The following is a 142,149-nucleotide window of genomic DNA, read 5'->3' on the forward strand; positions in this document are numbered from 1 at the left end:
AAGTCACTTTTGATATTGAAAAGAGTGTAGTGCTACACTTTATTCTTACTAGTTATTTTCAAATGCTTTTAGTAGTATGTGAATGACAGAATAGTTGGTCACTTTATGACATAAGTATTTTATGACAAAGAATTGTGATTCTTTAAAACAAACCAGCATTTTTTGCTTAAATTTTTAGTTTAGCTTTGGTGGTTGTTTATTTTATTTCTTTTTTTTTAAATTTTTTTTTTCTTTTCCTTTTTCTCTTTCTTTTTCTTTCAGGATTTCTGCTCTCAAGAGTGATAAGAGCTTTAGTTTTCATTTTCGTTTGGAACACAGCAAAACTGAAACACCGAAATGTTGTGTTTAGTACACTTCTCATGTTCTCTGGTATGATGGCACACCCTTCATTGTCGCTTCCTACACAGAAGTGAGCTGGGAATTCAGAGCTCATCCCAGCACATTTTAAGCCTTTTCTGAGCCCTGTGTTCTGTTGCCTGACTTGGTACAACAGTTTCCTCAACAGTTTCCTCACTTTTCTTGGTGTGAGATAGCCATGACACCACTGGGGGAATGCAGCATTTGCATAGGGGTGATCTCTCCACAGCTCCTTTGCTCTCAGAGGCTCCGACTTCACCGAGGCCACCTCTGAGACCTGTTTGATTTCTGACTTTGGCAAAACGTTTCTTCCCATGAAAGCCAATGTCAGAATTAACTTCAGTGGGACGAGATCCAACCCTTATTATTTTTAAAACATGCCACTAATATACTGATTGGAGTCTTGCCCTGGGTGTTATAAAACCTTGCTTAAGCTGCTGAAGGATTCAGCTGCTGCCTTGAACAGCTGCATTGCTGTAATTTGCCAATAGGATGTATTACATCCTGATTACAGTTTCTGCTGAGTGATAGGCCAAAATTACAAGGCAGAAATGTGGCTAATCATGATAAAGGAGATAAGTCTATTCATCTACTGCCCGCATTTAATATTTGCAGAACAGATGCTGTTTGTTCCCCTTCAGCTGTATTTACATGGAAATGCGGTTTCATTCTGAAGATGTCTTAAGGTTAATGAAAAACCTTATTGGACTTTTTGATGGGGGGAGGAGGAAAGGTGAAATATCTTGGAAGGTTTCTCAGTTTCTCTTTGTTTCCCAGCACTGACAAATTCACACAAATCAATCGTTCCTTGTGAGCAAAGTGAGCTGCTCCAGGCCAGGAACAGATGTCTGAAGAGACGGTGCTTTTAGCACATGGACTGCCTGCATCAGCACAAATTACACTAGGAAAGACTGGACCCTACAAAGATTAAGAGCAGGATGAGAGTGGTCATTCATTCCCACCGAGCAATACAGTTGTGTATTTATACATATATATTTATACATATATACTTATATAAGCTGCAATTAAAGAATGTCTTTCAGTGCTTTGCTTGATTTGGCTATAAAGCTCAGCTGTAGGTTCGGATTGCATTAGCACGTTGCTCCCGTTATACACCTGAAAGTGAGGTTGTGGGGTGGAGGTCCCAAAAGTGAAATTTTGGGTGGAGATCTCACTGCATAGCTCAATAGAGAGGCATTATATTCCACTCCCACGAGCCTGTGGGTCCAAACTGGGGAAATGGGGCAGGGACCCCCAGTGCCCTGCTCTCGGTGGCTGCCCGAGCATGGGGCATCTCATGGGAGATGCAGCGCCAGCAGCAAGCGGAAGCGCAGCCGCCGGGACAGGGTGAGAAAATGAGCTGCTGTCATCACGCTTGGACAGAGCTTATAGCTCCTGTATTGACAGCAACGGAACAATGTGTCTTTCTGTGCTGTGTGGTGGGGGCCTGAACTGAGCTAGACTCATACTATAACACAGAGAACGTCTGGCAGCTCCCCTCCACCCCTCTCTGCAGCTCCTCCAGTTCCTAGATGCTAAATAACTGCGCCAATTCAAGCTGGAGAGATTAGATCGCCCCAGGGGTCCGCACAGCAGAGCCTACTTAACACCAGCCAGTAATCTGGCATTATGCACTCCTTGGGACAGCAGTCTATAAAAACACAGGCAGAGTGCACTGACAGTTTCCGCAGGCCAGTCTGTGTGGCCAGGGTTGCCTGGCTGAGCTCTTTCCTATTCTGCCCAACCTACTCGGGGGTGAGAATGGGCTGTTTGCATGTACAGACAGCCATGAGTCAGAGCAGCCTTGCTGTCACCCATGCTCAAACTTCACCCCTTTTCTGCCTGATGGCTACCACGGTCTCCTAACCACCTCTGGGGGCTGCCCACTGACCCCATCCCTCTCGTCCCACTGACTGTGCTGCATAAAAGCCCCCCAAACTGGGTCTGCTGAAACGAAGTCATCTGCTGTGTCTGACCCTCTGTATTAATCGAGGAGATGCTGGAGGATATTTTGCTCGGCTCCGTTGCTCCCTCCCTGCTAAAAGTGGATGCTGCCTCGTTATCTGCTGCACTCTTAATGCGGTGGAATAGAAAATCCTTCGGCGATGCCAAATATAAAGCAGCCGTTGAACCGTTTCAATCTGTTCCTCACCAGACACAGCCCCCAGCGTGCTGTCGCTACCGCTCATGCTCTCCCTTGCTGTGCTGGAGGCAGAGCAGAACCTCCCCAGCCCCAAGCCCTGGCATATGGCAAAGCCTGGAGCAAAAGCCCTGGCACAACACCGAGCTGCAGTGCAAGGGACACAACAGGCTCCCGTAATGTGGCTGGAAGCCTTTGTGCAGCAGTGGGTCTTTAAAGTCCAATGGCAGTGCTGATAAGGCAAAAATGGGCTTTGAATTCTAAATAGAGGCAAAACAGGATGCTTTACATTAAAAATGAAAAAGCAAATCCGTGTCTCACAGGGTCATTAGCATAACTTCCAGGATGCAGCGTTATCAGCACTGCTCTGATAAGGTGAGGAATGTATATATGACGAGGCTGACTCCCTGGGCTGTGCTGTGGGGCCCTGTAACACACAGGCTGCTATTTTTGCTTCTATTCCATAGTAAAAGGCCCTTTCCTAAACAAGGCTATTGTGCTCCAGGAACAATAGTACCGTCTGGCTTATACTAATCTTTACGAAACACTCTGAGACCTCCTGTTGAAAAGTCTTACGGAGAAAATAGGTATTATTGACTCCCGCTTTGCCTGCGCCACTCTGGGTGCAAAATGCACTCTGTAATACTGTCCCTAATACATCTGATCAGAGGATCAGCCATTTGCAGACATTCAGCAACACTAACTTGCTGTGAAAGATGATATTGAAGAGGCCTGCAGTCTTAAAATAGAGACTTAAAATTTCCAGTTTATGTCGTGTTATTGTGATACGCCAAGTGTGAGATCCCAAATGCACCACAAATAATTGGTGGTAAGCTTTTATTCTTCGTGTCCCAGTCTTTCTTCTGCTCAATTTTTGTCAATTGTTTCTTGCATTCTTAATCATTAACAAGGAAGGATAATGCATGCAAAGACTGTGGGGTAGATACTTTTCCAGCCAAGTGACAGCAGACCCCAGAGATAAGTTTTAGCCTGCAGAGCAGATTGTGAGTGACACCAGGCGCCTACAGCCCCCGTGACTTGCTGAGCTGCTCCTATTACAGACACGAGAAGGCTTTGACTTACTACCAGTGAAGTCACTCTCTTGAGGAAAATAAAAACCATTTGGTAATGATGAAGTATAATCAACATTTAAAAAACAAAATCATTTAATTTCTAATTCAGATTATTCTTATAGGAGTCATGAGAGAGAGAAGGAAATATCAAATTCTTGAAAGACATTTTTCTCCCCATACTCCAAAGCAGCCATCTGGGACATACATTCATCAGCTTGGGCTGGGGCTGGGTGTGTTTCCAAAACATTCTTTATGACAAAAGTAATCTTACTTTTGACCGAGAGTTTGATGAGCATGGACTTGATTAACTTGGCCATTGCAGTGATGGAGGAACGGGTCTGTACAGACAAGAATTCCCTGTTCGGACTTTTAGAACTGACCTCCAGTGAGGATGGAGACAGAGCAGCAGCAAATGCATTTGTACATCTCACCTTGTCCCCATGAAGCTCTTCAGAGCATTTGCGAGATGGTATGGTTAGGTAGTTTACCTGAGAAGATGAAATTGAGGCTGAAAACAAAGCAAAACAAAAAATCACTAATTCTTAGTTATTGGTATCATTCATCAGGCTTGTTTTTTCCATAAGGATTTGTCCTCATATCCTATTGAGAATGAGTAATTCCTTATCTTCCTCATATTTCTCCTATGTATCTAATGTTGCTTATGCAATCGCTGTGCTAGCAACTGCACGCTTGATATTCCTGTGATCAAACTGGGACCACAATATGGGAAATGGGATGGCAGTACCTCACAGAGGCAATTCAAAGACAGAATATGGGATTTGTATGGTCTGTGAACTGGACATGGGATGGTTATCTTGTACGAGTACTTTAAACACCCACTTCAAACCAGTGCAGAAGCGGAGGGCTCCCCCCCCAGCCGATCCAGCCACCAGGAGTGAGTTAGTCCTGGACGTGGGCTGCAGCCAGCCCTCACAGCGGCTGTCATGGAGGGTATGGGACAGACATGCCTGGAGAAGACAAATCTCTAGAAAATATTTAGGAAGTCTTCAGAAAAATACTCTGTAGGAGGCTTATCCTGTCTGAGGAGAGCAAAGCAGCCAAAGCCAGGGTGAGGCCTACACTTTTTCCATCCCCAGAGCCAGCCCACTGAAAGCAGCCCAAGAGCCCCGTTTTGTCTTGCTGAGATGCCTCTGAGCGGCTGAGAGCTGTTTTGCCTCTGTGCTGAGCTCTTTCTTGAGCATTTCATCAAACCCCAGACCAAAGCTGCTGCTGACAAATTTCTTTTGATGCTGCCACCAGGCTTTGAGACCAGACCAAGGCTGCTGCCTCAGTCGCACCCCACAAGCTGTCACATGAAAGTTGATTGTGGTCACTGAACCGATAAGGCAAAGCCTCAGAGCATCTCAGGCTCTCTGCAAAGCTCTTCCCATTTAGTTATGCCTGTCCTTACTGTCAGCCCTGTTAAAATAACCAGTATTTCACTCCTTTCAGGGCAAATTTTAATAAGGTTAGGCCCCAAATTGAAACACCTGTGTAAGTCTGTGCAGGAGACTTCCAAACTTCACTTCCGAAGTGTTGCTCTTGCTCCCAAATCTGTTCCTGACCTCTCTACATTTATTTCATGTGGGTGTGAAATTCTCTTTGACCTAATTGCAATTCCCACTTGGATTTTTGGTGCTCAAAATTTAGAGGTAGAGGTGCTGAACAAAAAGTGTGTCGGATGCACCATGGTCACCTCTGCCTGTCAGAGCAGAGACGAGCAGACAAGGGCTGCAGGCAGCAAGATCATTTTACATTTAAGCCAGTGTTTAATTCTCCTAATAGCACCAAGATTGCAAGAGCTCAGAGCCTTACACCAAGGATTAACAGCCCTCCTAAATATAGCCTTGTTGTTGCAGGGAAGGTAAAAGAACAACAGAGTCTCTGAGAACTGTTCTTGAAAAACATTTATTTCTGTAATGGGTTTATAGCGCTGACTTCCAAGCCTCAGTACAACACAGTTTTCCCCCTATGCCTAGATCAGGGGACAATTACCTTTGATGGAATAAAAGAAGCCCCCCAAACAACCAGTTTGGTACCGAACAAACTGTGCCCAGGTTCTCTCTGAGCCTATGCTGTTGAATTTTCATCCCGAATGGGACAGAGCTGCTCTGCTCCATCCCTCAGTTACAGCTGCAGGGTGGTTCACTACCTGAAGGCCCCAAATAACGAAGATGTTGTGTTTTAACTGCAAAAATGGGGGTCATGGGCAGAGAAGGCTGCTAGGATTCAGCTGCTGCTATTCTTGCAGACATTTAAAAAGGAAATCTATGCGTTTCAGTTTCACCTCCTGAGCCCCAGCATTAGGAAAGTCAAATACAAACCCAGAGACCGATGTACACAAAATAGTGAACAAATGTCCAGACATTTCTAAGCCCCCCAGTTTACTGTGCCGTGACACCTCCAAAAAAACAACAAAACCCTCACATTCAGATCATGTTGGATCTTATTTTAAAGAGGGAGGGGTAGAGATGTAGCACATAGCATAGCAACTGTCAAGCAATGTTTAAGGCAATTTTATTCCCATTTATTAAGAGATGATTTTTGTTTGTTTGTTCACTTTGTGTTTTAAGCTGCTAGATAGCATCTGAGCTGGACATTTAAGCTTAGACAATTTAATCAAAGTTGGAGTGCACTCAATTCAAGTCGATCTGAGCCTAGATCAGAAAAAAATATTCTTCCCCAAAATATCAGTGAGAACAAATTAAAACAAAAAGAAAATAATGGATGTTCACAACTTCCCCAAAACTTTCTCCCCTCAGAGACCAGGTTGAGCCCAGCTAAACACACACACACATGCATGCAGACGAAGAAGGACACAATGGCAAGCTGCTACAAACACAATGCTGAATATGGACCAAAGCAGAGTGAAACCTAAATTCCACAGATGCGAGAACATGGACAGAGTTATGAGTAAAAAAAAAATGGGGGGAAAATCAGAACCCCAGAGAGGGATGTTTCATGAGATGGAATGGAAAACAGAAGTCCGCTGTACGCAAAGAAAGGGAGTTCTTAGGTGCACACACAGAAAGCTGGGGATTTCAGTTGCCTCATCTCTCAGTTGTGTTAGTTTGTTGTGCCTTCCCTCTCCCTTCGAGATCCAGGTGATGGTGCCAGGAGGTTCCTGCATTTACTCAGTCTGTGCATCGTAATTTGCCCCCCCTGCTTTCTTCAGCTCATTCTTGATGTAATCCTCATCCAGCTCTTTGTGGTCACTGATCACAAATTCTTTGGCAAAGTTCTGCAAGAGATAAAGAAAAAGACTGTTTAAAAAGAGGATAGTTGTCCAAGTACTCATATAAAAAGGACAAAAGGACTTATCCTGGAGAAATTTCATGTCCACTACTACAGTCACCATCTGCAAGGCCTAATCCTGCCCTATGCAACAGCAATTCCTAGTCATAAATGCCCAGGCTGGGCTATGTCAAGCTTCCTAAGTAGTATGGAAATTAAAAAGCACAGAACTGTGGACCTTGTAGCAGCCACAGACCTTCAGTATGGTTGTGGGCAAGTCACAGATCCTGTTGGTGCCCCTGTCCTTTTTCAGAGCTCTTCTAAAAAAAGCCAGTGCTATAGTACACTACAGTAGTGTACTGCACAGGCTGGTGGGAGGATGCTTTGATTAAAGACGGAGCAAGATGCAGACAGTACCAAGAGCAAATACATCTACTTCAGCAGATTTACTGACCCTTCCTTTGAGCTATCTAATTCACATCATGGCCAAAACCACGATGCTGCGCTTAGACAGGCTTTGTTAATGGGCTTCAGAACGCTCTGCGGTGTAATGATCGAAGTGCCCTTTAAGGACACGTTTATCAGCACACTTGTGTACTGCAGGGCAGCTATCTAGCTCTTGGAATGCTCTTTGCAACTGATGTGAGCTGGGCAAGCCCTAGGCAGCATGCTGTAATGTGAGGCTGGAGACAGAGAAAACCTTTCTTGAAACAGATCGCTGTGAATGGGATCGTGCGGAGCCTTTAGGGCACTTGTCACCACAGTGTCACTGCGGTCAAGGGTTCGCTCCTTCATGTCCCTCTCGCCTCACAGCAAGGGTGCCATGCATGCGTGTGCACGCTCATTTAAGCAAACATGCACATTTGCTTCTTGCTTTAGCATTTTCCTTCACTTCCTAACCACAACTGAAACCATTTCATGCATCTTTCCCTTCCCCCCAGCGCACAGCATGAAAAACACAAGCACCCATCGCTCTCTACATGGCCAGGCACCAACAGCTGATGACAAAACAAAGGGAAATCCCTGCAGCCCTGCTGTAGCATCTCAGGGAAGCAGCAGCACCGGGCTCTCTGGGCAGGGAGAGCCCTATAAGGTGGCAGAGGCTGCCTGGCAGAAGGAGGCGATGTGCTGGGAGATGCCATCATCTTGTCCGGGTCTCCCCAGAGCTGGAACAGCCCCAGCACAACGTGGAGAAGGTATTTCTAATTGGTTTCAGACTCGGAGCCATGGCAGAGCTCTTTATTTGGCAGCGTCTCAAGGGTCTCGGTTTGGGATCACAGTTGGGTAAAGGAGGGGGTGGGGAAGGATTCAGCTTGAAAGAGCCTCAGCACCTCTTTCATGCGGTGGAAAAAATGGAAGGGGGAGCAAAACGGCTCCCTCCCCCCCGCCAGTCTCCCAGGCTGCAGCTGATCCTGTTTCACACTGTAGGAAATCCTCACTACTGAAGAGTTGCTCCGGGGGAGGAAAAAAAAAAAAAAAAAAGCTTATAGCAGCCAGGAGGAGCCTTGTCTGCTCTGCTTTCATCCATGTTTGGCTTTGCTGGGGTGAGGACAGACAGACGTTACAGGCACTCCTCCATGTCATAGCAGAGCTCAGGGAAAATGGGAAAGAAAGTGTTTCTTCAAAAAAAAAAAAATGTTTATATATATATCCTTTTTTGAAATTGGAAATAGAGGCAAACCCCTGAAAACATCAAATTTGGTCATGCTCACAAGTCTGGAGCATGTGTCTTCCTTCTAGCTCTCCTGTGTGAGATCTTTGCAAAGCTCAGCTCTTGCTGGGACTGAACCAATGACTGCCACCTATGTGGTGCTCACCGAGGTATGGGGCCCCAGGATTTTTGAGCTGAGCCTTTTCAGTTTCTTCTCTATGTATTAACAGGTTTAAGAAAACTTTCACAGCTCAGGAAACACAGGTTATTTGGGACTAGGTGACTTCAGTACTAGTCTCTGACTTGGGTCAGTGACAATTGGGTCAGGCCCAGAAAGTCATTTCTGAGAGGGATTCCACAAAAAATGTGCGTATTTTATAAATGCAGGGAGGGTTTCCTTCAATGCCCAGTCTGCAGAATCAAGCTGCTTCTGAAATTAAAACTGCAAGTCCAGTCATGTATTAATAGCGGGGAACTAAATTACATGTGCCACAAAGTAATTACAATTACTCAAATGTCTTCTCAACTAGACAGCTACCCAGATGCTTCCTGGGTGATGATCTGGGGGCAGCAGCCACTATTTCATGTCGACACCCCTGTGCCACCTTGCAAAGTCTGAATAATTTCCCCCTTGCAGTTGGCCAGATGGGTTATGTTCCCAGCCACTCATAAATATCCTCTTAGCTGACCCGGCCACCCCTCGGCCAGATTCGTACCCTCGGCGAGCAATCTGGGTCACTGCCATAAATAACTCCAGTTTATTCCTTTCTGTTGGCAGGTGCTGTCAGGGACTTCTTTGGTTCTTTGCACTGGTTCTCACCCACCACGATATCTCGTCAAGCCTGGCCCCAAGGAGAGAAGGTGTTTCAGGTGAGTTTGCTGCCTGGGACTCCTGATTGCAGTATCCTGCTTGACCTTTCCTCAACCATAGCTCCTTCATTGCTCTGAACTGTCCGAGCTCTCTGGGGTTGAGCTTTGTGAAGACTTCAGGGCACAAATCACAAGATGAAGGGAGGCATATAAGTGTTTTAGAGACAGTTGAAAGCATCTGCTGCCTCCTGTGCCATCAAAACAGGAAGGCAGGAGAGACCGTGGCTCTCAGATCAGGGGATCAAACACTTGTGATCAACAGCAGCACTTTGCAGTCAAGGGCCATCTTACCCAGAGTTCACTCTTTCCTTGTCCCTGCTGAAACTGCCAGAATATAAAACAACTCCCAGCTGATTTAATGGGGTCTGATGTTAGCTAAACCAGGCAATGGTCTGTATTTGGCATGACTGTCATCTGCAGTTATAAATAACTGATCATACTGAAATGGCTCCTGCAAAGCACCAGGCAAGATCGGTGCTTCAAACTGGCTAACAGCGATGGCAACAGGCATCCGACTTCAGTCAGATTTCTGCTCTACCGTCAGATTTTACTTATGACTTTTCTTTTTGGGGTGGGGAAAGTCCCCAGTTCCTCTTCTCTCACACACAGCATTATCTAGTGCCTTTCAAGTGAACTGCAGAACCCTTACAGCTGCCTAAGGCACGGTGCATAACTGATGCTTGAGCCCTTACTTTGCTGACAAGCATCTTCATTTTACCTCCTCCACTTCCTTTTCTATTCTCCCCCCCAACCCCCAAGCTTTTTACAACCACTGCAAGCCCTGGGAGTGAATTCTGCCCTTTGTATTCATACCAGAGCCACCAGCAGCCTACAGATAACAAAAACAATGATGCCATTTATCACTCCCATTTATCACACAACAGTAACCAGAGTCTTTGCTTTGCCTCTTCAGTCATTGAATGCAACGCAAAAAGTAAGGTTTACACATGGCTCTTCAATACACCTATCTAGCACACGCTTCACCCTGTGCCTGAGTAGAAAAGGGTCATAACTTTGTGATCCAGTCCTCTGTGTCAGCCCCCATCTGACACTATGGAGACAAAGGGCTCCAACCAGACAGGCCAGGTCACAGAAACAGAGCCTGCATCTCTCCCTGGGAGGCATGAAATTTGTGCAGCCTTTCTCTTCCAGAGAAGTTTATGGAGGAAAAGAAAAGGGTGGAGTAGATTTTCTGCCTATTCCAGGCTCTGAATGTTTAGCATATGGGGTCATAAAATTTCCCTAAGCTGGCCAAGGGAAAATCTGCCTGGTGAAGATACTGTACCAAAAAGGTCTAGGGAGGCCCTTATAAATCCCAGCATGTGCAGGCCTCGAGCCAGAAGGAAAATCCTTATATCGTCTACAGGCACATGGCTTCTTAGCAGCTAGGGATGGGGCCAGGCAGTCAAGCAGCTTCTTGCTGTTTTTATTTATACTGGGCCTTGCAAGGGCCTCCACTGATGTTCAAACTCCTCAGATCCACTGTGCTTACAGTCCCTACTCCCATCCATGACATCTCCCATTTTTCTTTTCCAGCATGGTGTGAGTCCTAGAGCTGGGGCCACGGGGAAGAAAGGACACGTGCTCTGGCTGCAGCAAAGGTATGTACTAGCAGGGCTTCCCTAAGTGCAAGGACAGCTCTAAAGTGACAAGTGCCTGCAGCAATACAGCACCACTGCCTTGTACTCTGGCTGCACCTAAACTGAGATCAGCTGGCAGAGTCTAAGTAAAACTCCTCTTTCCCACTAAACTCCCTGCCAATTTTTACACGCACCAGTTCCAGCCACTGGGAGAAGCCAGCCCTAACCTCTGGCAAACATATCTCACAGGAATGGGAACTGCATTTCAGCTGATCTGCAAATTCTTCCTATCTTGATGCATCCCACTGGGAAAGTCACAGGGCTGCGTTTCAGATGTGGGGTGATGGGAGGCTGCTTATCCTGGCCGAAAGATATAACTTATAAAGTTACCGCCCTCGCTAGAAAAGGAATAGGAGTTCTTAAATCAATATCCATTTGGTATGGTCATTACAGTAAACCAGAATAGGAAAAACTGTCAAAAAGTACAATTGTGTTTGCCTTCCCAGCAGAATCTCACTCCCTGTCCTGAGAAAGGCTGTCTTGAAGCCAGTATAGCCAGTAACACATGAGTTTGATTTTCTGACTGCTTCTGACAAATCTGTGAAACCTCTTTCTGTTTGGGCCATTGTACTAACATGAGAAACTCAGTGTACATACATGGAGTTACATATGTTGTATCTGCCCCAAGACCAGGGACAGTAATCCCATAAATCGGTCCTTATGAAGGAGCAGTATCGGTGCAGTGTGGAATCCAAGGGGAAAGAGAAAAATCAACAAAAAGATCTGATCATGAGCTCCAAAGCACGAACTCAGTAAACTTGTTGACATCACTAAAGTCAGGCAAATTCCTCACCAAAAATAATAATGAATAAAATGCCACAAATATTTGCCTACAGAAACGGAGCTGTTTTACCCTGAATAAGATTTGGCAAATAATAGAGCACATGATTTTGTGGGGGCAGGAGTGCTGAAGAAAACAGAGAAGAGCCAAAATTCATGGAAGATAAGACAAATGGGCAAGGGTTGGTCAGTTCCTTTGCTGAGACAGCTCTTCAGGGGAATTCAGTCCATCAAGAACTGAATTCCCCTGAATTCCTCTACACAGCCTAATGAAGGGTTAAAGTCTCCTGGTAGGAAATGCTGTCATGAAGGAAACAAGTTCTCAGAGGGGAAGCAGCACTCAGAGGGAAACAAAGTCCTGCTTTCAGTTCTTCAGCATTTACATCAACAACAGACCCTGGTAGCACTGATTGCCTCCCCCTGGGAGTGCCTGGGTTTGTCCTTCCTCGAAGACAAGCACTGTAACCTCATCCTCCTGCCTCTCCTCGGAGCGAATGGGGCTGCATGTTGTGAGGCCTGACTCTCCTGTACTTAAACCCCACAGCTGCCAGGTTGGACCTCGCAGGAATTTTTATGGCTGAATTGAACCTCACGCCACCGGCTGTTGATAACCACACTGAGCAGCTTACAACAGCCTTGGTTTCTGGGCTCCGGCTGACCTATCTGTGTCTCCTGGGTTTCTGGGATAAAGGAGGTCAAAACAACAGCCCTCAGAGCTGAGAGAGTCTCCTGGATAGATTTGTACTAATGCTGAATGAGCCACAGCTTGTGCATATAAAGAAGGCAAAAGGCAGAGCCAAGCTTACTGCCAGGGGCATAAAAGAAGAGTTTAAGACCAGCTTTGCATGATTTCTTTTACAGCCAAGTGAAAAATATGCCCAAAGCCTTTCTATTCAGCTGGTATCTACTGGCAGCTGCGTAGGGCCTTGGCATGACAGCAAGTGGCTCACAGAGATCAAATCACAGCTGTGCAGAGGGCACAAGGGCTGTGGGGTTGGCTGCACGTGTGGTTTACTGCAAGCCTCCACCAGTTCACCCCTGTGCACAAGACAGGACCTGCTACTGCCAATGGCAAAACTGATGAAGCCTTTTAGTCTAAGTCATCCTTGACTTACTGTTTCATAAAATAGGTTCCTCAGCTGTAAGTGTAGACAATTTTAGATCTAGGTTTAGACTGTACCCCAGAAATGACCTCCCAAATATCTTAAACCATGGTCTGAAAAGCACGGGATGTTGTATGCTTCTGCTCCCAGCACTAGGCCTGTACTTGGCCTAGGCAGAAACTCAGTGGAGAAAAGATACTGCATCACCTTACTCCATGGTTCCACTTACACAGGAAAGCCTCGACACATCAATACCTAGCCATACCCTTAAGAAGTTATAGATAAATACTTTTTTCCACCCTGCCCTTACTTTCAACCTGCTCTCAGCTGAACTGCTTGGGCCAAGCCTCAGGCTTGTCCCAAGACTTCCAGCTGAGGTGAAGAGGAAAGGATGGAAAATAAAAAGCTGTGAAAAAAGGTTGCTGAATGTTCCTTAAATGCAAAATGCATTTTTTTTCTCTGCATTCCAAAATAAATGCAGTAAATGAATAACCCACTTTCCAACAACATTAAAGAGGTAATAAGGATAGTCCCAAATAAGAAAGACCTGATTCTCAACTAGTACAGAACAGGGGAACTGTACCTGATGAGATGTGTCCCTATAATTTTACAGTTATTACAGCTAAAAATCAATTGTCCTTTCTTCCTGAGAGATTTGCTGTCCCCCTCCTCCGATGACTGGCTGCATTGCTTCCCAGCCACCTCCCCATAGATTTCACAGCATCCCCCTTCCAAGGGACGAATACAAAACCAAGGGCAACCCAGTTCTTCTCCATGCTTTATAACATTTCATCCTTTTGTTCAAAAGCCCATAATCTACTCTTCAACAGTTAATATCCCTTACGTTTTCCTTACGGCAGATGCTTCTGGGGGAAAGTTAATAATCACCATGTGTGAACGCTCTGTATTGTACAGATGCAACATGGTGGGTTTTGCTTGCTAGGCAGTATTGAAGTGTCTCGGTGGAAGAACAATGTCTGTTGGCATTTGTTCAGGTTTCAGCAGAGCTCAACCGTAGCTCATCAATGTGTCTACAACGTATCCGAGAATATAAAGCAGATCTCCTCTCACACAGGAGCTTTGGTCTTGTATAAGGAGCTGCAGTTGGCTTTTGCAAATATTACAAGAGAGTGAGCATCCTTCAAGTTTCATGGAGGGCTTCTCAGTCTGAAGAACTGTTGTTCTATAATCCCAACCAATCTCTTCCATAGATCATGAAAATCAAAGTCATTACCTGCTGTATAAATAAGTTTCTTTGTGCCACACTTCCTTTGAAAGACAGCCATGTTGCACAGAGTAAGTGCACCTACGGGTCATGCACATAACTGAAACTGCAGAGAGCCAAATTGTATGAAAAATCTAGTTTCTCTTCAAGATTTAAAAACAAACAAAGACAAATCTCACTTTAGGGTACTGCTTATTCCAAAAGATAAACAAGCACTGAGTCAGACTGGTAGTTTATCATCACAGCAAACGAACTATTTTTCTTTGTATAACCCACATCTCAAATAATCCCTGTAAAAATCAGAAACAAGGATGACTGGAAATATACTTTGGAAGATGAAGGTCAAGTGAACTAGTAAGAGAGAAATAGCTCTGGGATAAATTCCCTCAACTAAACTGCAGGACTTTCCTGTCCTCCTTTATTTTGGCTACCTGTAAGGTCACATGCATTAGAAAAAAGACAATAGTACTACTTTTATCCCACTCCACTGTGAGGGTTCCGTTGTTGCATGTATGGATAGCTATCTTAGTCACTACGTACTAGGATTATGTCATACATCCTTTTTCCCCTTTACATTGGTTTTAAACAGCCAGCCACTAACTTAATTTGCATGAAAAGACTGCCAAAGAAATACAAGTTACTATCTAGCCTCTCTTTGTCCACAGCATCTTGGCAATAGTACATTTGTCCTGCTACACATCTCTACAGTGATAAAAAGTGAATTAAAAATGTCTTCAAAGTAGAACTGGCTTGACCTGTGCCACAGGCTGATCTGTGGAGTTTCTGCATAGCTATCCAACAATATCCAAACAGGACATGCTGTATTCTTTCGTGGTCTTGTAAGATGCTCACAAAGAAATCTGTATAAATAGTCTTAATTTCTCTATAACGAAGAAACTTTCCTATGGAGAGATCACTGTTGACCTTACATTCAGAAACACTTTAGAATGGGTTATAGACACGGTTGCTGAATAAAAGTGTACAACCACATATTGCTTTTATATTTTAGTTTAGGTTAATTGGAATATGAAAGCTTTTAAGTAACAGCCAGGAATGGTTAATATTCCACCGGATTATTAACTTGCACAGGCTACTAATCAAACATGAAACAAGTGAAATTGCAAATAATATGTAGCAGACCTAAGAGACAGATCTTAGAACAGCAGTTGGGAATGCTATTCAGCTCCACAGGAATAAACTGTCTAAACATATTTTAAAAAATCTTGGTCTTAGTGACTCTTACATGAGTCATTCATTAGTACCCTATAATTTCATCCCCAGTTGCAATAACACAGTTTCATCTGCCTCACATGAACAGAGACTTGCTTTTCTGTCTCTCAGGTATCATCATGGGAGTCTCTGTTCAGAATGGCCCCCGCAGCATAGTTGCCATTTTGAAAGACTTTTGTTATATTCCTTATGCTTCTTACCTAAAATATTTTCTGTATCATACAAACTATCAGTGGGGAGGGGGGGGGGGGGTCTTCATTCTCATCCTCCATATTGTCTTGTTGCAAGATTCCCAGCACAGCAAAAGACCATTTCTCACGCATTTAAAAGCTGGCCCTAGGTTTCATTGAAACAGCTAACCTTGCTCTAAAAACATCTCCAGAGTAAACATGTTAAACATTAGCATCTTCTCTGTCTTGTCAGCAATTCTTTGTACCCTTCCACAATTCGTGTCTCTCATGGCAGTTGTTTGTTTTCCCTTGCTTTGACTGAGCTTGGAGCCCAACAGAGTGAGCACAGCTCAGCAAGCCCTAGGAGGCCTCAGCAGAGTTAAATGATGTGCTTGGGACAGACAAATTCGGGTGAAGCTCTTCCAAGGTGTGCACTAAGCACATTTATCTTTTTTGCTGATACGCCCAAGGCCAAACAGAAGACTATTCAAATCTAGTTAGCTATTAAAAGCTGTTAGTTAATTGGTACTGATAAGGACTTCAGACTCCAGTTGATTTTCTCCATGAATACATTGTGCAGAGACAAAAGGCATCGAGAGAAAAGTTCACACATGGGCGTGGATTTTTCTATTTAATTTTACCTGCTTAATTTAATAGTGCCTTGTTCCTTACCACTCAATGTTATATTATTCTCATATCAAGGAAGCAGATTGGAAACATCTTAATGATGACATGGAGCAGAGTTCATATTCCCTCCTCATGAAATAGTTAAGGAAACCTTAAGCTCAAAGGTGCTTCTTTATGTCTGAGTGCTCAAAAGGCAGATATTACGTCCTCATAGTAAGAAGACAGGCACTAGGAAACTGTCTTCTTTTTAAAAGATTAACCACTAAGATGAAGGATGATCCAATCCTTCTCCCTGTCTCACCTTCTACCGATGTTCGTAGAGCTAAAAGCAATGAGAATTGGTGTTTAGAAGCAGACGGAAGTGGTTACCTGTACTACTTCTTTGACCAGAGTCTTGTCGGTCCCAGTTTTGGCTCTCTGCAGGCCACTGACATCCTCTCCAATCCAAGTGATGAGGGCAAACTTGACTCGCTTGCTCATGGCATCGCCAGTGGTGAATCGGACAAAGCCAAACAATCGAACATCATCTGGTGGGACAGAGCAATAGGGGTAAAGTGATTAACAACAGAAACATCCCTGCCACACTGTTCTCCGGGGTAAGACTATTGCTCCCAACTTAAAGACCAAGTCAAGGCACTGATACTTCATTATGATAGCATTATTCTAGACTAACAGGGCAATACAGAGGCTCTGCTTATCTGTTCTTTGCTGGCAAGGTACACGTTGCTAGTGTTAGGTCTGCTAATTCCTGGGGTGCTCCAAGGGACTGGGAGGAAGCTGGTTCTGCCATGCCACACTAGTGCACTGCTAGAAAGTCTGGAAATGGCTCAAATACAGTCAACAGGCAGTCCAGGAGCACAAAGCTAACCCCAGTTACACATTCAGCCCAGGATTAACCCAAGTTACACATTCAGCCAGATCACCAATCTGCATTCAGGTCACTGGTCAAGAAGGGAAGAAAGTGATTTCCCAGCCTCCCTCCTACTGGATAGCAGGTTTAGGATCACGTTTTGTAAAATATACCCAGAAACTGGCCATGGTGCAGATCGGACCCTTTCCCGCCTTCCCTTCAGCAACATTTCTGCCTCACTTGTAGCATGAGCTTACATGAAGGAGACGAGGAGAGAAGAAGGAGCGAAAGAAAATCTGCAACTGCTCCCCCAGATGTGCTTTTCTATTCCTTCCTAAGCCCCACAGAGAAAGACCTTGGATTTTAAAACTGTTCTGATCTTTGCTTCACAGCTGGTTTCTGCTATATCAGGCCAGACTAGGCTTATTTAGTCTGGCCATATGTGTAAAAACCTTGTAAACTCCTTGTCTCGGGGACTTTGTTCTTTCACTGCAGGGTGACTCATCACCCGAGGCAGTCGGACGCCTTCATGATCACTGGCACTTGGAAATTGTGTGATACCATCCTCTCATATCCCCAGCCCCGGTGGCAAGCAGGATGCTGGAGCCTTCAACCAGGATTGTGCAAAAACAGCAGAACAGATGGACAGTTGTGCAATCGTGGAATATACCTAATCATAGCTACTTCATCTGTTATAGGCCACTCAAGACCTTTTTAATGAAATGAGATGACTCAAAATAGAAGAGCAAGCTTGCTGATTGAAAAGAATCATGTTAATTCTGGTTAACGCTTGTTGTGACCAGTTCAAAATGTTGCCTAGCTCCTCGCTGTCTTGACTACTGCTGGGTGAGAACACAGTCTCCAGGAGTAGCAATGTCTGCCAACATCCCTTTCCTTGGGTCCAGCCCCTGGAGCTCCAGGGAATGAGGAAAAGCAGCTCTAAATTGTGGATCCCTAGAAAATATGCTGCTAGAAATCAATACCAAAAAAAAAAAAAAAAGAAAAAAAAAGGCCAAAAATGAAATGTTCTTATGTTCTTTAAAAGCTCATATATCTCTGAGATTCTTAAACACTGTGTTTTGCCAAGGTTTTGGTAAAGACAACTTCCTTTAATGAAAGATGTCAAGGTTTAATGCTTAAAAATAAACCAAACCACCTGTGTTCTTCCTATTTTGCTCTCTAGATATTTTTTGCTACTGACAGGGGACTACTGGGGAAAACTGAAAAATGTATGTAGGGGTCTGTGAGCCTGTAAGAATGTTTAAAACAAACTCCTCTAAAGATTTCAGATTTGAAAGGAAAGAAAGAAAGAAAGAAAGAAAGAAAGAAAGAAAGAAAGAAAGAAAGAAAGAAAGAAAGAAAGAAAGAAAGAAAGAAAGAAAGAAATCTGATTCAAAAGATAAAAATCCACATGGATTTTCTGAAGGAGAATAAAAGCCACGTGTATCGACAGCACAGGCAAACAAAACTTCTCACTCGTACCCTATTACCGGCAAGTAGAAGAAACCCATGGTGAGACTCCCGTTCCTGACAGTAAATCCTCTTGCTAAGATTGATTAGAACAATAAATGCACCGACAGCCAGGAAATACCAAGGTGAAGAGAGACAGTAAATCCCCAAACATTACTATTAACAGTTCTGTGGAAAAAAACCTTGCTTTCCCAGATCTGATGCTAAAGGAGGCCACGTTTTGCTAAGAATTGTACTGGGGTTCCTATGGGAACCCAGTGCTGGAAGGCACTTTAAGGTCATCAAGTCCCGGCCCCTACAATGCTGTAAGTGTGTCGCAGCCCTTCTCGTGGACTGATCACCTCCCACCTCGACTGTGTAGGGTCTTGATCCCTTCTCCTTCCAAAAACTATCACAAATTCTGAGGGCTGCTTTGAAGGATGCCCCTTTGTAGTAAACATAATGCAAAAATATAATGAATGTGAAGAATCCCAAGCTTTTCTGCAGTGTTTTCTCAAATCAACACATAAAGGAGTTTGAAAGGATTTATCTGCCAGCATGAACTTCACTTTGAGGTGAGCCCACAGATGGCTGGAAACAGGTTTCTCTTCCCAGCAGAACCGTTCGAGTGCTTTCCCATCCTGCCTGAAAGCAGCCTGATCTACAGCAGCTCTGAGAGCCAAGCCCAGCAATTCCCATGGGCTTTTGCCCATTAGATCGCCTAGTGCCCGGTGACTGAGCAACTCTTACCTCATCTTGTCAAGTCCCACAAAGTTTAATGAGCAACTGAAGGTTAGATACGGGGCTGAGTCACCGTCTTTGGCAGAATCTACCTGGGGCAGGTCTACCTGGAGGGGTTTCAGAATGAGTCCAAAGCTTGTTCAGAGCGGTAGCAGGATCAACACCGCCAGCTTTCCTCTTTCACAGCTGATCAGCTCTGCCCTGCCACATCACCTCACTACGCTGCAAGTCCTCGATGCCATCAGTGCCAACTCTGAAGGAAACCCCAAGGCGTCAATATTCTTCCTTCTGCCCCCAACCCCTTTCAGAAAGAAAACCCATCACTTACACTGGTTTTGGGAATTTGCTGGGTGTTGGGGGTTGTCCAACAAATCAGAGGGAGACAGCAGATTTCCTCTGCAAGAGGAAATCCTGCCTCGCTCTACACAACCAGCTTCCTTGTCACTAAGCCATGGGTTTCAGGGCAGAGAGAATCAATTAATAATATTAATAGAGCTGGGAAACAGCAGCTTTATTTGAGAAGATCTCACAAGTTACAAACAGCAGAAATTAACCTTAATTCGTACTAATATCACTATTCCCCTAAGTGTTGTAGAGCAAGGCAATAGGGCTATGCAAACAATTAAAAGTACAATGAATGCCTTAATGAACATCACTTAGTATTTTTCTCCAAAGCTCTTACTTATCAGTAGGCAGGATTTCCCAAATATACTGATTAAGCTGCCCGTGGCTGTCAACAAAGCTTGATGCTGAGCTGCAGAGATTTCCTTGATGGAATTTCTTATTTTTTTCATCCACTCAAACCCTTTGTTTCAGCTGTGCTAAAAAATTTCCCATCGGATTAAAATGCACTGACTCATCAGTAAAAGAAATTAGCTGCGAGAAAGAAACACACCATCAAATTTTCACGGTTCTTTGTCTTTGGGCTCTGAACAACCAAGCCAGAGACATGCCAAGATAAGGCCACTGCTCTCAGCATCACCTGCCTGCTAAGTCAAGGTCAGATACAGCAAGGTAGCTCATAGCAAGGTTTGCTTTTGTGGTCTCCCCAGCACTGAATTACTGATAGTGTATGACAGCTTTCGTGAAGGATTTATTGTGTTTGTTTCAATTGTATTCATTTTAGATTCATTTGCCAGTTTTCTACCTCTTCAGTCACCCTTTCAGCCACGTGGCTAAAAGCACAGACAAAACCATCCCTACCTCTCAGCACGCTGTTATTTCCTTCTCTGATGCTGTAGGGAAGCCTGTGCACCTCTGATGATGCCCTGCACCATGCAGACGTGTCATTAAGTCATCTAGGACAAACATGTAACCTTTGACCACAGGACCGTAACCATGGGGGCTGTAGCTGGGGCAGCCACCCATCTCCCTCTCTGCTATTTCAGCACAGAATTGACCCAATGAGTTGCTCCCACCGAAATTAATGACAATACTCCCTAAAACCAACTCCCGTTCATTGCTAGGGACATCCCCAGCCCCAGCTGGTGGCCAGGAGCTGGCTGGCAGACACGTGCCATGCAGGCTCACAACATGCAAAGAGCACAGGGAGGGCAGCATGGCAGGGACACACTGCAGACAAAGCCAGTTTCAACTTCCCACAGCCACCACCGGCCCCAGGTCTTCCTTTAAATAGATATTAAGGGAAAGCAGGCAAGGCGAACATTAAGGAGGAAAAACAAACCCAGTAGGAGACTGACTTACAAGGCCCATTTTAGCAACTTAAGATGCTGCCAAGTACAGATAAGCACCTATCTCATTATATGGCCTTGCGCATTTTTACAAATCTTTCCTACAACCTAAGGTGCCAAAGTAATCTTGGTGATCTGTCTCTCAAGTCTTAGCTCCTAAATTTTATATACAGGCCTGGGTTTACTGGGCAATTGTCACGAGCCAGAAAGATCTTGCGTTTGTATTAGAAGCTCATTTTATGTCTTTTTTCTTCCCAATATTTTATGTCAACGAGGAATGATTTTATAGGGTATTTACTTCAGACCAAAGATGTTCAGCTCTTCCTCATGCTGAATGCACTGTGTGTTTTTGGTCTGATCTTTGCAGACACATGAATAACTATCCCGTTTCATGCTGTCACTGCAATTATTTATCTGGACTGAGGCTTCCCCAATAGAAGGCTCATTATTTCTTTTGTCAGAGATGCGTTGAGAAACAACTGTTCACATGCAGCATGGGGAGGAAGCAGTCAAAAACAGTCTTCCAGCCTCTCTGCTACTTCTTGACAGCATGCACATGGAAAATTAAATAAATAAATAAAAATAAAATGAACTACAGTCAGAGACAATGCAATGCTCTGCTGCTTTGTAATCTGGAAACTGAACCCAGCTGTCCAGTGCAGTCAGGTATTACGGATACACACAAAAGTTTAGGCGGATGTTTTTGACTGCTGAGTTACTCTGATATCTCAGTCGAATGTACTTTTCTCAGCAGCAGCATCGCCAGCCCAATTATGAGACTTAGAAAACAACAACAAAGCCCAAGAGCCTTGACATCCTTCCGTACAATAACCTTCAACTCTTATCTGTGTTTCTGGCTTCAAATCCACCAGCTCAGCTTTTTGCTTAAGAGCATGCTCACGGCATGTACCACCAAACACCAAATTAAAGCTACGCCTGGAGCCGGGCCATCCGCAGAGGCAAGAGCTGTAACTGTGAAGTCAAATGGATCAAAAGCCTTGAATTAAGCCCTTGTTTAGGGTAGAGGTAATCTGCGCTGTTAAGCCCAACCAAAACAGTCCTTAGCCAGAAGACACAGGGGGTGTCTACTCTGTGTTTAATGACCCTGACACAGTTAAAATGTCCTCAACTTACGGTCTCCAGACTCTCTGGGTCAGACAAAGGCCAGAGCAGTCACGCAGGGTGGTCATTACATGGGGCTGCAAGGGGAAGTGCCATCGGCAGCCTCCTTCTAATCTCCTAACAAGGACTTCACTGTGTCAGTGGTTTAAACCAACCTGATGACTTTGTTTTGGAATAGGCTGGAGGAGAGGTGTTCAAACATCTGGGATGGCCTTTGGAAGGCAGAGAAGACTGCTCCCTGAGGGTATAGCAGTGCTGCAGCCTCCCAACCCAAATATCTCAGTCATGCTAAGGCTGGGCACAGCCCTTGGCATGACACTCACTGATGTGCCAAAGTCCATGGTTCAGGCTGTGTTTGCAGCACAGGTGTAGTCCCGGGACCCTGAACAGAAGGGCACTGAAAATGCTTCCCTTACCACATTCAGTCACAGTCTCCAAACAATGGAATAAGGAAGGGAGACTTTAATTACCCAGTTCCTTAAGCTCTTCTGCTCGTACACAAAGCTGGGCAAAAAGATTAGGAAGAAAAAGCCCTGAGCCCAGGATGCATGACGTGGTTCTGATGCATGACACACACCTGGGAATGAAGCAGGATGGGCAAGGAAACCTACACAGGACAGACCAGGTATGGCAGCAGTCCCCAGCTCAGGGCATGCACCTTACTGCATCTTGACCTGTCCTGTGCTTGTTGGGCTGCAGACCATGGAGCCTTGCTGCAGGTTCACAGAGTTGGCTTCCAACATGGTCTTTACAAACTGCTACTTCCATTAAAAGAAGCAATTTTAGGTAATTTCTTACTTCACCCTTTGTCCTCAACCACTTTTGCTCCCTGAGGAGGTTTGCAGAATCGGTAATGGGCTGGGCCATGGTCTGCATGAAAAGGGTTATGTACGGGGGAAATCAAACTCAAAACACACCTCTGCTACCAACAACCCCCTGCAGCCCTTCCCAGCCTCTGTCACTGCACAAGACGGATATCCACCACAGGCAAATGCCTTCCCAGCTGGTACAAAAGCCCTTCTTGGTCTCCAAGCCACAACAATTAGCACACGCTGACACCGCCTGCTCTGTAATTTAATGCCCCAGAGGGAAGCAATATGTACAGCACACCAAAGGTGCTTTTAATAAGAATGCTTATTAGAGAAAGCAGGGGACACAGCTGTTTGCCACTCAGAACAGCACCAAAATGGATGGTGCAGTGAGTGGAGCAGAGCAAGCCCTGTCTGAGGGGCTCGGTGCCGCTCTGCACGCTGAGGTTTTCCATTCCAGCTCGAGCTCTCACCTTCAACCACCAAATTATGCTCAGCTTCTACCAGAGGCAGCTGCAGCACGCTGTGGCTTTCAGGGCAGTGTTTTTCACAAAACAGGAATTTGAAACAAGGAAGGAAGTTTATTCTGATGTCAGTTTTTTTTTTTTTTAACCTTTAATCACATTTTCTGAAGCTGTTCGCATTGATAGCAGCCCTTGTTCCCTCCAGCAAAATGTAGAAGGAGATGAGATAGGACCAGGAGGGAAGCGATGTAGCAATAGGGAGGAATAATATTTAGTAGCTCTTCCCATCTCTTCCTACTCCTTTTACTGGCTCTGTTTCAGCAGAAATATTCCAAGCAGCTCTACTTCATTTGGCACCTTTCTTCCAGATGGGAAGCCAAAGCTGCAACTGCTGGCATGAGCCTTGGGTTTTGACCATGGATAGTGGTCCAAGTGAAGGGCAGCTGCACGGATGGAGGCACCAAAACTCGTGTCTCATCCTTCCCCAACCGCTGCCCTTAATTCGTGGGTGGGGTAAGATCCTTTCTGGCACTCAGCCGGGAGCCTGGTACCTGAATTTCCCTGCTCCTCCAAGCCTCAAGCAGCCAGGCTCCAGAGGAAGGTTTGGATATAACCTCTTGCTTCTGGTCTGCCAAGGAGCAGCCCGTGCCAGGTGCATGAGGAAAGAGGGAAAGGAAGAGAACCAAGCAGCTATGAGGGACTTGGCTCCACATCAAAGGCTAATAGGTTACTTCTACCCCACTGATGCCCCTTATTTAACTCTTCCCTTTCCATACTTATGACTCAAACACGCGGAATTTCCTTTTTTGCTGTAAAAATGCTTCAGTACTCAGGCCAGCTTGCCCCTCTGTTGATATAAAAAAAGTTTCCTTAAACTCTTGTCTGCTTTAATACCCTATTTTATTAGGGTTTGACACATGCAAGCGTTGGCAAGAAAACAAAACTGGCCATATTCCAAAGTGCAATATGTGCCTTCAATAGCTGTTAGACGCATCCTACCCAACCCAACCAGTGACTGCTCTCTGCTCCTTATCCACTCGACAGAAGTATTCCGTCTGCTGCAGAAGGGACAGGAACTGTTCCTGAAGAGGGTACTGCTCCAGAACAAACATTAAATATCAGTTCAGACAGAATAAGAGATGAGCTCCTTAAAAATAAGGAGAAAAAGTAAACAGGGAAGGTTCCTCTGCAAGCCTCAGATGTCTGGACACAGTGGAGATGTTATCCCAGCCATAGGAAGAGACAGAGAACAGGGCACTGATGCTGAAGCTGCTGACCTACTGGGAAAACTACTAACCCCCCAGATAAAGTGGGCAGGAACTTCAGAAGTGCAGAGCCCAAGGTTTCCCGGTGTGCTGGGTAATTGCTGTTTGCCTCAGGTTGCACATGGAGAGAGATGGGTGGGAAGGAGTTTTTGGGGTACAGGTATCAGCACTTCTGACATCACCTCTAGGAGGATTACTTTCAGTTCTGAGGTCCCAAGAGCAGCTAGAATCGAGTAGCTGTCTTAATCCTGGCAAATGTCAATTTAACCCACTTTTAACCCAAATTAACCCACTGCAAATGTCAGAGCAGAGCAGTCTCAGCCCTTTTGATTTAGTGACTCCTTTCCAAAGACTACAACGTATTTCTCTCCTGTGATATTTATTGACTGCTCAGCCCAGCCCTGCCCTCATTAAGTTACTGGAAGTCCTCCTCTCCACTCCATAAAATAGAGCTGAACCCTAGCACTGGAAAGACCAACTGGGACAGGCACCAGCATCTCCACGGATGTGGGGCTCTGACTGCAGCGCCTCCGGGGCTCACCACACCTTGAGAAGAGAGAATTGCTCAATACACAGTTCCTTTACAGTGCAGACACATCACTCAAGAATTACAGATTAACCATAACACTTGGCTGTAGAATAGCTGGATGAGGGAGGCAGGCTTTGTCAGTTATAGGGCAGTACGAGTTACAAACGCTTTATACCTCATATCACTTTGCGATATCGTTAAGCAGCCGCCAAGACGGGGAGAACCACACAACCCCCCCCCAGAAGTTATTCCGCGAGAAATCAAAGCGTGCTTTTGTATAAGACACATCAAAAGTCAAGATCGGATGAAGTTAAATATTTGCCCGCTTATTTTTGTTCTCCCCAGGCTTTGTTTCTGCTGTTAATCAGCCACATCCGACAGTTAAACAATCAGCTGCCACGTTTAAGGCGAGGGCCGCAACTGGTGCGGTTGTGCAATGCACGGCGGCGATTGTTCCCGGGCTGTATTGTTCCAGCCAGCCTCTGCCTACCCGCTCTCACGTTTCACTTTCTTAAAAAATCTGAGCAACCTTCTGTCCGCGGTTACTTGAGCACGAGGAGCAGGGTTTACAGAAGGATTTTATTGCGGAATATTCTGTGCGGCTGCGTTTTTCCAGCCCCGAAACGGAGGGTTTCGCTGCTCTCCAGTGAGAGGCTGTGCCTTCGAACTGCAGTGCCGAACAATGGGAGCCTTGCTAAGCCAGCCTCGGCTCTTGTTTATAGCTGGGAAGGAACGGCAAATTGTGGAAAGGGGAGAAAAAAAAAGCCTGGAGGACCTTAGGGCTAGGGGTGAGACAAAGGACTGCAAGGACTACGGACTTGAGTGAGTTGCTCTCTGTGACAGCAGAAGACCCAGCCGTGCAGGACAGGGCACGGGGCAGCAGCGGCGGCACAAATTGCAGTTTTCTCCCCCAAGTTTTCTCCCGTCTTTTTCCCCTTTGCCCTGGGCAGCGAGGAATGCCACTCGTGTCAAAGGCAGCGAGAGGGAGCTTACCTGTGCACTTCCTTTTGAAGGTTTCATAGTCTACCCCTTGGTCTCCGGGGACGATCGTGGAGCCGTTGTACTTAAATGTCACCCTTTGGGAGAGGGGAAAGAGAAGGGGGGAAGGAGATATTTAAAAGTCAGCCTTTGGGGATGGGGAAAGGAGAAAGGGAGAAGGAGATATTTAGGAGAAGGGGGGAAGGAGATGTTTAAAGTCAGCCTTTGGGGATGAGGAAAGGAGATATTGAGGAGAAGGGGGAAGGAGATATTCAGAAGTCCGCCTTTGGAGATGGGCAAGGAGAAGAAATTTAAAGGCTGCCTCTATTATATTCCAAGAAAAAAACCCTTTGGAAAAGGGAAGGGGAGGACGGGGTGGCCCGGGGGCAGGGGACGAGGAGCGGAGCAGCAGCGGAGCACCGCTGCCTTTGCGGGAGAGCGAGGGGGTGCCCGCGGCTGGGCCACCTACCAGTTCACCTCGGTGGCATCGTCCCGGACGAGGTTGTACGCCTCCCTGCACGCCTCCTTGTCGATTTTGGTGGCCATGGGGACGTCTTGGAAAAGGGGGAGGGAAGGGGGGGGTTGAGGGAAAGGGGGGTGGCGGGCGGGGAGGCGCGGAGCTTGGGGCCCTCCGCCGCCGCCTCTTGCTGCTGCAGCACCGCGCAGCCCCGCAGCGCTCCGCGCAGCGCCCGGTCCCGATCCCGGTCCCAAACCCGGTCCTAACCCCGGTCCCGGCCCCGGTTGCTGCTGCTGCTGCTGCTGCCGCCCCCGGCCCGCCCCCGCCCCGCCGCCGCCTGCCAATGGCTCGGCGGCCTCAGCCCGGCCTGCCCCCGCCAGCCCCGCCCGGGCTGCCCGGAGATTGGGGGGGGGGAATAGGGGGAAAAGGAGGGTTTAGGGGGATGTGGGGGGTATGGGAGGAGGGTTTAGGGGGATGTGGAGGGGTATGGGGGGAGTGGGAAGTCGTGGGGGGGTATGGGGGGGGTGTGAGGGGGGCGTGGAGGGGGTGTGGGGGGTGTATGTGGGGGTATTGGGGGTGGGAGGGGGGCGTGGAGGGGATGTAGGGGGTGTAAGGGGGGGATGAGGGGATGTGGGAGGTCGTGGGGGGTTATGGGGGTGTGAGGGGGGCGTGGGGGGGATGTGGAGGGGTATGGGGGGCTGTGGGGGGGTGGGAGGTGTGTATGGGGATGTGGGGGGGTATGTGGGTGTACAGGGGTGTGTGTGGGGTGATGGGGGGCTGTGAGGGGAGTTATGGGGGTTATGGGGGGTATAGGGGTGTGTTTTGGGGGGCTGAGCGCCTGCGTTAGGCTCGCCGCGGTGATGCGCCGTCCGGCCGCCGCTATTTTGGGAGCCCGCCGTGCTTGGCCAGCCCCCGGCGGCAGGAGGAGGAGGAGGAGGAGGAAGAGGAGGAAGAGGAGGGAGGAAGGAGAAGCTCGGTGCGGGATGGAGCCGGCGGGGGGCGAGCGGTGGCCCCGGGCACAGCGCGCTGCGGTGCCGCAGGCGGCCGGGGGCTGCCCGGGGGTCGGGGCCAGCAGAAGCCGGGCCGGGGGCTGCTGGAGGCGGGGGGGCATTGGCCGGGAGCCAGGGGCAGCTCCGTGTCTGTCTGTGTGTCTGTCTGTGTGTCTGTGCGGCCGGGTCCCTTTCGGATGCAGCGATCTCCCCCTGCCGGGCTCCGCTCCCAGCGCTGGGGACTTAAAAAAAAGAGTAAATGCACCCAGGCGGCGTCAGCCCGCTGCTGGGGGATGCTGAGCTCGAGGCAAAATGATGAGCTTTGTCTGTAAGCCTGCGCCCACAGAAGCAGAGATGGGTCCTTGGCTTAGCAGCACGCAGCTTCACAGAGATGTCACCAGATTTTGTCGTGCCCACAGATCGGATTTACAAAACAAGTACCAGGGTACACCTTAGAAGGCTTCTGCCAAAACCTGGCAGGCTGGATTTTTGCGATTTTAATAAAAAATGCATCCCGTGGTTAAAAAAAATATTGCTTTTATTTCAAAGTTTGCAATGCGATGTTATTTCACAGGAAGATGTTGAATGTATGGTTTGTATGTGTAAAGTCTGTAGAGTTAGGAAACCTCATTACCACAGTTACTCCGTGCTTCCAGAGACCTTGGGGAACAAGATCACCGGTGCGTGTGTTAACTGTAAGATCTATCATTTACTGCCGCACAGCACGAAGCCCTAATCCTATGGATTGTGTAAGAAGCAGGCAGCCTCTTCCAGAGTCCCGAATGACGTAAGGCTTGCTGTAGCATCAGGGCCCAGAACAGGAGCTTATTGCTGCAGTGCCTCCCTGTGATCAAGATGAGGTCACAGGAACAGAAAATATTCCTGAAGTCAGTACAAGTGTAGGACACAGCATCTGCGTGCATCACATAGTACCTTTGCAGACTGTAGACTCTAGATGATATTATAATCACACGTTAATAGGTCTGAATTTCTATTGATTTTCTTTTGGAACTGTCTTTAGGAACACTCTTTCTTTTTTAAAAGCCTTAATGCTGACCATTATCTGCCTATTTTTTTTTCATAGTCTGCATTTATCATCCTTTGGCACCACCTCACTGCTATTTATACCTGTAACAACTGCTGGTTGTCCTTGTCTCTTCTAACTCGTTCCTCAGCTCCTGATGTTTCCTAGGGGAGAGGTGGGTGACTGAAATGTCATTTCCCTTAGAAGGAGAAAAGCTCAACCTCTTTCAGGCCTCTGTGACCCAGTAGATGCAATGTTCAAATTGCATTCATTAGGAACTTTGTGGTTCATGCTTTTAAGCGACATATTCAACCCCCAGAAACACATGCCTTCCTTGTGGGACCAAACCTCTTCTCTGCTTTTTTGTCTCTGACACATTGTCATTGACTTAAAAGAAGCATATGGACTCCCTAAAGAAAATGCCTCCAGCTAGTATGAACTGCTGGATAGGTGGACTGATGTTCAGCTGAGCAAACAGGCTGGCTTTGCTTAGCTGTGGTGCCCTGGGAGGTCTGATGTTCTCCTGTTCATTCAGGAAGAGGCAGCTATGAATTTACAGATCACAGTCCGCATTATGGTTGACACCAAGGTAGCTTTTTTACTCAATCCAGGAGCTGAGGAGCTTTATACTGGGCCTCCACAGTTATGAGGGATACAGGAAAGACCAAAGCTACCAAAAACACATCTGTTCTTCAGAATTGATGATCCATTCGATTAGTAGAAATCCATCATCATCTCTGCTTTATCTGGGATGGATGAAGAACCAACAGAGCTGGCTGGACACAACTGCCCCAGCTCTTGGAGCAGCCACCTGCAGCAGAAGGCTGGATGATGGCTCGGTAGGTAAAGGCACTAACATCCAAGGCAACCCTAGCACACCGCTTGTTTAAAATGCTGCTGCTCCGTGCCCTACACATCCTCCACCAGTGGGATGTGGGACGTGTGTCCATGCTGGGCTGTCCTAGAAGCATGTGGAGCTTCGATGTGCACACAACCTCACCAGTTTCTGTTGTCTTGATGATAACCTCTGGAAGTTACCCTGAAATTAGCAAAGGGTTTGACTTGTAGCGTTGTAATGAAGAACTGCACTCAGATGGCAGTCTGGGGGGGTGTCTAAGAAGGGTCCACTTCTTACCCCTTCTCAGAGGAAGGAGTGCCCTGCCCGCCCTGCTGTTCACCAGTGCAATTTGTTAACTTTCCATCGCCGTGGGCCCTCCTCTGCGAGAAGCAGCCTTACAGCAGCACGCTGCCAGCCGCAGGCCGGAGACTTTTGCCATCAAATCGTTTCAGCCCGGGTCAGACCTGATGTTCACCTTCTTGTCACACACACACGCTGCGTACCTTATCCCCAGCTTCCAAAATAACGCTGCCAAGCGTCCTGCACCCTCTGTAACAAATAACCGTGACACAGAATCGGCACCACGGGGGCTCAACACCACAGGACCCGGCACCACAGGGACCCCGCCGCCATTTCCTCGCCGCTCGGGGGGCGCCTTCCCCGGCAGCCGCCTCCCGCCCGCCCTTCCCCGCCGCGGGGCTGGCGGAGCCGTGGCCCGGCCCCCGTGGCACCTCCCAGCGCCCTGCCCCGAGCCTTCCCCGCCGCCCGTTGCCTCCCTCCGGCCGGCATTTCCTCGGGCGAGCCATGGCCGCGCAGGGCGGCCGGGGGAAGGCGGCAGCCACCGCCGCCGCGGGGGGCTCTGCGGCGGGGCCGCCCGCAGCCTGTGGGGACGCGGCGCTGTGGTAACTCCCCTTCCTCCTCCTTCCCTCCTTCCTTCCCTTTCTCTCCGGGCCGCGGCGGGCGGGGAACGTTGCGGGGACAGCGGCAGGAACGGCCGCAGGGCCGCGGTTTGGGCGGGGAGGCGGCCGGGGAGGGCTGCGGGGAGCGGCCCCCTCAGGAGCGGCCCCCTCAGGAGCTGCCGCCGCCCCCTGGGGCCTGCCTCGCAGCCCCGTTATTTGCGCTCGCCTTCGTTTGGTCGGTGGCTGAAACGGCGTGGAAAAAACAAACAAACAAACAAACAAAAAACAAAACCGCAGCGGATGCAGCTCTGGTGGCTCTGCCTGAGGCTGGGTTAGCTCCTTGTGGGGAGGGGACCGAGGGTTGGGGGCGAGAGGGCACGGAAAGTTGTGGGTGCCCCTGGGTGCCTCAGGGTGCCCCTGGGTGCCCCAGGAGAAGCTGCCCTTCTGGGTCCGGAGCGTGGCACTGTTCACAAAGCAGCGATTTTTGCCTCTGGCAAAGCTGTAGGAGCTAACCCAGGTGTGCCGAGCTGCGGCATCGATATTTCACGCGCTCATCTTCGGTGATAGCCTAGCGCACCCCCAACTTGTTGACACCAACAAACGTCAGTGAAGAGAGGGGTGAGCATCCCTCTGGGAAGGGAAAACACCTGGCTTTTTATGCCGTAACATTTTCAAGCTGCAGTCTGTCATAATCCTTTCTGTTATTTATTCAATATGGTTTTTTAGCACCTTGCAACGATCGGTGCGCTGCTAACAACTTTCTGGCTTTTGTTCTAGAAGTACTGCGGATCAGCCCGGCATGGAGGGAACCCGGCAGACCAGGATTTGTCGCCCACACAAGATAAGTGAATCCTCAAAGGTCTGTGTGTTTTCTTGTTGCATACTGAAAAACAAATTGCAAAAATAAACAAGAGTGGTGAAAGGTTCTCTGTTAGATGGCCAGTTTTGGAGGAAGGCGAATATTCGGAGCTTTTAAAAGCAGGTATAAAAACCCTGGTCTACCTGCAGCCGTATTTTTGAAATAAGAAGTTGCTACCTAGTGATTAAAAAAAAAAAAAGGCAGCAGCAAATGGGCATCTGCTCATCATGACTCATAACTTAAAAAAGAAACCCACATCATCACAGCACAGTATTTTCTCTACACCAAAACTTCAGTCATTAAAAGAGAGGTGTTTATTTTAGGAATTTTACATATTGATAAATCTCTTAAAATCAAAGCTAGTTATAGGAGCAAAGCTAGGATTGCTTTTCAGATTTAATCTATGTTTTGTAGAAATCAGCAGCCTTGATCCCATAAGCAGTAGCAATTCTGGTGAACTCAGGATATTCTCTTGGATTTGTGAGGCTAATTTTCTTCGTAAGGGGTCTCTGAAAAATACTGTGGTCCCAATTGGGAATCCACAGAAGGCCATCATAAGTGACCCTTCATCCAGAATTAGGGTGATGGCCTGAGCTTTAAAAAATGTTAATATAAGCAGTAATTGTGATGTTCACTTTATTTCATACCAGTGACACCTGCTCTTCAGCTCTAGTGTGAGCACTAGGTTACAGGTGCTGCAAAGAACGAACCTGGTGCTACCAAGAGTTGCTAGAATAGCTGAGTTTCAGTGCCAGTATCTGTCTTATCAAAGTTGAATGAGACAGATCTCCTTTTCTTCTGCTTCCCTGGGAGCAGTGGTACTGCATTAACAATCTGAAAGAAATTGGATCTTTGAATCCAAAAGAAGTTAAAATTTTAAAAGCAATAATAATAAATGATAAAAGGTAAACAGAACTAATTTTTAAAAGCATCCCTAGCAGTATAGTCTTTCCCTGAGTGCTGGTCCTGTCTGCCATTTAAGTGGTTTATTCTGAATGTTAATAGTAATTCATCACATTAAAAATTAATTAACTTGACAGCATTGTTTTATTTTCTTGCTAAGACAGCAGCTGTCACTATCTGTTAAACTTAGAGTTACTAGATAATACTGAAGCTGTTCTACGGAGTATAAATAGCTTGAGAAAGCTGTTTGTGTTTAATATAAAAATTGTCTTGGTTTTGGAATGTGCAGCTATCAGCTTATGTTATTTGCTCGCTGAACGAAGGAACGTGCTAAGTGGCTGAAATATGCTAATGTATTCCGAGTCCATCCAGTGCCATGCGTAGTCTTAAGCTTGATTTCTGAAGTAGCAGCAGTTCTGCATGGCAACAAGGATTTGAGGAGTACAAGTTGTTATATGTATTTGTGGTCAGGATTATGCTGCTGACTCCACAGCCAGTTAGGTAAACAGGGATCTCTGGCAGCTCTTCGGGCTGGTGTAATCTTGTTATGCACGATGGTGGTATCAGGGGATATTAGAGAGAGATCAGCCACTTACAAGGACAAGAGGGAAGATGTTTTTGGTTTAATATAATGACTTTGCCCTATGAGTCAGGCTTGGAATAGGGTGCTATGAGATGTCAGTTAGTGTCTGTTGTCCTCTCCTTTATCGCAGTTGCCACAAACGTACGGTTTGTCCTCTGCCACGTTTATTCATCTTCCCACCTCCTCCACTCATGGGCTCTGCTTGGGCTACTGTGTGGCATCTTCATTTCTCAAGCTAAGAAAAATGAAGATAAAAACTTTACAGTCCTTAAAACCCATACTTTTCTCTGTTACTTCTCTCTGGCAAGTTTATTATTCAGTGGAGGTTACTTTGTTGTCTATGCCCTAATTTCAGGGCATATGATGAGGCAGACTAAAGAGTTTTGGCCCAGGAAACTTAAAATTATTGAAGCCTCTTCAGTTGTATCGGTTTAATTCTGTGTACTTGCGTGTACAAAGTTAGGCCAGCAGAAGGCTTTTTGGCAGCTTGGTCTCCATTGTTTAGAAAAGAGCATAAGCAAAACTAAAGAGAAGCCACTTGGATATCACAGTAAGAGCACCCATTTGGGAAGCTACATCTGATAAAACTTCCTTTCTAGTCGGCGTCTAAACAGAGAAGCAGGCAGAGGCCCAGATGCATGCTGCACTTCCTCCTGACTCGAAGTGTCAACAAATACAGCGTGATTATTAAGCGGCCCTGCAGTTTTCCAGTTTGGTGGAAAATGCAAATTCCTGTGTAAATGTTAAGTAGGTTTTTTGTTGTTTTTGGGGTGGGGAACAGGACTAGCTTTAAGGTGAGAAAGCATAAGCTCTCAGGGAACAATCATGTCCTCTGCAGGTCCTTTCTGAGCCTGCCAGGTGTACAAAGGGCTGTTTTTTTTTTTTCTACAAATTCAGAACCTGATCCTCAAAGTAAATGAACAGGCTCAGTTTTGTTATGGAAGCCTGCTTCTGTAATGCATCGTGTTGTGGAAGCTTGTCTTGCTGAATGGAAATGTTTCTGCACTGGCTGAACCTTCTCTGTTGCAGCACATTTGGTTATTAATTTGGGTCTGATCGTTGGCAGACTGCCTGGCAGTATACTACCAGCTGCTAAAAGGCAGACGTGGGAGGTCAGGCTCTCAAAATTGGTATTAGCTCTGGGTGATTGGCTGCCATCATGTCTGGACAGTGGTGAGCTGTGCACGTTAATCCTGGTTATCTGGTTGTATAAAAGTACAATTACCAAATTATTAAACCCAGAGTGTGTATCTAGAGTGAGGTTGCGTGCAGGGGAAAAAAAAATTGGCTCTAGGACTTGAACTTTTCTCATCCAGGTGGGTAGAGAAGTTGTCTCACCATGATTTAACCAAGCCATTAATGGCTTAGCCAGACAGAAATCATCATGTGCTTTCTGCTCAGGAAGCTGGGAACGCCAAGGATATTTAGGACTTCTAAAGCAGTAAGGGAGGAGCAGCAGTCTGGGAAAGGAAAGGCTGAATGTCTGGGAGGCTTGAAGAGACCTCAGGCCATCTGTGTGTCTGTTTCCAGTACGGATATGGACTGAGGCCCCTTTTCGGGGTGTTACTTCTAGGAGTGCAGTCTGAAGGTATAGAACTGGGCAAGATTCAGAGTCCTACAACCAGAGCTGTTTAAAGCCACTGTTGGTACAATATAAAGGTGTGCTTCCTTTCCACCCCCTTTGGTTTCTTCTGCATGTTCTTACAGGCTCTGCAGCTCTGTCTGTTTTGGATTTGGTAATTAAAGTTATGTATTTGCATTTAACTTAACCTGGCTTTTAGTAAGAGAGATCACAAGGTAACTGACTGTACCATAGAGCATTCCATTCCCTCTGTAGGATGGTCCTAAAAGTGGTGTTGCTTGACATGCCGGAGCAAACAGCCCCTTCGATAAATGCTGTGCAGGACATTCAAAGGGTAACAGGACGTCTCCCTTTTGGTGGTTCTTAAGGCTGGTAACATGAGTCTGTGAGAAAGGAGGGACCACTGGCTGCCTCAGAAGCTCCATGGCACGTACAGAGCTAGGGGGAAGAATGCCTGGACCAGAATGGTCCCAGAAGGGCACTCAACAGACGGATTCCAAAGGCATTTTCCCTTGTCTTTAAAAGAAAAATATTTAGTTGCATTTGTTAAAACAAAAACTACCTTGGCTTCTGGAAGCGCATAGTAGTCTTATGGGGATAAGTCGTCCACATGTGTGGCTTAGCACATAAATAAACAGCTATTATTTCTGAATGCAGTGTGTGTGTCTGGAATAATATGGAAAGAAAGAGAGGACTTTTACCATAACGAGTTCACCAATGCACAGTTCTGAAAAGATTTAGGAGGGGGTAGCTGTCAAGAAAGCACTAACGTGGGCTGAATGAAAACTTGGCGTGTTGCTCTGCGTGTGTCTCCCACTCCAGATACTTAGCAAGCAGCTTAGTTGTGAAGAAGTCATTTGGGGGACAAGAAAGAAAGGAAATGTCAGCAAGATGTCTGAGAGACAATGAGTGGAAGAGTTTCAGAAAACTCGGCCTGTATAAATCATCAGGGAGGAGGTTTGGATTCAGTGTGGTGGAGGAAGTAGGAGTGAATTATATCAAAAATGGGTAGTAGGAAGTGGGAAGATTCTGCTTAGGCTGTTCAAAGTAAAGGTGAGGAGCTTGGGCTGGTAATATGTTGTGTGCCAATTGCTTCAAATCAGAATTTGTTATTTGTGTACAACATAACTTTTTCTTCTGTTTGAATATATCTAAGGGGAAAACGCTTTGCAAACACTGATTTTTATCTTGGTGAAGACAACATGTGGTACTCCTGTGTGTTTATTCCAGGTGTACAGATGGGACGACCACTCTAGTCTGGTCCTTCAGAGTCTGAATGAGCAGAGGCACCGAGGCCTCTTCTGCGATATTGTCCTTGTGGTGGATGAGCAGAGGGTCCCTGCCCATCGGAACCTCCTCGCTGTTTGCAGTGACTACTTCAACTCCATGTTCACCATTGGCATGCGAGAAGCCCATCAAAAAGAAGTTGAGCTCTTTGGAGCCTCTTACATCGGTCTGAAGGCAGTGGTGGACTTCCTTTATGGCAGTGAGCTCTCTTTAGATGGAGGCAACATCGATTACGTGCTGGAAACAGCTCACCTGCTGCAGATCTGGAAGGTGGTTGACTTCTGCTGTGAGTACCTTGAGAATGAAGTCAGCGAGGAGAACTACCTGTACCTGCAGGAGCTCGCCTCTATCTACAACCTGAAGCGCCTTGACTCCTACATCGATTCCTTCATCCTGCAGAACTTCGGCACGCTGTCCTTCACCCCAGACTTCCTGCAGAACATTTCCCTGCAGAAATTGTGCCAGTACCTGGACAGCAGCAACGTGCAGCAGGAGTGTGAGCATGACTTGCTGCAGGCTGCCTTGCAGTGGCTTACCCAGTACCCGGAAAGGGAGAACGAGGCTTACCAGGTTCTGGATAACATCCACTTCCCCCTGATACCTAAAAGCGATCTCCTCCACCGCGTCAAGCCCGCCGTGTGCTCTCTCCTTCCCAAAGAAGCAAACTGTGAGGGGTTTATAGAGGAGGCAGTGAACTACCACAACAATGTCACCGCTCAGCCAGTGCTGCAAAACAAGCGGACGGCTCTGCGGACCTGCGAGGAGAGGCTGCTCTTTGTGGGCGGGGAGGTTTCCGAGCGGTGCCTGGAACTGAGTGACGATACCTGCTTCCTGGATGTGCGAAAGGGGCAGTGGGTAGCAGAGACCCCTCTCCCAGCCAGGAGAAGTCACCACTGCGTTGCAGTCCTGGGAGGCTTCATCTTCATAGCCGGGGGCAGCTTTTCAAGGGACAACGGAGGGGATGCAGCTTCAAATCTCCTTTATAGGTATGATCCCCGCTGTAACCAGTGGATAAAGGTGAGACTTAAGCTGTATTATTTCTCTGCCTAAAGTTGTTGATGTTTAGGGTGTTTTCTTCCTTTTTGATGGAAGGGAAGGGCTGGCGTGTAGGTATAGCTAACGGGCAGCAACACTTGCAAACAGAAAATTGAGTTACCTAAGTGGAGAAGCAGCTACTTCAATCTCTTGTGGGGATGCTTAAGTTATGCACGCAGCACGAGAGTTTGGGAGAGATTTTCAGCATCACTTGGGAAGTGGGCGTCTGAACTGTAAAACTCCTGGCCAACCTCCACCTGCAACCCTTTAAATTACTTCTGGGAATAGTGCTAATGTGAACCTGGAGGTGATTGTTTAGTTCATCTTTCCCAAGCAGTAGCTTACATAATTAAATCAAAAATGGGTCTAATGCAAAAGGAAAATGTCTCTGACATTTGTGAAGCGTCTCTGTGCTCTGTCTTAGAACAGGTTATTCACTTACCACTTACAGTCCTGCCGTAAAACCCTGCAGCCCGTGCAGGACCTGTAAAATATTATATTGTTCCTACGTTTCCAGCCAATCATCCTGTGCAGTTCAGTTGTGGTTTTGATTGCTTCCAATGTACATTACTTGCCAAGTTTTGGAAGGTGGTCTGTGTAACGCTGAGACATTTATAGAGTGTCCTGGCTCTCAGATGCTTTCTCTTGTCCCCTTTTTTGACAAGGGGTGCTATGAAACATGCTTCTGCAGGAAAAACAACAGTATTTTGTGAATATGATAGATAAAAACGAGTAGCTCAAATAATAAACAGGAAGAAGCAACTATCCTATCCTCAGACATGAATATACGTCAAGTCGGCTTGCTTTCCAGATGCTTGAAGATGTCAACGTGTTGTTTTTTGACAGGTTGCCTCCATGAGACAGCGTCGTGTAGATTTCTACCTGGGAGCCATTGGCGACATGCTGGTAGCCGTTGGTGGCAGGAATGAAAACGGGGCGCTTTCTTCTGTGGAGACCTACAGCCCCCAGAAGGATTCGTGGTCCTACATAGCAGGCTTGCCGAGGTAACGGGGGCATTTGGAAAGGTGTTTGAGAACTGGCAGTGGCGGGAGCTTGGTGACTTAGCTGATGAATGGGTATCCCTCGGAGGGAAGTAAGGAGAAATGTTGTCAGCATCGTGTTATCAGCAAGTAACAAACCGTATCAGCAGGGGTTATTTGAGCAGCCATCTCTTCCAGGCAGTGCGCTTCGTGTCAGCTTGACTGGGTTTAATTTCTGTCCTGAGGTACATCTGAAGGATGGAACGGAAGAGACCTTGAAATTTCTCCATGCTGTTCTCAAAATATTTTCCCTGAGGTCACTCGGAGTTGTGTCTTTTCAGAGGCACTGTTGAGATGGTGATCCAAGGCTTTTGTAATTTATTTGGCCTTGCGTTGTCACCTCGGTGTGATCGTTATTCTGTAAGGTGTTTTTGTCTGTTTGGCTGCTTAGGTTGGCTTTTGCAAGTGAATCCTGTTTACCTGTCTTGCAAATACCACATAACCCCAGCGAATGTGCCCTGTCCAAAAATGCAGTCAGGGTTAAAACGTAGCTGCTCTGCTTCAGAGAGGCTTTGGTACTGCAGCTCCTGCTGTAAGTGACAGCAGCCCAGGATATTGCTCCTATCTTGAATCAACATCTGAGTGGTAAAAATGGTGTGACAGAGTTCCATGTGCAAACAGCTCTTCAGATTCTGTAATATTTTAATCTTGAAAATGACAGGGACATTGGCTATACGGATGGTATTTGCATCATGCCTGCAACTTCAGCAGCACTGCTTGCTTTCTTGTCAGGATCGCTGACGAGATGCTTGCAGTGTGATTTTAGAGTTCGGGGCTTTTTCCCTCGTTCCCTTAGCTGCAGAGCCACAGGCAGCCAGTGAGGGCACAGAAGCCTGCTGCCCAGTTCTATTTTGGGCAGGTGCTGCAATGCGAGGCTGAGCCAGGCTAACAGCTGGGCTCGAGTGCTCTTAAGAAGCAGGATGCTTTTTCTTTCTGCTCACACAGGCAGATCTAACAGTCGAGGCTAAACGCCACGCTCTTTCCAGGGAAGCTGTGTATGACAGAATCTTTTGTTCCTAAGCCCTTCTGTTAATTGGGATGGGCTGTGAGAGCCTGGTAACAACTCACAGAAATTGTAGCACAGCTTTTTTGGTAGCATTTTCAAAGAAATGTGGATGTGACCTGACTGATTTCTATGTTGCTAGAAAAAACACTCACTTTAGAACAGGTAAGGATATCTTTTTCCCAGTGTATAAATGGTCCTGGGGAAGCTCGTGTGGCTGGCCCGAGCTGGCCAGGCTGCTGGCTGTCTGAAAAGGGGCAGTCTCACCTCTGTGTTCCTTCCAAAATCTTGGTGTTGGCTTTGGGAATTTTGCAGCTGCAGCAGTTATAAATGAACTTTGCTTTCTCAGTGTGTGAATTTTTCATTAAATTGCCCAGCTGATCCACTCAGATTGGCAAAAGTTCCCCTGCATAGACCCCACTTATGTTGGATCACCTGATTTAAACTGCAGAGCTAGGCTGTAGTACAGCAACTATTTTTAATTACTGCTGCATCCCAAAGAAATGGTTTTGTGTCCTCTCTTCCTGCCTGCTCTGTCTGGGTCCTGTGCTCAGTCCCCTGTGCCAGCTCAGGTGTTTGTGCAGCTGCACAGGGAACTGTTTGGTTTCCCAATTTCCCATGTAGCAGCTCTCTTGCATGTTAATATGGCTTAAGTTAGATTTTAATGGACACTTAGAGAGGGCTGAAAATCTAAATGTACTCTCCTGTTTGAGAGTTTTTCTGTCAGGCAATACAATGTTAGCAACCACTGCTCTTCTACACAGCAGGAATAAAGTGGCAAGAACTTCATGCAGGTTGCAAAAGGCAAAAATCAGCATAAAGGTGAGCAACAAAAAAGAAGCGTTTCGAAACAGAAAGACAAGCAAATGCTGCTGGAGCTCGGAGAGGTGTGGCTGGCTGCTGGAAGGGGTCTGGGCAGTCCTTTGCTGATGTACTTCAGCTGTATTTGCTGAGAGCAGTGGAAGGATGAGAGAGAATTCTGTGCTCTGCTCAGAATTGGAGAAAACACACTGGTTTTGCTTCTGGGTGCTACTGTCTTCCCTTCAGCACGTTCTCAATATGATTTCTCTTTTCCTTCCCATCATATGATTTTGTTCCTCAATTTTTTTTTTAACCCAAAGGACATCTTGGTCAGGGACTTCTAATAAGGGCATGTAGTGATAGGACAGGGGGTAATGACTTCAAGCTGAAAGAGGGTAGATTTAGGTTAGGTGTTAGGAAGAAACTCTTTACTCTGAGGGTGGTGAGGCTCAGGCTACCCAGAAGCAGTGGCTGCCCCAGCCCTGGCAGCGCCCAAGGCCAGGCTGGATGAAGTTTGGGCAGCCTGGGCTGGGGCAGGGATCCCTGCCCGTGATAGAGGGGTAGAACTGAGGATCTTTAAGGTCCCTTCCAACCCAAACCATTCTGTGATCTTCCCCAGCTGAGATCTAAGTGAGTCTTTTCTCCTTGCATAGAGGAACTTAGAGGTTCCAGTCCTCTGCATCCCAATTGTCTGATCAGGCAACACGTCTTTATACAGCCTTTTGGTTTCCTGCGTTCTTCTGTCATCTTCCCTTTGAAGAGAACATGTGCAGCTTTTTGTCCTCTTAGGTGCATGGCCACCAGAAGCAGGCACCCTGCCCACGGCTCTGGATTTTTTTTCTCTGGCTGTGCTAAGCCAAGGAGTAGTTTTCCAGGCAGTTGCTGGAGCAAAAGGCTCCTGTTAAGTCATTCTAGGGAGTTGTCTTACATAGTTTGGTTTGAGCTGCGTGGTGTTGGACTCTCAGAGGTTACATTTGTTAAAGATTCTACTCTGAGCATGCAGAAAAGGTTTAATGATTTTTTTCCAAGGGTTATAGCTTGCCTTGGGTGGGAAGATTCTCAGGGGAACAGTGATGGTTGCAGCCTTGACACAGAGCCCTCCTGTCCACTGCCTGATTCTGCATCCACGGAGCTGTACACAGGAACAGAAATGCTCATCTGAGGAAGAGCTTTTCAGGCTCTTTTTCTCCCTCTTTTCTTCCTCCCTGCCCCGACAGGGCCAAAATACCATGTTGTTTCCCTGACCAAATTCTTGGAAGGAGCTGAGCTGTTGGGACTGAAGCAGTGCTGTCTTACCGGAGAGGAAAGCACAGCATCTTGGGGCAGATGCTTAACGTGGAAAACTTTAGCTAAGCCAACTCAACGACACACACAGTCCAAGTCTGCTACAAGTGAGACCTGGTCGAAGTCTGCTAAAAGCGTTTTGCTCATTAGGGCCTTGGCTGTGCAATACTTTTCCCATTCTTAGGAGACGTCCTCTCTTTTTTAGCCACTTTCCCAGGCTCGTTGGGAGCAGTTGCTGCCGTAGTTTCTAGCCCGGAAGGGAACAGCAGTGAGTCCAGGTTTGGCTGAGCAGAAGTTTGTGCAACGTATTCTTGAGCAGACCTTGAAAAAGCCTGCTGCAGACATCAGTGAAATTAATGGAGTGGCCCTAGGTGAAAGTTTGGCAGAACAACTGACGGCAGCTGCGTAAGGAAATGTGTTGCAGCAGGTTAACAAACGATGGTATCTGCTCTGCTAGTCGTGTCACGAATAATCTCGCTGGGTTGCAACAGGTGGACATCGGGATTCTGAGCAAGCCCAGCTTGCCAGGACTTTGCTTGGAACTGGGGATTCCCAAAGCTTTATCGGGCTGGGCCACGTGTGGCATTTCTTCTGCTTAAGAAAATAAATCCCAGATACTCTGGGGCTCACTGAATGGTGTCCCTGTGACAGAAGCTGTAATTTTTGCAGCATTATGTCTGGGAAAGTAATTCAAAATTGGCAGTTGACTCTAATAGATATTCTGAACTGAAACCTCGTTCTCCTTAATGCCTTTATCTAGTATTTTTTTTGGCCACTCCTGTAGCTGCTGCTGCCAAAATGCTCCTTGCTTTCTGTCAGTGGGTTTCTGGACCTGTGGTATTGACACATCCTGTTCTGTTGCAGGTTTGGAAATGCTGCTGTTCAAACCACAGGGCTTATCTAGAGGATTCTTACTGATTTTTTTTCAATTTGCACACTATATTTTGTGCAGTTTTCTGTTAATGTGAAGCCAGCTATGTGCAGTCGTGGATGGGCTTTTCAGAAATGAGGCTGAGTGAAACACCTCTCGCCTGTTTCACCAGGTGATCTCCCTGTATTGGAAAACAACAACTTGATGGGCAATTTTGTGCTCCAGATATGATTGCCTCTTTCCAATTGCTGTCATAGCTATTGCTGTTCGCTGGACATACCCATTGATTGAGGGGGAAAAAGAAAAGCATCGGGGCTTTTTCTGAGGCTGTTTATGCTAGGCTGTTTGTGCTTGAGAGGGAGTGCCTATTGCTTGCTTATGTGGAGAGAATTCTCTTTCCTGGTAGCGGAGGAAAATATTTAGTCTACTTCTCTAAATGTCACTGGAGTTTTTCATAACTTATGCTTTATGTTGGTGGTGGGAGTGGTTTTTGTTGTTGTTTTTGCTAGTTTTCAAGCGTTGTCCATCCTTACTTCCCAGATAAGTACTCTACCTTTTAAGACCCCTTGCTGTGTACATAAAGAAGCAAAGACAACCTGCCTGTGTGCCTCTGCAGACTTATGCTCCCAGTTCTCGTCCCTAAGGGACCACAAACAAGGTAGAGCAGCATCTCTCTACGCTACACCTGCCACAGCATTTCTGGCAGGTGCCAAAACAGGCAGGCACGTGCTCAGGGAATTTCACGTCAAACAGGCACACCAGGCATGAGTTACATTCTTCCACGGGTAGGCAGATTGTGAGCTGTGGAATTTCTGAGTTGCCTTTTTGGTTAAGATTTCATAACTATGCCTTAGTCCTTTTAGTTTTTGTTGTTGTTGTTGTTGTTGTTTTTTTTTCCATTTTCTGAGTGGCTAAGAAGCAGCATAAGTTGTCTCTTCAAGGTCTCCAGGGATGGTGCTCAGCCCCTGTAGCTGCAATGCCTGTCCTGGCCACTCAGCGTTCTTAGGCCAAGTGTGTCAAGGTTTTTTTCTGTTTCTTGTAGCAGGAGCTTGTTAAAATATCTGATTCAGACACTGGTCAAGGATCAGAAGCCTTGGTAGGCATACAGGATAATAAACATCTTAGCTTTTCTCAGAAGTATCATGCTTTCAGGGTAAATGTGGGTTTTCTTTCTATTCCACCTTTTCTCCTGGCACAAAAGTGCTTGGCACTTCTTTGTTGAAGCAGTTATGATACAGTTTGTGTAGCTGAGATGAACTATTACAGTACGAAATGAAAACAGCTTAAGGTTCTATCCACATTGAGTTTTGAGCGTGTTCAGGCACAGTTCAAAAGCATTCCAGGCTCTAGTAATGCTAACGTAGGTTTCTCTGCCATAGAGGTTGAGTTGTTGAATCCTTGACTACAAAGGATGGTAGCAGAGGCTCAGGAGCGCAGCATGAAGTGTATGTTGCTCTGCAGCCCTGTGGGTATTAAATTGTTTGGGCTCTTTGTGTCAATGTGTGAGCCAGTTTGCTGTGGCTGGTGCTATTCCTTTTAAAAAGGAGAAAAAAAGGCATGTGCAGGAAGGGTATCTTCAAGGAGGCCAAGGTTGTTCCTTCCCTTAGTGTTCCAAGAGCTCAAAAGGTCTCAGTCAGAAATACCCTAGTGTGAAGTTAACAGCCGCAACAATTAGGTTTGTAGTGCCTTTATTATATATCGAAGAGGTTTTCTCTCTGCCCTGTGGAAACGGCATGCATGAAGTTGGCTTCTGCCATCTCATTTTGTCTTATTTGAAATGTGATCTCTGCTTAAAGTCTGTTCCTTTGTCATGGGGTGACCAGAGAAGTTATCACCTGTGTAGCAGAAGTGGTAGAGCAAGTGGATGGCACACAAAAAGGACACTGTGTGTATCATGACCGTAAATACCTGGTGCTCTGAACACTGGTGGGCAAGAAACACGATTCATGACCCTTGAAGCTGTGAAAGGGGACGGCAACAGTGGTTTTGTTGCTGTTTTTTCTTGGTTAATGGCTACCGGTAAGTCTGAGAGGTGTCATGATTATTTCCTCTTTCTGTCATAGAACCCCTTGCTGAGATGTGGATTTTTTCCTCTCTGGCACTCTCAGACTGATCCAACCCAAGCACTGGAGCAGGAAAATGGGAGTGGAGGCCATGGCACCTCCGGGTTACCTCTGTTCTGTGACACACTGCAGAGGATGTGCCTTAAAAACTGGTTGTCATACCTTAGCTCTCTGTAGCGACCAGGTATGAAGAGGATGCCTTAAAAAGTGGTTGTCAAACCTTCACACTCTGCAGAGCAGCGTGAAGCAGCGTGAATAAGAGTAGTTACTGGGTAACTAAGCAGCTTAGGAATTCTTCTGTCTGTAGTTACTGTTTATTTCTCTTCTTTAGTACCAGTCCTTGTTGAATGCTCGTGTATTTGGATGAAATCCACCAGCACTAAGTCAGATTGTTTCTGTTGCCTGTCCCAGGTTTACCTATGGCCACGCCGGCACAGTCTACAAGGAATTTGTGTACATTTCGGGAGGCCACGACTACCAGATTGGCCCCTACAGAAAAAATCTGCTGTGTTACGATTACCGCACGGATGTTTGGGAGGAGAAGAGGCCGATGATCACTGCCCGGGGCTGGCACAGCATGTGCACCTTGCAGGACAGCATCTACTCCATCGGTGGCAGCGACGACAACATAGAAACCATGGCCCGTTTTGACATCTTGAGCGTGGAGTCCTACAGCCCGCAGTGTAACCAGTGGACCAGAGTTGCTCCTCTGCTGCAAGCTAACAGTGAGTCGGGGGTGGCTGTTTGGGAAGGCAAAATTTATATACTTGGAGGCTACAGCTGGGAAGAAACGGTCTTCTCCAAGACGGTCCAGGTTTATGATAAGGAGAAAAATAAGTGGTACAAAGGAACTGATCTACCCAAAGCGATCGCTGGTGTGTCCGCGTGCGTCTGTGCGTTGAAACCCAAAACAGAGGACAAAAAGAAAAAGACAAAAACAAAAAAGCATCAAGATCGAGGAAGATGACTACTTCTGGATAACCACCCTTTGGTGGTGGACCCCGAAAGAACCTTGTATTTATCATTTCTTTCTAACCTTGATTCTTTATTCTTCTTTTTAAATGGGGGGGTGGGAGGGGAAGACATCTTCTGAAGCCTCAGATATGTACAGTTGAATGTGCTTTTTGGATTAAGCTCATGTTTAAGGCAAAAAAAAAACAAAAAAGACCAAAAAGTCCCTCCTACTGTATAAGGGATGGCGTGGCAAAAGAGGTTATGCTGATCTCCTGAATGTTAAGGATTAGGCTTTTACATCTGTGGTTCATGGCATTTCCACACACGTCATATTATCTTGACATTTTTAAAATAAGATTGAATCTTTGGCTGAGATGATAATGTCAAGGGTGAGGAGGGGCAGAGTAGTAAGCGATCGGTTGGAAGTTACAGAGCGTTTCAAAGGAACTTGGAAGGAACTGCTCTGAAAAAATGAAACATCTTTGATGTTGTAAGTCTTGAATTTTTGTAACATTAAAGTCCATTTCCAATACGTCCTTGAGTTGTTAGTATCAGATTTCTGGAACATGTGAGTGTTCAAAGGAAATATTCTTCAGGTGAATGCAGGTCAGATCAGCTCAGAGCACAAGAAACTCCACTGTGCTCTTAAGATCAAGAGGGTCTTATTTATTGTGTGGCCAGAGAATAGCTGGGGCTTATTTGGGCTCGGACTGATAGCGTGGTGAGCTTTGAAATCTAGGGGGCAACGTGACTTTTGTATCCCTCGTTGCAACACTTTCCGTATGTAGACACAATAGCGAGAATTTTTTAGGTTTTAAAATGTGCCCTGGAAAGAGGGAGAGGAACCCCTTTAAAGAAGTTGAAACAAGATTTGAGGATGTGGATGGAAACAGCACGGTTTGCTTTGAGCTTCAAAGCAGACGGAACCGATAGAGCTCGCTATGAGTTTGGGGTTTGCTTTTAATGGGGTACAGAGGGTAGGGAAATGGCAGGAGGATCCTTTAGCTAAGTGTGAAGCAAGAGTATGTCCTTCCCCAGCCCTGCCCAGCTGTACAAGCTGGGATTTGCTTCATTTAACTTGGACCTCGCAGAGGTCACAGCTGCTAGCCAGTGGGAGCAGGGGCCCGTACTGGACTTGTCTGCTGTCAAGCAGCAGATTAACCAGGATGATTAATTGGGGCTCAGCAATCCTGAGGAAGAGCAACTCACTTTCTACCTGAGCTAGTCGCTCCTGCTTTCCTCCTTTTTCAAATTCAGATTGGCTTCTCACGAGAGTAGCCTTTTCTAATGGGTTTTGTGGGAACCCCAGGCCATCAGGTATACGACAGAGCCCTTCCCAGCGAGGTGGGTTCCAAAGGAAGAAATCTAAAATATGCTCAGGACCATGCTTGGGATCCAGACAGCAGGACCAAACTAAAATCTGCTAGATCCTGTGTCACACTATCCTCTGCATACCAAGTAAAGAGATTTCTGCCCCAAGTGTTGGTTCACCCTCTACAAACACAGCTGATTCTGCTGCAGATATTAAAATTCCCCGACTGTCTGGCCAGCTTGCAGGCATTCACCCTGGGGCGTTTTACAAACGCACGTCTTGTTCACAACGAGTCAATCACCAGCAATCTGATACAACCACTTCAGTTACTGTAATAATGCCAGGCCACAGATTTAAGATTCCCCCTTCCCCAAAATAAGTTTTTAGAAAGTTTTTAAAAACTTTTATACTTTTTTATAATGCATTTTGCTAACTCCAGTCTCTTGTTTGCCATATATTATATTATTTACTACAGAGGCTACCGCTCCATTCTTGTGGCCCCGTTGTTGCTGTCAGGAACTCCTAATTTGATGGATCTTTTAGTCTTTGTGTAGTTGGTTGGGATGTAGTGCAGCTGTTAGAGCAGCATTTGCATTCCCAGCATTGTCAGGCAGTCAGCTATAATTGTAACTAGCGGACGGCCTCTGCACTGACAGCCCAGCTCGCCAGACACGCTAATAAACACGGTTTATTTTCAGCTATTGGGGATCTGCTGAGTGGTTTGATTTAAAGTTCTGCTGGGGAACAATTGATTGTAGTTATTCCTTATTTTCTCAGTCCTTCTTGCACCTCTCTCCTGCGCGCCATAGCCCCGTATTTCACATTTGCCCCTTTTTCCACCTGGTGTACATATGGCTGATACCTTGCTAATATCCTGCTACCCTCCCAATTTTTTTTTTAAGGTTGTATTTTTTTTTTTTTTATTTTGGCAACTATTTACCTCATTAATTGGAAAACACTAAGAGAACATTTTTGCACTTACCATCATTTGAACCTCTTGTAATGCAGAGAAGTCTCACGTTGCAAGAACCTATTTGTGTTGGAAGAGGTACCTCTGAACAAACTTCAAGTGCAAGGAAGTCACAGGTGTCTTCTTCAGTGCTAAGAAATGATTTAAAAAAAGAGTTGAAATGAATTTTGGGAAACTCCTTAAGTTTTTTTTTTAAAAAAAAAAAGCTGAAGGAATTGGTCTCATTTGCATTAATGGATTTGTTTTAAAGCTTTTGTACACTGCATGAGGTAATTGATATTCATTTTTTTAATCCTAAAAATTAAAATTGAAAAAAAAAATTTGGTTATGACAAACTCGTTAACGAGTTGGTTTTTGTTTGTTTTTTTTATATCTGAAATCCTTGCTATGTTGACTGACAGCTACTTAACTTTTTGGGACATTTTCATGTGTAAGTGTAAAACAAATTTCAAAGACTCGCTTTGTTTTTATTAATGGGTTACTTGTTACTATATTTCCTCCTTCCCTCCCTACCCCCTTTTCATTAAATGTGTTTATGTATTACATTAATGCCTGGAACAAATAAATCCAGTTTAGAATATTATATTCATCACTGCCTGATTTGTGTATTAGTTTAACTGATGTCTTCCTTATTGAGAAATTGGAAAGAAGTAATTTTATAATTATTTTAGGTGGCATTGATCATGATGGAAATGTTACAAAAGGCAGAAGCTAAACATAGTGATTTTCAAGGGTTTAATGGGGAGTAGGTAAACACAGTTAGGACTTCATAATATGAAACTTAATCACACAGGCAAAATATAACCTCAGTTCTCAACAAAGTAAGCTTCATTTTTCACAGTCCAGTTATCATCCTTCCAAAACCAAAGGCTATGTGAGTGTGTGACATCTCTGCCATTATTAGAGGCCACCAGGGTATTGTACCTGTTGTTGCTGTAAGCTTTTTTCCATTATTTAAGCAACAGATGATTGCCATTTGCACCTCCGAGTCCCGGGGCAGTGAGCACTGCCAAAAGCCCCCTCTGGGTGCCCCGGCCGTGGCTCAGCATCGCTCACAGGGCAGTGGCATATTAGGCAGCAGCAGGTCCAAAACAGCTTCATGAAATCAGGGTGCTGCAATTTAGCAAAAACAAAAGGGAGGAGAGGTGTGAGGGATGTCTGCTTCGATTCTTACAGCCCAGACAGGCCTGTCTGGGAGCAATGAGGGTGAAGGGAACAGGGAGCAGGCGCCTCCCTCCGCTCTCTGCACTTACAGGGTCAGCCCAGCACCTGTGCATTCCTCAGCCTTCATCCCCACGCTTCGTACAGTGCTTTGCTTCTTGTCAGGAAGCGCAGCTCTCTTCCTGCCCTGGGGAGAAATAGCTGCTGCTCTACCTCATTTCCAAAAAGGCTCCTGCTGCCAAATTCTGCGGAAAGCTCGTTTTACCTGACACAGCTACCAATAACTGCAGCTCCTCTCGTCCCACACTTGCACCGTGCGTGCGCCTCGGCATCGGCACATCGGGGAGCTGCGCCTCTACCGCTAGCGTTAGATAACCCAAATCCCTTGAGACGCCCCGAGGAAAAATTACACCACAGCGTGAGATGCGGTTGTTTTGAAGGCTTGAGAAAGAAGCAGGAAATATTTTTGTTTTCAGGTTGAAGTCTTAAATTAAGAATAATGGGCCTGAGTGTCTGCCTTTTCTCTGTGAGAGATCAGACCGCTTTCTTCCAGACGCTGGTGGTTTCTGTGTGCTCCTCAGGATTCAGTATTCTTGAGTGACAGCAAAGGGTCTCACCTCTAGAGAATTTAGAGGAAGAAATTAGCCTTTAGTACTGTTTCAGAGAAGTGCTTTAACTCGCAGAAAAAAATCTGGATTCCAGTTGTGATTCTTAACTTGCTGATACATCCTAAAGATCTCAGCAGTAAGTTTCAATGGAAGAAGAGGTGGCACAACCAATCTTGCATGTTATTTTGTTTCAGAGCTGATTATGGCTTCATGAACTTACGGCTTCGGGTTGTCTTTGGACCCTGTGGTCAGTGCAGGTGCGCCCCCAGCCCGGGTGGCAATGCAAGTTCGAGTGTACACAAGCTCCAGCTCCTTACGGTTCCTTCTCCCTTCTGGCAACTCCCTGACTGATGAGAGACGCAGCCCAGTAGCAGGTTTCTGATACCAAATGTTTTATTTAGCATCGCATGGCCTTTCTCTGAAGCTCTGGATAGCTTTGGGAGAAAAATACCAAAATACACCTTTGTTTTTTATCATGATGAGTTAGTTCAGTGACAACAGAATGTGAACGGAAGGTGAGAGAGACTTGCAGGTTCTTTTGAGATTGCAGCCCTGAAATGTACAGTTGCATGAGAGATGGCTCGTGTTTGAGATAAGGTTGGAAAAGGCACAGATAATTCAGCCAAAGGGTCTGCGTAGATAATTGAAACGCTAAGTATGTGGAGTCAAGCATCCACATGATCTATTAGAGACCTGTCCAGGCTTGAAATTTGTTGCAGGCTAACTTGAACTAGTTCACACTAAAGTGCCTTCCGTCAACAAATTAAACGTATTTTTCACAGCTTTTCAGAAAGTTTAGGAATAGAAAATCGGGTTTTCGTTAATCTATTTTGGAATAAAATACCTCCTATCGGTGTCCTGTGCTGCTCCACCTGTACAACCGTTCCAGCTGCTCCCTTGACTTCCTTTGGTAAATCCAGGATGCCTGGTGCTGGCCTGTGCAGTTTAGGTCACGGAAAGGTCAGAGCTTACGATCGTTCAGCACAGGTTTCAGCTCTGAAAGTCTGAGGCTTTGGGAAAAGCCCCGGGAGCAACTATCCAGCAGAACACTGTCCGCTGTGCAAGCAGCTGTCCAAGAGGGATTTCACAACGAGGACCTAAGCAAGTCTTAGACACGACTGCTTCTTTTAAGTGCTTTATGGCGTGTGTCTGGGTAGATGGAACTAAAAGAGCTTCCTTCCCTATGCTGTTTCTGTGCCACTGCAGGCACGAAGCTGGTACCAGTATGGTCCCTTAGACTCCTGATGCTTTACTATTTCTGATTTTTCTTTAAACACACAGCAGCCACCCCAGCTTTGTGTCTTAGTCCCCTCAACACATTGTGTTGAGTTTTTTTTTTTTAATTTCCAGTTGAATCCTATTACCAGAATAACTGGAGGAATAGCAAAGCCTTTATTGTACCTAGAAACTACTGGGATGAAAGCTCTCGATCTCCAAAGGAAAGTCTCTAGAGCTTCTAAAGCTCTTAGCACTACAGGGGAGCTTTACATGGACATCAGTCAACCTTCCACAGCGATCAACTAACTCATGCAGCACTCCAGGAAGATGTTCAGTCCCTGAAAGAATGGATGTGCGGGTCCCATCAGGTGCTTCAGTGTGGAGAAGTCAGATGTGCAAATCCTTCACCTCCTGGGCACTGTCATGTGCACAGGTCTTTTGATCCTGTGAAGTCATGAGGAGTAAGGAATGGGAGAATAAGCCATTCCCAAGCATTTACGGTAGGGTAAGAACAATTCCAGCAGTTAGTGAGAGGAAGGCGACCTGGAGTACTTTATTCAGGTCTCCAGCTAATGTTAGACGATTCTTTCTGATTTACACAGCCATAGCCTTCATTTGTTCTTGATAATGCAGAACTGAGGATGAAACTCTTTGCAGGTAGAAATTTCTTTCTAAGCATGCTATTACCATAGAGCTTACAAAACTTACATTATTACAAAACATCGTGGTGAAGTTGTAACAGTCTTTACAATGAAACTCTACTAAGACAGGATAAAATTGAAGGTGTTTTAGATGTTGCTGAAGTGTGAGACAGCAACATCCTTTCTGCCCACGGGTTGGTTTCCATCATCAGCTATGGCTTTCAGCAGTACTGGTATGTGAAGTAACTGGTTTCCAGATGGGAAGCTCTATGCGTGTTTGTATTTTCAGCCATTTGAAAGGGCAACCTTTCCAGCAAAAAGTCGGTTTACTTAAGCAGTGTTGTGGGCAGAGGGAAATTTTGCCTTCAGATGGATGAGCCGCTTCAGGGTTTTCACTCCATTATTTACCTTGTAAATTAGGTTCTAGAAGGGAGAGAGGGTTTCAGATATTTGAAATGCTATATGCAAAAACCCTATACATTTCTCTCCCTTTTTTGTTTTTCTATTTTAATATTAAACAGCCATTTTCACTGCCGGTTCTCTGCCTTAGGACAGAAGAGCAACACTTGCTAGAAACAAAAGAAAGGGAGTGGCAGCAGGGTGTGTCGACTAAAAGGCCAAAAGCCGATACAGAAAATCATCTACTGCTCCTCACATTACTGTCACGAGCACAGACAAAGTGTTGCAGTTCATAAAATGAAAGGCAAATGTCCTTATCCGATAATGCGGTGGGTGAAGTCTTTGTGTTTCCAGTGAACATCCTCTTTGAGCTGCCAAACTCAGTTACTCCCTTTTCTTCTCTTCAACTTTCAGGCATGCTAAATTTCTTCCTAATGCTTCCTCCCCAACTGAAGCAGACTTTTGCAGTCCTGCAATTTAAGGAAAAAATTACGGAGCGTATCAGTGATTAATTCGATGGGCTCTTGCATGGGGGGTTCAGCATCCACTCATGACTCAGCCCTCCCAAAATCATGAGATTGGCTTAGTCACTTATTTTTACTTTCTTTCCCCAAACACGTGCTGCCCTCATTTCCCTTCTCACTACTCGGGAGCAAGGCTTTTCGCTGCCAGATCCCTCGGCCCTTGCATCTTCGAGTGGTGGCTGCCTCCAGCCTACCTGCTGGGGTGACATCATGCACGTGGCCTTTGGCAAGAACCCCAGTGGGTTACAGATCATAGAACCATAGAATTGTAGAATCACAGATTCATTAGGGTTGGAAAAGACCTCTGAGATCATCTGCCCCAACCATCCGCCTACTACCAACAGCACCCACTGAGCCATGTCCTGTGTGGGGCAGCCCGGCAGCTCACATCCCCCTGGTTTTTCAGCAGCAGGGTGGCGGAGGACCCTGCTGCCTCTCTTGGGTCACCCAGCAGGGATGGATGTTGGCTCCTTCCCACACGGAGATGAGCTGAGGGCTGCCCATGAGGGGCTCACCCCTCATGAGGCGCTCATCCCCTCATGCTGATCTCCCCACAGCCGCTCTAAACCACTCCAGAGCAGGATGAGAACCTTTCTAGCATCCCCCCACCGCCTCAACCTGCCTCCCCCCATCCCCCTACCCCCAAAACGTCCATCAGGCGGCTTCCTTCCCCCCCTAAAACCCCCAAACTCCTTCAGCACCCCCCTCCTCCATCCCCCTCAGGGCCGCCCCCTCCCTCCGCAGGCGCAGAGGCGCCACCACCCCCCCTCCCCTCCCCTTCCCTCCCGCCCCGCCACAGGAGCCGCTGCGCACGCGCAGTGCGCGCCGCCCGCCCGCCCGCTGCGTGCGGAGCGAGAAGATGGCGGCGGCGGGGGCAGCGGCGTGAGGCGCACGGCGGACGCCGAGCTCCCCGGGGGCGCCATGGCGCTCAACAGCGCCCAGGTGAGCTCAGCGCGGCCCTCCGGGGCAGGCCGAGGAGGTTTCCGTCTTTTCCTCTGGCTCTCCGTAAAGGAGAGCGGGCCCGGCCCCGCGAGCGGGGAGCGTGGCGGCCGGGAGTAGGCCCGCGGTGATTGTGCAGCTTGGCGGGGGCGCTGCTGGGGGGGGGGTCCCGCCGCCACCGCCCGGCCCCGCTGAGGGGAGCTCGGGGGAAGGGCGGCGGGGGGCCCTGAGGGGGAAGGAGAGGAAGGGGCGGCCTGAGGGAGCCCCCGGGGAGGGGTCGGAGAGACTGCTGGGCCCCTCCAGGAGCCAGCGGAGGGCTGGAAGGGATTTGGGGCGGGATTTGGGGTGGGGAGGGGGGCGCCGGGAGCCGCTCCGGGATGGGAAGGGAACAAGGGGGCGGTGAAGGGGGCCGGGAAGGAATCCCCCTCCCACCTCCCCCCTCCTCCAGGCACGGCTCTCGGCCGGGCTGCGCCCATCGGGGTGCAAAGGGCCGGGTGTCGCAAGATCGAGGCGTGGGGACGCGGGCACAGAGGCCCCAACCCCGGCCCCGGCCCCAGCCCCAGCTGGGCGGGGAGCGCCCGGCCCCGGCCCCATTCCCAGCCTCAGCCCCGTGTGCTCGAGGCACGGCGGTGGCTCAATGGGTTAAGTTCAGAGTGGCCTTTGTAAGGGTTTTCTTCTTTTTTTTTTTTTTTTTTTTTTTTTTTTTCGCTCCCCAAACGCTTCGTAGTGGAAAGGCTAGGCAGGATCTGCGCTGTGCATTTGCAAAACTTGATGCAACTTTGGTTTTAGTAAAAAATAAAGTTCAGGAAACTTGGGGTTAAAAAATAGTTTTGCTAACAAATAGTGTACTCTCTGGTGGGAAAAAAACAAAAAGAAAATTGTTTTAAACAAGGTGATGTGCTATCCTGTACTCTGTTTCTTCCAAAGGGTGATTAAGGCGCACACGTAATAAAGGTGCGTGTTAGCGGTGCTATGATTTTTCCTTAAAGAAAAGTTTGTGATTGGTGAAAACTGACCTGATATTTCTTGTCCCATGGGATTTTTTTTGTGCTTGAGAGAGAGCAGGACCTGGTTTTGTTGATGCGGATGTTCACAGTGCAGTTGTATTTCAGGAGTTTGTTTCAAATTTAGTCATGTAGTCTGGGATTACAATATTTGGCATCCTTCAATTTTTATTTCAAAGTGGAGGAAACTCGGTTTTGCACATCGACTGCTCTAATTGATGATGTAGAGAACGTGGTATATAACAAAAAGATGTCGTGTCAAGCTCTTTGACTCTCTCCTTTCCCTTCTAGTACTAGACAGCAGCACATGCAGTCTGTTTGATAAGGCTGAGTTCTTCATTGCAGCTTTTGTCTTGATTTAGAAGAATAAAGGCAATTTCTGTGTCCGTACTTAATTAAGTTGCTGTACCTTGGAATGAAAAAGTAAAGAGTTCAGCTGATGATCTAGTTTATGGTGAAGCACTGCAAAGCTGTAATTAAAAGTAGGCTGTACATTCATCTTTAGTTGTAACTTGCAGTATGTACTCTTTTAAATCAAACCATAGGTAAAGATAGATAGTTACATCTTGTGAGGATTCAATTTATATATAATTCAGGAAATGGATCTGGAAGATATCTTACAGTTAGTGTTTTGTTTGTGTTATTGAGCACAGCATCTTTTTTGTTTGTTTCATTATCTTTTTTTCCTAATTCAAACGATTTATTTAAGTGTTTTCTGGGATTCATATGAATTCCTATTCTAGAGTAATACAGTGCTGTACTGCTGCATTGAGGTAGCAATATTTTGGACTCTGCCAGATGGAGAACCTGGAGATAAAGGGAAATTACATCTCTAAACTTTTATTTTAGGGTGGTAGTATTGAAGAACAGTAGAAAAATTAAAGTGTTCTGATATAGTTGTAAATTCTGAGCTCAAGAGTAACTAATGTTGTTGTTATGTTTGTCACAATGCTGGCTTCTAGGCGGAACACAGAGGTTTGCTGTACGGCTGTGATTTGATAACAGGCATTTTTTGTCCCATGGGAGAAAGTCTTCTAGGAAACTGTGCTCTTCTAAACAGTTAAAATGCATCGTCGGATTTCTGCCGGCTCGTGGATTCACGTAGCAGCGTGCAGAAATACTTCATCATTCAGTTTGTGTGTTGCAATGAATGAGTCGAGGAACATGACCATACTGCGTATTTTCAAAGGGGGGATTAATTTTGGATGGCCGGCTGGTCAGCAAGCACACGAGTAGGTGGTGACACAGTTCAGATAACGCTGGTCATTCATTCGTACCTCCGTAGTCCCTGTCGTTTATTTCATAATCATTTAATGAGATATTAAAGTGTTGCTGTCAGTTTTCTGGGCGTGTTCTGAGTGTATTCAAAATTCTGAAGGCAAGCTAGAAGTAAACCTGTTGTATCACTCCTGGTTCTGTGTGACACCACAGAGGGAGAGCTGAGTTAATGCTGGATGTAGTGGGAACCATTTTCCAACAGGGACACCTAAATTCTTCTTTTTAAAGAAAAATAATTAACAACTGTTTCCCCGTTTGAGGAAGAATAATGCTCTGTAGGAACTGCACGCAGAGTTGTTTTAGCCCCTTTCCTATCGTTTTGGTAGGGTGAATTAATACAAACATTTCAAGCACAAATCTTGTGAAAACAAGGTGAGCAGAAGAAAGGATACTGTAGCGGAATGAATCATTTATGCTTGTTTTGTTCTTTCACCATTAGTACGGTGTCAAATTAACTTGGTGCCATTTTAAACGTACCGTATTGCCCCAACGCCAGCTGAAATAAAAACCAGTAGAGTTTGTGCTCAGCAGGAGCTGAACAAGCTGCTGAGCTGCTCATCCTCACCCAAGCCTGAGTCTGGCCCGACAACCAGAAGAACTGGAAGTCGGAGCCGGAGCGTGGCACGCAGCCCGGCTCCCTGAAGTACCGCGCTGCAGACCGCGGCTTTTACGGCTCCTCGCAGCGGTGCTCCCTCGCGGCCGGAGGCTTTGCTGCTCCCTAAAGCCAGCGCCGACTCTGGAGGGGTAAAAGAAAATCCGTAGGCACGTGCCTTGTGCTGTCTTGGCGGCGTGCTGCCTGAAGTTTGTGAGTAGTGACTTTGATTAGGAAATTGATCCGTCTCAAAAATAATCCTTAAAAAAAAAAAAAAGTTTGTTATGCAGCTGGAGGGGTTTCTTGTGCTAGCTTGCTTGTATCTGCGCAGATGTGTCTAACGCTGTGGTGTCCTTACAGGCAGAAGGGTTTGAAGAGAGGGCAGCATAGGTTCCTTCTTTTGGGATCCTGAAATAAATGGAAAGCTCTGGGTTTGGGGAGCACTCCGACCACAAAAAGTGGCCTTGGGCCAGTGCTGTAAGTGGATGGACTGGGAGAGAGGTGCATTCATCATCCTGTTGCTGCTGTTGTACTCAGCTGTTTTTCCATGTTTTAAGGGAGTAAAGAGGTTGGATTCATGTCAGCCTGTTCTTAGAGCCCCTCTTTCCTTGCTGAGAACTGGTTGCTTTGCTCCTTGCCCTGAAGCTGTTGCTGCTGCAGCCAGCAGCTTTCCTCAGCGTCCAGGTCTGGGGAATTCAGGCTGCAACCGAAGCTGCGAGTTTAGGTAGCCAGAAGGTATCATTTGTCTCTCCAAAATGTGAATGGTGAATCCCTGCAGTGCAGTGCGTGAGTGTGGGCTGGTTAGCTTAAAAAAAGGAAGTCTGGGAAAACTGACATACAACTTAAATTTGGAGCTGTGTGGCAGCATGCAAATAATAGAATGAAAACCACACTTCTTGTGAATCACTCCTGTTTATTCTGTGAATTTCAGAGTACAGCACTGATTCAGCGATGTTTTAGAATGGATCCTGCCATTTACCTATTAATAAATCCAAATTTTGTAGGCAGTTGCATAGACACGCTGCTTTTTCCATTTGTGTAGCTGTTAAAATAGCTGTAAAGTTAAGTGGGGTTTTGCTTATAGGTAAACCAAGCTGTCTGGTTTCTGGTGGGTGATATATGTGCAACATGCTGTGTCGTACAAAACAGGCAGAGCCGTTGGAATAGAACTTGCTGGCCTTGGGCCACTGGATTATAGTCATTTGTCACTCTAATGCCATTTCAGCAATGTAGATGTTCATTTCCAAAGAATTAAACATGCTAGAACTGCGGTTTTTCTTTTTTGATGGAAGTGTTTTATGTGTGGTCATTAAACATACAACTCGGGATTATGGGACAAAGGGTTGTGCTTCATGGTGAAAAATAGCGTGTGTGTGTGTGTACACATGTACATATGCACCAACACAGTAATGGAGAAGCTAATACTTTAAAATTGGGTTTCTAAGCCCTATTTTTATTTCATGAAGTTGTAATGTATAGGTTTATTACTATGTATTTTAAGTGTTATTCCCAATAATGGTGCCATGTGGATTAGTTTGAAAACACTTCAAGGATTTTGCTAGATTAGAGCTCGTGGTAATATATTCATTAACACCCTAATAGAGTAGAACTTTGAAGTACATTAGTCTTTTTCATTTTGTATTTGACTCGCTAATACCTCATTTAATTGCAGATGTTCTTGATATTTTAAATACATTTAAGAACTTTTCCTCTTTGTTTGACGGTGTAAGATCTATTAATCTGCAGTGCACATTGCAAGGGCTGGTTTTTCACCTACAGGCAGGAGGTAGTTTAAATCACCGTAGCCCTGATAAAGTGATTGTGTAAGGCTAATTTAAAGCATATACCCAATGGAAAAGTATATAAAAAAAAAAAGTTTAACACAAAATTAAGAAAGGTGTTCTTGCAATCCTATGATGGTCACAAAAGTTAGCACAGTACAAATGAAACGTGTACAAAGGTGCCTTGGGGAATTCTGCTGTTTATAGCATTGTATGTGGATTCGCATGGTCTATGAAAGTTTTAAAAGAAGTACTAGGTGTTGTTTGTCTTGGAGTTAAGTTTGGAAAGAAAGGGATGTGGATCAGCTTCCCCTGAATGAACTGGAAAACCCCTTCTGTAACTGTTTCACTTTGATAAAAGAATTGGGGTTCAGCTTTGAGCTGGAAGAGAAGAGTGCCCTATCTGTAAGAAGAAACATCTTGTTTCAGGTTGTGTGAAAAGACGCATTTATAAAAAAAAAAAGTAAAGTAGATTTTTTTGCAAGAATCCTGTGTATGGAAGACATTTCTCTCTTTGTTTGAATGAAGCTGAGCATGCGAGCAGAAATAGCCGTGCTGTATTCCCTCAGTGCAGCAGGCATGTTTTTTTCGTACGTTCTGAGCCTGCTGGAGTGACTCACAGGCTTCCTGCCTCATTTTTCCCCATGAATTTTGCAGGCTGGCGACGGATTTACAAGTGTAATTTAAAATACAGGAATCGTATATCCTTCATGCAAAGAAGTCAGGGCTTTTGTCATGAAAATATTTTGTCTCGTTGGGGTGGGATTCCTTTGGAGGTAGTGTAGCAACGTGTTCCCCATAGCGATCCTAACAGCGGCAAGGTAATGCTGCTGTTTTCACGGGTGCTTACCAGCATGACCATACGCACAAACCTATCTCAGTGGGAACTGGTACACAGCGCGCTCCTCAGACTGTGTCACAAAAACACATGTGGTTGAGGTTGGTTTAAGATCACCTGATGTAGCACCGAAGAGTCCTGAACTGCAGACCAGATCGCCATGTATCGGACAACAAGAGAGAGTCCTTTGGATGTGCCGGCTTCCAGTGTGTGAGGGCAAGGCCTCAGTATCACACCACGGATTTCTCTCTCCTGGTTTTCTGGTGAAGCAGAGCTTTTGTTGCATACGCCACTTGGTTGGTCAGATTCACATACCTTTTAGTGAGGGACATGAATTCAAACTGTGCTTCTATACAAGGTGGGAGTTCAAGAAACTACGTCGACAGAAGTGAAGGGGAGACGGGGCAAGATTCTGATATTCTCTTCGTTTCTTGCTGCGAGATTTAGGTTGGATGAGGAGGCAAATGGAAGAAGTTCAGCTGCATTTTTTAATGGTAGCAATAAGCAATTAGATTAATCACACCCAGTATATTTTGGACCGTGCTGCTTGGGAGAGGATTTGATTAAAATTGATGCTCTACCTGTGCATGATGTGGGGTGGTGTTCTCAGTTTAAATGTGAGTAGGTGTGATAAAAGGAGAGGGGAAATAAAGCAGAGAGAGTCACAGTCAGCACAAGTTCCAGCTGAACTGCAAGAATCCTGATCTATTGAGTTCCAGTCAACCTCGGTCTATCCGTTAAATCATACGGCCTCTAATAATAGCTGGTTGTTACCAAAGAAAGAAAGAAGTGGTGCTATAAATGTCCATATAATGTGGAAAACCTCGGTGTTCCTTTGCTGCCTTCAGGATAGAAAACCAAAGCTGCCTCTGTTTGGAGAGTTCTGGGGAGCACTGTAGTTAATTGTTGTAAAACTGGAAGAAAGTCAAAGACAACTTACTTAGGCAAGTCCTGATATTCATTTACTTCTCAGCTAAAAGCTATGATTGTGGGCTATTGCCCCTTCACAAGTTAAACTTCTGCAAGTTAGATAGTGAAAGCTCCTTAACAAAACTTGCGACAACAACAAAGTGTTTATGGAAGTGTCTGTGCAGTTAATGTGCTCTCATGGCAAGCAAGGATGAAATACATAAAATTACCATTGCAAGCGACAATCAATTGCAAGCAACAAAAACTGTAAGCGTAGCAGAATCATAAAAGTGTGAAAGAGGAGCAGTCAGCTTTTGGAGCAGGCCAAGTAAAGCTGCTGAGAGTGCTCACGCCAACAAGTTTGTGTTCTTGGGCTCTGGAACTTTACCTTTGTCCCAGCCCAGCGCTGGGTTGTGATGGTCACTCTTGGTGACTTTTGCGTGTGGCAAAAGGGGCATTTCGGGTGTTGTCACAGTAACTTGCCTTAATGGAGAGGATAAAGGCAACATGCCTGTATATGCTCAGTGCTAAACGAAGTCATGGGAAGGCCATTACAGTTTCTACTTTGCTGTAAGTGCATCCTTAAGGTAGTTTTTTCAGCGTTTTCACCAGCATTTACTCCTGGAAGGATTAGGCCAGCTGTGCACCGTTTTTCCTTTCTTTATGGTGTTGCCAGTGATTGTTGGTTCCAGGATGAGAAATTGCCCTGGCGGGGGATTCCTCGCTCCCACGATGGCTCCTGGCTGCATGCAGAGCTACGTGCAGTGTGCGGGTGAGACATTTCCGTGTTAGCACGACTTCACAGTTAGTCTGAGCTCTTACGCTTTCTACAGCTCAAAATCTTTGGGTTTAGCTAAGAGCTACGGTGTTTTATCACAGTTTGCTTCGTGTACCTTTTTTTTTATTGGTGTTTGTGCTTCAAATTTATTTTACAACAGCATTTAAAGAAATGCCTGCAATTAGTGAACAACAGCTGATTCAATTATCTTTGAAGGTTGCCTCCAAGTGGAAGGCTGCCACATCTGGTCTGCTTACTGAGAAGCCAAAAGTTGCAATATTTGATGATGGCAGATGCCAGTATTTGGAAACTTAGTTTGGGTTTTCTGTTATTTGCAAAACAGCCATTTCAGACAACGACATGAGTAACTGATTGTATTTACCAGCTGTTTTAATGATTTTCAAGAATCTGTTTTCCTGGATTTGGGACCAAAGGAGTCATTGCACGCTTAGGTTAGAAGCACATTCTTTCAAAAGCTTCATAAATTGGTGCTGTTTGAGAGCAGAGAGTTCTATGAAATCAGTGTGCGGGCTGAGGCATGAGGGTTTGCTCCCAGCCTGGCCCAGCCATGCCAGCCTTGGAGGTCAGATGACACTTTGGTGGCACATGTGTGGGGTCCCGCCACTGCTCCCACTCCTGCACAGCAATGCAGGGACTCTGCTGGTACAGGAGATGTGCTCTGATCTCCCAGGGCCTTGGTTTCAGCAGCAGTTACACACCACACTGCTCCAGTCTAAGTTCTTTTCCTCGGGAAGCAAGATACTGAACTTGTTTTCAATACTGTAAAAAGCATTGGAAGTACCTTGGGCGCTCTGTTTTGCGTTTTCTTCCCTCATTTGTGCAGAAGAAAGCTGGCGGGGGATCTTGCATGAGGGAAGATGTTAAGTAGCATCACAGTCAGTGTTGCTCTTTTGAAATGAGCTACCTAAAAATGGCTTGAAAATCAACAGCATTATCATACAGTGAATCTACTGCCGTATTCATGCCCGGTTTTTAAGGCTGCCGTTTAAAAATATGGGTGTTTAATGCACTGACTGTCTGGGATTTAGTTGCGGCAGTGTACAAATCTGTGAATGCACTCTAACAGCTATCCTGTAGCTATATAAAGTTGTGTTGCAGCTACTTAAGCTCTAAAACCGTCCTCGGAGGAGGTGGCAGGGGTGGCATATGTGTGGTGTCCCAATTTTCATTTTAACTTCAATACCAGTGCAAAATAGAAAGCTGCTGCCACGGGCAGTGCCACGTTCGCTCGGGTTTCTGCTGCCACTTACCTACCACGTGTCAGGATGGTAGAGGAGGTGGATGTCTGCATCTGGACCAGGAATCAATGTGATAAATGGTGTCCTCAGCCTCTGCCAGGGGAGTGGATGACATACGCATTTGTCACCTGCTGAAGTAGCAGAAAGGGCTGGAGGTCCTGCAGAGAGAAAACAGGGAAAGAACCTCTGTAGGATTGGTGCCAGACTTCAGCAGGACTGGAGGGTTGGCATTATTAATGTGGTCATAGTTGTATTTCATTTTTGTGACCCCCTTGAGTCAAATCATGATATTTTTTTTTCCCAGACTTTTTCATTTTTGGCTGTTTCTCCATGAGATTCTAACCCACTGTGGGCAAGTTGCAGCTCAGCAGAAAGAGAAGTCTCCCTGCTCCTTGCTCCCTACCACTTGCACCTTTTGCTTTATACTGGTTCCTCACCTGGGATCTCCACCCCCCAGTGCAAAGAAAAAACATGGATAGTTTTCTCTGTTAGAGTGTCATCATCTCATCGATCTGTTCAGTGTGTGCCAGCGCTGGCACAGGAGAAAAGGTGGGATTGTGCATACAGCAGGAGGAGAGGAGAAGCTGCGGCCATGGTTTACGAAGCAGATGGCTCCTGGCTTTAATGGTCAGGCAGCATTTCCTCTTGCTGTCACTATTAAACGCACGGTACTGTGCCACGTTGGTTGGTATCATTAGCTTTGGCCACCAAGAATAATAATAATAAAAAAAAGACAATGTGATTGTGGTTTTGATAGGACTTTGCTTGGCATTTAGATTAATATTAAACTGCTTAGGTTAAGGCTCACCCAGCTGTAGCTGTGAGCGTTGAGCACTCCGAAATGTGAGGCTGGGATGCAGAGCTGGGCCTTCAGAAGGGGCGTGCAGCTGGTAGCTGAGCTCCTCTGCCTTCCGAGGGAGCTAATCTGCCCTCCTGTCAGGTTGGAGTCCAGACAGCTAATTTTTACCTCGCCTAATCTTAGCCATCTTAAATCCTGCCTTGAGTAATTGCTTGTGAAAAGCGTTGTGTGGGTGACTCGTTCAGCTGTGGTGCTGTTGCAGATGGATTTTAGTTTTCCACAACTACAGTTAAGCACAAGCTATCCATTCTTTTCCCACTTCTCTTTATTTCCAAATGCATTTTTTAGCTCTCTTGACAAACTGGAAGAGCAGCAGTCCCCTTACTGCCCAGCATGGTGTCTCCTGGGACAGGTCTGCATTGATTCTGTGAGGCATTAGTCCTCTGGGAAGGTGTCAGCAGTGGAAATGAGCAAAAAATACGGGATGTACCCAACTGGGTGAGCAGAGCGAAGTGCAGATATAAGCCATCTTAATTTTTGGGCAGCTTTGTATTTGAGTACTTAACTTTAGAAGTGTAACTTCTTGGTGTAATTTCCTTGTCTTAAATACCAGGGTGCTGTTTGGAGCCTCACCCACAGCATCTGCAAGGTGAGCACTGTTACCCACAGCAGCTATTTAAGCTCATGGAGCAGTTCATAAGAGAAGGAACATTGTTAAAAGGATTCAAGATACAGATTGCTGTAGCTGGATTAGAGAGACTTCTGACAGCAGCAGAAGAGTGACATGATTCCAGAATTTTGGGTGAGAATTCAGCGTTTGCAGAGGAGAAGGGTCTGGCAGGCACAGATAAGTTCTTTTTTTTTTTTTTTTTTCTTTTTTTTCTTTTTTATTATGCCATCTCCACCAATAACTTCTGATCCCATCTCTTCTGTTCATTTAACATTTATTTCTTCATCTTTGGCCTATCAAGCCAGTTGTAATCTCCTTAAACTCACTTTAAAATGTGCTTTTATTCAAACATGTCTAATTTCTAAAGCCCAGGGCCTTGCTGGTGATTTTCTTTCTATAACTCTACCTCCCTTTTTTGTTCTTTAATAATAACCTTGCTCAAGTTTAGATGCATTGGCTTTGTTTTGATTTTTTTTGCATCATCAATTTGAAGGATAAAAGTTGCCCATGAGGTAAATGCAGGTAAAGTTAGCACAGAAGAAGGATGACTTTCCTCTGCCAAGTACCTCCGAAGCTCGCTGGCTGGCAGCCACTCTGGGGAAAGGCTGGCTGGGTTCTGCTAGCCCCAAGCATCCTCTGCAGGCTCCTTGATACTAGGAACGTACGGATGGTAGGCAGGGTGGCACGTGTGCTGTTCTTCCACCTGGAGGAATGGAAAAGCTTGTTGAAACCAATCCTTCCAAATCTCAGCTGCTAAATAAAGCTCTGTAAACTTCAGAAAAGTGCCAATTTGTATCATATGCCTGGAATTTGGGTGGACTTCCATGAGCTGTTCAAAGACAATTTGCTATTTACCGTGGCCAAGATGGTGTTCTCCAGATGCAAAACCAATTTTACTGCTGTGTTCTTAGAAGTTCGTTCTGCTGTAGGTATGTGGCACAAAAGGTTGCAGCCCTAATGATTTAGTCTGGCAGAGAAAAATGGTTATCACTGAGGTTCTTCTGCTGGGAAGTATTAGATAAATTTAGTAAGAGATTTTGTCTGCCCCACCTATAATAAAATAGTTTTCAAGTGGCTGTGTTGTTGAAAAACTTCATGTTCCAACTTCTGTCTCCTCAGTCCTTATCACGCTATAATAAATCAGAATAGTTAGGCCTTAATTATTTTCGTTTCTCGTTGTAGGAGAAGCTCGGAATTTGCACATTGGAAACTTGTTCACTGCAAGCAGAGCTCTGAAGTAAATGTCTGCTGATTGTGAGCAACCAGCTCGAACCTGGTGTTTTCAAACTCTTTGAAAGGTGTGAAAGTGGAGGCTTAGCATTCATGTTTTACCAACAACTTCTCTTGAATTCCAAACTGCGTAAGGACCTATCTGCCCATTTGGGAAGCATTTATTTTTCTGCTGCTAATTGCAATGACTGCCTGCCTGGGGAATTCAATAGGAAAGAATTTTTTGTTTGGCTCTTGTTAGGACTGAAGAGATCACAAGAAAATAGATTGGAAAAAGTTACTTCTGTGGGTCACAGGCAGATGTTCTGTGGGCTTGCAGTGAAGGAGCTGCTGGTGTAGGGGTGTCAGAAATTCTATCTTTTGCTCTCCAGAGTTTTGATATGTGATCAGCTCTGACAGTTCAGCAGTTATCTACCCTTCTGCAGGCTGGAGTGCGCTTACTGGGTCTTGCTGCTGGAGTCCCAAAGGGGCTGCTCTTCCCTACTGCTTCTCCTTTGTTGCACGCTTACGTTGGGCTCCAGGGGAAGGCCAAAGGAAGATCTTTTCTGTATTTTGAGAGGGACTGAAGTGAGAGGAGCTGATGGTCTCAAAAGAATGCAAATTAAAAAGTATAGAAATAATGGTTATATCCTCCTGTCACTGAGCCATTGCTTTATGATCACATGTAAGTAATAAAGGTGCATCACCCTCTTCAAAGACAAAAACTTCCCCTCTTTACACTAGAATTGCTTTTTTTTTTTTTTTTAAAAAAAAAGGGTGGCCAATGGTTTTGGGACTCTTTTTTGTGGAACAGAAGAAAAATCTCCGCTTTGTGGGCAGCTTCCTTGGACCAGTTGCTCATTGTGGCAGCTTCTGTTGGGTTGAAATACCAAACTCCAGTAAGTACCTTATTTTTAGTAACAAAAAGAAGAGAGCACATGAAGAGAAGTAATTTTGGTATTAGAAATGAGCTAGAGTCTAGGCAGATTTCTGATGATTGATCAGTGCATTGGTCTTATTTAAAGTGTTAGGTAATTGATGCGAACTAATTGTCGTGGAAGAGCACAACCAGCTCTGCTTTTGTGGATTACAATCTTCAGGAAAAACTGCTCAGATCATGTTGTGCCCCCATGATCGCATGAGGTTGTAGGTGCCATTTGTTCATTAAATTTTTTTTATGAACTCCGTGGAGGCAAGTGAAACTTCACCAACTTGTATTTTCGTACTAGTCAATGATCCATTTTTTCCTGTGATCAGAAAATGAGTTTTTGAAAACTGTCATCCTTTTTTTTTTTTTTTTTTTTTTTAAATAATGGAATAAATACCCCTCAGATTAATTCAAGCAAAATGTGTGCAAAATGCCTAACATTATGCAGCTGGAAGAATTCTGTAATAACATCCCAGAAACCCAAACTGGAAAAAAAGGGAAAGTACAGTCACGCACTCCTGGATTTTTTTTTTTTTTCTTTGAGCCTGCGATTGCTCAAATGGTAGGCAGGCAGAGTTGCACTGACTCATGGGCTTAGCTGACCTACATATACCTAGCTCTGATCTTCCTCCGGGCACTGTGTGGATTTGTTAGTGTTCTGGTTACGGGCTGCAGGCGAGTGAGAGGCCTGTGAGCAGTGCGAAGAGGTTGTTGGGTTTTCAACTGTTACAGGCTTTAATGTGCAGCCCCTCCACCCTCAAGTACAACCTTATTCCTGTAGTATTTGTCTTCAAAAATGGACTTTCCTATTTCATTAACGCAGAGGACTAATTGTATTTAATTTTTGTGCAGTCTTTGTAGAGAATATATCATTTTTCAGAAGCTGGTTTGTCTAAAATACTTGTTTCTGCTGTGATACCACCATAAGGATGGACAGTGGTCTTAGCTCCTGGATGTGGGAGTTTGTCTGTTTTTTATGAGCATCTAAGCATTATGTTTCATGGGATTTGAAAGTTCAGACAGTCTTGTATCAAACAAAGTAACAATCCATGTACTGGGACTTAAAGGGATTTCTGTCTCAAAAGGAGGGAAGACCTGAAGATGTAGGGAAAAACAACCTTCCTTCAACAAAAAAAGAATTGACAAATCCCGACAAAGCGCAAGTGAAGTAAAGGATGAGAGAGACCCTTCATGTGCCGCTGGGATACCTAATAGAAGAATATTTTCTCTACTACTGAAACCCATGTGCACCCAGACACGTGGCTTTCCACTGCAGCCTCTGTCCGCATGGTTCACTTCCTTCCTCCGCTCCGGGTCATTCTGATAGCTCCAAGAATAACCACGCTTTCTAGAAGTATCTCGATGAGCAAGATTGTACAGCTTCTGGTGTACATAAACTAGTTTGTCAGTTTGTACATGAACTAGTTTTTACTTGTCAGGCCTTCTGCTTAGATACGCTCGAAACGTTCCTTGTTGCCATTAAGTAAAAAGCTGTATTTTTAACTCCTTTGTGAAAAAGCCGTTGAAGTGGGAGTATTTGCAACTTAAACTAATTTGACTGGAAGATCTGAAGCCGTTGGTTATCAGATGAAAGCCACATTAATGCATCTTGAAAGCAAAAGCTGACACTTCATTTTCCTAGCTTTCTCGTTGCACAGGTGATGCCGAGATGATGATGCATGAGCAGGGCTATTTCTACCCAATTTTCTAGGACAAGCAGCTGCGTAATGTGCTCTTCTTCCTTGTGCTCCTCTGGAGAGCGTTCATGTGGTGAGACTGGAATACAGCAGAGGTTTAATTCCAGGCAGAGGGGTAACATTTGCATTCGTTTTATAAGTGTTTAAGGAGAGCACAGCAAGAAAAGTTGGTGTGGAGAGAGCTTGCAGGTCAGGCTGTTTCATTCTTTGTCTCTTTTTTTGTTCAAAATGGAATAAAATCTGCTGGAATGCAGATGTATTTTGTTAATTTGTAATCAGGTTGTAGAGACTTAAAAAGTTAGTTTAGTTTTCTTACCAGTTGGTGGTATTTCAGGTGACATTTAGGGGCTTTGGAGATGTTGCTCTAAAAGAGGTGTTTAACATGAGAACTCTGAGAGGCTCCTACTCGACAAAAGGAAATGTGATCCCTTACAGCACGGCAGGCTGGAAGCAAGAACCAGTGATGCCAGGCTTGCTGTGCGTTTTGGAAATCCTTCCTGCTTTACCAGCTTCAGTGGGCTCGTTCATTCAATACTCTTAACTTATATTATTGTAAAAAATGTAAACATGAGCTTTAAAAAAAATACATCTGTCTAGTACTTGTATAATATTGTAGTCTGTCACAATTTTAAGTCCTTGAAGCAGGAGGCAAAGGTCCAGGTCTTTTGATGTGCTCTGCTCAGATAGGAAGTTCAGAGTACAGTTGTACCTGGTTCTTTGAAACCTTTTGGAATTCAGTAGTATTTTTGTTTTTTTGACACTATCCAAAGCTGTATGAGAATGTTTTGAATCAGTCCCAGAACGGTAATTGCAAATTTTTGATAGGTGGAAATAAAGCAGATAAATCTGAAATACGGATAACATAAATTTTAATTAAAACCTGGAGCACCCATGCCATTAGCAGCTTCATGTGAAGGAGGTTCTGTTTCAGATGTGCACAAACTATATTTCATGCTGCTTTGATTTTTTGTCACCTGTGTGCCAGTTGTGTCAGTGTCTGAAAGAAGAGATTTACCATCATGCCTTGTGCTGTCTTGTTTATATGGTTAAAAACCTTAGAATTAATGTCAAAAACGTCAGTTTCTGCTCCTGTGCTGTAGGGAAGGCGTTTTGCTGCGTTGCTATGTGATTACTCACATTAGCTAAAATAATGTTTGTTTTGATGCGTTTAATAACATATTGTATGTGTCTGGCAAACAGTCAAATTGGTTTATAGTTGTGAATTCCAAGCTGGAAGGGATCCATCCCTGTGTTCAAGGATTGGTATTTTGTTTTTCCATTCCCCAGAAGAGGTCTGGAAACACTAACGAGAAACTGGGAAGGTGGCAGAGAGGGATTTATTTCTCCCAAGAGTTCCATGAAGTCTCCTCCTCTAGCCCCCTGCAGAAGAGACTGTTATTTTCCAGTTGTTTTTCTAAAACAGCTACAAGTGGAAGATAGTTGAAATTTATAATACGAGGCTGTTTTCACATTGCTCTTTATCCATGGCAGAAATCAAGCTCACTGGACTTTGATTTATCTTAAAGGATCCATGAATGCACTTCTAAGTAGATGGCTGCTCTGCTAAGGTACACGGGCTGGGGAGTAGCAGGAGAAATGCAATGCAAAATACCTGCTCACTGAAATGGGAGGGAGGATTGCTTCCCAGGAGCTGGAACAGAAAGCTCGTACGTAGGTTGCAGAGGTAGTTTGAGAAGGAGGGGGAGATCAGATTTGACTCTGAATTAAGCCTCTTAGGGATTATGCATCTGTAAAAGACTATGGGCAACGTTACAATAGGAAATTTTCAAAACTCTGTGTTGTCCTCTCAATTTTTCTCCCCAGTCTGGTGTTGTCAGAAGACCAGACTTTCCTCCACCCATTATTCCTGCTCTGCTTTGTGAGTTGCTATTGACACTGCTAACTGTTCAGCATGCTTTCCAAGCAGATGCTCTTGTTCAGCAGCTGAAGATATAGATCAAGATTAATTTTTGAAATACGCAGTTGAGTGCTAAGCAATATTTTTGCTTAATTATTGTTTTAAAAGGAAATTTTTGAAGTCCTTGGTGTAATTAAGCTTTAGATTTTCACTGATAGTATTTTGTAATGTAGCATTTCACTGTTCAAATACCCAGTGCTTCTAAAGTGCTAGCATTCCTTTTGGTAAACTAATTTATGTAATATCACTTTGTTATTCTGTGAAAACACGGAGGGAATTTGTATGAAATTTTTATAGGAGATGGACTTATTTAATGTGCAAGAAAACAAGATCCTTTCTCATCTCAACATGACCTCTTCATCCAAATTTTTTGTAGTATTTTAATTTTTCATACCTTAGTATTTGACTTGTAGACTTTTTGAAGAGGCCTGAGGACTAAGTGGTGATGTAAGACAAATGATTTCTGTGTGAGGCTGGACCTGTTCCCTGTTGTAAGCATTGCCAGTGATTGTGCTCATCCTTTGCTCAAGTAACTGCGGGGCTGGAGTTGCTGTATAGTAAGAGGCTGCTGATGCCCCGATCTGTGCCCTGGAAACATCCGTGACAAGCAGCATTACCTCTGAGCAAGTGAAGCTCTTGCTGCATTAAAGCTGAGTGTAAGCAATCTGGGTCTGAAGTCCCTTTTCCTCGGAGCTTGTGTGGTGTAAGTCCCAACTGATTTATTATCTATGAGTGGGACTTTGAGGTGCTGTGAATGGCGTGGAGGCGCAGAGATTGATGCGGTGTCATTCCAGGCAGGCATTTGAAGGAATCATAATTTGATGTGTCTGATTTCTGGGCAGATGCGTATCTGAAAGTATTAACCTTGGAACTGAAAGAGTCTGAAGCAGCTTGTAGAAGTTTTATCAAGTGCTAGTGTATACTTCTTGTCTTCTAAATGTTATTTATAGACTGTGGGGTAATTAATGTTGATTAATGGTTAAATTGCTGTCCTGAGTGCTCAGATGCTCTTCAGCTAGTTACGACTGATGAGGGTGCTTTAGAGAAACTCTAAGTGCTCTGAAGTGCCAGCATATCAGGCCTTTTGGTTGCCAGTGTTTCGTTTGCTGTAAACTAAATGCAAACTATCATCTTCATGTAATTTTTTTTCTTTTTTTTTTTCTTCTGTCTGGGTAGGTACTTTTTTATAATATAGACAGTATCTGAGAGTGCAGGAATTGATGTTGGGAAAAAGCATTTCATCTTAGGTTGGTTATGCAGAACTTCAGGCATTGGGGTAACAAAACCCATCAGAGCAACTGTAATGAAATAGATTATTTAGACCTTGTGTATTTTTCTGCACCTGGACAGTTTCAGTTCGGTGGTTCTGTTGCGAAGCGTAAGTATCTATGTTGTTTTAGAAGGTAAAACAGATCATGTCTAGGGCTTGTATGAACTGATGCAAAGCCTCACCCTACATTTGTTGGGTTAGAACTAGTCATGGGATGAGCTGGAGCTGATGCTGTGGATAACTCTCCTGGGAATTTGAAGGAAATCCTTTGTATAGGTTTTTAAGAGACTGTGATGTAGTTTGCTAATGACTCAGGAAGAGTGGAGACTGGGATGCAAACAGGTGAGATTCTGGCTTCCAACACACAGGTCATTATGATTGCCAATGTCTTACTATGAATTTATTAATTGCATAGTATACAAATCCTTTAACAAATATCCTTCTCTTTTATTTGTAGTATATTTTTGGGGAGTTCAGCCCAGATGAATTTAATCAGTTCTTTGTGACTCCACGATGCTCTGTTGAGGTAAGATCTACTTTAAAGATTTTGTTTAGAAATAACATTTTAAAACTACATATATTGTAATATGTTACAATAAATATGTAAAATGTCCTATTTGAAATAGAACAATTTTTATCATGCTCTTAGCTTGCTAATTTACAAACTGAAGATATTCAACAGGAGTCTTTTCGTGTATGTGGATATTAAATCCATTTTTAGAAATAAGAAATGAATTATTCTTTCTTTTTCATGCCATCTTTCAGAGCTGGAATAGCTGACATTGTAGTGACAGGATGTGGAAAAATGAGTTATCCAGCCCTATTACCTCAGCTTTGATTTGCTTTTTTTATTAGAAGTGGATATAGAGAACTTTTTCAGCAGTGTTCTTGGTTGTAAGGTGAGCTTTTAAATCTTTTGAGTCTTTTGAAGCACAGGTTTTTGTAATACATTTTGACAGGTGGAACACTGCTAACCATCAAAGCTAGACTTAAAAGGAAGGCCGTGCATGAGGTCTGAGAAATGAGAAATTAATGTGATCTGTGGATCAATAATGAACTAATTACAATTGCTGTGAGGACCACAGAGTGGAAACAGTTGTCTAATGTGTATTTGAGTGTATAATGTACTACAGATACTGTTGCAGATTCTTACTCTCTAGTTTTTGGTAGAGAGCAAGAAACCATTCCCTGTGTAGGGAAGAGTATTGAATTATGTCATTGTCCTGATCTCCAGACTTGAAAAATAATTTTTCCTTTAGGTCAAGTTCCATGTTTTTCCTCCAAACATTTCCATCCTGTGTCAGTCTTCCTCCCTCTCCATAAAGGAAGCGACTGCTTCAGCTGTAGCTAGGCCTAGTCTTTTGTCACGTTTTACAAATCCGATGAGCGTTGCGAATGTCAATTCGTTTCCTGTAACGTAATTTTCCTGGTCTAACTAGAGTAGTGCACCTCTAGCAACAGTAAAATGTGTGAAGGGGATTTGGGGGTGGGTCAGAAGTAAAAAGATTGCTTCTGCTCCCCTTCAGGGATAGCTTTGTGCCTTCTCTGGGAGATGGGAAGCAGTGCAGAATAGATCTTCAGGTAAAATACACTTCTGTTTTTATTACTGTTACTCCACCATTAAATACAGTAAGCCTAATAGCATGAAGCTTGTGTTCCACTTCCTGTCACCGTAAGGTCCTACAGCAGCTATTCTAACACTTGCATTGTGGAAAATGAAGATGTTGTATTTTGACTTCTTTAAAGCTATTCTTGTACAGCATGTTGAAGAAACATAAACCTATAATGTAAAATGATGCGAGGCTGGTTCAAATAACTGTCTCAAGAGTACCACTTGCTGGTTAGCTGTCAAAATCAAAAATGGGTGAATGATGTTCCTTACATTTGTCCTTGATCTGGTTCAGTTCAATGTTTTAATTATCTGGATGATGAAAGAGGAGAGTTAGATTATAAAACTGCAGCGGTGTTTGACATACATTCTGTTTGGGGGCAGTGCCTGCTCTGGCAGTCCCAGCATCTGTTGCTGCTGGTGTCCTTCTGAAGCCCCTTACTTACACACAGGCTGAGGCAAGGGACTAATTAAAGCTAAACCTTGTCTAGAATGTCTCTTTTTTTTTTTATTTGGCATTTTGAACATATTCTGTCAGACATCTGTTGACTGAGATGATTCAGATGACGCAGCTGCATTAAAAAAGTCAACTCAGAAATCTGAACTTTACACATGTGCTGATGATTAACCAGATACATAGGTGACCAGTAGGTGGACTACTCTTTTCTAATTTTCTTTTTCACTTTGTATTTTATAAAGCCCATTGAATTGCAAAAATAATAAATCACTATTTTAGCCACAAGCTACTGACTGTGGACTTCTAGGGCATTTTTTTTTCTAATTTTAACTGTAAAAATATATTAGTGGTGTTCAAAGTTAATTTAGATAATAGATTCCTAACATTTTGGAGTTTTTTTTCCACTGGTGGATTCTGATTTTTCAACCTGGAAAGTTGATGTATTGTGGATTTTATGATATGCAATCTTATGTACTTCTTAATAATGCAATTTTAGAAATACTTTTCTTGCTACCTCTGATACATTGTTGTCTATGATGCTTTAAGAAGGCAATATTCAAATGACTGCACTTTTACACAAGTGAAGACTTCAGTGGATGTCTTTAAAATTATTGATTATTGAATTAATATTTAGAATAGTCTCATAAAACTGCACTGTACTCTTACAGCTTTATCTCCCACTGCAGAAACAGTTCAGCTGTTCTCCAGGCAGCTGCTGGAATGCTCTGAGGCAGTGGTTACCAGTTTATGGCAGGCACAAGAGAAGGCATTCAGCTGCTGGGGAAGTTTGGGCGGAGTTGATGGGGGGGATTAGAAATTGCCCACCTCTGGTTACACAGCACAAAGAGTTCTGTCAGCCACCAAGTTCATAAAATGATGCCAGTGTTTTATACTTGAGTGATTTACAATCCAGATGGTTTCTGTGTAGGTTGATTATGTTATGCTTAGGCTGATGTTCAGAAATCTTTGCTTTTGTTAAATGTGATTAACAATAGATTTTAGGTGAAACGCTTGAAGGGCAGCACTGTAGCTGAACTGAGTTGAGAGTCATAAGGTTTATATGTGAATATTGTCTGTGCAAAGCTCTGTTTTTGTCCTTTCACAGGTAATTTGGTCTGTCTTTGCTTCAGTTTTTATATAAAAGGAAGATAGATTCCTCATTTTTTAAGGTTGTGGTGAGTTATTGTTGATAAAGGAAGATCCTGATACCGGGAGGTGAATCGGTTGAGAAGCTGATGAGCCTACGATGTGTAACCAAGATAATCTTTATCTTTCAGTGATTGTTCTAATCTGCAAGGACACTTGAAGCTGCCGTGCGGGATTTGATAAATATAGAAACAAGAGTTCAAGACACACTCTCAGAAAATTAGATCTTAACAATGGGGTTATTCTTAAAGAAATCAGATGTTTCAAATGAAATTGTTCTTAATGATTTTTTCATTTCTTTTTTTCATACAGCTTCCCCCTTACAATGAAACAGTTACGTGTGGTATTAAGTCCACAGGTAAGTGTCATCATGGTTAGAAATCAACATCCTTTTTTGAAAACATAGTTGGTGAAACTTTCCTTAGACTTGCTACAAGCTCTCTTTAAATTTATTCTTTGGAGCTCAGTCATGTGTGTATATTTGGCAGGTTGCTTTTTTAAACCCATTTATTGCATGAGATGGGTGAGACTATTTAAAAATATTGCGTTGAACTCCAGCTTATTGCTGTGGATGTGCTTACTCCTCAGTTGTGTTACCACACAGTCTTAGAGTCCTGCTGAAATAGTGCAGTAGCTGTAAAAATCTGGAGGCCTGGAGCTTGCTAGAGAATTCGTACTGAAGAAGCAACTAACCTGTGTGGCGTTCAGCTGGCCCTCTTCTAAGGCCACAGACTGAGTATTTTCTGGCAGTTTTAACCTGAAGACAGCTCTGCAAGCGTTGTTCTCTCCAGTGTTCCCTTTGACACTGTTTTTGTCTGGCTCAGCTATTTTTTGGGAGATTTTTTTTTGGTGAAATTATGACACGATGTAAGAATGTGTTACAGAGTTCCTGTTTTGAGGCTATAACGGTCACATTTCTTCTCCGTCTTAGCCCTAAACCTTACAGTTAGAAAAAGAAATCTGGCCTTACTTCATAGTCGTGTAAAGCTGAAAACTAAGTAGGAGTCACCCTGAGGTTATAGCTTTGTGTGGTATAAAACTTTCTCAACGTTTTATGCAGCAGGTAAATTACAGTTGGTTTTTTTTTGGTTGTTTGTTTTTACGGTGAACCCTAGGGAAGAGCAAGGAAGCTGAGATTTACCCAGATAGAGTATATGAGAGGGATAAAAGTGACATCCAGATAGTCTTCAAAATAATCCAGCTTTCTGACAGGACACTGCTCAGTATTTAAGAGGACCGACATGCACATATTAAAGTTTAAGAACACATGATCATTATGCTTAGCAACTATAGCCTTATATTTAAAGGTAAATAAGATAACCAGTCATAAAGGGGATAACAGATCCTATCTGAAAGCAGATGTACAGCATTCTGAAAACTGGGGAACTCTATTTTAGCTCAAGACCCTTTTTAGGACCCTGAATAGTTTGAAGGAGGCGTTTGACGAGTTCATTGAAAGGCCCATGGAGTAGTGCAAGCTGCTGCTGGTGGCAGGGACATCCAGTCACATACTGTTTTGTCTACCTGTGGGTTTAAGTTCTGTTAAGACTTAGATTTCAATGTTAACAAGCCATGCAGAAAGTTGGTTTGTACAAATGTTTTTCAGATCATTCCTAGACCCTGAGAGAATCCCTCCCAGCCTTGAGATTAGGTAATGACAGCAAATTAGGCTTTGCCTGAAAAATGTCTTTAACAAGCTTGCACTGTACTGTGCATGCATATTACACTGTGATGGCTGCATAGGAAGCTGTGGAAACTAAAATGGAATGCTGTGCTTATGCAGAGTATTTGTAATTACAACGAGACGACACCTACTGACCATGTTGTCACCCCCTAGCCTAATTTTTTCTGCTCGTCTTCAGTATTTAACTTTATTACATAATTAGAAGATTTGTTAATACCTAAATAATCAAATCATGGCTGAAGCTCTAATATTCAGAACTGTGCTCAGACTAATTAGTGCCAAGTATTCACAGCTTTGGTTATTGTACGTAGACCCTGTCCTGTGAGCATCTGTTGATGCTTGTTTCAATATGCTTCCATGTTGTTCCTGACAGATGCATCTGTTTCAGTCTATTCAGGGGGTGTGCTCTGAACTAGATTGAAACAAAGTTGGCCGGAAGCAAAGTGGAAGGTCAAAACAAGTAATAATAAAAAAAAAACTAATTTTTTTTCAAAGAACTTGACACAATCTTAAGGCAAATGAGCTTCTGCCAGCCACCCATAAACTAACTGTAGCGTAGATACTGGTGTTTATTATTATTCCTGCCGTAAGGTGTAAAGTTCAATTATTCAGTTGTGACATCCTAATTTGTGTTAAATACTAGAATATCAGTTATTCTCTTGACTAGATATTATCCTACAAATTTCGCATTGCACCTTCAGCTAAATTAACTTTCTACCACAGTTACAAAGGGTACGTTTTGTTTTCTGTTCCCCACTTGCCCTGAGTTGGCTCTTGCGATTGTCTAGTGTACAGTAAGCTGATTAGCTCACCAGAACAGAAGAAAATACTCCCGTGGATTATTTTTTTTGCCAGGTTAGCCTTTGGTAGCACAAGTGCTGGAAGCTTGCTGGTGAATGGAGGAGCAGGCTGGGAGGACAGACCTGAGCCCCTTCGCTTTTAGCTGTGGTAGACTTAACTCGCCCATGAAAGGAAACCCCAGTCTTTATTTCAAAGCAATTACTATTTGTTGATTCTTTTCCAAACAGATTTTGGAAAAGAAACAAAAAGTTCCAGTTTATTTTTAATTGGCAGGGATTTGAAACAATTCACTCTTATTGTGGCTGGAGGAATGTTACATGTTACCAGTTGTTGCTTGTGCTTTTTACTGTTTTAACAGCAGGTAAAGAACTAGCTCTCAGATCATGTGTGAACTAACAAGTTGCTACATCCTCAGATGAACTAATGAGGACTAGTTATGTTGTGGATTTGTGTCCCATGTCCTCTAAAACCTATGGCCAGCTGTTGCAAGCAGATGAAGCTGTGGCTGGTTTTGAGCTGTGCATCCTGGCAAGGCAGCCAGCGCGTAGCACTGATTCAGTAGCCAGTTAGTGTTGGTGCTGAACAGAGTTAGGTGATGCCTGAGATCTCCCAGCCCTTCCCTCTTAAGTGGTATCAGGCAACATCATTCCACCTCCCTGCCTCCAGGCTGTGGATTTAAAAAGAAACTTAAGCTCTCTCTTCTGCTGGGTGATAGGTAGTGCTGATTGCAGAAGTAGCTGGTGAAAGGTGGCTTGACAGGCACAGTGTTAGGAAATCCTGGGCGTGGGGGTGAGGTTGAGCGAATTTGAAATTCAGGCTCTTGTTAACATGATTTAAAGATAGAAGGTTTGTATGGAGAGTTTTTCTCTCTCCCTTTTAAAGTTTCTTTTAGCCTAACTGGCAGCCAGATCAAAATTGATAGAGGTCACATCTGTTTACAGCTCATTAATTAACGTATTGAGAGAAAAGCAATTAACAACTGTATTTATATTTTTATATTGTAATTTAGCATGGTTCTGTTCTGAAATTGTGTGAGCTACTGATCATGCAAGACATTATATATGATTACTTGACTGATCTTTATTAATTAATTTGGAGTATTTTGCTATTGCATGCGTTAGACCTCAACACACGTTGAATGTGTGTTATTCTTCACTTGATTTTAAAAATATGCACACTTCTTTTTTTTGAAGTTAATATTTTTGCCAACTGACTTTTCTAGAAAGGACTTGGGGAGTTCTGAAACAGTTACGTAGCAAAGCTTTCTCCACTAGACTCTATTCTTCCATAGGATTATTTCCTTTATTTTTCTTTGGGAACTTCTGCTGAGTGATTTCACTGATATACTTGAAAACACACGCCTGTTGACGTGTCATACATAAGTTGGTCAAAAACTTTGAAAGTTTTTGGTGTGCCAACTTATTCTATTGGAAATAGCGCTCAGTGTTGTTTGGTTCTCTTGTAAAAGTTTGAAAAGTGCTTTTTAGCTCCTCATCTTGGAGCGAACAGAAAATATTAAAATTAATGTATTTGACACAGTGACATCCATATCATAGGAAGACTTGCAAAACTAAATGACCTGCAAGCACTAAAATGTGAGCTTACTTTTAACGTTTCTGAGACTCAGAAATTTCATTAATTTTATCTCTGTTTGTTAAAATGGTTGTAACTGAGATAGTCAGTGTTAGTAGTTGGAGCACATACATTATAAAACTAATTAAGTTCCATGAAATTGCGATACTTCGTGACTGATAATTTTTAGTGATACTGATACTCTCATGCCTTCCATGAGAATATTTCTTAGCATTTCATGTCAAAGTTCCAGGATAAATTTTAAAAATGTAATCCACAAATTTCTCAGCATTGATTGTACATAAGAGTTGAACATTGACTGGCATTGAGGTATGTCTGTTCCATTTCTTGTCTTGCAATTGGTCATACATATCACACTGTCAGTCATACATTCAGCTGTCATAAAAGTTACTGATGAGCCTAGAGTTCGAAAAACTAGTTGCACTGTTTCTGTACAATTTAAAATGAAAATATTTTTCAGTTGTTAATGATTATGATAAATCTTTACATGCCAGAAAAAAAAACCAACAACAAACTCTACATTTTTAAGGGCTAAACTGTTTAAGTCTTGCACTTTCTAGTTGGCTGTGGAAAAGGCTGACTTTGGAAGAAGTGTGGAGTTAAATATTGCACCATGTTCTAGATGCACTTACTGAGTAATTAACTTAATGCATTACATTGCTAAAGTCATTGGGTTTTAATAGTTATTCTTAATAGGTCGGTTTAACAGGTGTTCCTTGCAGGAACAGTGCAGTGGTTTTGAAAATTACATAATTAAAGAAAAAACTGTTTAAGAGAAGCTGAGACGTATTCTGTAGTCCTCAGGAAAATGATGCTTTTGAAATGGTCATTAGGGTTGAGATAAAGAATAAGAACAATTTTTGTTTGAGGGAATGTTGCTTGCAGGAAAATACTTTTTTTTTTTCCTTGACTTTTGTAGCTTTTTGACTAGATGTCATCCAGTAACTCAGGTTTGCTTTCTTTTGTCCAGGGGAAGAGTATCAGAGAATTGAATTTGGTGTTAATGAAGTTATTGAGACAGAGTCCTCTGTACTAAATAACACTGACTACAGTATTTCAAGCACTCTGAATCCTCAGGCTCCAGAATTCATTCTCAGTTGTGCACCTGCTCAGAAAACCCCTGATGATAGCCTCAGCGAAACAAACTACAACTCCATTGACTGCCAGTTCAGCGATCCAACCCTCGCTTTGGATAGCGGTTCTAATGCTGAAAACGATGGCTTGTCTGGAGGCCTTGGGCAAAGGGAGCGCAAAAAGAAGAAAAAAAGACCCCCTGGATACTACAGCTACTTGGAAGACGGCATCGCTCCCACAGAAGCTCTTGTAAATGGCCACGCCAATTCATCGGGACTGAACAGCACGGAGGATACGGAACTGACGGGAGACATCCCCTCCCTGGCCACCCCAAGGACTTGCAACAGCCCGGACAATTCTGTGGACTTCGTTAACGAAGCTGTTTCTGATGATTCTGTTTCTAGCGCACTAGACAATACCAGGACTGCAGGGCAGCCTGAGGTATGCAGTGTTACTAATTCTGAACAGTTTTGCATCCCCTCAGAGACTGGCAGAGATAGCCCTTTAAGGACAGCTGTTGTACAGTCTTATGCTGGTACTGATACTACTGAAACTCTTGGCGTTACTAATGGACAAACACTTGAATCCTCGGGTGAGGACACAGCTGCCAATGGGGTAGAATTGCACACTGTGGAAAGCACTGACTCAGACCAAGCTAAGCCTGAGGAAGCTTCACCTACTACTGAGGCAACTGTCCCGGTTGCAGGATCAGTCCCTGTTAATCAGCCTGCAAAATCGTGGGCTAGTCTTTTTCACAATTCCAAGCCCTCTGCTTCCACATCTGTGGTCTATGTTGAGACTAAGTATACCCCTCCTGCCACATCTCCTCTGGTCCCTGAAAAACAGGTTGAAGTCAAAGAGGGGCCTGTTCCAGTTTCAGAGGATCCTGTAGCCATAAAGATTGCAGGTATAGTTAACACACACGAGTGGATGGTACAGTAGAAGGGTATTGTTTCCTCGCTTGTAAACAGGAGTGTACAGTGTTGAGAGAAGGTTCCTCTGCTAATGTTCTTAATAAGATGACTGTTAATATACAGCTGGGAAAGGTGTGATTTAAATCAGCTAGGTTTGCGTCCCCCTGAGCTGAGTAAACAGCAACAAGACACTGTCATATTGTACCAAGTGCAGTAAAAATACTGCTGCTTTTCAAACAATATGCTTAAATGGTCTTTTTTTTTTTTTTTTAATGTACGAGTTAGATTCAACTGTATACTGTTGTAATAGGGAGAACACATTAGAAAAGTTTGTTGTGAAAACAGTGTGTCATATTATCTGGTATTTACGATCTTGTAATGCGTTCCAGAAAAGCGTTAATATTTCTATGCCAAAGTACCTGAAATTCCTGGATGCTTGCAGGAGCTAAAGTGTAACATCTAAATATGTTCTGCTTCAGGAATTTTAATTTAGAAAATAGTACTTATATTTATTGATCTGTTGTTTTAATGGTTTGTCTTCCAAATTTCGAAGAATAATCCTTACCCATTTTAAATGATATTATTTTATTCAGAAATAATGCTATTTCCTGCCTGTTAAGAGTAATTATAAGAAACCGTCCAAAGGGTACATTCAGAAAGAATGTGTGATATAAAGGCTTGCGCTGTTGGTATTGTATCTGTGGCTCTAATGAGAAATACTAGGATGTGAATGACATGTTTCCCAGTTAAATTTGCAAAAACATGGAAAAAAAAAAAATAGCCAGTTGTATTTTATGTCACTGAACAAAAATAAGTATTTTAAATTTGTGAAATAGTCCGTGTGTGAAAAGGTCTGTGCGAAATCCTGCTGACTTAAGCCAGAAGCTAATTTACAAGTACTGCAGCAGTTCGTGTGTGACAACTTCAAGTCAAAGATCATTTTCTACTCTTAACTGGAAGCTGACCTGGAGATTTCTGTTCAGGATACCCCAAAGTACATGCCTGCCTCATATCCACATGCTTGCTCAGTAATTGTCTCGTTGCTTAAACCTGTCTGTTGAGAGGAAAGCTTTATTCTATGTATTTTTCACTTGTGTCATAGAGGGCTGGACTACGGTGTGTGTGTATGTACAGATGCTGGTTCGTTTGAACCCATACCTGCAGTGTATGTTACACTCTAAACTTACGCTATCACTTGGTGATTAATTGCAACTTTAAAAACTTTTGTGGTAACAGTAAAAATAGAACTGCTTACCACAGATGAAGTTACTTTGTCATGTCCAAGTTGCTTCAGTTTTAGGTTAGCTTCGTACAGAAACAGTAAATGTCTACAGTATTTTGCCACCAGGTGGGAGCAGAGCTTTTATTTTGTCTCAATGTATTGAAATAGCAATATTATTTTTATGCAGTTTTCTTTTGCACCTTCACTATTAGCTTGCTTTGCAGAGGAAAAATTTGATTATATATGTTTCCAGTGAATAGGAACACATCTTCTCATTTCAGTTAATTTAGATAGGAATTACATTGCTGCAATTCCTGTTGTTCAGATGCTGCTGATTTCACTACAAAATGTTTACACAAGCATCAGAATGCCATGTGATCAGTGCTTTGCTCTGTGGAAGAAGGGGATTTTAAAAAATAAAAATAAAGAAAAGAGATGATGTACCTGTTTCCCAAACAGGACTGAGAACACTTTATTAAGTCCTTTGTTTCTACACCCACTTACAAAAGGTGTTACGTAAGTATCTCGAGTTCAGCAAGCGATGTTAGTAAATCTTCTGACTTAATGTTGGAGCTCTGAGGCCCTTCTGTATAGCTTCTGTTTAAAACAGGTGCTCAGGACACAAGCACAGGTGCCTTTTCCATGGATAAATCAGTGTTTCTTACCTTAATTTCACCAGTTGCTACATGGGGATTAATGGTTCACAGGCACCTTGAAATTTGATGCTATTTCATTCATCCACAAAGGTCTGTGGCTTCTTAGTCCTCAAATTCAAATGAAACCTGCAATAGATCAGGAGGTGAGAATCAGGACCAAAAAACAAAACAGTTCTCACGTTAATCTTCATGGGGACAAAAGTCCTGAACAGTTAACTTCAGCAAGTGGCTAAGGTGTGCTACGAGTGGCTTTAATGGCATAGCTACTAAACAGGTAAAGGGAACTTTTGAAGCAAGTTATGAACAATTGATGTTAATTTAGCAAATTTCGAGGAAATCTGGTAATACATGTAGAGTGGTAGAAAAGAACAGGTGCAGGGCTTGCATATTTAGAAAGGGAGCACAGTACAAGTTCTTCATGTTAGCCTAATTTAAATGCTAGGATAAATGTTTTAATAATTCATTTCTAAGGGATAGTACAGTTATAAATATTCTGTATCTGTCAAAAATTAACAAACTTGGTCACGTTTAACTTGCCACATTTCACAGCTAATAACTACACTGTGATGCGTAACTGGATGATAGTTGATAGTCTTATCTAGGCTCAGAGTAAGCTATTCTGTAAACTCTAGGGAGTTGATAAGTGTCCCGAGTAGAGTTGAAGATGACTAAATTTGATTTCCAGTTTGTCTTAATGCCAATTTATACAGCTGTAATAAGATGGAAGGTAACTGTTGTAATTCTGTTGTTGCTGACGAGGGCTTGATGAAATTGTTTTGTTCCTCTTTGAGCTTTACTTCTCTGGGAAGATGTAATAGTGCAGCAGAGGAAAGAGAAGTAAAATCTGAAGACTAATGTTTCAACAAACGTGGAAAATTAGGATTTTCTTTGTCTTAAAAAAGATTGTAGGAGCTACCCTGGCTTTAACTTTAAATACATAAAGCAGATGTGTAAAGCAGATGTGAATTCCAGTTAGTGATGTGTGTTTTAAAATAACTTCAAATCTTAAGAAACTTTCCTTATGGTATTATATGTATTTTGCTTTCTTCCGATACTCTTGTAAAAGTTATTTTACTGTGTAAATGTTAGATGTGGTATGAAAAAATTGTATTGAATGTAATTACTGTAAACAAAAGCAATTCTTTGTTAAAAGAAACAAAACGTGCTGCAGTTACTTTAGACGTTGTTTCCAAAGCAGTTTTACGACCACAAGAGGATGCTAAAGTCTTTAATATTTTTACTCCATATGATATGGTGTGAGGAAAAATAAAGTTAGCCTAAAAAGGTATTGGTAGGCTTTAGAAACGAGAGCCTTTAGGTTATTTTTATCCTAATTTTCAACAGTGATTAATTATGTTAACAGGAAGATCGAATGTGTGGACAACACATTTAAAACTTTGCGTTAACATATTCTGAAATATGTGAGCATTAATAATTCAATGACAAATACATTTCAGTCCCAGAAGGATTTTTGTCTGTACCTGCAGTAGATGCTAAGGTCTGCTGTTAGACCTTTTTGTCATCTGCCCTTTCGCATGCCAGGCTCTTAATGTAACAGAGGACTGATATTTACACCTTCTGGGTTTTGGTTAGAACTGGCATTTTCAGAGGTTATAGCTGCAGAGAGGTTGGAAGAAGCAAGCTGTGGATTTTTCCTATTATCGCCTCCTCTACTTATTGCTCCGTGCCTTGTTCTCCTGTCACCTTCCTGCATCTATTTAGACAATTCTTCTAGTGAACAGCTCCAGCTCTTAAGTTTATGCAGTGTGTAGCGTGATGGCTTTAGAGGCCCTCACGTTCATTATAAAACCAAATAGCCCTCTTGGTAGGCAGTTGCTATGTTTTTGTATTTTCTGTATTTTCTGTCTTGTATGCTTCTAGTCCTTGTTTTGCAAATGTAAAACATGCCAGACCCAATATTTTCCTTAAACAGGTTTTATTTAGGTACCTAAATAATAGGTCAGACTTCTAGGAAAAAATTCCCTGCTTGCTCTGCATTTCATAGCTGTGACAGACTTCAGTTTATGGGCCACAGTTTTTACACTTGTGCCATTGCTGATAGATTTGAAAGTGTGAAAACAGTAAGCTTTATATTGTGTAAGCCACTAAGTAATCCTGTAGATTTTAAGTCTTAAAGCAGTAAATAAAATGTTCTGTTCAGAAGACTAGGTTAATATCCGCCCATCCTGTTTGCACTGAGATAATTTCGCTGTATGATAGTGTGTGTTGAAACTTGTAAGCTAAGGCTGCTACATCAGTATCAGTTCTCTTCAGAGCAGGAGAGGAATTTCACAAATATTCCATAAAATTGATAGCAAGGGATTACGGCTAATGGGAATTTGCATCTACATATGCATCTATATCTATTTATCTAAATAAAATAGTCTTACAGTAGTAAAATAACAATTAAGAAAAATAGTTCTCAATTTTGAAACAACAGTGATTAATTTTTTTATACACCTGACCCAAATTCCAGGATGTCTTCTGCTGAAGAAATCTGATTAAAATACGAATCCTGTTTAAATGAAGTTAAAATTACTTGCTAAAGTTTCTGTGAATCTTGTTAACTCATTTGCATTATTGTGTAAAGCATTACACTCTTGTTTTGATGCCTAGCATGTGCATTTTATTGATGCTCAATTTACTGTTTCTCATTCTGCAGAAATACTGGAAAATGTAAAACTAATACATAAACCAGTGTCTTTGCAACCGCGAGGGCTGATCAACAAAGGAAACTGGTGCTACATCAATGCTGTATCCTTACCTTGGAAAAAAATAATATGCTTAAGTTAAAATGTATTCTATCTGTCTCAAAGTTTTCCTGGTTTACTCTGGTAAGTGCTACAGAAAAGTATCTTCACGTAACGTAATGCTGTGGATGAGTTGTTTAATGCTAGCATCTGGGTATTCGGGTGTCATTGAACTCAGTGTCTGAGGTTCCCTGCAGCTGGTTGCACAGTCCTGTTCAGTTTCTCTTAGCTCTGTCAAAATATTTCAGAACTGTAGTTGTCTCATGACTGGAAGGAAACCTCCTTGTAAATTCTAGTTGTGTCTACTGGTGGCTCTTTGTGCAACAACTTAAGTGTTTCTTTTGTGAAGTGCTAGTACTGCTAGTGAAAATATGAAAACTAATTTTAAGACCGATCGTTGCAGAACCTCATAACCTATTTCCAGGTGAGCAGTTCTGCTTTAAATAACCACTTCTGTCTTATAACTGGTTCTGCACTTATCTGATTTTCTCTATTAGCTCCCATTGTTCACTCTTAACATGTTCCATGAGAACTTGTTACTGAATTTTTACACGGTCTAGGAATCAGGTTTATATCTCACTAGCTGTTGAGGCAGCTGCCTTTTTTATTTCTTTGCCCCTTCAGTATTGTAGTACATTTCCTCTGTTCACTGTTTTCATCATATAGTAGCAGATTGATGTTTTTAAAATATTTTTCTCCCAAGGCGTACTGTAGTTTTACTGGTTGCTCTAGACTTGCCCTTAAACCAAAGAATGTTTCACATCACCGTTTCGGTTATGAGGGTGAATCACCACTTTTGTCTTCTGGCTTCCATTTTTCTTAGTCTAACACGCAAATGTTTCCAGGTTATCACGTGCTGACTTTAAAATAGTTAATTCTGTGAAGTCATTCCTATGAAAATAGCTTTCCTCTTCTGTTCCTAGACCAAATGCTACCTTCTTCTTTAGTTAAAGTACTTGGAATGATTAAAATGTCAGTGAAATCACTGCACGTTTCAAGATGCTGAGGTTTTTAAGCAGGACTTCTGTACATTAATAAGCTAATGTTTTAAGATAAGTCCATCCATGAGTTCCTCTATAGTTATCAGATTAGTCTACATAATAAAGAATTAAGTTTATGTATATAGTTTTAATATGATTGAATATTTGGTTAATATGCAGATTATTTTTTCTGAATATTTCCTTAATGCCACTGCGTAGACCCTGCAAGCCTTGGTTGCTTGCCCTCCAATGTATCATTTAATGAAGTCCATTCCAATGTATTCAAAATCACAGCGGCCGTGTACCTCAACACCAATGATAGACAGTTTGTAAGTAGCTTGTTTAAAAAAGTCTGCGATCGGATTAATCTTATTAAGAAAGCTCTAAGAAATGGTTGTTACTGCAACTGATAAAAGCTAGTATCTATCCAAAAGTTTCTTGTGCTTTTCTTTGATGACACTTGACTTTCATCATGAACTTTATACTTTAATTACTTGCATTGTCAAGGAAGATACTTCCTGTTGCCTAAGTATAGCTTTTAATTAGCGTTCTATGTGCAAAAATGAACTGTGAGAACTGCAAGAGCTAATCTCGCACCTCATCATGGTCAGCGACGGTCTGGTTAATTTTTATATCTGAACATTGAGACTTCTGTAGTGATAATTTAGGGCTTTTGGTTGTCTATAACGACAATGATCTAATTTTATTATTTGTCCTTTTAAGTCTTAACTTGCTGCTCATGTGTAGTTGTTCCTTCCATTCTGTTTCAGTGTTCGTTTAATGAATGAGTTCACTAATATGCCTGTACCTCCTAAAGCCAAACAAGGTGAGTGGGAGTAGAAGGAGAAAAGTCTTTTAAAAGCATAATAAGAAAGCTTTGGGGTAAGGATCTACATTGCGATGTACATAAGATATGTGAGTAGTGGTGTTTGATCCCTTCTGTTGGTCTTCAGATTTCAGGGTTTCTTGGTATCTTTAAAAGTTTGCAGTTACTTTTCTGTCAGTGTCATGGTTTTCCTTATTGGTGTTTTGTATCAAGAAGTCGTACATGTTGGACCTTACGTACTTTATTCCATTTGGTAGATCAAATGTACAAATGCAATAAGAATATATATATATATTTTATAAAGGTTAGCTTAATTGTTAAGATGTCTTCCTGGAAACATCCCCATCCTAACAAATCATTTGGTATTCACTGTTTCCTTCCTTAGATACTTCCAGCTGTTCGGTTTATCAGCTTGCTCAATTCTATAATTCTGTGCTGTTTCTTTTTTTTTCCTTAAATGCATTGCACATACATTACTTCATAACAAGACAGGGCCATAACAAGTCTCTTGAGCAGTTAGAGCTTCCCTGCAGGAATGTGATCATGGCTTTTAATTCCTCACCATCCTGTGCACTATCTCAGTGTTAAAACTTTGTATGATTCTTGATAATATGTGTTTAGGATCAATGATGTAGTGGGGAATAGAGCGTTTTCAGTGTAAGTAAACTGTCTTACAGGTTTCATTGTTCAATCTCTAAACCAAATCTGTTATATTACAAATAGAAATTACAAATTAGAAATAAAAATCAGTTTCAGGAATGTGTTTATGTAACATTATAAGAAAATACCACTAGGCCTTGATTGTTCCAGTGATTTCCAAGCAGTTCAGACATTTCTGTGGTTTGCTGCTTTTAAGTTTTGTTTCTGTAAAACAAATCTTACTGCCTTATGCAACTTACTTTACTTCTAGGTCATTTTCATTGTGTTGTAGTTTTCAAGGATATTTTCTGAGGCCTTCTTTGTATCACCTTTAAGTTGAATGCTGTGTCAAAATGTTTCGGGGGTGTCTTTTTTTTTTTCCCCTCCTTCCTTGCAGGAAGGAAAAGTGATCCATTACAAATACTTCCCTAAAACAAAAGTATTACAAAAATTTAAATAGAAGCAGATTTTTTTTTTTTTGTGGTGGTTATGGATATTCTTGTTAATCTTCGTAGTGTTGGGTGCAAAAAGAGAGTAATAACATTTTCCAGACCATCTGTAAGTAAATGTGGAATCATGTAAGATGCCTCTTGGAAAAAGGTTATGAATGTGAGAGTTGTATCTTAATGATTCTGAGCTCCAGTTACTTGGCTGAAACTGTAATAAAACTGTTAATGAAACTGAATTTTAGATTCCAAAATCTAGTGATGTACGAAATGATTATGAAGGTATAATGTAGAAAAACTTCTGTATGGTGTTACTTATATATACTTCTCTTTGTCTTGTAGCTTTAGGCGAAAAAATTGTGAGAGACATCCGACCAGGAGCTGCCTTTGAACCTACATATATTTATAGACTTTTGACAGTTATCAAGTCAAGTCTGTCAGAAAAGGTGTGGCTTACAAGTCTCTTATTTCCGTAATTGCATCACAGGAAAGTCACTGTACCTAAAACAATGTAAACGCAATACATACATCAGTTTCCGTGCCTAAATATCACCAAAATCAACTACCTGGTAGTTAGTTATAATTAAACTAGACTTAAATGGTAGGAAGATGTTCATAAGAAGTTTAACAGTTTGGCGTGTCAGAATAATGAAAAAGTCGGAATGAAAAAACTTCTCGTTCTATAGGGAAGGTACTGTGTTGATTCGTATTTAAGAAATAATCAGTTACTCATTTCTGGTTGGGATTCAGCATGGAATGATGGAATTTCCAGTGAGACTTAAAAATACCATTTCAGGTTTAGTTTAAATTTGAATAAATGATAATGGTTCAAGCCATCTTTTGATTTGGACTTTGACTGCAACTTTAGTCTTATTTCTAAAGGAAATTGAAAAAATATTATAAACTAGCACGTTAAATTAAATACGTATCAAAAAGAGTGGAAAAAATGCTTGTATCTAGGTGGAACTTATGTATGTATTCACTGTCATGGGAGATTATCAATTAACATGTTGGTTCTTTTTGAAATAAAAATGGGGGGCTGTTACAATAAAATTAAAACTTTGACTTTGCACTTCAGACTCAGTAGTTGATACAATGTTAATGGGAAAGCCAGATGTTCAATGTCTTCTGTCTACTGTTAAATTGAAAATATGAAAATACTATACAACTATTGGATTTTTTTTTTTAGGGCAGACAAGAGGATGCTGAAGAATACTTGGGATTTATTCTCAATGGACTACACGAAGAAATGCTGACCCTAAAGAAACTTCTCTCTCCACATAATGAAAGTTAGTTTTTTTTTTCTGTAGCGAACTTCATTTCATTCAAATACGTGTCACTAAAGATGTTTCCCCTCTTTTTGTGTTAATTTTGTAACACCGAGAAATGTTTGGAGTAGAAGTTGAGATAGGTTTAGAATGCTACATTTTCAAGGACTCATGTGTTTAAAAAATAATCTTTTGCTAAATAAAGTCTTTCCAAAGGATAAAGTAAGTCCATCCTGTTTACAAATAACCCAAAATTTTGCACTGTATTTGTAAAAGCATTATGCTTCTATAGATACTGAGTGACATCAGTTCTTTATTGAGCTCAACTGAACATTATCTGAGGCTAACTCAAGTTCGTTGGCCTTGTCTTAAGCTTAAGCATATGTATGTTTCTCTGCCATTTATAATATCTCCAGTGTCAGTTGTTTACTGGGGTTCTGGCTCTCTCCATAGAAGTTCAAAAATATGTGTATTTTGTCACTGATCTGTAAACCTCTGTTGATTAAGATCTCTTTTTGGAAGTGCAGTTTTCTAGACTAACGGCTAATTTATATCTAATTTAAAACGGAACATATTCTATAACTTAAAGTTTTATTGACACAGGCAGAGACAAGAGACAAGTTCTCTTTGAAAGAAGTGTTAGGAGATGTACACAGCCTAAAACACCATTTTATTTTATGGTGGCTTTATGTCTGGGTCCCCTATTAAAAATGAAACAAAATACTTAGCCAACTATAGAGTTTAGATCACCAGCTACCCATTTCTCTTTAGCAGGGTAATTTTTTCTATGATATAAAATGATCATTCCATATTTTGTTGTTTAACTGTATGCAGTTTATAGCCTCCTCACTTTGGCATTTACAAAGAAAATATTTGCTAAGTCTTGGGTTCGCAGTAAAATACATGTGCAGAAAGGGAGTTTTATTTAATAATAGCATAATTATGCTTCCAGAATAACACTTGACTTTCTAGTTTTCTAACCAACAAATTTGACTGAAATATATGAAGCTTTGTTAGGAAATTACATCTGTTTACATACACATTAGTGAGCTGCTTTCTGTTTGTATATGGATATGGATAGGTCCAGCTGTGAGGAAACCAGGAATGTACTAATTTTTCTTCTCAAATCTATGGTCTGTGAAATCTAGATAATCTAAGAAAACATCTTATCTTCTGAAAAAAGTTCCTATCTTCCTTTTAAATTCTTTACTTAGATGCAGGTTTATTTGCAAAAAAAAATATTTTTTTCTTCTTCCCTTTAAGAACTCACAGTTTCCAACGGCCCTGAGGCTCAGACTGTTCATGAAGAAGAGGAGCAAGATGAACAAGGAGAAGGCAGTGAGGATGAATGGGAGCAAGTGGGACCTCGCAACAAGTCATCAGTCACTCGACAGGCTGACTTCGTTCAGACTCCAATTACTGATATTTTTGGTGGTCATATAAGGTATAGTACTTGTTAACAAAAGATGTTGAGACAAGTAGGCTGCTTTACCTTCACAAATACCTTATTCCTCTTCTGTGTTTCTCACAGTAGTTGGATGGAAGAAATTTAAACATTCATCTCTCCCAGCAGGAACAAACCGTTGTACCATGAAGCATTTGTTATGCATGTGAGGGTTCAGAAAATGAACCAGAATGATCAAAAGATTGCTCCAAATGGTTCTGTGATTTGTTGTAGAGTATGAATCTTTTTGTAAGCAACTTAAGTAAACAGGTTATTCAGGGAACAAAACTCAATTGCATATAGAGGAGGAGTGTGAAATGTGTGCTTTGTATGGTCATACTAATATCTAAAAATTCCAAAGAACTTTACAGCTGCCTATTTTTTATGAACTCTGAGGAGTCTTTCCTCAGAACAGAAAGGTATAGCGAGATTTGTCAAGAGCTAAATGCAATCAGTAAGAGAACTGAAATATAATCAAAAAAATTATTAACTTTTTATTGTTTAGACACGTGCTTCACAGCGGCAGGAAAGTTATGTGTAATAGTTAATAAATAAAACGTTAAAGACGAAAAGTTTGGAAAAATGTAAATCGCTACAAGATGTTACAGGAATGAAAAGAATGTGGGACATTGCTTGTGTTCAGGTCTGATACCAGAGGAAGTCAGAAAGTGGATACTGAAGGAATATTTTTTGGAAAGGACGCCTCATGGCTTGTTTGGAGAAATATGTAATTTAAAATGAAAACAAGGTAAACACTTATTAAAAACATATTCTGAAACAAAAATGCTAGACTTGACGAATTATTTTTATATTGGAGACAGACACTTAATTGCTAGTGTTTGACTCCTTACGTTGCCAGGTATTCAGTCCAGAGGTGTGAATAATGCCTTCTGCCTGGGAAATACAGTGAAATTATTCTTTAGGGATTTCAGTCAGACAGCTGGCAAATAAAATGGTATTTTCCATAAAAATTGGCAGACAGCTGTTTGTACGTATTGAACTTCCATGTTGATGGTATCTTCATTTACCCAAAGTATTGTTAATACCCTGTAGTGTTTTTGTCACGGTTGGAGTCAAGATCTCAGTAGGAATCCATCAGTATGTTAAATTACGAATATTTAGGGAATGCTGTCTTCTGTAGAAATCCACAGGAAATGACATAAAATAGAGATGGTACTGAAAAAGGCAAAAACTTGCACTGAGCGACAGAACCACAAGGTCCGATCTGACATCTGTTGTCTACAGTCACCACACCCATTTTATTTAGCCTCCAAACTAGGTCACACAATTTACCACAGAAACAGTATCCCATGTTGTGATGTTGGAAGGCTTCCTCCTCTGAGGCTGAGGGTGGAGATAGGAAGGATTGAATACAGAATTGCCAGTAGAAGTCTACCAAAGAAGCATCAAAACTTGGAAAAAATCCCATGGAAAAAGCAGCTAGGAGAACATGGTGTGCATTAGCATCTTCTGGCTTGGGTCAGACTATTAAATGCCTATTTAGGTGTAATCACTTAAACAACTTATTTTCTTAGGGCAATGTGAGGCTTAAATGTAAGCACATAGAGTTTTGTCAGGGTCTGATCTGTTCATGTGCAGAGTCCCTTTTGATTTTTTTTCAGCTCACGTGAATTTCAAATATTAATTACACAAGCTAGCTTATATCCAGTTAGAAGCCTGCTAAATATTTCCATAAATAGCAACAATTCTTCCCTTCGAATGAACTCTTATTTTAAAAGGATATACATATAATGTATTGGTGTGATTTAAGCAGGATAGCAATGAGAAGTGCCTGTTTTCATGAAAAAATTTTTATCTTGGAACAGTACTGCTAACTTCAGAGTTCTTAGAATACATGAGATTATTTACTGAAAATGATGGATTTTTCCTTGATCAACTGAAATTTCTAATTATTCCGATTACTCATTTTATCTATGGAAAACTAAATTCCATCAAAGGTTTTGCTGCCAGATCCATTTCTGCATTTTGAAGAAATGTTGCAATCTTATTTCATGTGACTTCTTAAAAAAAACAAACACAGTGTTATCTTTTCAGAATATCATCCATATTATTAATGAAGTCTTTAATCTTTGGACTTGAAAACAGTTGGAATTGCTAGCAATTTTCTGTTGATTATTGCACTAAATAATGGTTAGCTTAAAAAGGGGCTGGGAAATGTATCCAAAAGCAGCAAGGACTTACACAGTGGAGAGTTTGTTTGTTGGAACACTGTGCTTGCCATGTGTTGAAGGTTTTGTCCTTAAATATAGCCAAGGAGGAAGTGTTAAACTGAAATAAAGATGCTACTGTTTTTCATAGGCTCTCTTCCCTCTGAAGAATATATGTTTGCCAATATAAAGATGCATTGGCTTTCTGTTACTGTGTCAGGGCTTTGCCTGAATCAAAAGGGGTCTTTTGACAGGAATTTGCAGTAGAGGCATAAAACCTGTATGTTAGTGTTTTATATATAATGCAAAGAAATTTCAGCATGGCTACATGAATTAGGACTATATTAATTATTTCACTGCTTTCAGGCTTAGTGTGGCACAATAATAAACTGAACAATATCATAAACAAATCATTTCTTTAGTATAAAACAAACAGCTGGGACTTTTTAATGTAAGTACTGCTTTCAAACTAAAATAAATTCTTGAGCTGTGTTTGATGGTCTTCAGGAAATCAGGAAGAGTCCACTCAGTGCAGTGACATGTTTGAAGAGCGTACTATCTCTTTGCACGAAACAATTAGCACCAAGCCAGATTACTTACAGGCTCCAACTGAATGTACTACAAAAAAAAACAAAAACAAATAGGAAACATGTTCCCGTGCCCTAGGTTGCTAGCACTGCCAGTTTTGCAGAAGTCTCCAGTTTTTGTACAAAAGAGTACATAGACAAAGTCTGGACACAGAAAATGATGGGAGGAAAAGGAAACGCCAGTCCTTGACAGAGCATAGTTTATATTTCCTATGGCAAGATCTAAACAAACAATTTAAAATCAGTATGAAATTGGACTTAGTGAAGTGGCTGAAAAAATGTGTTTTTATTGCAGAATTTAGAGTTGGTTGTCATTTTTTACAGCAAAATGTAGATTAGATAAAGATTAATATTTTGCATTTCTGAATATTTATTTCAAAAGCATAACTTCAGAGATTTGATGTGATAAGGGATGATTTTAAAATGGTAGGAGCCATGGTTTTAGATTTACATACAAGCATTCTGTGCCTCCATGCGTAAAGAGCTGGGTTCCAAACATACTTGCAAAAAGTAGGTATGTTTCACAGAGCAGAAATATTTTTGTGGTTGGCAGTGTAGAAACATGCTTTAGTGACCAAGGTAGGAATACAATTAGGTATAGTTTGGACTTTATTTTAAAGCTCTGTGTTTTACAATTTTTACAAAAATCTAACTATAGCCCTGCGGTATCTTACCTGCTTTTTTAGTGTAAACTATTCCTACTCTTGAGACTTTTATTTAACCTAAATCATACTTGGCTGTGCTCTGCTATGAAACACATCAGTGTTTTTGTTTCCAGCTCAGAATAAAATGGTAGAACTGTCTGAAGGCTCAAGATGCAATTCAGTAGACTTGATCATAAATGTTTTAATGTCTGATACTTTATCTTTTGGTCCTAATTTGTGATAGATTATTTTCCATTCCTGTATTCACATTTCATGTTTACATGGGAGAGAAAAAAATTGTCCTGAGTTGAATCTTTTTAAATGCGTGATCAAGAATTTCTATGTTTCTCTTTAACTATCTGATGCTTACCCAATAACTGTTTTAATCGTTGCATAAATAAAACAATTCATATATAATTCCAGCCAGTATGCTCTAAGGGGGTGTGAAAGTCATTTTACTTGCATTAAAGTGGATTTAAGTTGTTGAAACTTATGCTTAAGCTTTGTTATTTGCTTGTTTGGTTTTGGTTAAACTATTAATTGTGTTATTAAGATAGACTTCGATCCATTTTAACTTAAAAAATTCTACATTGTTGAAAATTACCTTGCTTTTTTACACTTTATTTTTATTTTTTTCCTGTAGATCTGTTGTTTACCAGCAGAGTTCCAAGGAGTCTGCTACACTGCAACCTTTCTTCACCCTACAACTGGATATCCAGTCTGACAAGATACGCACAGTTCAGGATGCGTTGGAAAGTTTGGTGGCAAGAGAGTCTGTCCAGGGTTATACCACAAAAACCAAGCAAGAGGTGTGTTTTGTTGACCCCTTTTTACAGTCAAATATTAAACTTTTTTTTTAAGGGTTTTTATTCAGCTCTTGGTTTACAAATAGTTACTTGAACACTATTCCTTATGTTAATAAAAGAGGTGCTAACCTTTTCAGTGTTCTCCAGTGGTAAAATGTAATACATTTGAATACATACAGTGAAAGTCATTCAAAGAAGAGAGCTAATTCTTAAGCAAGACTGTGCCTGTAAATTGGTATGGTTTCTGAGTTGGCGTAGTAATTGGTTGAGGATTTTAGTTGAGTATATATTAAATTAACAGGGTAAACTGTGATAATAATATGTACTATTCTAAGCAAAATGGCTTTAGCTAATCTTAACGTGCTGATTCCTAGGGACTGCCAGGTGTTCTTGTCACAGGAGCAGCTCTTCAGAGCACTGCTTGAAAGCGCACCGTAATGTTAGGAAGAACGCTCTGGAAGCACTACACCTGCGTCGTTGACTGCCTTGCTGTCCCCGATGGGTTTTTATTCACACATTTAACTTACAAGTCAGCAATGAAATTAGTTGTCGATCACTGGCTTGGTAGAGGCCCATGCAGAACCTCCCTAAAACACATAACGGTCATTATCGTTGTCTGGAATGAAAATCTAAAATCTTTCAATAGCCAATAGAACTGCTCAAGTGTCCATGACAACTACGTAGTTGCTTGGTTTGCTGTATGCAATTTTGCAGAAATACTGTATTCAGTTTTAGGTAATCAGTTGAACAAGGATATTCTTCACAGCTGGGGAATATCCAGAAGAGAGCAAACAGTGAATGGCAGGCTAAAAGCTCTGCTACAAAAGGAAAGAATAAGCAGCAGAAGCTGTTCAACTTCAAGAAGAAATGATATGGAAGTAGAGGGATGAAACTGGATTTAAGACTTGGCAAAGGCTGCTCTAAAAAGGAAGAGACTAATTACTCTGTGATACTTGAACAGGAAATAGGAACCAGGCTGAGCTTGCCTGAGGTGCTTGTGGAGTTGTCGTTCCTATTTAAGAGAAGGTTAGAGAAACGCCCATCAGGATTTATATGAACTGTTTATCATTGAATTTAGAGGGGATGCACTGGAGGACCTTTAGAGATTTCCAAGCCTTGTGATTTTCTGTCACTTGGAGGACCAAGACGTTTTGTTCTGCACCCTCATTGTGCTGGGTCTGGCTGGGCTGGAGTTAACTTGCCCTGCTTTTTTCCTTTTTGCTGCTCTATAGCCTTTCTTGGTTTTGTTTTGTTTTGAGGAGGAGTGAGAGTGATTGTGGTGCAGTTTACCTGCCCTGCCAGGTGAAGCCACCAGACTCATGCAGTTCTGCTGACTGCTTATCATAGTTTTCAAATAATACTGTACGTAAAAGGAGTAATTGCTTGAGAACTTGTGATACAGAGTAATAAATTAAACTTATTTCCCTAGTGTCGTGCTTGTTACGGAATGCATTACTAACGAAGGTCATCTCTGTTGTGGATGGATTGCTCAGATGTCAATTTTTCATACACTTTTTGTAATTGTTTTCAGTAGTCCAGTATGGAAAGAGTCCTCAGTTGTAGTTGTTCTGTCTGTCATTTTATTTCTGTACCTGTTAGTCTTCTAAATATGCCAAATAAAAATAGGGTCAGATTAAGAGAGCATGGACTACTTTATTTGAAAACCTGAAGGTGGATAGCTGAAATTTGTCTGCTTTGTGTGCTCAGTAGGAGTGAGTGAGTGTTGTGAACATTTATTTCTCTGGTTGTCTTCCAAGTAGAAACATTTGCAATGCATACTCGTCAAAATTTACCACATCAATTTTGTTTTGCTAGTCATTCTTTTTTTTTTTTTTTTTTTTTGGTCTTTACTGCAGATGGTATTAACTTCTTTACTGACAACCCAGTGCTCAATTATACGGTTTGCAATAAATGGGTGTTCAGTTTAGGTGCTGGAGGTTTGGTCTGCTTTATATTTTAGAGTCTGAATGGAAATACAAGCATTCACAATGTCTTTTAGATTTTTTAAGGAAAAATTCAAGTCGAAATAGCTGCTCTTGTATTACAAATTGTAGAGAAAACACTGAACACGTTGACTTTTAGGACTTTGCAGATAGTAATTTTCTAAATGTGTTGCGAAGAAGCATTCCATCCTCATTTTCCAGATGGGAAACTCAGGAACTTTTGCTCAAGCTAAAAATCTCATTGTATTATTTCATTTTGTTGTTGTTGTCTTCTGTTTGTTTATAATCTGAATCGTGTTCTTTACGAGTTCTAGGAATAAGCAATATATGTGAAAAGAATAATCTTCCACATATGTGAATGATTTCTCTTACAGTTTAATTTTTTGAGTCATTAGAGCTAATTTTGAATTTTATGTGTGTATTAATATAAACAGGAAATCGCTCAGGGAGTTGCAGTTGAGTTGAAAATAAATAGGTAGTTTACACAGATGTTTAAAATGGAATGTCATTCTCTTGCTGTTTATCCCTCTCTGGTTCTTCGTGGTTAAGCAGATCAGTTTCTGAAATCTTGAACATTTAAACAGTGAATACATATGTGTATTCGAAAAGCTTAATTTTTAACTTCATTAGAATGATATTTTTTTCTTATTCACAGACCTGTTCACGTTTTTCTACCAGAAGTGAATCTTCTTGAGTAGCAAAGCAGCCTTGCTTCATTTACTTTTCCAGGTTACCTTCCACAAACTCCTTCTAAGGAGTCTTCACATCCCCTGGAGCTCTCAAGCTGCTCCTTGAGGCTCATACAAATATTTTCTTAGGACTCTGAGTCGTGTTCACTAAACAGGCGTTTGTGGCAGTGTTTGCTGGTGGTGTTGCTGCCAGGAATCGGGGCCCCTAGCAGTGTCAGGACAGCAGAGCGTGTGCCTGTTCCTCAGCTGCTGCTCTCCAGCCTGGCACAGACACACACACAGCTGCTTTGATCTGCGATCTAAGCCAATGTGCTGGAGGTGGTGGCACAGCTGAGGGGCAGGCATCTGGTCCCATACACCAGCTGGCTTACTGGGGGTGGAGAATGGCAGCTGCTGAAACCCCTGCAGTGATGTTCTTCAGCACCCTTCTGTTCTTGGTCTGGGCTGGGGTCTGTGAATTTTTTTTTTTCTTTTGCTCAAAACTGAATTAAAGATTTGAGATTGAGAAGACTCAATTCCAGGAAAATCTTGAAGTAGTGTTAACTGTGTGAACTGAGTGCATATTTTTTCTATATATATAAACCTATACAGACTTGCTCCCTAAAAGCAGGAGCCATTCTGTGCTAAGATGCATGGTACATACATGCTCCCTTAAGTTCCTGGGAGAATTGTGTGAACCTCGTCTTGTCACCTTCCCTTTCACAGTCTGCCTTACAGCTTCTTTTTCTGCCTGTTATTCCTGGAAGATGGACAGGTGGGCACCAGCAGGCACTTAGTTGAGTGGAAAAGAACAGGGCTCTGTTTGGCTTGCTTGGTTTAAAAAAAAAAACACAACAACAACGAAAAGCACAAAATAAAACCTCTCTTAAAGCTCAGAAGCTGCCACTGTTGCCAGTGGTTAGATGGTTTTTGGATGCAGGAAGGTGTATTTTGAACCCTTAGGATGTAGGTAAAATTTTACAGTTTGTAGAGACTATTTCTGTTTCAAATGTCAAATTATTTCTTGTAAATCGGATTAGCTCAAATCCGTGAGGAAGTCAAGTGCCCTACAAAATCTGCTTGCTTCAGCATCTTAAGAGGCCTAAGTTTTAATGGTCAGGCTTGGAAAAGTGATAGCTTTTCCGCATGAATTTCTATTCCACATTCAGTAGCAGAATTTGTTGGAATACAACATGCTGATTTATCATAAAGACCATGAAAGCGGCGTTTCTCGATCAGAAAATTCAGGAAAAAAAAAAAAAAAAAACACAAAAAAACACTAAAGTAATTACCTGGAGATTTGTTTTTTATTTCAGAATTTCTAGGAAGGCATTTTTTTTCTTCTGAGTCCAGTTTTAATTTCCAAACAGTAACTTTATGAGTAGCTTGGCTAAAGGTCCAGTATGCTTTAAGATTTTAAACTGCAGTTTTTATTATAAGTTAATAAATAAGCTGTGTTATATTATGTAGACTCTTTTGAACTGATGTATTTCGAATTAAAGACAAATTTTAAAGGAGTGATTTTGAGCAGTCAACAAGAACCAGTTTTTCGTGATCTTTGTTTTTTCTTTTTAGGTGGAAATCAGTCGAAGAGTGACACTAGAAGAACTCCCCCCTGTTCTTGTTTTACACCTCAAGCGGTTTGTATATGAGAAGACTGGTGGATGTCAGAAGCTTATCAAGAACATTGAGTATCCTGTTGATCTGGAAATTAGTAAAGGTAAAGATTTTGGAACAGAATTTTCCCCTTTTTTTGGAAGGAATAATGTTAAATTCTGTAGTGTGTTACTGTTTTTTCCTTTTTTACTCCCAGCTTTGTGCACAAGATTCCTTTTCCATGAAAGGTATTGCCACCTAGAAACTTCAGTAATTTGGATGAATGTCTTGTATGCTTTCTTTTTCTCTGTAAAGAGAATATATTATATTTAGGCTTCTGGGTTCAGTCTTGCTGATTCTGATGTTGTCTGTAACACAGTTTGGGCCACCATTGTGCAGTGGTGAAAGATCTTAAAACCTCTGCCACATCCTAGGCATTGAGTTGGCTGAATAAGAGTTTCCTGCAGATGTAAGGAGTAAGGTTGTAGGCTGAGGACAAACAGTGGAAATAACCCTGTTCAACAAGGGCTATGTCCCTACCCGAGGCTGGTGCCAACTAATACTAGATACTTTTATGTCAGATTTCACTCAGACTTGGCAAACTGTTGTAATAAATAGTGGCTGATGAAAGGAAATCAGCACTTTATAGAAAATACAGCCTGAAGACAGACTAGTAAGCAACATTTCAGAGGTTAAATGATAAAGGTCTGCCTTTTAATAATTATTTTAAGAGACGTTGATTTTTACGAACTCTGAGAACTTGCATGTAATCCAGCATCTGAAGCTTGCAACATTAAATGCATTTTGTTTTGATCTGACAAGATGACTGTTAGCCATCCAGCTTAGATAGGGAAAAGAAATAAAATCAATTATTACTAACTATTAGTAATGATCTCAGGTTGGATAACATGCTTTGTCGGGTAGTAATATGCTTTTGTTTTACTTAATATTTCATTTTCAAATGCCTTAATGGGTATTACGGATATTTGTAGAATTAGTGTATCTGATCTGTTGCATGTTTCTTTCTCTCTCTTTTTTCTTTTTTTTTCTTTTTCTTTTTTTTTTTTTTTTTTTTTTTTTAAATTGTATTTTTAATCCTTCAGTGAATACTAGCTTTCATCAAACTTCAAAATTCATTGCTTTCATTGCCAGGTATCAGAATTTTGAACATCCTTTAAAAATTACAGGAGACATTTTAGTTAAAACTTTCTCCGTTATGGTGTTGTTGGTTTCTCTGTTTTTAGAAATAACTGATGTCTGTTGAAACTGAATTTCCACACTAGCTAACTACTGTCTTTGTCTTTTTTCCCTCCTCCAGAGCTACTGTCTCCCGGTGTGAAAAGTAAAATTTTTAAAGGCCAAAGAACCTACCGGCTCTTTGCAGGTATGCTATCTGTAATTATCTGTCTGCCTCTAGTTCCTGTATTGCAAATACAAATTATGCGTATAGAATTCTAGAAACCGTGGAGTTTCCTGGATAACATAATAGTTTCTTTTAAGCTACACTGAAATAACTTGGGATTATCAAGTTCTATTAGTGATTTTTTTTATGTGCATATATACATATAATGCTATCTCTCTCTTTATATATCTGACTATTCAGCTTGAAACTCTTACAAAAAGTTCTGTAGCAGATCCATCTTGAAAAATACCACCAAAAGTTGAAATACAGCTGTAATATAGTTTTGCCTAAAATACACCACTGGTTTTCACAATAACGTTTCAAACACCTATTGAAATAGCTGTTTAAATGCTGTCCTTGCATCGCTTTCAACCCTCGAGATGAATATTGCTGGCAGTGTATGAATAGCATGCTGTAGGTAGAAAAGTTTATCTTGGAGGAGATGATGATTTTTGTGTGAAGAAATGATGTTTTTAAGAGAGTCTGCGATGTATACGGAATACCTAAATTGGTAGTTAAGATTGGAAGCTCATGTAGGAACTCTGAAGCAGCGTTTTAATATTGGACAAAACAGTCTCTAGGCAGCAATGGATTTCCTGCAGTTTAGCACTCCTACACAGTTTACGATCTGCACCTGCCTATTTGCCTTGGCATTAAGAGAACATAATAAACGGGAGAACCAGAGGTTTTAACTTTCATGTCACCAAATCTGTGCCAGTACTGGTGGCCTTATGTGACTTGGTGGTTTGGATACAGTTTTGTGATCACTGAGGTCATAGAAGGAAAAAAACAAGAAAAAAGAAACTGTCTTTTTGGAAATTCAGAACTATTCCTGGCAGTGTAATTTTTTTTATTGGTAGTAGATTTCATGGGACAAGTTCGGAGACTGTGTTTAAATGGCTTGAAGAAAATTCATCTTGTCTGGGGCCTCCAGCCCAAGAAGGACATGAGCATAGTAGGAGTCCAGAGGAGGGCCACAAAGATGATCAAGGGCTGGAGCACCGCTCCTATGGAGATAGACTGAGGGAGTTGGGGTGGTTCAGCGTTTATGCACTGTGTTTTTCTGATTTCTTCTATGGAAAAGTTAGAGTACTTCAGTCTTCTGTCAGTCTAGGACTTCTCATCCACAGAAACTCAGCTAGTTAGATGACTTTTAAATCATTAAATAAGGCTTTGAAGAATCCACAGATACCACACAGGATAGTCCTAATTACGTAGTGATAAACTACATTTTAGAACGTAGATAATTTAAGTTGAAGTTGCCATAAAAGGCTTATTTCACAAATTCCCCAGAATTTGTAGATGTGGTATATTCTGCCTTTTTGCTTTGCTTAGTTCACGTTGCTGTAAAATGTTTGGCTGTGTACAAGTATGAAGAAAATTTGAGCAAGTTCAAAGTGTGTTTTTAGGCTGAAAAGACAGATTGAAAAATGTTTCATAAATATGTACTTTTGCTGTTGTCAAATATGGCAATATTTCTGCCTTTTTTTGTGCTTGTTAGGCATAAGGTTATGGCTTATGTGTTCCTGAAAGAAATGGCTTTCAACTTTATGTATCCTTACACTTACACATATAAAAGATTTCTTCCACTTAGAGGCACTGTCTGCACCTAACACCGAGAGCTCAGTGTTGAGTTTCAGGTTTGATTTCTCTAAGGAGAGTTGAGATGTATCCTCTGAAAACATTTTGGACGTGAAGATATTTGAGGAGAGAAGACAGTTTGATTCTCTCCTGGAAGCAGTAGTATTCATAGTCAATCAGCTATGTCCCATTCACAGTTTTAAGGAGATTACTGAGAACTAATATATGGGAAATGTGTACATTGGTACTTCAACAGAACCTGTTTTCAGAACAAAATTCTAGTTAAAACGAAAGAATCATCATGGATAAAATAATTTGCTTTATAATAATCAGTGTGATTTGAACAGTGTTGTGTTCTGCTGGGAGTTTATTGTCCACTCATATATCTTCAGTTATTTTTTTTTGCCTAAAGGAAAGCTTTACGCTTGTTTGCCATATAGAATGCCCTATAGTAGTCTTGCCTTCTTTTTTTTTTTTTTTTTTTTTTTTTTTTTTAAAAAAAAATGTAGTTATGCCTGAGTTTTCTTTTTAATAAGTAGCTTCAATAAAATACTGTCACCAGCAGACAGAACATGTATCTTGTAGTATTTCTTAAGCATGGCAGTATCTGTGGGGAGTTGAAAAGGGTTGCCTTCTGCTGCAGATGTCCTTTGTAAGGCAAATCCCTTCCCAGAAAATTCTCCAGGAATTTTTAAAATGCTTTGTGGCAGTTTTTGTTCTTAATTCAGTGTCCTTTAGAATCAGGAGATTTGGTATAGTGGAGAAACATCACTAATAATATGGAGTATTTTGCAATTTTTAGGCTGAAGTTACATTTTGCAAACACAGTTTTAACACTTTGGAATAAGAAATTCCTCTGAATGAATGCTATCATGAAGCGTTCAGGTTTTTGTAAGTGGAGGTTTTGGCTGAAGTTTATCACCAAGTGTAAGGAAGCACTTACAGATTCTCGTTTAAGCCAGATCAAGCTATCTGGCTAAACCACCATGAGTATGTTATGAAGAAAGCAGGACGTGACTCTTTCGTGATTTCATCTTTCAGGGGATATTTATCTATGTATACAGTGTATGTGCATCATGAATTTCTCTTTGCAGTTGTCTATCATCACGGAAACAGCGCAACTGGTGGCCACTACACTACGGACGTCTTCCAAATTGGTCTAAATGGCTGGTTACGCATCGATGACCAGGCAGTCAAAGTGATAAATCAGTACCAGGTGGTGAAGCCGTCTGCAGAACGCACAGCCTACCTCCTGTACTACCGCCGAGTTGACCTGCTGTGAAACTTCTCCCTTTTATGCTGTGTGTGCAAGATACCTGCTTTGTAGAACGCCAACTATCACTAACTTTTTTTCCTCCTGTAAATGCTCTTTTGAGTGAATCTTTTTTTTTTTCCCTTGCAACTATGGGATAGAGTGAAAAAGGAAACTACCTTGGGTTTGTGCACAACATAGTTTGTGTTGACTTTTGACTTTGCAGAATGAAGTCACTTGGTTGAAAGACTCAGTCTCAAGAATCACAAAAATATTAAAAAAAAAAAAAAAAAAAAAAGAAAAAAAAAGAAAAATCTGAGTTAATGCTGAATCCTAAGATAATAAAAGGGGATTTGCATTTGATTCCCACTTTCTAATTGCGTAGTAGAAGAAAACCCTGCACCAGCAACAGAACTTGTAGATTTCTGTGAAAATGTTTTATCTTTACTTAAGTAAAAAAATAAAAAAATAAAAAAAATAAAAAGCGCTCTCTGCTTCCCCAATAGTTTTTGATAAGTGGTAAAATATGAGCCGATCTGTATGAGATGGGAATGGTCCTATGTGCTTCAAAAAATGTACAAACGTACAAAATGCAGAGTTGCTGGTTCCTAATAGGAAGACACATTTTAATAATTGTGCGATGAGAAACTGCTTAAGTACACATTGCAGATCAAATATTTGGAGTTAAGATGTTAGTCTATATAGATGGGTGATTGTAACTTTATTGCTATTAAGAAATTTCAAACTGCATTTATGCTTCTGTGTACATGAAATTAAAAAAAAAAATGGGCAAAATAATTAAGATTGATATTTCTTTAAGTCTGCTTTGTTTAATTTTGCTGTCTGCTCTCCTATAATGTTGAGTTCCTAATTGTACACAGTTTAGTGATATCTAGAAGTATAAAGTTGTCGCCCATCAATAAAAGTCACAAAGTTGGTTTAAGGTGTGTGCGTGTGGGTTTTGTTTTTCCTCTAGTGTAAATTCTAGCCTTGGAAGCTCCTGAAAATGGCTTCAGAACACTTTTTACAAGGTGGAGATGATGTCCCCCAAATGAAGTGCAGATGCTTTTTGTCTTTTACAACTTCAGAAATGCTCCCATTTGGCACTGGGATCCAACTGAGCTTTCAGGAGAGAGGAAAAGGGAGAAGAGATCAGTCAGCCTGGAGGAGCTACGAGGCTCCTGCAGGGCCCACGCCTGGGATGCCTGTCCTAGTCCCAGAGCAAATGGCGGGGGGGTGACTTCCTTTTGTGCCCAGCACAGATGCTTTGAGGTAGATGTGGTTTTGTCTCACTAAAAGAATGTGTTCATTAAAAAAACACGGCTGATTTTAACATGCATAGCCAATGTGAGGTTAAAGTGTATATACTTTGATCAAATACACTGCTCTTTTTTTTTTTATTTTTAGATGGTATTTAGGTTTTTAAAAAATCATATTTTCCTCAAAGCTCTGAAGAAAGTATAGCTGCATTAATTTTCCAGGAACTTTGTTCCAATAGATTTCTTTAACATTTCCTTAAACTGCCGATTGCATTTAATTTGCATTGCCTGCGTGTCCGGGAGATGGATGGGTGCAGGTCTTAGCAGCGTTAGCTTTTCCAAAAGAAGGACGCAGCTCTGTAAATGCCTTAGGTTTCAACACTTGCCCGTTGACATGGGATTCCCTCTTGTGTTCTCTGCCCAAGTTAAACAGCAGTTAGTCACCTTACAAAAGATGGGAAGTTTATTCACGGCTGCTCTGTGAAAGGAGTAGGCTGGAGATGTGAAGTCGTGGCTGCAATTTACACAATGTCACCACGCAGGGCAGCGGACACGTGGCTCCCGGAGCGGAAACGAAACTCCCGCGACAGGCCCACGTGTTTGAGGAGCAGCGAAGCTGTCCTGGCACCGAGGCTGCTGAGTCAACAGCCTGGCGGTGGCAGGAGCAAGGCTTGCTGGAGCAAGCCCTGCTGACTTGCCCTGGGACTTTTCTATGTTCTCATCGGATGGTGGAGAACTTGGGCTTTCCTGCAGTGAGTCAGTCCTGGAGGTGCTGTTCCCGCGTAAGGAATGAGTGTGCTGCCCGGGGCCCCTTCCCAGGTTTTGACTCCCGTGGGATGCAGCCAGCAGGCAGTAGGAGTGCTCAGCCCCGTGTCTCCAAGTTGGATGATCTTCAGATGGATGATCTTCGCTGGCTTTTTAAAAATTATTAGGTAGCGTCAACTGCACACTGTGCCACAATCCTGAGGCTGAGAAAATGTTACAGTATTTTCTCAATTGTTCTGGGTAGCCGAGTACATACTTAGTTGTTTGATCACCAAATCCTTACTATTTTCTGATTTGAAGGTTGGGTTTGAGACATCCCTCCTGAGTCCCTGCGGCCAGGGCTAGCAAGGGGATGTGCCAGGGGGCTGCTGCTTCCAGGGCTGCCCATCAGAGGAATTACCTTGGAGCTGGTGCTCTGGAGACATTGGTTCTGTGTTAGTTGTTCCAAATAGGAGAAACCATGTTTTGAAATCTGTGAAATGAGATTATTATTCTCTGCTCAGCTGTTGTGGTAGTTATATCCAAGTCCCCTTTCTTTGCAGCTTAATACCCAGCCTGTGCAGCTGTAGGATTGGTCTGGGGGAAAAAAATTGGTTGTTCTGTCTCCTAGCCTCACTGTACACCTACAACAGATGGTTACGGCTGCAGCTTTTGCTCTTACGGCTGTATGTGTCCAAAGTGTTGGTTTTTGGAAGGAAAACCTTACCGCTGTGTAGAGGCACTCATCTCTGCAGCTTCTGATACCCTCATTGGGAGCTTTGTGAAGATGTCGTAAACCTCAAATTAAAAGTACTTGTGCAGTACTTTCGTCTGTTATGTCTTTTAAATGAAAACATTTTTCTCCAAATGAGACAGAATAATCTTTCTGATTGTGGGTTTAAGCATCTCTATGCACATTATAGCATCAGTTTGGAGATCATGATCTCTTTCAAAGAGGCTTAAATGTGCAGGCATGTGCTGTTGTGTTGCCTAAAATCTGCTGGGAAAATTGCACATGGGAGTGTATTGTACCTTAGTTGTCTGTTCTGCAGAAATCATTTTTTCTTGCTGCCAGAAGATAAATGATGTTCATCTGGTATTTAACTGTATCTCCAGTGGATTGTGAAAACCTATGTTTTAGGTAACAGGCTTACTGTGTGCTTTTTGCCTTTGTGGTGACCTTTCAGAGTCACAACTACAACAGCTGCATGCAGCAATTTTTGTCTTGTGCCAGTCATGGCAACAGGGAAGAAAATGAGCATTTCCAAGTATTCCAGCTAAAATTGCATGTGATCGCTAATTTAAATATTACTTGATAGCAAGTCCTTGCTGCAGGTGTTGGTTTTGACTGGAAGAGGTGATAGGCTGGTGAGTTTTGACCGATGTCAAAAATTACAGGTCCAAGTTTGTGGATAAGGTCTTAGATAAGTTTAGTAGAAGCAAATTGGATTTCTTGCCTGATCTACTCCTGCACTAACAGGAGAACTCACAGTGGCAAGGGGTTTTCTAACAAAAAACTTAGTATTTATAAAGGTCTCATCAGCTATGGGTGGGTTTGTAATACAAGTATATTAAAAATACGGGGGTAATAAAATGCTTTTTTATTTTGGGGAATACTATTTGTGTTCATAAGAACAATCCATTAAATATTTTTTGCTGTCAGGTGGTTTTTGGTGTTCAGACACAAGGTTCTGCATTCCCTTGTACCTGTGGCAGATCCAGGGCCTTTTCCTATGTCCTCTGTGTTTTCTCCTGCTCAAAAGGAACAGAGAAGGAATTTATATGTGAACTTGGATTTTAATATAAAATCTAAATCTTAAATGTTTATAAGAGACCTGTATGGGTGTCTTAGAAAAGTTGTATCCTAACTCCCCTTAAGTGTTAAACAAGTAAATATATTTGGAAAATATTAAAAGGTCAGATAAAGTTGTAAAAGAGGAGCTCTTGTCTTCAGAAATGTTGCAAAATTGCAATACACTCTGAGTCGGTACATTCAGTTGATATGAGCAGGTTACAAGTGTTGTTAATTATTTTAAAGAAATGGCAATGAGTAACTGCCAGTTTAAAAAGCCAGCGTTGAAATCCTCTCTTATTATGAAACGGAGGTTATTCAGCTGGTATTCATTTATTCGATTTTCAGTAGGGGTATTACAAATGCACTTGTTGCTAAAATCTGTCTTCTGCAGTCTATTGCTCAAAATGGGAAAAAAAGTAAAAGCATGTGGCAAGTCTGACATGAACACGCACAACCACATTTTTTTATATATATTAAATGCTTCTCATTGTTCCAAAACAAAGATTTTGCAGCCTTTTGATTGCTTTGTCTGCAATTATGTAGAAGAGAAAAACCACCAAAACACCCCCCAACCCACATGAATGCACCATGAATTTGGTGGTTCTTCGATGATTTTTAAACCAGATTTTAAGAAACTAAACCTAGTTTTCCAAACCAGAAACTTTGGCCATGTGTGATGTTAGGAAAATCCTATGCCATAAGCCATTCATGGGGAAGGATTTGATGGTATGGGGGAGAAAGACTTCCAAAACCAGAAGGTATTTGTGGGTGGGGGATGTTGTGGGTTTTATTTTTCAATTATTTAAGAAAACATACTTCTTTTTAGAGTATCTTTTATTGTGTATTGCCTACAATAGAAAGCATTTGTGGTCTCTGAGCATCACTTAAAGGCTGAGGGAAGCTGCCGGGTGGGGGGGTAAGGAGGACATAGCTGCAACCCCACTCCTGTATGGCCATGCTGGCATCTTCTTCCTTTGCCCCATTGCGATGAGCAGAGAACACGGACTGTGATGACAAAATGCCCGTGTGGACCATGAAAGAGACCCCACGAGCTGGCCCCTTCCCTAAAGCTGCCACAGGACACGAGTCTGTCCCTGCCTTGGGTGAGTGCCTGGCTGTGGGCTGGGATGAGAGGTACAGAGGGGCAGCCAGCACCCAGCATTTGTGTGATTTTTAGGGAAAAGCTGTTCTGCTCCAATTTTATGTGAGGAAATCAAAGCACGGAGAGCTTACGTGCCTTGCTTTTAATGACATGACTTGTGCTGATGCAAACAGTGGAAAATACCCTGGTTAACTGGGGAGAGAGGGAAGGAAAATGAGTAAGTTTGGAGGGTTTTTAGAATCACAGAATCATAGAATATCCTGGGTTGGAAGGGACCCACAAGGATTATCAGGTCCAACTCCTGGCTCCACACAGCACCACTCAAGAATCAAACCATGTCTGAGAGCGGTGTCCAAATGCTTCTTGAACTCTGGCAGCTCGGTGCTGTGACCACTTCCCTGGGCAGCCTGTCCCAGTGCCTGACCACCCTCTGGGTGCAGAACCTTTCCCTAACCCCCAGCCTGACCCTCCCCTGTCCCAGCTCTATGCTGTTCCCTCGGGTCCTGTTGCTGCCCCCAGAGAGCAGAGCTCAGCGCCTGCCCCTCCGCTCCCCTCCTGAGGGATCTGCAGGCCACCATGAGGCCTCCTCCCCTCAGCCTGCTCTGCTTGGGGCTGAACAAACCAAGGCACCTCAGCCACTCCTCATATACCTTCCCTTCCAGATCCTTCACCATCTTCATAGCCTTCCTTTGGTGGCTCCCTAATAGTTTTATGTACTTTTTATGTCGTGGCACCCAAACCTGCACACTGTGCTTGGGGTGAGGCCGCACCCAACAGAGCAGAGCAGGGCCATGCCTCAGGCACCCCGGGGCTCAGGTGGTCCCACTGCTGGCTCACGTTCATCTTGTCATTAACCAGAGCCCCTAAATCCCTTTTCACAAGGCTTCTCTCCAGCCTCCTGTCCCCCATCTGCATGTACAGCCAGCATTGCCCTGTCCCGGGCACAGAATCCGGCCTTGCTCATGTTAAATTTCACACAGTCAGGGATTGCCCAGCCCAAATGTGCCTCAGGATCTCTGCAGTTTTACATCAGCTGCACTTCAGAAAATCTAGCAGGCTGTTCGTGGCCGTGCTGCTGCCCTTAGGCACCATGAGGGGACATGGGTGGCAGGGGACCGTGGCAGTGGCCCAACAGGCTGGGCTGGAGCAGGGCTGCTGCAGCAGAGGGCAGTGGTGGCACACAACGGCAGGGCTTTCCCGTCACAAACACCCTATTCATCTAACCAGCATGGCTGTGACACGTGGTGGATGTTCCCGAGGTGTTAAGGGGTTCATCCAACTGTGTATTTTATTCCCTATTATTGTTGAAGACCCGAGGAATTTGGGAAGGGTTTCTGTCAGCAGACGCACAACCAAGCTTCACCCACTGCACGCGATTGTGATTCACCTTCTCCACCTGGGGGTAAAATCTCCCAAGCTGACAGAGTTGGGTTAATATTTCCGAGCTGTTTCAGCCTGCAGTTCTCTGAAAAAAAAAAAAAAAAAAAAAGAAAAACAAAAATCTTTTACAGTGTTTCAACATTGCTTATTGCAGATGAGACCAGGAAACATGGCCAGCTGCGATAACAAGGTGCTGGCCTTTGTAGTTTTCAGTGTTCTTGTTTCATTTGTGCTTAGTGAGGTCAGCGGCACCTCCCAAATTCAGCAGTTAATTTTCTGAAATTTCTGTTGCTTGTGTGCTCATTTCCTTGTCTTAGTGTCCTAAATTTAGTGTCCTTGTCTTAGTGCCTAAATAGGCACTCACGAAACATCCCAGGCTTTGGGAAGTTTTGTGTGAAGCTGTTGTCCTGCACATCACCATCAGACTAAAAGTTTTGGGAAATGTTTGTTATTCCAAAAAGGAGGAAAAGCTGCTGCAGATGAACCCAGGAGATTTCAGCCCAGGCTGCCCCAAACCGGGAGAGAAGCAAGAGAGATCAAATAGGGGTTCTTGGTGCCAAATATTAGTAGTGTTTTGGGGGAAATCCATACCTGCATGGCTTTCACTGCAGTGATTCAGGATCCCCATGCAGTTGCTCCCTCAGTGCTGGAGCAGCCTCCCTGTGTCCAGCAGCATCCTCAGCCTGCGGGAGGCAGGACGGGTGACCCACAGGACAGGGGGAGCTCACAGCTCCTGCTTTTCTCATGGTACGTAATTATGGCTGAGTTTCTCTCCATTTTCTTTTATCACTTGGTTTCCTTCATCCACGTTATTCTACTTGTGCTCCTTGGTTCTGGAGAAGAATGATAAATGTGAGTTAGTACCACAGTTTTGGGTCTCTTGCCCAGATCTTCACTTTGTCCCTGCTCATCAATGGTGCCGTTATTACTGAGCTCATATTTGAATAAGAAATAAAGGGGAATTTAGTTTAGGTTGAAAATCAAGACATGCTGTCTGCATGTTCAATTAGGGATGACTAGTGAAATCTGTGTTTCTTCCTATGCATTGGCTATTACATTAAAAGCTTTCTCTCCTAATATGTACTTACATATGCAGCCTGCTTTATGTGGCTTTTACCACATATGAAATTGAGACGTTATAATCAGGGCAGTAATAACGCTGAATGATTAAAAGTAACCTGATTGTTTTGGCTTCGGTCGCATTTATGACCTGAAACTGCTGACTTGAAACAAAACAAGATGAATAAAAAGCCTCATTCTAGGCTGTGCTCATCGCTGAACAAAACTGTGCACAGTGAAACTGCACTGGTATATATTAAAAAAAAAAAATCAAATATTTTTAAGGCAGCAGAGTTGATGGAGGGTTTAGACAGCTCTGACCAACCTATGAGGAATAATTTCCCATAGGAACGTTTGTGGAGATTACAAAATGCCAAGTTTTTCAGAGAGCTGGAAATAATTTGTATGCTGGTACGTGAGATGTTAAACGAGCTAATCCAAGTTTCTGGTAAGTGGAGTGAAAATCACCTTTGGGGACCCATGAGTCAGTGCTGTAAAGCTGCCCTGGGGACAGCCTTCGTCTTGGAGGAGTGAGAGAAAAATGGGAAGGATGCAGAGATTTCAAGGTACAGCAGCGCAGAGCCTCGTTCAGCCCAGTTTTGTGCTGTCTTTGAATTGCTCATGTTTGTGGCAGCATCTCAGCCCTTTTGGGAGTGAGCTGCCTGAATAGCTCTGAATCACTGTAGGCAAGGTAGAAGTGCTTGTTAGGAATGAAGCAGCATATATTGTTGGTTCACACGTATGGTTTGCATTGAAGTAAATAGAAACTCTCTTTAAATACATCTATGAGCCAGAAAGGGGATGGTACCAGTGCCAGCGGGGACTGGGACTGACTGGTTAGACTGGGATTGACTGGGGGGGCTGCATCCACCATGTCCCAGCTGCAACGCAGACCAGAAACGGTGCTGAACATCCCCCAGGTGATGAGAATCTGCTATATCTGCAAAAGTTATCCCAGGAAAACGGTGCAAGACATTAAATCAGCAGAGATATCACGGGCCTGACTTCACAGGGTTCATTGCCTTCACCCTCTGGAGTTGTTCTGTGAGCTGTCAATATTTCTGTTTTGCTTGTGAACAAGTCTGATAAACATCATCCTGCTTTTTGAGCACTGCTGGAGTTGAAGCAAGCCACTTAGTGGCAGAATATCTTGCAAGCGTCCTTCTTTAAACAATAAATAAAGTAGTTTGCTGTTTGGCTTCAAGAAATAAATATTTACTATTTAGAAGAATGGAAGGACTTTTCTTCCCAAGAACCTCGAAGAGAGGACAGGATGGGATATTAGGAAAAAATAAAGCTATTTTATTATTAATTGTCCCTGTGCTGGCCCATTGCTGGTGTCCCCTGATGTGTAGCCCCATGGGGATCCTGGTGCCCGTGGGTGGTGATGCCCGGACCTGCTCCGCTCACAGCAGCTTCCTGCTGCTGCAGCAGAAGTGCTGTAAGACACTCATGTAATTACTCACGGTACTGCTTTGTGTTTTCCTGTTTGTTTAATTAAAAAAAAAAAAAAAAAAAAAAAAAAAAAGAGGATCTTTCAGCTTGTCTTTTTGCTCAATCACTTCCTTTTGCAGTGAATCAAACCATGTTTCAACAGTGCATGTGGGATTGCAACCGCAGGCAAGGATCTTGCTGTGAAAGCTGGGCTGGGGCTCTTTGGGTGCTGGCTATCCTGCTGCAGGAGAGGTGAGCCTTGCACAGATGCTTCGCTCACTTTTTATTTTCCTTGTTCTGTGCCGGCAGCGGCGTGTGTGTGCAGGGAATGTTGGTGCCGGGCAAGCTCTGGGAATGAACCACAGAGGGAAATAAATCTCCCTTTTCCCAGCAAATGCCTAGCTGTGGGACAGAGGAGTGCTGCTGCCAGCTCGGGGACCCTGCTCCTGGCACAGGACATCCCCAAGGCCACCCGTGGGCTTTTCCCATGGAGAGCTGGGAAAGGCTGATCCGGGAGATAGCTGGCCCTTGTCCCTTGCAGAAAACCCCTATTTTGGTTTTCTGCCCTAAAACTCATCATCAGTCCTCATCGAGCCATCGCGGTCTCCCCATCGCAGCAGGGAGGATGCGCCCACAGCTCTGCTTGAAAACTGCCTGCAGGGAGAGCAAAGAAAACCCTTTTTATATCCCAGTCTGCTCGCACTCCTTCTCCGCCTCCTTCTCCTCCTTCACCCCCCCTCCCGCGTGTTGTGTTACAGCCTTTGGGAGGATGGTCCTAATTTTCCTAGCCCCGGTGACTCTTCAAACCGCTGAGAGATCTGAAGTGACACCACTCAGCTCCTTGCTCCTGCCTCCTTTTCTTCCCCCTTTTTTTTTTTTTTTTTTTTTTAACCAGGCTGATTGCCAAACAGGATGTTCCAGAGTTGTCCTCTTTGCCTGGAGTGCATAAATACCACTGGGGAGCTCTGCGAGACCACAGTTGGTTCTAGCTGCTGAGCTGAGACCTTGCATTCCCTGCACCTCCTTGGGCTTATTTCATCCTTTTCCCCCTCCTCATTTAAATAGTTCAGCTCTATAATTTATTTTCCACAAGCAGGCTTGGAGGAGCTACAACTTCGTGGGGACTTGGAAGTGCTCGGCAAGGTGAGTGTAAGCTTTGGTCCCGGCTTCTGAAATGTGGTTTGGGTGTGTGTGTGGGGGAGAAACGGCTTTGTCAAGTGGGCACAATTTTCATAACTTCTCCAAATTGCTCCCTGCATGGTATAAAACAACGCGATGCCCTCTGAGCTGTACTGAGGGGTGCTTTGCAGGGTAACGCAAGGTTTATACGCATTAATCTCGAATGAATGGGAAGAGGTTGCAAGTAGAGGAGAAGATTACCACAGATAATTAGATAGATAATTTTTATTTGAAATAATATTTAAAAATTATCTAAGGGATGCTGTAGCAGCTTCCATGACTTGGCAACCCATAGGCATATCTAGTCTGCTCCAGGAAGCCTGTGTTTGTGCAACTCTGCTCCAAAGCCCTGTCTAGAAGGAATTTCACGGTGTTGTCACATGTTGTGTCTGTTACCAGTGGGTTTTCTGTGTGGTTTTGCATAGAAACTCACCCACTTGAGTTCTGTGGGAAGGATTGTAATGACAGATCCAGATGTTTTTGCCCATGGCCTTGAAGATGCGGGATTTGTGGTGTGCTCTGTGCAGACTGTGTTATGTCCTGTGTCAAGGAACTTGTCATCCCACTTTTCTTTTGAAGCCAGGGCAATATTTTAAAGCATGAAATGTGTGGATCTCTGTTAAGTGGATGACCTGGCATGCAATGCATGGAGCACACTGTGGCTTTGTCACTGGACTGCTTTGCACAGGTTAAAAGCTGATCCTAGGCGAACTCCCTTCTGCTTTGCTATTTCAGATGCTCTGCTGGCATCTTGTGCTAACTCTTGCATTTCCTTGCAGTGTCAGCTTGCCCCAGGTATAATCCCACAGGTGTCAGGGTGTTTTGGCTGCAGGCTTTACCCATAATGAGGAGTAGAGACACATTTGTGCACTTCCCCAGGGAGGCAGCTAAAGATCAACAGCCGCGCGGTGCTAAGGGGAGGCGAGGACGTAAGGAAATGCAGGAGGCAGCACTGCATGCCAGCCTCCAAACGCTGCCAGCCCTTCTGCTTTCTGTGACATGCAGGCACTGTCCCTGAGCTGGGGAAATAGCTTTCTGAAAATAATCTCTTCCAAAGTCCGGAGCTGCTTTTTAACTTCCTCAGCCCCCAGAGGAAGGCCTCCCCTTTGTCCTCCCCAGCTCGGCCGTGCCTTGCAGCGTATTCGGGAGTCGCTTTCTGCCGACTCACTGGTTTCTGATTGCTCCCAGATGTTTACCTGGCACCAGCATCAGGGGCCTGATGCGTTTAAAGGGAGGCTGTGCTAATTCTTCTCTCGAACCTTTGAAAACAACAACAGAGACTTGCTCAGCTGACCGTCAGCTGATAATTCTCCTTGAATAATATCAAATCCCAACTCAAATATGCTTTCAATCTTCCCTAATGAGGAGTTTTGAGTGCAGCCCCCGAGGCTGTGCCCCAGCTCTGCAGGGCATTTGAGCTGGCTGAGCTCTAACACATGGCCCAGTGTTTTGTTGCACCTGGGCATGAGGATATTAGGGGAGGCAAGCAGATGGACATCTGAAATCAATGAGGGCTTTCTGAAATGTGAGCATCTATCTGCTGCTTCCAATTAATCTCCAGGAGGGGAGCTCTTTGCTCCCTGTCCCGCTCCCATCACATCACCCTTCCTTTGGATGCTCGGTGCTGAGCGCTCCCCACCTGGACCCAAAGCAGGCGAGGGGGCTCGAACACCCAAAGTGAAAGAAACACTAAAATTATTTAATTTTAGAGAGGTGCAAAACACCCCTGCGCCTGCAAGGGAGATAGAGGGAGGACCATCCTGGGGCATAAAGCACCATCTGTTGCAGGGCTCCAGGCGCGTTGGCTTGGTCGCGGAGCCGTGAGTGGGGCAGATCCTTTGGGCTTTCCGGATGGCCCGGCTGATTTTTCAAGCTGCACTTTCTGTAAGTTCAGTGTTTGCCTTAGATGGGTGGTGGATACGGGCTCCTATTTAGCGGAGGGCACCCAGCCAAATGAAGGGGTACAACTGCAGCCTATGTTGGCCGTCTGTTTCTGCCCGCTCTACCTACAGGGCAGGCTGCAGTTAAAATTGCTCACACTAAATGGCTGCATTGTGAAGGGCTGTGGCAGCGCATCTATTTTTAAACTCGTAGGGAAGTGCCTCAAAGTAGGAATTGTTGCCTGAATTTGGGTCAGACAGTCTACAAAAGCAACAGCTCGTTTTGCCTCCCCTACCTCTCTTTAGCCGGGTTAGAAAGCTGGGCTCCTGCTCTGGGGGAGGCAAATGCCAGCAAAGAGGGCTGGGAAGAGGATGAGGTTACAGCAGGGTTTCTCCCCGGGCCACCAAGAGCCCTGTCTTTCACGTGTGCCCGGGGCTGGGGACATGGCACGTGTGTTCGGCTTGCTTTGCAGAGCCAGGAATGATGAGAAGCTGTTACCTAAACTTAACAAATTATATCCCTGCATTGTTCTACCGAGGCAAAGGCTTAATGCTCTGCCTGGAGGGTGACAGATAGCAGCTGGTTTTCATCCTGCCTTATTACAGTAAGAATCCCCAAACAGGGACTTGCTTTTATTGTGTAGACACCCTGTGCTTTTTCTGGGTTTCCTGGTGGGAGTTTTGGGGGTTCCCCGCCTCTGCAAAGCACTTTTGTGCTTGCCGCTCTCCTCCACAGATGCTGTTGGTTCTGGGGAACAGGGGTTTTGGGACTTCATATTTGAGAAATTTTTCCAGCTGGAAATCCCTGCCTTGGCCAGCTTCCGACTCATCCTGTCTCACTGTGTCCAGCCCCGTGTTGTGGGGCTGAAGCTCCTGCTCATCTGCAGCTTGTTTCCTTTGTAGGTACACTTTCAGCATCTCTTTTTAACAGCATTGTCAAAACTAAATCCTAACCTTGTGTTAATGGCAGAGATGGGGAAGCTTTATTCCAAACTATAGCCTTAAGGAGGGAGACTTTGTGCTTGCACTGTCTGCATGGATATTTATTGCCTCTTATGGGTTGACTCCGTTCTGGTAGCTCTCGGATCCCACCTAAAGAGGACTAGATGTTGCAGAGCCCTGCAGCAGCCCATATTCCCTTCCCTGCACAGCTCATGATCCAAATAAAGCCAGCTGAGACGCACATGGCTCGTTGGACCGAGAAGTCAGGGAGGGGGGGAGAGGAAGGGAGGAATTGCTAGGAAATAGCAGGTGGAGAGGGAGCACCACGGAGCAAGCGCCTCAGAGGGGAGGGGACGGGGATTAAGTGGAGCCATGCAAATGACCAAAACGAGATCATCTCTGAGCAGGTCAGCCCTTGGAGCTGGTGCCCAGCGAGTGTGCTTGGGAACGCCTAATCTTCTGGCTGGGGGAGGCCGGGTGCTCCGGCTCCTCTCCTCGCCTGCCATAATTCATCTGCCTGGCTGCGCACCCACCCGCCGTAAGGCGCTGGGGCAGCGTCAGTGAGAACACCCCAGTGCGTCATTCACCAGTAGGAATTTTGATTGTTCGACGTTACGATGACATTTCACATAAACAGCTGCCTTCACGGAGTCTGGCTGCTGCTCAGCTGGATGTCTATTGGCAGAGCGGGGCCTCCGAAATAGCTCCTGCTCATGTCTGACCTCGACGATCTGGCTTGCTGGGAATTTTACTTTCCCTTTTACTCATATCCGTTCTCCACTTTAACGACCCTTTGGGGGAAAGTGGCTGCAAATGGCTCCCTCTCCCATTTTTAAGAGGCACAGGTGGGATTATTTGGAGCTGCTGGGCATTTCTGGGTGACACCTGCACCCCTGGCACCCTCGGTGCAGAAGGCACTCGTCACTGTGCCCAGCTAATTCTCACTCCCAGACCAATGCTAGTGGAGCTCCCTGGTGTAATAAGCTGAGTTTCCATCATCTGAGGTTGGTGCTTAGGTCCTCCCATCCTTGCGGGGAGCAATAACAGCTTAGGCTCTAAGAAACATTCATTTTCAAGCAAAAATCTGGGTTGTGTGGCTTCTTTGGCGGGGGTCATACTTGCCAAGAGCTTCTCTGGCACTGCTCTCACTGCCTGTTTCTCCCCCAAACCCAGATCCGTGCTGAGCCTTAGAAATCCCCGAAAGGAAACCCTACTGTTGTCTTCATCACTGCTTCTGCCAGCTGTAGAGGAGGAGCCATGAATCTTGCCCTGCCCTGGATCCTGCCTCTTGGATGTGTACTGCTCCTGGCCACCGCAGCCAAATGCTTCGTCTTGACCAACTCGAGTCACCTAGAGAGAATCTTGAGTAAATATCAGGATGGGGAAGCTCACTCCAGATCCAAGAGAGCCATTTTATTTTCAGACAGACAGGAGATATTGATGCTCCACAATAAATTAAGAGGTCAAGTGTATCCATCAGCCTCCAATATGGAATATATGGTGAGTACAGCTTCTGATACCTAGCTTAATTTTTACTTAAAAATAAAAATAAAAAATTCCTTATGGTGCAAGAGGTGCAGCAAATTTCCTCTAAAGTAAGTTTTTCTCAAGAGGTTTCCTGGAGCAGTTTAATACCAGAGTGAACGAGGCTTCAGATTATTGGACTGTTTTGGTTGGAAAGGGCCACTAACGGGTCATCTAGTCCATCCGCTGCATAGCTTCAGGACTGGTTCCATTATTCATAAACGAGCGTCTAGCCCAGCCCTGGACACATATCCAGTGATGGCAATTCCACAGCCTGCCTCAGCAGGTTCTTCCATTACCTTAATGTCATAAAAGCATCAAATTTTCCCTAGTGTTTAACCCATGTATACCCTGCCCCAGCTTTCATACCCTTCTGGTAGTGTTTTGGGATGACACAGTCTGCTCAGAGAAACCTCTGATGGTTGCCATCAGCTACCACCTAGCACAGCAGATAGCACCTGCCCTTTCATTATATGCTGATCACCAGAGATTATGGCTGTGATGTTCACGACACTGCTGGGAATCTGCTCAGCTCCTTAGACGAGCTGGGCTCAAGGAATGTGTCTCTATCTGCAGAGAAGTTCAGTCCCTGGAAATTGCTGGAAAGGCTCTGGGGAGTTCAGAGGTGGATGGGTCAATGCTGTTGGCTTTCTGCAGCTCAGGAAACCGAAATAAAAGTTTGGTCAATGTATTCCCCCACTTCAGAGGGAGAACTTAAAAGTATTGGTATGAAATATGCCTTTACCATCAACAATCCAGATGAATAGTTTTTCTTCACCTGATGCCAGAGACCCTACTTGGAGCTATTTTTGACAAGCCTTCAAAATATTGTGGGGCCAGAAAATGATGTAGGCAAATAATTTTTTTGTGCCTTTTCCCGGTGTGCAAATATAATTATGACTGAAAGTAGCCTGACTTCAACTGTGTGCTCTTGCTGACAGATTCGACGACTAATGATTTGTTAAGACCACGTTTAAAAGGGTAGAAGGAATAGTACACTGAATGTAATGCAAAATTGTTTGCCAGCTGTGCTGAAATGAATACTGCAATTCGAAAATTCTGCCTTTTCTGATTGCAGGGGAAAGGAAAAGGGAAGGGAGAACAGAGGACAGTAAGGAAGGGCAATTGTTCTTTGGTTGCATCCTCCTAGCAGTCACACTGCTGGTGTTGCATCCCGCTTCTGTCAGAAAGCACACGCCTTTCTAAGAACCGGTGCTTTGTATCTCTTTCTCAGCGGGCTCTCATTCTCCTGCAGGCAGCCTGTAGGATGCTGCCAGGGAAGAGATGGTTTGATTAATTTCCAGAGAGTAAACACAAAGCATGAGAAAGCCAAATGTGTTTTGGTTGGCTCTGAGGATCTGAGAGGGCTGCAGTTGCGGAGTGTCCACTGGCCGACTGCTATTTACGCTTGCAGCGTGGTTGCGCTTTTATGTTTGTCTTTGCTCAGTGTGCTTTTCTAGTGGTTTTATGGGCGATTGAGGGCAAATGAAAGGGCCTTATATGCTGCGAAGAAAGAAGCTGAGTATAAGATGGTGCTACTTGGAAAGGCTATAATCAGTCTTTCAAGTATTCGTGTTTACCCAATATTACTTGGAAATGCAGTGTGTATTCTGAACGTGAATTTCACTTTAATCCTTTGTTCTACATAGGACATTTCTCATTTGGACTTGCTTAAGAGGATGGTCTGTCTTCAGTACTGTACATAAACTTTTCCCTTCTCCTTTGGTGCCAGTGGGGAGCGTCACAGGCGACGTGTGGCACTAATTTGTGGATAAGGAGGTAGAACATGTGTTCTTGGCCACCAGCCTCCAAACCCTGCCTAGTGAATGTCCTCTCTCCCAGCTCCATATCTGATGTACTTAAGTGATCTGGAGCAGCAGAGGCAGCTAATATATACCAGGAAAAAAGAGACATTTATCTACTACAGCATGAACTTTAGTCAGTAAAGGCTATTAATAAGAAAGCAATAGCACAGTGAGTACCATGACTTATCTGGAGATCAAAAGAACTGCTGAGTATGCATATAGGATAAAGGTAAAGTGGAGTGAAGAAGTGAAGAAAGGAACCGTTCTGCTGCTGGGTTTGTGTAATTAATTGAAAGCTAGCACGTATATTGACTATTAATGGAAAATGAATTGTAGACTCTGACATAGACCAGGCACAAGCAGTGTTCATCTTCTTGATGAAGTTGCTCAAATACAGAATCACCTTAACCCTCTAGGAGCTTTATGAGTGGCACTTTCATTGTGCATATAGAGCATATAACAGCAGTCATAGCAGTGGGTAAGAGCCAAGACCAAAACAAACTCCTTATTAATGAGCCCAGAGTAAAAAGAACATAACAATTCCTCAGGCATCTTGACCTTTTAAGATGGCTTAGTCAGATGGCTTTCAGCAGTGACGAAAGGCAGAAATCCTTCCTCTTGTGGAAGCTCAAAGACAGATGGATAAAACAAAACTGTTCTCAGTAAGGATTGTGGGAAGGAAAATAGTTTGTTTTCATGTAAAAGGTATCCATCCTTCCTCTGAACTGTAGGGCGGTGACTTTTCTTGTTGGGATGGGATAGTATTTCTGTGTGGATTAGCAAAGCACTTCCAGCTTCTGCCAGCTGTTGTCAGTCCTGGACTCTCATGCCACTTGTAGGAGTAAACTGCCAGTGCTGGAAGAAGTCTTAGCTGGGGAGAAAGATGAGAGAGGTGAGTTAAGATAGCATACTTGTAGTGTGTAAACCTACAAGCTAGTTAGGCTGAGTATATAACTCCTTATGGGATATGTTCTTACTAAATCTGAACCTACAGTTTGCATTGTAAGATACCTGTGCAATGCTTGTACTTTTCATGTCCAGAGTGCACTGTATTTTGAAAAGCCACTCCAGATTTGCAGGAATAAGAAAGAGGGTCCATGTACTAAATTACTTGCAATCCTATATACCCAAAGGCTTTTAACAACCTCTGCTTGAGAATTCCCTCCTATGGACTAGACGGGTGTTTTCAAAGCAAGGTAGCTGCCTGTCGTTACAGCGGTCTGATAACAGAAAACATCAATGTGAAGGTGGGAAATCTGAATACAAACTTAGCCTGGTGCTTGGAATACTTTCATGCCATGGGCTTGTTGTCCTCTGAACAGTGAAAAGCAACTTTGCCAGATTGTTAGAGTGGATTTAAGAAACTGAGCATAGGCAAACAATGCCCCTCTGGCTTCAGTAGTCTTCCTAGGTACTGCTTTGAATATTGGCATAAAGAATTCTTGCAAGCATAGCTAGGAAAGACTGAAATCTTTTTTTTTTTTTTTTTTTTTTTTTTTTTTTGATATGTTTATTGCTCTGAAATTATTCCAGGCTCCCGACCGCATTCATGTCTGAGGAGAAATAGGCAAATAACTGCTCTAATTTAAATGGGACGGCTTTGTAATCTGATGCCTGCAGAAACGAGCTTCTCTACTCATCAAGCACAAAGCCATGCAAAGATGTAGCTCATTCCCAATTGCCTGTTGAGTGTCTTTTGTCCGAGTTCATTTATTTTATCCATAGGCATCAAAGGAAGATGTAACACACATGTTCACATCAATTTCCATTTAATGGCCTATTGCTCATAACGTCTCTGCATTAAATTAGGAGATTTGGAATGTCTCTGCCTTTTGGGCTGCAAAGAATAATGCTCTGCTAGAAAGTCAGAAGTAGGAGCAGTGTCTTGGGAGAGTTTCTGTGGCTTATGTGTTGGATAGGAAGGCGGGCTGTGGCTGGTCACTGCCTGCTGCAGAAAGTGGGAGACCACAAAAAGCTGTGTGTCTAGGCACGACCGCAATAGTCTGCTCCAAACAGAGGTCTGGAAATGTGTACGTGGTGGGTCAGATACCACGCACCTTTGAGGTGTTGGAGGGCTGAGGTGGAAAATGGTTTAATTCCCTCTGTCAGAGCTGTGCCCGCAAGGGGGTTTGCAGAGTGACGTGAACTTGCTCGGCCACTGCTCAGTTCAAAGCCAAGCTGGAGAGCTCAGAGTGTGTAATGTGTAATGATAAGCTGTTCTCAGAGCTCTGGCCTGTAAGCTCGGTTCAATCAGTTCACTTTTCCTTTACAAAGATAGTGTGGACGCACCAGGTTCTGAGAGACACGCTGTTTTCCTGTCCTTTTAACCAGGGACATGCAGTCCCTCCCCATCCCAGCTGTAACTGCCCAAGACTGTGTTCAAATGGTTGCTCAGCATAAACAATTTTTGGGTTTCAAATGTCCGGGAGCCTAAAGTCCTCCCAGGTGGGCTCTGACAGGTCCTTTGTTGTGTCTGAGATCAGAATTCACTCTTCTTATGGAGAAGTTAGGACTGAGGAAGATTTGTTTATGATGTTCAACGAGGATGTGATCTCACTCTGGGCTGGAATGGGCTGGAAACACATTGCAAGGCCTCTCTTCTCTCTGGTTTTATTTGAAGAGATGTGCAATAATATTTTCATCCCAGTGAATTCTGCTTAGGACTGTTCTGAACAGATCAGCTATCACACAATGAATTCAGGGCATTATCTACTGGATCCAGCAAGTCTGGCCTTTGAAACAAATATACTCCTGGGCAGTGAAGCCAATGAAGGCTGTTTTCCTATTTGCCATTGGATTGTTTTTGAGCTCTCGTTTGTCTTGTAACTGAGTGGTATTCAGTGAGGTCTGATGTCTTTCCCTCAGTGGCAGTGTTAATTTGTCACTTCTAACCTAATGCCTGTTTTAACAAGAGCTTAACAGCTCTGGGGGTTAGCTACCTCTGGGAGCTTGACTGCATCCATTGGTGCACGCAGCAGTTATTCAGGAAGGAGAAGGGGAGGAAGGAGTAAGAGCCTCAGACCCACGCTGGCACAGCAGCTACATAATCATCCCTTGTTTGGGGGATTGGTTCAAAAAAAACTTCAGCTGTGTCCATAGTGGAGGGCAGGTGCACATCCACAGCTGGAGTCCCAGCTGATGGGAAAGCCAGGGAATGTCCTGGTATTAAGGACAATGGATGGAAAATCGTATGTTGGGGCACTTACTGCATATTACATATTAAAGATCTCAAATATAGGTGTCATGAATAAGCATTGAGATCTCAGATTTTTTTTATTATTACTTTTTGTTGACTGATTAGGAAAACACCTGTCAAGAATGTCTTACCGTATTTTAGGGTGGAGAGTCCAGGTGTGTTCTTGACGTCTTGCCAGGTCTGTTTTCTCTTGACCTATCCAGACCTTCTCTTAAGAAGCATGGCATCAAGGACAAAAAATGCCTTGCATTTCCATGGCAGGGGGACGTCTTGAGAAGCTTGCTCTTAGGTCACAGCACATCATTAAAATGTGCCAACCTCAGAAGGACAGACCAGACCTCAGGAGTGAGCTGTAATGTAGTCTCTTTTTCTACTAATTGCTGTTGATTGGCTCTCTTGATCTAACAAACTGAGGAGAAACTGACCTGTTCTTTTTTTTTTTTTTTTTTTTTTTTTTTCCCCACTTGCTGCAGACCTGGGATGAAGAGCTGGAAAGATCAGCCCACTCTTGGGCTCAGAAGTGTGAGTGGAAGCATGGGCCGAGTGACCTCATCCGGTCAATTGGACAGAACCTGGCGGTTCACTGGGGCAGGTAAGAACTGGGAAGCTCCTCACTAATTGCAAAGGGCAACTTATGGGCCCTCCCAGCCAGTGTGAAAGGTCTGCCTTGCTCCTGATGTAATTCTTTAGGTTTACTCTTACTGTGTGTCTCATAAATATTTACTCAACTCCTAATTTCTCTTTACTGAAACCACTCTGCAATTTTTTTTTTCATCTTCCTGTGGAAGATTTTTAACTGAGAGTTGTTAATCCAGCTAGGAGAGATTAAGTTAATGCTTCCAAATGGATTTGTCACTCCATCTGATGGTGAAATTTTCTTATTGTTATGCCCCTGTAATCAGGCCTGTTGTAGGCTAAGACTGCTTTATAAAGCCAATATTTTGTATGTGCTCAGCTACCTTAATGGGACAAAATGCTGTTATGCTTGTAAATCAGGTAGAACTTGGTTGAAAGCAATGGAAATTTGCTTGTGTGAAATTGGCCTGATATAGAAATTGGGCCCGTTTTTGTTGGCAGAAATTAAATAATGATTGGAAAGTCGAGTGGTTAATCCATTGGAAACAGTCAAAAGATCAGGCTGTTCTTGGCTCCCCTACAAGCGCTCAAGATGGCCATGGGTTATTGATGGAGGTAGATCCAATCTTGCTCCCATTGCAATCACTGAGAGGAAAAAGAAATCAGATTTATCTCAGTTTTTTCAGGAACGGGCCATAACTTGATTGCCTCAATTTCCTCTTCTCTGAAATAGGACTCGGAAAGTATTCACTTAATGACATCAGGAGATTAATGTTTTTAAAATACTTCTAATGAATGATTTTTAATGAAGAGTTGGCTGAAAGAACAAACTACAGTTGGTAATGATGTCATTTGTATTTCTGACTGCCTGCTTCATGTGAGCTGTTGAAAGCAATAAAAAGTAGTGGGTTTGAAGCGCTCTTCTGCTTTTATATAGAGTTTGCAGAGTGCTGTTTGCTCACTGTGTACACAAAGTGCAAAATGCAAATGAATTCCTCCAGATAATTTTAAAAACATTCACGTTCCCCTAAATGGCACAAGTAGCTCAGTGCTGCAAGGTCTCGTGCACAGTTTGCACAAAGTACACGCAGTGTGTGCCTGGGGAGTTGCTGCAATGACAGCGGGGTAGGCGTGCAGAGATCCAAGTGCTCTGCATTAACCTTTGGTGTGATGTGAGTGTGAAAAGCTCACTCGCTTTCAAAGGTCTTACAGTAGGATCTCCTAATGGACTTCCAGATTTAGCAAATTGCCTGGTGGTAAAATAGGTACACGATGGCTTTTGGTTTAAGTTGGTTGGCAAACCTTAACTTCTGTTTACTTTCAAAATACAACTTTCTGCCAAACTAGACGTTTTTTTGTAGTTGGGTGGAAAAGCCAGGAGGACATTTCAGGTCAGCAACATTTGAAGAACATGTTAAACCTATAAATAATACAGAAAGTCAGACTGGGATGTGAATTTTGGGGAAGAAATTACCTTTAACGTTTTCAGTGAGATTTTTTTCCCTGATTTTCAGATCATGATATTGGTGGTTTTGTTTTTTTAAGCAACGCCTTCGCAATGAGTGGAACTTGCCTTAATAAATTTTTATATAAAATTAGCAGTCGTGTTTTTTAAAAAAAAATTGACTTTGCAATGCAATATGCTGGGAGGCTACAGGTGCTGTTTGAAAACTTGTAACAGAGGTTGGTGATCTAAGCTCTGCCTGGCCTTTGCTCCTTCAGGTATCGCTCTCCAGCTTTCCATGTCCAGTCTTGGTATGATGAAGTCAAGGACTACACGTACCCATATCCTCACGAGTGCAACCCATGGTGCCCGGATAAATGCACTGGCTCCATGTGCACGCATTACACCCAGGTAAGAGATGGATTTGTATTTATCCTCTCTGCAACCCCTCCATGTCCCATTGTCACTGCAATGTGCCCAAAGCTTGCTTCTTTTCAATGTGTGCCTTGCCTTGCAGATAGTCTGGGCCACAACAAACAGGATCGGCTGTGCCGTGAACGTCTGCAACAGGATGAATGTCTGGGGAGAGATCTGGGAGAACGCTGTCTACCTGGTCTGCAACTACTCGCCCAAGTAAGACGGATGGGCTGGGTTCCCTCCAGCTCTCCTAAAACCCTGCGCTGGCAGGTTGCTTAACTAGCCCAGGATCTGGGGAAGAGATTTCAGGCAGTCTAGACTGGTGGTTGTGGCTTTAAATTTTCTCTTTAGACTGCAGCACAGGGCTGGTTCAAGACTTCTGAGCATTGCCTGGAAAACTGAATGAGGGGCTGGGGCCAGGCTGGAGCTTTGATGTTGCTGCCATGGGAAGGAGGAGCAGGAGATGGCAAGGACGGAGCTGGAGAGCACTGCCAAGCGAGGCTTGCTCTCTTTGCAGCTGGGAGAGGACAGAGCTGGTGATTAACGCTGCTGACCTCCTTTCCAGCAATAGCCTCTGTACCCCAGCCCTACTGCTGGTACAGGAGAAGTAGGCTTGCTTATGATTAAAACAGCAAACGAATGAAATAGGGTAATCTCTACATGCAAATGTAATGGCTTGGAGAACATCTGTTTATAGGGTAGAACAGCACTAAGAAAAAAGGTGTGTGGGTACAAAGCTGGCAGTCAAACTTAGAGCTTTGCAAGGAGTTTGTAGCACGATCTGGGCCGCAGCATCCTGTGGGTGTGTTGTGTAAGCCCCTGTCGCTACATAAGTTACTGAGCACGTGATGCTCCTGGGAGGTTTGGTGGGATTTAATAACCTGCTCCATGCACAGGATTGTGCCATCCCCATGGAGTGCCCCTCGCGGGCTGGGCTCCTTTGTGCATCATCCTTTCAGCACTGCTGGATGGAAAAATACTCTAGTTCTGCCGTTTCTGCTTAATCTCTTTTCTCTGGCATTTGTGTGCATTGTCCTCATCTAGCCTCATAGGTGGAGACAGTTGAAAGAGCAATAACCAAAGAGTTCGGAGCCATGGACTGAACTCCAGCTCCTTGACCCTTCTCAGCCCCTAATAGTTGCAATAGAGGCACTGGAAATATGCGGAAATAATAGGGCCAAAGAGGGCTTTTTGCTTCTGGGTAGTTTCTCGAGAAACTGTGGTAACCCATTGATTTACTCCTGTGTACTAAATCACAGTATTTGAAGTAGAGTTTAATATAAAGATGATATTGCATACAATTCATTAAGTAAACCCTTAAAATCATCGTCCTGGAGGTGAAATGAGAAGGAACATTTTTCTCACGAGGCTTTCCTGGTCTAGCAGGTTAGTCTTTGCTTAGTTGCTCTGGACTGGGGTGAAGTTTCTGCAGCTTCAGAGGCAAAATTGCTGGTAGGGCTGGGTGAGGGGGAAGCGCAAAGTGCTGCTCTGATTCCCAGATGATCTGGAATTGGGCAGGGGGAGGCACAGATTTCTGCAGTTTGCTGTTTGGAAATGGTTCCAGATGGAAAACAGAGCAGCTTTTACATGGCAAGAGCCGTGCTCCTGCCTGGCCTGTGCAGCTGCATGGGGGGGTTGCAGAAAATGCTGGGAGAACGGTGGCTTTGATGCACAAGAAAGCTGAAGTCAAGTGTGGGATGGAAAGAGATGAGACAGGCTGTCTTTTCCACATTTTCCTTTGCAAGTAGAGCAGAAACACTTGCTTATCCCACACCCATAGTGCTGGTGGCTGAAAGATTTGGGGCCAGGGCTTGGATGGGTATTTGGTTGTCTGACGGGCATACATTTCTCCCATCCTTGCAGAGGCAACTGGATCGGTGAGGCCCCATACAAGACCGGCCGCCCCTGCTCCGAGTGCCCCCCCAGCTATGGAGGAGGCTGCCAGAACAACCTCTGCTACAAAGGTGTGTGGGGTTTGGGGACGGGATGCTTTGCTCCCAGCACCCTCCTGCCTGGGGGAGAAGCTGGAGCCAGCTTTCACCTGGAAACTTTTAATTGGAAGCAGTCACAGCTTTCAATTACCCACCCTTACTATTTAGACATCTCAGCGTAATGGTAAATCACTGGCTGTGGCTGACACAGAAAGGCTCTGAGCTGTTTAGAGTTCCCAGCTCGGATTCAGCGTGAAAATGTGAGCGAGCACTGGGATGGAGGGAAGTGGCTCAGTGTTTGCGTGGGTTTGGCTGGGGACCTGGGGCGGGATTTCGGTGGCTGGCCCTGTCCTCACAGGGTTTGTTTGGGAAGGGAATGTTCTCCAGCGCTTACCGGAGGCGATGTGGGTGGGCAGAGCTTGGCTGCCCACCCAGCTCCTTCAGGGGCCAGGGACGCAGTGCTTCCCTCTCCATTTCTTTTACCTCCCCACCTTGGTTTTCACGGCTGCCAAATGAACACAGCGATTTGTGTCTCTTGGAGGAGAGGAGGAGCTCTCTTGGAATAGTTTGATGGACAGAAAGCGAAAAATATTTTTATTGCTGTGAAATGTCCAATGAAGCAGTGCTGCTCCCTTAGCATGCAGGATTTTCTTGGGTCATGCATCAAGAGCCTTTTTTTTCTTTCTTTTTTTTTTTAATCCCTTCCCATGTGTTTTCCTTCATGAAGAACTGGGATTTCAGAAACAGGCAAGCTCCCTGGAGGCTTGCCCAGAGCAGAAGCTTCTGTTGCTGCATTTATCACTTTTTGCCTGGGGTTGGGAGGAGCCCTTGGGGAGCAGGTGGGAGCTGGAGAGCTCCCTTTCTCCCTGCTGTTTTTCCTCAAAGCCCCTGCAGAGCCACCATCCATCGCCCCCCCCTCCCTATTGCTGAGGATGAAAGCAGGGTCAGGTTTTGTGGAGGGCCAGCTGAGCAGAATTAATTTTGCTGGCATCGTGTCCCAAATCCCTCTGCCTGGCTGCACCAGTAGCTTGTTCTGCAGGAGCAGGGGGGCACTGCAGGAGCTTTACCAGAGAACCAGCTGAAGCTGTGCTGATGGGGTCAGTTTGAAGAGCAGAAAAGTGTTAGCCACCTTCCCAAATGCCCTCTTTTTGCAAGGTGTTCAGCACTCTTGTTCATTAATTAGTCTAGATCATTGCAAACCTTTATTGCAAGATGCTATAAATTCCGCTTCATGTGGAGCTCACTGGAGAAGCACATCTCCTCTCCTGGTGCTGTACCTGCCCTGGCAATGGTCCTGTGCTGCATTTAACTTCTGTTTTTAGGTTTCTCACTGTTTAAAAGCAGATCCTTGTCAAACCAAATCTTCTCCCTCCAAAAAGGAACCTGACTTCCTTGTTGTTGTGAACACTCTGTAATTATTTTTAATCCTCCTTTCTAACAAGATTACCGTTACGAGGACACCTTCATCACTGAGACAGACGAGACTAACGAAGTGGAGACTCCACAAATTTCAGAGCAGAAACCCGTGTGGTTCCACCCTCCGGAGAAGAAGCCCAGCAAACCTGTCAAGCCCAAGAAAACCTCCCCAGAGACCTATATGAGTAAGGCAGCCTCTTTTTTTTTTTTTTTTTTTTTTTTTCTACCAAAAACAGGGAGCAAAGCTTTCAAAAGCCCCTTGTGCCTTCTGCATGTCAATCTGCAATACCTGTCTGTTCTTTAAAGTCTGCCCGTTAAGACATCTTAAGAAAGTACCAATGAACTGAAGGCCCCCAGGTCAGTAGACAATTTAGGAAATATTGGTTTGGTTTCCCATTCAAAAGTCTCTAAATTCAGCAGTTACCCTCTTTGCATCTTTTCTGGGGATTTTGATTGGTTTCCTTTTTATGTCTTGCTTGGGAAGCTTTCTGAAGTTGTGGAGTTGGTAGTATTTCCTCGGTTGTTTTCTAATCGCTGTTAATTAAAAGAGAGTTACTCTGAAAACAAGGCGAGGCAAGCAAATGCATCCTTTTCAAGTTTATCTACTAACATCTTGCAAGTCTGTAATTAAATGGAGAATTAGAGCTCTGGCTGCAGACCTCGGGCTGTAAATCAAAGCCTTTGGCTGTCAAATGTTTCTTCCCTGTTAATATTCCCAAAGACACCTGTCTTGGGCGAACAGTTCAAGAGGCAACAGCTCCAGGCTGCTCAGTCTGCAATAAGATTTTATCTTACTGCACTAAAGACCTCCAGGAAAGATGTACAGTGGCTGCCCCTCACTGCAGCCCAAGAGCAGGCAGTGGCTGTCTCTTTCATCTTACAGCATAGCTTTATTTTCACTTTTTTTTTTTTCTTTTTTTCTTCCAGCACAAGTCATTACCTGTGAGACCAAGATGAGAGACAAATGCAGAGGCTCAACATGCAACAGGTAATGTTTTATTGATACCTCATGGATCAGTGCAGGGAAAAGTGGTCTCAAAACTGGCAGGTTCTTGCAAACAAGGTGTAGTCTATACTATATATATTTTTGCAACTGTCTAGGCAGGTCTCTTTGCAAAAAGCCTTCATTTCTCTCAGTTCGAAGCTTTCAGCAAAGCCTAGCAGTAAGGTGACTCAGTTTTCTTATGCAGCTATCATGACCCACAGTTCCAGGTGTCTAGAATCATTTAATAAATCTTGGCAGAGTCACTTTTGAGCCTTTCGTGTGCATTCCACCACTGTCCAAGCCAGACCAATAATTCATAGCTTGTCCCCTCCCAGGCAGTCAAGAACTTCTGGTTAAAGCTTCTGCAAAGAACGGGACAGTTTATCACTTGGAGAAAAAACAAATCCACAGAATCTAAATATTGGTTGGGTTTTTAAGGAGGGTGGAGAAACTGTCTTAAAAAGTAGCTATTTTGCAATCTTGTTTTTAAATTGGAAGAGTTACGTGAAATGAATGGAATGACTATTAAATGAAATAGAGTCAAAGTCTGTTTTTCTTGAATTGTTTTTTCGCCACTCTCAAAGATATATATCTTTACTAGGTATTTGTGCCCAGCTGGCTGCTTGTACAGTAAGGGAAAGATCTTTGGAACATTTTATTATGAGAGTGTAAGTACCTTTTAATAGCTCATAGATGCAATTTGTGGGGAGTTAGTGGTAATAACAGAAATGGGAAATGCCAACAATTCTAGTGTAATTTGGCTTTCCATATTCTCCAGTTGTGGTGCTGTAAACGGGTGCTAATAAAGATTATCTGTATTTTCCTCATCTTAGTGATGAAAAAAGAAGCAGTCTGGAAAGGCAAAGGGACTCCAGGCTTGATTTTGTCATAAATGCCCTTAATGCACAATAAAACCCATGGAAAGTGAGGGATAAGGATCAATAGACAGCTCTTACAAAGTGTTCCTCTTTAGTGTGGGCAGCTGTCATGCTGAACAGAAACTTCATACTACAAACACTGTAAAAATGCTGTAACTAAATATTTTGGGAAGATTTGTTGGATCTTGAACTAGCACAATAGTTTACAAATAAGGCATGGCACTGTTTCCCCATGAAAACTCCTGTTGGAGTGAAGGAAGGTTGAAGATGAAAAGGTATTTCTGTAAAGCATGCTTGCTTCCCCATTTGCTCCTTATGTGTGACTACATCGTCCACGATACATCTTTGCCCTGCAACCTCTGTGACTGCAGACAGCCTCCTCCTCCAAGTGGTTTCAGCAGAAATATTTTGGGTTTGATTATTTTGTTGAGAGCTGGAAATATTTCATACTGGTTGTTAACTTCCCAAGCTGCTTTTTATTTTTATCTTTTTTTTTTTTTTTTTTTTTTCCTAAGCTGTATCTAAGCGTATGGTTTTGATACTTAAAAATAAATAAATAAATAAATGTCATTCAACCAAGCAGTGCTTAAAATAATAGTAAGAATAGCAAAAGAGTAAGGTTATGTTGGGAGAGGAAGAGTTAGATTCCAAAGGGGTGTATTCAGTTTATTTTCCATTTGGCACTTTGGTGGTGGTTCGTTTCTTCATTGCTTTTTTGCACAGCAGTTGCTCAGTGCTGTTCTGTGAATGAGATTTATTTCACATACTGTTTGTTGTGCTCTTCCCAGTCATCAAGCATATGTCGTGCTGCAATTCATTACGGCATCCTGGACAATAAAGGAGGGCTGGTGGATATCACGAGGAAGGGGAGGACACCAGCTTTTGTGAAGTCTACCAGGAATGGTGTGGAGTCTTTCAGGTACTGCCTCTGTGAAAAAAGTGTTCATATTTGCTTTAAATATATGCAGATGTTCAGTCATCTTTTTTACACATACACAGACATAGTGATTCAAGTAATTTTAGTATGCTTATTTTTTTAATACATATTTTTTCTTGTTTTGCAGGAAAAGTAAACCTTCAAATGCATTCATGGTTTCCAAAGTCACAAGTAAGTTTTAAGTTTGTGAAGTTGAGAAGAAACCATATTTACTACAGTTTTATGAGATGGTTGAAAATACCATTCCATGCAGTGCTCTTTTTAATTTTATGTGATCATGTCCAATGGCTCCATACCACAGGTCTGGAAACTACATAGCTACATGGCTGTAACAAAAATACCCTGTTTTGTGGGTCAGCTGCTTTTCTCTTCTGAGAGCTTTGACCTTTTGAAAACCACCTTGTAGTAAGGCAGCAGGACTTCTGTGGGAGAGCTGCTCAGCCCTCTCCTGGGTGCATGCTCCTGGTGAAGGAGTGAGTGACTTTAATCCTGGTGCCCTCACCTGGATGTGGGTCTCCCCAGGGGTGCTGCATGCCTGTGACTAGTGTTTTCTACAGCTGCTTGGCTATTGGGTCTAGTAATTTCCTTCTCTGTGTTTATTTCCTTCTCTGTGTTTATTTCCACAGCACAGACACTGGATTGCTACACCACGGTAGCTGAGCTGTGCAAGTTCAAGAAACCTGCGACCCATTGCCCAAGGTAACTGCGTGCCTCGAGCAAATTTGTGCTCAGCTTAAATCTGCACTGCTTGGGGCAGGGACAGGTGAACGGAGGAGGGATGGTGAGAGCCCCAAATCTGAGAGCTTTTGGGAACGGTGTACTTCCTCCTGCCACTGTGTTTTGCCCCAAAGTGTGTTTTCAGCACAAGCAGGCACATGGGCAGTGTGGTGGAAAACACGATGAGCTTTTGGGCTGCTACAGTAACACAGAAGTCAGGCTATGCGATCGTGTTTCAGTGAGCCCACGCCTGGAATGCTGAAAGCTGCCTTGTGCAGGTGTCAGTCGCAGTAGAGGACAGGGGCAAAATTCATGCAAATCATAATGTGCACAGCATTCTGCAAAAATACAAGCACTCCCCTCTGAAAAACTCATAAAAGACTAATCCCTCTTTTACTGGTCTAAACCCTTGTGTTTGCAGTTCTGTAGTAACGACAAAAAGTCATCTGAGGGGAACAAATAATTAGATTCACTGTTGCCACCTGCAGACCAGATGCAGGCACTTGAAATCTCCGAAGAATGCAGCTTGCTTTCCTGTTGAGCCTTGGTATAGAGAATAAATCTGAATAAATTGTTTTCTAGGATTTATTGTCCAGCCCACTGTAAAGATGAGCCATCGTACTGGGCACCGGTGTTTGGCACAAACATCTATGCAGATGTGAGTATGCTCCTTTCCCTGATGACCCCATGTAACACGATGTCTGTATTGCAGAGCGGGGTTTTCTCTGTGATTTAGGAAGGGATTAAAGCTCCCCATGACCGCTGCAGCGTGGGGTTGGGGTAGATGGGGATGAAGGAATAAGTGGCACCAACAAAGTGCAGCAGTGGTGGACAACAGGCTGGGGTCAATGGGCTTGGGGAGCCCCTCCAGTTTCTGGTGCTGACTTCTTCTGGACTTTGGGGTGATGGACACGAGACAGCAGTAATGTTTGCTTGTGTTGGTAAAGCACTGCCTTGGTTTAGAGATCTACAGATGAACACCAAAGGGCTTATATATGCTGCATATACAACCACACTATGTTTTTGGCACAAGGAGTCTGTCTTCTCCCTCCCCTCTCCTCTTTCTGGGAGCTGAACAGTGTTTTTGAGCAATTGGGACACAGCACGGAGCAGTGGAAAGAAAACATGCGAGTTGGTTTTATCGGTTTGTTTTTCTAAACTCTGCTCGTGGGGATGAGCAGAGACTTGATGCTAAAACTAGGCAGAGAGTCATTTTCTTGAAATCTCTTAATATTAGGCCTCTGAAAACTGGGTTTCAACATTTTTCCATTTGTGGGTGTCTCTTTTTTTCCTGTCAGAGATTGTCTTCAGAAATGCCAGCTCTCCCGGGCTGGTGTCTAGCCTGTAGGAACATGCTTTGGGGCTGATTGTGGGTCCCAGTGAGTGCCTGCATCCCCAGCTCAGGGTTCACATGGAGCATTGCAGACTCCTGAGAAAAACATCCTGGGAAAATCATACAACAGTTTGGGGAAAGCCATTGAGAGAAGTGATTTTTAAATAATTATTTTTTATTTTACTTGGGACCATTATTTAATATTTTTTTTATTTTTAAATAGAAACATAAACAAGTTAGCCTAGACAAGCTCATATGCAAATCCATCGCACAGCTGTTGCCCCGTGGTATCTGCCTCTGTGCGTGCTCTGACCTGCAGGAAATGGGAAATAGTTTTCCTTTTCTTTTACTGAAGACAAAACTACCTCGGATTACTCCTGAATGGGGTATACAATTACAAGGTTTTAGGTGAGGACCAGCATCTTGGGCTGGCATTGTTTCATTGCTTCCTTATTTGTACTGACGCAAAAGGATTAGTGTCCTTTAATGAAGGATAAACTCCATTTCCTACCATCCCCTCTGGTTATTGTGTTTCATAAACTGGGGTATGGACCATGATTTGAGGGGGGAAAAAAAAAAAAAAAGGAAAACGTTTTTGGCCACCTCTTAGAAGGCTTGGTTAACCTTTTTTTTGGGCTGCTGTGCTAATAGTGTGCTGCACGTCTAATAGGAAAAACACTTTGGATTTTAGCAGAATCAGTGGTTGGTAGCAAAAAAGGTTAAAAGAATCTAGCCGGGGAAAAGAGGAGGGTGTGAAACATGTTGCAAAGGGGAGGTATTGATGGTGATATATGCTCAGGCTGGAAAGTTTACCATATACACAGGCATGAAATGCAGGGAGAATTTGAGCAATGTCCTTTTCTGCTGGGCATGGACTGTGCGGGATGCCCTCTGGGGGGGGATGCTGTGAATTAACCCAAGCCTGTGGCTGAGAAATAATTAAAGCAGAAAATGAGCTGGATGAGACAAGTGCAAGTCTTCTGGGAGGTTTGCACAGCTACGCATCTGGAGTGTAGGGCCTTCATGGCCCTGGGGGAATTGTGTCCCAACCATGTCTTCTTAAATAAGTGCTCTAAAAGAAAATGGCTTCTTAGCAAACTTGCCAAAGCACTGATTTGCTAAATGCTCTGACAGCTAAGGAGTCCGTAGTCCAAGAAGTGGTGACAAAAATGCTTGGCTGGTCTAGGGAAGTGCGTTTAGAAGAGGTGAGGTCTAGGTGGACTGAGGCGTCCAAAAAGCCGGGATACTGGGGAGCAGTGGCAGAATGACAAGGCACAGCAGTCAGAACCACAAAGGGTTTGTGGAATGGGGATATAGAGGAGCCTTGAAATCTGGGGTAAATGAAAAAAAATGCACTCAGATATGCCACAGGAAAAGTTCATGCCCAAATCCCAGGTCTATCCACTGAATGGCATCCTCCCAGGGCTGAAATTAGCGGCGACAAGCAAGCTGCTAGGGAACAGAAAATCTTGCTCATGTTCCCATGTTGTGGCTTTATGGGTCTGTAGGGATCTCTGGATTATAATCATCAGTAATGTCACTGAAGATGGTGGGCGTGTCTCTGGAATGCACAGAGGTACCATCAGTAGTGGGACGCTCAGAGTTACTTCTCTGGGGTCAATTACTTTTGACCTCGCATGGTCAACCTCACTGTGAGGTTTCTGAATTGGAAAAATTAGAGAAAAAAATGTCTCTGAACACATGACTGTGCTGAGGAGGTAGCTCAGCTCTTTCTGATGTGAACAGAGACAGATCTGGGGGATGCTGGAGCTGTGTGAACACCTAGGGATCTTTATTGAGACCATACAAAAGCTTTTATGTCACTTATGCTGTCACTTGCCTGGCTCTTAGTGTGCAACACTGCAAGGGAAACACTTCCTCATCCCTGCTTAGGAGCCCGACGGAGCTGGGAGAGGAAATGGCTCTCTACTCTTGAGATAAGGTCCTTTATCCACAACTGTGCTGCAATTAGTTGGAGGAGGACAGATCACTTAATGAAGGAGACCTTTATCATCAGAGTAATCCAAGCTGGGTAGCTCAGCCCTCATGAGATAGGAACTCAATGATTAAACCAGTCACGCTAATGAAGAAATTATGGATGATTAAATTCATAGTCATGGATCATTGCTAATGGCCAACTATAAAAAAGTGCTGTCATCTTATTGGGGTATGCCTCAGAGTCCATTTCATCAGGAAATGCTCTCAGAGCATCCCAAGAGACCTGTGTGGTGCTGAGGCAGACGTGAAGGGGCTAAGCCATGGAAAGCCATTGCGTGGTCTGGGCAGCTGCTCTACTTCAGAGTTCAAGAGGAATGGCCTTGATTCTTGAAATGTCTCATCCTCCAAAAGCTCTGTGAGCAATCCATCAAAGCAAAGCTTGGACTGTGATAGAAGAAAGCAGTAATCCAACAGAGTGATAGGGGGAGGATTTGGGTAAGGCAATAAAAAGCCTTCTGGTCAAAGCTTTCAGTAAGCAGCAGAACAGCAAGTCCTGGAAAAAGCAGGAATGCCTTGAGAAGAACATCGTTTAGGATGTCTCCCAGTGGAGAGTGTTGCAAATTGATTCAGGACAGTTTAATTTTATGAGCCAATTTTAGATTTACAGATTTCCCACTGCATAGTAGGGCAAATTCACAGCGTATCTTCCAAACAGAGCGTTCCCTTGCCCTTATATAGAAGCAAAATACCAAATTGACTCTCAAAAACCCAGGGAGCTGCCAAGAGATAGTCGATCCAAAGTGATAAATATATAGGGGACAAGGCAAACCTGCCATATATGGCTGTGAGAAGGAAACAGCACGATCTGTATTGTACGTACATGATGGGAATGTTTGCCCTTGGCACTGGTTTTGTAGTAGTTTGGGTTTTAGCCATCAGGGAGTTTATGGGGCTGGGATTTTCACCTGCTGCAGTTCCCTGCGCAAAACTGATCTGTTTGTTGTTGTTCCAGCTTGCTGTATGTAAATCCTTTAGAGGGTTGATGGCCAAGTTTATACTACACTTAAGCCTCCTCTGCTTTTGCTCTGTTTCCTGGATTCTTTGAGAGCTTAGTCATCATTTGTCAGTGTTTTGTGTTCCTCTTGCTCTTCTGACTCTGCACATCAAGGAGAACAGGGTAACAGTGATGCGCAATGGAGAAGCTTTAGTTTTTTTTTTTTTCCAGAAGCGTTAATCTCTTTCTGTACTCAGTGTAGTCTTACAGGGTAATGGGATATCCAACTGCCCCAAAGCTACACCACTCTGGGGGTGCAGTCCTCCTGTGTTTTTTTTTTTTTTTTTTTTTTTTTTTTTTTCTCCTAGACAGGAGCATGTGAACTCTCCCAGATAGCTGGGGGCCATTTAGCTTAATTCAGGAAAAGCATCTGCTTTGCAAGCAGCTGGGTGAATAAGCTTTGGCACAGTGGCTGGTCACTAGCAAGGAGTTTGCACCACCACGGTTTCTCTGTTCAGTGGACCAGCTGCTTGTATGTCGTGGCAGCACTGGGTCTTACAGCTATTTCACCTCTGCATTTGATACCTGGGCTTATCACATCCCCAGATCTGGTCCATGACCATCCCCAGTCTGTCCATAAGAATGACAAAATTGTTTCATAGCTTTTGACTCCACTCTCTTTTATTCTGTTGATTTTTTTTTCCTTGATTCTGGTGGAGAAGGTAAATCTCCAGATGTAAAATAGAGATGGGTTGTAAGTCAAAATAACTCAATATTTTTCAGAGCTCCAGTATCTGCAAAAGCGCCGTGCATGCAGGAGTCATTTCAGATGAAGAAGGTGGCTTTGTAGATGTGATGCCGGTAGAAAAGAAGAAAATTTATGTTGGCTCCTTAAAGAATGGAGTCCAGTCTGAGAGGTGGGATATTTTGCTTTGTACTTTCCTCTTATTCTTGATTTTAAGTTCAGTTGTGTGTCAAAGTCAGCAGATATCAGCTAGAAAGGTTGGTGAGTTGGAAATATGACTTAACAGTGTCACTGTGAATTTGAAGATGCAAACAAATAGAGCGTGTTGTCCTGCTCTTACCTTCCACAAGTCAGTAGCTACTTTCAGACCAGTGCAAAAGGTATGAAATACCATTAAGATATTTTTTTAAAGAGATGAATCCATATTAAAACATTTTGCTATATACGTATATCATTAAAAATCCACTGTTGTAATTATTACATCAATGATTATTGGATAATCTTTTGGAATTAAATTTTAATGAAGAAGAAAGTTCCCAAACTTGCTTGTCTGAAAGATAAGTATGGGTATTTCTTCAGCTTTCAGTTTGGTTTGAGGTTTAATGAGATTTCCATTGAATTTCGGTGTGTAGGATGTGTTTGTACTCATTAATTTAATTTCTCTATTCTTATTGAAAGACATTAGCAAATTAACCTCTAGAGAGAAGATCAAACAGTTTTTTAAGATGGGTTTTCCACCCTTGTACTTCTGCATGACTTCTTTTGGTCTAACCTTGCTGGTTTCTGTGAACAATTGCAAATCAGTGTTTCCAAAACCTTCCACCTGCACACGATCACAGTGATTGAGTTGCAGCTCATTCAGTCCTTTCTAATTTGCTACTTCTGGTTCAGTTTGTGATGTATTTTTTTCACACATCGGTGTGATGGTACTGAGTTCTCAAACTTATATTTGAAAAAATAACATTAATCACTATTGTGGTGGGTTTCGGTTATTACTGACATGTCTATCTGCTCTGTGAGGTTCCTTTGTTATAATAAGAAATCCAACTGAGTTTTGATATTTATATTCTAACAATGAATATTCCAAAACACTGCTGCAGAGGAAAATAATAATAATAATAATTTAAAAAACAAACAAACAAAAAAAAAAAACAAACAGGAAAGCTAAGACATTAAATATGAGATTCTTTGGTACAGATTTACCAGAATCAGCTTTTTGTACCTGTGTGATCTGTAATTTGGCAGATTTACTTTCATTTTGGATTAATATCACAGAATCTCCTGCTCATACCAGTTTTCTTCTACCTCTGTCTTCCTTTAATTTATCTTTTATACTGACAGAGAACTTTTTTCTTGCATGACAAACTCTAGCCAAGCTAAGAATAAACTCTCCCACTGGCAGTGACATGTAATATGAGCACCAGGTGCTGATCTAGGAGGTGAGGGAAACCAAAGACGCTATAGCAGCAGAGATGAGTATGAAGGTTTGGAAAGTGTTATTTACACTCAGCAAGAAGGAGCACCTCTGAGCTGTGAGATGGTGGAATAGCTTTTCAAAAATCAAGGTGAAAACCTTATCCTTTAGGACACTGGAAACAAACTTTTATAAAGATACATGTACAAACAGGTACAGGATAAGGTTGCCTTTAAAATTTACTGAGACTTCACCCTTGTTGGAACATGTGCTTTACAGGAGAATATGATATTTTGCTTTTCTCTTGGGGATTTGCAGCATAGCAGGGCTGGGAACAGGGAGGGCTCTTGCCCTGTGCTCAGTCAGAGCTGTTGGGAGCACCTCTGAAGGTGGAAAATGGATATACCTATAGATTGTCACTTAACATGTGCTGATCTGTCTGCTCCCATTGCCAGCACCTGGAGATGGGCCAGATGGGCCCTGGGAGCCTGCCAGCCTATTTGACAACTGGTTTTAGGGAACATGTTCTCTTTATGCACAAATCTCTGTAAAAGGGAGCACAGTGTTCCCCAGACAAAAGCCAGAGTTGTAAAAGGGGCTTTTATTTCCCAGTTCCTTCTGTTGACATTAGGACATAGATCTGGATCATAAGCATGAAAAAAAAAAAAAGTGAACTCATGAATTTCTGCCTCTTCTCTTTCATCCTTTGTCTTTCTCCTGTCCTGCAGCTGCTCCTGGTGGGGCTACATCAGCACAGACCCAGCATGCTGAATTGGTGCACCCCAGAGAAATTTGGAGCTTCCTGTAGCTCTTTTGCACCATGAGTCCTGCAGTGCCTACATCTGGTTGATTGCATTTTCTTTTTATTTTTTTTTTCTCCAGGTTGATTAATCCTTCAGATGGAAATGCTTTCCGAATTTTTGCTGTGAAGCAGTAAATTCCCAAGGAAGGTGCAAGTTTCTTTCGGAGAGCGCTCCGCTGATCTCCAGAGACAGGAAGGCTCCTCTGATGGCATCAGCTCTGAACATACCCTCCTTGCCAATCTCTTTCAGGGAATTAGAAAAGAAAAGAAAAAAAGAAAAGGGAAAAAAAAAAGACCAAAAAAAAAAAAAAAAAGACAACAGGTTCTGACTCAGCTGTTTGCATCTCATCGCACCTGTTCAGCGTTGTATCTTTTTGTTTTGTGTTTTTGTTTCTCTAGGGGCATTCAGCAATGATAAACCATTCTAACTTTCAATTTACAAGAGAGGTGTGCTGCACAGAACTGTGGTGGCTCAATGTACAGCAGCTGTAGGGATCTCAGCATGGCTCTGGATGGCTTTTCTGGGAGGTGAAGCATCTTCTCCAATGGATGTGGTGATATACAGACTCAGAACTGAGTGACAGTCCAGATGCTGGGCCCTTTGATATAAGAAACTGTTTTAAAAGACACATCATTTGGGGAGAGTTTGGGCTGTGATAAGGTGTGCTTGTGCATGTTTGATTTGTGTGCTAAAGAAGAGAATATTTGGTATTTTTGAAACAAGTTGAGATGCATCAGCGCTGCTGTGTGGGCATTGCACTAGGCTAAGTTGTACTGTGGGGGAGAGGATGTTTCTGCCGACTGGATATCGAGGATTTCTGGGGACTGGAGTAGGGCTCGAGATGGTGGCAGAGACCCACGCTGCAGAAAATGAAGCCACCAGATCATCAAAACAGCAGGTTTAGTGTTTGCTGGTCAAACATTCACAGGTACTTTGCAAGTCTCATAACCCATGAGAAGTCAATGAACTGGGGCTCCTGTGCTGGCACATCTCATTCTATATTACATGCCATTTAAAATAAAACTTCAGTTAAATGCAGTGTATTGTTTTATACAGCAGTGCTGGTTGTTTTATCTGTAGTAGTTAAGTAGTGATAAAGTTAATCTTATTTTTGCTAGGAATCATTGCATCCATAGGAAGCATGTTCACTTTACCTTCATAAAGATCTTTGTTGTGTGCACAGTTCTGATACTTAAAAAGATACAGCATAAATTGGGATAGATTTTTTTTCCCCATTGTTTTTTTTTGACAGCAATGGATCCCAACTTTTAGTGTAAATGCTGTACCCTTGAGCATTTGATATCCAGGATGCTGTTTTGCAAAACCTATAGATGTTGCAGTGATGCTATTTAATGTTTTGTTATTTATGTCTCAACATGCATCCAAAGCACTTCAAAGCCAAGAGAATAGCCTGGTCTGAGCTGCTCTTTAAGGCAGGAGATTATTCTCTACTTCATATTGGAAATTAATTTTAGGCTCGGTCTAAACACAAGTCTGGTTGTCTTTTACACACCCATCCAGTAACTTCATTAATCATGAGAAGGCAACACAAACTTTAGTTCTTCAGTTCCTGTAAAATACAATCCTGCAGCTCACTAAATAGATTGTAATATTCTATAACAAATGGGAAAATTTTCACTCTATTTGGCAGATGTCTCATAGCCACTCGTATGCTCAGGCTGTGTTCAGTTTAATCTAGAGAGTTATAAAATCAATGTCTTCAAGCTGTTTTAAAACACAGATCAAAACAGTTAATACGATGAAGCACTTCTTTAATTCCACAAATGCCATGAAATCAGCAAAGAAATTACATTTATTGCTCAGCTTGTGTCTCCATTGGGGTTTCCTTCTTTATGAAATCTAAATTTGGAAAGAGACCTGCTGTAAAGTCAGTTGGAATTACAATTGTCTCCAAAAGTGCTGCACAGCAAACCTACCTTCGGAGGGGGACGTAGAGAAATGACTGTGTGTCATCTTTCTTTGTGTGGTATTGTCTTCCAAGGTGTACAGTAGTTGCTTTAGATAGAAAAACTTTTTTTCTTATTAGGTAAATTGATGTTATAAACAGCCAGGACATATCTTAGGAAAGCTGCTGGTTGGAAGCATTTGAGATCTTGGCAGTGAGATAAGGCTTCCCTGTTTCTGCCCACTGTAAATAATTATGCTATACACAGTCTGGTTCAAGCCCATTAAATGCTGCAGTATGAGTCTATGACCATCATGGGCCAAATGGTAGCCACTGTGCTATTTATTGAATTGGAAAGTGTAAGAGATGCCATCAGGTGTCCAGGGGCCTCCTTCCCACTGATTCCATGCAGATTGCAAGAGCACATAACATGCCTCAAAGCTAGTGTAGGATCCCACCTCTAATATGCTGTCTGTGACAATCATGGATGCTGTAAAAATGGTGGAAAGAAATGTGAGAGCTCTTGGAGAAAAGTCTAGAGGATTATTGTGGAGCACATAAAAATCCAAACAGCTCGGGATGTATCTATCTGATGGAAAGGGAGCAAGAGAGGAATTGTCCTTCCACCAGAAATATCCTAAAACGCTTAATTCAAGCTACAATTGTGTATTTTTATCTTCAGCCAACTGGTTTGGATTTTTAGAAACTGATCATAATTTAAGTCTGTGTCTGTTTATTTTTATATTTGTTGTACAAAAGAGAAATTGTGACTTTACTACACAAATATCATTTGAGGTCCTGGGTGCTATTAATTTAAACATACCTCCACCAGAATTAGGGGTGATCAGGTCCTCCAAGACAGTGAAGATATATCAATGGCTTGCAATTGCGTGTGCTAGCTATTCATATATAGGTGGGACAGTACCAGTTTTTAGCCCAATATTTCCTGATTTTACTTCTGATACCAAAGCATTTCTTAGCCTAACATATTTCAATGCAGCTTAAAGATGCAGCACATCTTTACATCTCTAGATACGTTCCTCCTTAGACCCTAGCTCAGCAGATTAGTAAGCCCGTGCCATCTTGAAGCACCTGGGTGCATCCTTGCTGAATCCAGGTTAAACCCCTGGCAAAGCTGATGCCAAGCAGTTGTTCTAGCTTCCCCAGCTGCCAGTGCACATTTGGGTCTGCTGGCTCCATTCATTTCATCATTTTAAGTCATCAGCAGCCATTCAGCCAACAGCTGGTTGAAGAACCTCCAGTTGTGTACTTGGTCAGTTGTGCAGTCTAAACATTTAGGGCCAGTTCATAGAGTTGCTTTTTCTTTTTTCTTTTTTTTTTTTCTATGAAAAATGATGTATTTTACTACTTCCTATGTGTAAATGTTTCTTGTAAATTTTTGTGTGCCTTTGCATGTTTTTCAAGGGGCTGTGTGTTTGTTTATAAACTATATATATTTTTTTCTAAATACAGAATTGTAAAATACTTTTTTTTCCTCCATTTTCTTTTTATTTCTGAATTATTTGTGAAATAAAACCTTCCCAGAATGAATGCCACCCTTGTCGTCAATGTTCAGCTACAGCTGGGGTTGTATTTAGAAGACTGAGCCTGAGCTATTTGGGATTGCTCCTGGGGACCAGAGTATCCCCTGGAGAGCCCAAGATAGATCAAAATGTTCAGAGTCTATTCCACAGACAAATAAATAGAACTGCCCAGTACCCCAGCATTAAAAGTCAACTTTTATCCTATTTGGAATAAGGTGTATTCTTTCCTTACATCCTGGGAGTAAGGGAAAATTCATGTCTGTCTTTAACTCCCTGAAGTAGATTAAAGTGTTGGAAAAAAGTGTTTAATGAAGTAATGCTGCAAAATACAACTGAGGTGAACTCCTTTCTGTCTGACCAGGCTGTTGTTAAATGCACCCTTATTTTGGAAGTGAAAAGTATATGGATTTTTTTTCTTTTAATTTCCCCTTGAAATTTTCTCTGAGCTCATTACCAACAGCACCACAAATCAACCCAACTTGTTTCGTACTAATTCAATACTGTCTTGGTTAAAGGAGCAAGATGACAGGGAGGTTTACAGCTCAGGCTCCAGGCAATGAGCACCAGATGGCTTTTGACCAAAAATGAGGGCTGAGCCAAGAAAGGGAGTCCTGACTGACAAGAAGGCGTTGAAAAAACATGTATTTTCCATTACATATAAAACAAGATCATCATAAAATACAGAGATGTTTGCATTACTCCAGGGCTGGCCTGATACTCTTATGGTTGAACAGTATTTACCTGTAAATCCCAAAGCAAGGATTGACATGGTAGTGCTCATTGCTGCGCAATGACTTCTGCTCAAGGAGTCACACAGCTACTGTATGCTCTGCAATTACAAACTGCCTATCCGAACCAGTTTCTGCTTGATTTCTCCACTGTCACCGCTGCGAAATCCTTCATTGCTGAAAATGTTGGGGAAGACTTTCATGAGCAGAACTTAATAGTAAGCAGAGAAGGATATTACAACTCATGGTAATGTTGGGATTGCCTAGAGCATCCCATTGATTGTGACAGCTCTTTGGTTTCCTATTTGTAGTGCTACAAAAAGCCCCAAAATGCTATTGCAAAATTTAGGTCTTTGTTGGCCTCTGGAGGAAAACCGCACATCGATCACAATTTAAGGTTGATATTCTGGTTGTCTGTGCTAGCTCCTGGCTCTTCAATGCTTTTTCTGGTTCAGCTCACTGTTGTCTCCTATTCGAGCAGTGTGCTTTCTCCTGTGCTCATCATCAACAACAAGAAAAAGTGGTGTGTGTGAGCAACACTGTAGACAGCTGTGCTTTCTTTCCAAATGTTAGATGTGCAAAACAGGTGAGCATTAGGAGTTTTTTTTTTTTTTTTTTTTTTTTTTTTAAAGCTGCCTCAAAGTTTGAGGCTGCATTTGGACACAGATGGTGCAGAAGCTCATGATGAAACCAGAGCATGTATTCCTTGGGGATCTCTCTGTGCTTGCCATTTGGGGAGACACTTCTTGTTTCCTGTCCCTCTGCCTGCCTAAGCCTGTGCTGAACTCCTCAGAGGCTACGTATAACGTGAGCATA

General features: G+C 43.1%; 4 protein-coding genes across 4 annotated transcripts; 3 read left to right on the forward strand and 1 right to left on the reverse strand.

The window, feature by feature from the left end:
* Positions 1-5,459: 5,459 nt before the first annotated feature.
* Positions 5,460-26,737, reverse strand: COTL1 (coactosin like F-actin binding protein 1). Its single transcript, XM_032195645.1, has 4 exons — positions 26,468-26,737; positions 26,014-26,096; positions 16,470-16,627; positions 5,460-6,811 (listed from the first exon to the last, which is right to left on the reverse strand). The coding sequence occupies exons 1-4, from the start codon at positions 26,542-26,544 to the stop codon at positions 6,701-6,703; spliced, it is 429 nt and encodes a 142-aa protein (XP_032051536.1). The 5' UTR covers positions 26,545-26,737; the 3' UTR covers positions 5,460-6,700.
* Positions 26,738-30,150: 3,413 nt separating this feature from the next.
* KLHL36 (kelch like family member 36) lies at positions 30,151-44,566 on the forward strand. The gene is made up of 5 exons (XM_032195721.1): positions 30,151-30,208; positions 30,983-31,064; positions 35,363-36,436; positions 37,301-37,458; positions 43,928-44,566. The coding sequence occupies exons 2-5, from the start codon at positions 31,005-31,007 to the stop codon at positions 44,481-44,483; spliced, it is 1,848 nt and encodes a 615-aa protein (XP_032051612.1). The 5' UTR covers positions 30,151-30,208; positions 30,983-31,004; the 3' UTR covers positions 44,484-44,566.
* A 7,589-nt stretch (positions 44,567-52,155) lies between these two features.
* USP10 (ubiquitin specific peptidase 10) lies at positions 52,156-102,271 on the forward strand. Its single transcript, XM_032195496.1, has 14 exons — positions 52,156-52,245; positions 69,630-69,698; positions 72,697-72,742; positions 77,433-78,443; positions 82,991-83,082; positions 84,278-84,387; positions 84,829-84,884; positions 86,312-86,415; positions 87,159-87,258; positions 88,501-88,681; positions 92,724-92,889; positions 97,073-97,217; positions 98,412-98,477; positions 101,171-102,271. The coding sequence occupies exons 1-14, from the start codon at positions 52,225-52,227 to the stop codon at positions 101,356-101,358; spliced, it is 2,355 nt and encodes a 784-aa protein (XP_032051387.1). The 5' UTR covers positions 52,156-52,224; the 3' UTR covers positions 101,359-102,271.
* An 8,785-nt stretch (positions 102,272-111,056) lies between these two features.
* CRISPLD2 (cysteine rich secretory protein LCCL domain containing 2) lies at positions 111,057-140,374 on the forward strand. The gene is made up of 15 exons (XM_032195660.1): positions 111,057-111,244; positions 115,276-115,602; positions 121,101-121,219; positions 122,926-123,058; positions 123,165-123,280; positions 124,928-125,028; positions 126,438-126,596; positions 127,339-127,399; positions 127,998-128,064; positions 129,063-129,193; positions 129,339-129,382; positions 129,838-129,910; positions 130,511-130,586; positions 134,977-135,110; positions 137,235-140,374. The coding sequence occupies exons 2-15, from the start codon at positions 115,360-115,362 to the stop codon at positions 137,287-137,289; spliced, it is 1,512 nt and encodes a 503-aa protein (XP_032051551.1). The 5' UTR covers positions 111,057-111,244; positions 115,276-115,359; the 3' UTR covers positions 137,290-140,374.
* Positions 140,375-142,149: the final 1,775 nt, after the last annotated feature.

This window comes from Aythya fuligula, chromosome 12, assembly GCF_009819795.1.
Source record: "Aythya fuligula isolate bAytFul2 chromosome 12, bAytFul2.pri, whole genome shotgun sequence".
Taxonomy (NCBI): domain Eukaryota; kingdom Metazoa; phylum Chordata; class Aves; order Anseriformes; family Anatidae; genus Aythya; species Aythya fuligula.

Bases quoted from the DNA above. Each gene is read 5' to 3' on its own strand.
- COTL1 (XM_032195645.1), bottom strand. From the start codon at position 26,544: ATGGCCACCAAAATCGACAAGGAGGCGTGCAGGGAGGCGTACAACCTC. The intron at 16,628-26,013 runs GTAAGCTCCCTC...CTGTCCCACCAG, and splicing joins CTTCAAAAGGAAGTGCACAG to ATGATGTTCGATTGTTTGGC. The intron at 6,812-16,469 runs GTAACCACTTCC...TATCTCTTGCAG, and splicing joins TGGTCAAAGAAGTAGTACAG to AACTTTGCCAAAGAATTTGT.
- KLHL36 (XM_032195721.1), top strand. From the start codon at position 31,005: ATGGAGGGAACCCGGCAGACCAGGATTTGTCGCCCACACAAGATAAGT. The intron at 36,437-37,300 runs GTGAGACTTAAG...GTTTTTTGACAG, and splicing joins GCTGTAACCAGTGGATAAAG to GTTGCCTCCATGAGACAGCG. The intron at 37,459-43,927 runs GTAACGGGGGCA...TGCCTGTCCCAG, and splicing joins TACATAGCAGGCTTGCCGAG to GTTTACCTATGGCCACGCCG.
- USP10 (XM_032195496.1), top strand. From the start codon at position 52,225: ATGGCGCTCAACAGCGCCCAG. The intron at 78,444-82,990 runs GTATAGTTAACA...CTCATTCTGCAG, and splicing joins TGTAGCCATAAAGATTGCAG to AAATACTGGAAAATGTAAAA. The intron at 83,083-84,277 runs GTATCCTTACCT...GCCACTGCGTAG, and splicing joins ACTGGTGCTACATCAATGCT to ACCCTGCAAGCCTTGGTTGC.
- CRISPLD2 (XM_032195660.1), top strand. From the start codon at position 115,360: ATGAATCTTGCCCTGCCCTGGATCCTGCCTCTTGGATGTGTACTGCTC. The intron at 115,603-121,100 runs GTGAGTACAGCT...CACTTGCTGCAG, and splicing joins CCTCCAATATGGAATATATG to ACCTGGGATGAAGAGCTGGA. The intron at 135,111-137,234 runs GTGGGATATTTT...TTTTTTCTCCAG, and splicing joins AATGGAGTCCAGTCTGAGAG to GTTGATTAATCCTTCAGATG.